Source organism: Triticum aestivum, chromosome 2B (assembly GCF_018294505.1).
Source record: "Triticum aestivum cultivar Chinese Spring chromosome 2B, IWGSC CS RefSeq v2.1, whole genome shotgun sequence".
NCBI classification, from domain to species: domain Eukaryota; kingdom Viridiplantae; phylum Streptophyta; class Magnoliopsida; order Poales; family Poaceae; genus Triticum; species Triticum aestivum.
The window spans coordinates 794,720,053-794,864,231 of NC_057798.1; the positions used below are offsets into that span (position 1 = coordinate 794,720,053).

Below are 144,179 nucleotides of genomic sequence, written 5' to 3' on the forward strand. Positions count from 1 at the left end.
ACGGAACAACGAGTATCCAAGTGGTTGGCCGGTCGCTCTTTTAGCGGGGAGACCAGGGTTCGATCCTCAACTTTGACATATCTTTCTTTTCTCACGCTATGCGTTCATGGGCCGGCCCATGTGCGGGCTTCACTCTCCTATTTTCATTTTACTTTTTTGTCTTTTCTTTTCTCATTCTGTTTTCTTTCTTCTTTAACTTAATTCCTGATTTTAATACTCCAAAATTTGCGAGTTTGATAAAAATCATAAAATATATGTGAATTAATTTTTTTTAGAAAATCATACAAAGTTTGCAGTTCAAAAAATGTTGGTGGTTTTGCAAAACTGTTCGCAAAATTATATTAAAAAATCACAATTTGTAAAAAAAAGGCCAGGAAATAAAATCAAGTTCATGATTTTGAAAAAATGACCGTGTATTCGAAACATATTCGGGAATCTGAAAAAAAAAGTCCATGAAATTTTATAAAATGTTCACAATAATAATAATAAATATATTTTTAATTTTGTTCCCCAATTTAAAAAAATTCATCGATTCAAAAAATGTTTGTTGAGTCAAAAAATGTTAATGAATACGAAACTGGTTCATACATTCAAAAAAATCGTAAACAGAACTAATGTTCATGATTTTTTTTGAGAAAATCAAAATTTTAAACAAAAAAAATGTTTGTTGAGTCGAAAAACTATTTGTTGATTCAAAAGTATTTTATGTCTAGGATTTGATTAGTTCTTCAAAAGTCTTTATATGTCTTGGCTTTGGGAGTAGTTCGTGGTTAATGAGATTTGTTTTTAAAGTTTTAAACGTTCCCTTGCGCAACATAATGACAAGTGTGGCATGCACCGGTAAACTCATAGCCTTGGGATTTACCATGTCGAGTGCATTGTGATCATGTGAATATCGCGACCATCATCGGCTAGGGTGAGAAAAAAAATGGCAATATGGTGAACCACTATGTTAAAATAGAGTACGCTCATATATTAGAATATTGAGTCATACTTATTTAGTTAGCCATAATTTTTTGTCTCCCATTGCAACGCACGGGCATATTTGCTAGTTATTAAAAAAGTAAAACATTGTGAAGTAGACGCGCGGGGGGGGGGGGGGGGGGGGGGGGCAATGGCCCATTATGTTTCTGCAAATCACATTTAAAAAAAAATATTTGGATATGTAGATATATTGATGGAGTTCGTGTTGTCTAATGTTTACTTCTGTTCAACATCTCCAGGAGAGATATTAGGTGTGTGTAGAAGCATCATTATTTCGGTGGTTTTTCTTTTGGAATTAAAGAGCTCTCCACCAGGGCTAAGCCGCACCACAAACAACACCCAGGGACATGTCCCGCCACTCATGCGGCGACACCTATTTGAAGATCTTCCGCAAAGGTGAGAGGGGAAACGAGACCACAATCCTTCCTCATGACTAACACACTACACACTTCGGAACATATGGAGGGAAAGATATCGTGACGACATGGACGACTAGGACCAATGATGTCATCATCCTCTCCTCAGACTCCGACTGTGAGGCCTAGGGCGGCGTATGAGAAGCTAAACTTCTATGTTTATAGCTATCTTTTAATTTCAATAATGCTTAGGAAATCTTTTGCTTGAGTTAGCCAAGATTAGCTAAAATTTGGCTGTGAAAAACTTTTGATTCAGTAATGAGCAACTCGAATTAAGAGGTTGGTAGCTTCTGTAAATGATAACTTGAAATTTAACCATGGAGTTTATATTAAGAGGTTGGCAGCCCTTTTTCGCTTGCCCATGGCTCTACAAAAATACGTCGATTTGACAATTTCTTCCGAGCCAGGCCATGGAGTGCTTTGAGCATCATTCACGGCACCATGCATCCCAGATAAACAAACAACCCAAATTTGGCCCCCAGAGCCTGTTGTGGGAACAAGCAAGCACGCAATGTGTGAAATGGCGTTTTGAGCACCACCGCCTCTGGCTTCTCATCATCACGTGCGGTGGTCGGCTGTGCTTTAACTCCTTCTCGACCCCTCTTTGTCATGTTTATTTTTACATAATGAATACAAATTTGGTTATCCTCTCTTCCAGGGGCAAATCTACTAGGGGGCTTTAACAGGCTTGAGCCCCCCCCCCCCCCCCCCCCCCCTCCAGCACTGCAAGAATTTTTTTTACTACTATTTTCATGGCCCAACTCAGCCACTTGCAGGCCCAACCCAACAGATATTGGCATGATACACGCTTTGAGCCCACCCTCCAGTTTCTGTCTAGATTCGCCACTGCTCTCTTCCGAGTATGATATTGCTATTGCTAAAGTGTGTCATAGTGTGGTGGAGAGTAAATGGGGTTGTAATCAAATTACAACTTTAAATATAAGATTTGTCTGAAGTCATACTTCTTAAAGTTCGATCATATTTATAGGGAAAAAATACCAAATTAATATTATTAGATGCATCATGAAATTTATTTTCGTATTATATTACTTTAATACTGTACATGTTGATATTTTTAATATAAATTTGATAAAAAATTGCAAAGTTTGACTGCAGGCAAATCTTCTATGCGGAGAAAAAGAATCAGAGGCCGAAATCACCTTTCTACACCCAGGAGCAAATGCTCCTGGTGTCAACGGGTAAAATGAAAAAAAATAGATTTCTTTTTCAAAAAATTCTAAATTTATTTGTGACATACTTTAACAAATGATTTTTTTGCATGAAAATATTCATCACGAAATCACATGGTGGAAGTCATGCCAAAAAAAATAATCAAATCTCTAAAATGCTTTTGTAAGTAACATTTTCAAAGCATCAATTTTTTTCTTTTACCTCACCTTCCACCAATGTGATTTTGTGATGATATTTTGTATGCGCAACAAACGTTTGTGAAAGTATGCCAAAAAATTCAAGTTTTTTATTAAAAAATGATTTTTTTAAATTTATTTTACAGTTCACACCAGGAGCATTTGATCCTGCTTGTAGAAACTCATGTCCGAGGCCGAAAGTATTTGTTGTTTTTTTTCTTTCCCCTGCCGCAAATGGGGAATGCGTCGCCCTGGGACTAGACCACATGCACATGACACAAATGGTGGCGACCAATGCTAGCGCGTAAAAGCGAATCATTTTCCTTTTTTCTATTCATTTTTTTAATGGAGGCAAAAGCTTTGCGTCATATATTAATTAAGGAGAGAATAGAGAGGTTTTTTTACATCACACATCCTTAACGTGACATGGCCATTACTCTCGTCAAATAAAAGGCCTTAACTTCTTTTCCCCGGCGGTGACCCAAAGACTTGCCTCGGCCACAATGGTGTTGAGCAGAATTGGCGGAGGAGCGCTCTTGTGGTGATATACTCTTGCATTTCTCTCGTTCCAGATTACCCATGACATGAGCATGGTAATCGACGCCTTGGCCTTCCTGTCCGTAGTGCGACGTTGCATGTACTCACACACCAGCTCTCAACTGAGTCCATCAAGTGCCATGAGGTTGTGTCCATGTCATCAATGCCGAATCTCTGAATGACCAATCTCCAGAGCCTCAGAGAATAGTGGCACTTGAAGAGGAGATGTGGCCCACATTCCTGCACGCCCTTGCTCAATGGACAAGGACCGCAATTTGGCCACCCCCGCTTGGCCAACCGGTTGGCAGTCCAAATTTTGTCCTGAAGCGCAAGCCAAGTAAAAAACTTCACTTTCGGTGGCGCCCATACCTTCCAAACCATTTGGTCCATGGGGGCAGTGGCGGAGGCAGAGGGTGGACAGGGTGGGCCGCGGCCCACCCTGAGATTTTTCCAATAGCTTTATATCATTGCAAAAAAAGTTATAAATACTAATGGATAAAAGAATTTATAAATAGTTTTACTGTTGGCCCACCCTGGCCCATTGGACTGGATCCGCCACTGCATGGGGAAGAAAATCAAGCCCAAAAATTGTGCCTTGTAAGCAGAGGTCGCCGTGTACTGGCCAGTGGTTGTGTGCTTCCATGAGATGTCATCATCAGTAAGCTCATCAAGTTGGACCTCATCCAGGAGCATCCAGAGGGAGAACAACTGTCTAATATACTCGGCAGACACAACTGTGGATGAAGGTTTGATCCTAAGGATCCAAGCGTTGTTCCTGAGGGCCTCCCGCACCTTCCAATTTTTTCTTGACGAGGCCTCGAAGATGAGCGGAGCAATGTCCTTGGGCTTGGAGCCAAGAAGCCAGGGAGAATCCCAGAATAGCGCTCGCGCACCATTACCCACAATGATGGTGGTAAAAGCATAGAAGAAGTTGAGGTGAGATGGGGTGTGTAGTAGGGTGAACGGTCTCAGGCAGTGGCGGATCCAGTACGCAGGCTGGGGGCCCTGGGCCCGGGGCGTGAACAAGCATTACTTCGTTAACCGTAGCGTCGCGTGCACTGTAGCGACCCTATGGCGACACTGTAGCATCATGGGTTCTTCAACCAATCCTGGCTCCGCCCCTGGTCTCAGGAGCCCTGGTCGTCCCACATTCAGGCAAACAAGCTGACGCCTGCCATAGCTGCAACACACGACCCGCACAACAGAGGCACAAGACCCCGCGTAAAATCTGTAGACGTTGCCGGAGCAGTTGGCCCCGAGAGGCCTGAGACGCCTTCCTCTTCCTTCAACAGCGGGTTACTCCACTTCTGCGTCTTTGGTCTGATGCCCATGTAGCTGGTCGACACAAAGGACAATAAATATGGTAGAAAAAAACTTGAGAATCTAAATGGCGCAAATCTCGAGAAACCATTTTCTAGGCTCTCATAGTCAACGGAGTTGGCCTGATTCCTTCCCGTTGAACCAAGCAAATCTCACGCTCTGACTATCTCCTTCGAGCTCCACTTCCATAGATCCACCATCCTCCATTGACAGGCCTGCTCGTAGCCGAGTAGCGCCGGCAGGCTTGCATTATCCTCGTCCTACCAGCTAACAAACCTACTAGAAGGATAGCAAACATGAGAGCCTGGGAGGCTCCGCCCAGGGGGCGTTGGCTCTCCGAAATAGGGTTTTCCCCCACTTTGTATTCCAAAGCAACCAACCGATACGGTCAATAATAGATGATGGGATGAAAGCAGCACAATCACACCAAAAAAAAAAATGAAAGAGAAATAACAAGAGAAAAAATGCTGACAACGGCGGATCGGCGGAAACGAAGAAGCTTCACGACCACTGCACCCACCTAAGAACTCCCACCAAGCTCCAAGGCTCCGAAGCACCGGTACCAATCAACACCTCTAAGAAGGACCGCGACGATGCCGATGTTGTTGCCAAGGGTTTCCCTCGGTACGCGATGAGGCGAGAGGAAGGGTCGCCCCCGACGCCCTCCAGGAAGGTCTGGCGGCACCCACCGGCATCGCCGCGTCGGTGTCGGACATGCCGACAGGGGTTTTCCCCGATCCCAACCTTCACCTCGAATGCTCCAGAGCCTGCCACCAAACCGACCACTATCTTGCGCCACCGCGGTCATGAAGCCTCCACGCCGTCTCACCACGACACCACAAAGTGTGGCCTGCACAACGGGGAATAGGAGCCGGGACTAGGGGCCGCAGCACCGTCGGCACGCGGGAGGGCACAACCTCCACGGTCAACGACGGTAGCTGACCGGACACAATAGTAGGAGCATACCAGGCCCGGTCGGGACCTCCACGCCCGTAAAGCTCCCGCCATCGCGCTGCAGCAGGCACGCCGTCAGCGTCGCTGCCCCCCATCCGAGCTGCTCCTCCTCCACACCACACAGACGGCCAACCTGCGCCACCACGCCATCTCGTTGCTAAGGGGCCACGCCACCACCTCGCGCGCCGCCGGCCACCGCCGCCGGGTCGCCGAGCCGAGGAGCACCGCCGCCGCCCCCATGCCCCGAGCAGGGAGCCGCGCGCGCAGGGACAGGCAATCCTGCCGCCGCCAACACCACCCGGCCAGGCGCCGGGGGCGACCGTCGGCGGCGGCAGGGAGGGAAGGGGAAAGGAGGACACCGTCGGCGGCGGCGGCCGTTGGCTCTCTCCTGGGGTGTCTGACATCAGTCCTCGTCGACGAGGCACAACTGCTCAGTGGTGTCCGCGGCCACGTGCAGTTCATCAAGGACGAGATGGAGAGGATGAACGGCTTCCTCCTGCACGTGGCGGAGGCCGACGAGGAGGACCACCAGGTCAGAGCGTGGATGAAGCAAGTCGTGGAGGTCGCCTACGCATCCCAAAACAGCGTCGACCTGTACATCCAGAGCATTGGCGCTGGCCGCAGGGAGGCAGGCTTCCTAGGCCACCTGCGCCGGCTGCCCAAGCTGGTGTGGACGCTGCCGACACGTCACCGCATCGCCCATCAGATCCGGGCCTGCGAGGTCGGGGAGAGGCGCATGAGGTACGACGTCAAAGTGCTTGATAATAGCAACCGTTATCATGCAAACGTTAGCAAGGCACGGTGGCAAGCTGCCGGAAATGATGACACCGAGTCCAGGGAAAGCTGAACACTGAAAGGGTCTCGACCTCCCCTCCCCCTCCCGCCCGCGCCGCCACCCGCGAGGCGACCGGGGCGGGCGCCCAGATCCCGCCGCCTCCGGTCTCCCCTCCTCCTCCTTCCTTCCTCGCCGCCGCCAGGGGGCACGGCCGGGCTCGCCTGACCGGCGCCGGCGGCGGCGGGGCCCTGCTCTTCCTCCTCCGCGCGTTGGGGGCGACGTGGGTCCCTCCTTCGCGGGCAGGCGCGGCGCGGGCGCGGGGCGCCGCGGCGCCGCGGCGCGCGGCCCTCCGGCGGCGCGTGGTGCGGCGTGGCCGGCTGCGCGGTGGAACGCGCCTCGCCGCGGCGGCCGGTTCCGCCCGGCAGGCGGCGAGGGCCGCGGGCGGCGTGGGCGGCGGCTGGGGTCCGACTTCGGGCTGCCGGCGGCTGCGGTGGTTCCTCTCCGTCGTGGGCGTGCGGCGGTGGTGCGGCTCGGCCGGTGGCGGGCCGGCGACCTGGTGATGGTGGCCGGCGGTGCGCGTGTTGGTGGTGCCTCCCTTGGCGGCTTTCGGTGTGGGGAGGAAGGGGAGCGGCTTGGACAGGGGCGGCGGAGCCGACGGCGTGCCGGCTGCAGCGCGAAGGCGGGAACTTTACGGGCCTCTGCGTTCCCGGCTGGGCCTGTGCGGCCACGGGCCTGGTTTGTTCCTGCCATTGCGTCCGGTCAGCTACCGTCTTCGGCGGTGGAGGTGGGGCCCTCCCGCGTGCCGATGGTGCTGTTGCCTGGTCCCGGCTCCTCTTCTTCATCGTGCCGACCATGCTTCACGGTGCCGTGGTGAGACAGCGTTGAACGCTTCGTGTCCGGGCTGGCGCAGGGTGAGGGTCTGTTTGGCGGCGAGCTTCGGAGTGCCTGAGGTGGAGGTTGGGATCGGGAGAAATCTCTGTTGGCCTGGCCGACATCGACGCGGTGGTGCTTGTGGGTGCCGCCAGACCTTCCTGGAGGGCGTCGGAGCTACCCTTCCTCTCCCCTCGCCGTACCGGGGGAAACCCTTGGCAGCAGCGTCGTCTTCGTCGCGTTCCTTCTTGAAGGTGTTGATTGGTACCGGTGCTTCGGAGGCTCGGAGTCTGGTGGGAGATCTCCGGTGGGTGCAGCGGCCACGAGGCTTCTTCGTTTCTTTGTCGATCCGCCGTTGTCGGCGTTTGTTTCTCTTGTATTTTCTCTTTCTTTTCTTTTGGGCGTGACTGTGCTGTTTCCGCCCCAGCACCTATCGTTGGATGGTTCGGTTGGTTGCTTTGTATACAAAGCGGGGGAAACCCTTTTCCGGTAAATGATGACACCAACGGAAAGGAAGATGCTCTATGGCGCCTTTGGGCTGATGCGATGTACTTGTTCAGCTTATTGATGGAAGCACGGAAGGACCATGGTGGTGACAATCTTAAAGTCATATATAGCAGTTGTAGGAAGGGGTGGCATAGGCAAATCTTATGGGCTGGAAAGGTTTACCAAGATTCTTTTGGCGTCAACTCATTTGACTGCAAAGCCTGTATTTGCCTAGGGCAGGAATCAACTGAAGCGGCTGGGTTTCTCAGGAGGTCTTGGCAGTGCTAGACATTCCATCAGATCAGTTTGACTCGGAATCCGTACAGCTTCAGCCGAAGGAGAAGGAGAAGGAGAAGGAAGAGCTTATCCCACAGCTTCAGCCAAAGGAGAAGGAAGAGCTTATTGCACAGCTTCAGCCTAAGAAGGAAGAACTTATCGCGCAGCTTCAACCAAAGGCTGAGGAATAGCTTATCGCAAAGCTTATCTCACAGCTGCAGCTACACCTGAAAGGTAAAAGGTTCTTGCTTGTGATTGATGATGTCCGGGATAGATCTCTCTGGGACCGCATCGAATCAGCTTTCCCCAACGAGAGCTGCTCTCCTGGTAGTGCCATACTGATCACCACACGTTCAAGTGATGTGGCGCAATCATTTTCTCCTACCGAAAACCTAGATTTGGACACTGGTAGTCATGTGTACTTAGCCAGCGCAATGCGCCTAATGAACATCAACAACCGAAGTGAGCTGCAGCCGATTTTACGAGAAATTGTCTCAAAACCCTTGCCAGTCAGGTTGTTTCTACGTGCTCTGTATGTCAATCCTAACAAGACCAAGGCCGAGCTACAGAATCTGTGTGACAACCTGGACAGCTCCACCACAGCATCATCGAACAATGCAAGGCAAGTACTAAAGTTCTGTAATCTGACTAGCAACTGCAAGAACTGTTTGCTATATATGTCTATTTTCCCTGAAGATACAATCTTTGAACGGACAAGATTGGTAAGAAGATGGGCCGTTGAAGGCATGACTGCTAAAAGAGGTAGACTAAGTGCACTGCATGAAGCTGACCACTGTTTTGATCTGCTTGTCTCCCATGGGTTTCTTACACCAAGGAACACGTCTGATACAGCAAAGGTGAAGAGCTATACAATGGATGACATCATCCTCGATATTGTTACACAGATTGCAAGAGAAGATCACTTTGTAAAGAACACCCATCACCCTGACTTGGCTCATCGCCTTTCGGTTCACTATGAAGGCCAACCGCACCAAGCTGAGAAGGAACTAAATGTAACTCGTTCACAGGCATGTTGGAATATTTGTGGCCACCAAGCAACAGTTGAACAGTCCAATGCCACTAAAGAGTTTTTGGAGTCACTTCCTTCGTCAAGTCACTCGGGGACTCTGAAAGTGCTTGATCTAGAAGACTGCAATGACTTGAAGGACCGCCATCTGAAAAACATTTGCATCCATGTATTCCACCTAAAGTATTTGAGCCTTCGGAAAACTGGCATTACTGAACTACCCAGGCAGCTCGACAAGCTTCAGTCCTTAGAGTTCTTGGACATTCGTGAAACAAAAGTAAAGGCATTCGCCAAAAATTCAGTTTTTCTGCCAAAGCTAAAGCATCTACTTGCTGGCCACTGGACTGATGAAGAGCTTGTTGTAAATGGCAACGTCCAATCAAAGGAGAAGTTTTCCACCGTGGCAATGCCCACACATATCGGGGACATGACAGAATTGCAGGTGATATCTCATATTGCAGTTTCTGGCGACGGCAGTGAACTAAAATATGCTGGCTACCTACTCCAGTTGGTTAAGTTGGGTGTGGTTGTTTCTGGAAATAAAACATCATCAGTCTTGAGGCATTTGTACCATGCAACTGGAAATCTTGGATTTCTTCGCTCACTGACAATCCAAGTCGCAGAAAGTGAAGAAGAAAATGAGAATGTGAACAAGAGAGATGCATACCCGATATATCCAAAGTATCTTCACAAGCTAAAAATCAGTGGCCTGAAAAATGGATTGCCTTCATGGATTGAAAAGCTCAAGGTACTTACCAAAGTGACCCTGCATATGACTTTCATAACAGAACATGACTTCGAAATCCTTGGCCGGCTCACAAGCTTGTCCTTGTTTAAGCTCAAACAGGATTCTTGCACTGGATGTACAGTCACCTTCAAAAAAGATGCATTTCAGAGTCTCGAGTTCCTTCACATTAAGTGCTCAGCCATTACCAGTATCAACTTTGACAATGAGGCCTGTCTAAAGCTGAAGAGGTTAGCCTGGTATTCTACAGGTGAACAATCTCTTTTGGGGATTGAGCGCCTTCCAAGGCTCAAAAAAGTCGAGCTGACAGGCAACCATGACTGGAAAATTGTGAAACAAGCACTTTCAGCAAACCAGAACAAGCCTACCTGGGCACCATACGGGTTCAGGAGGTGGTGATCTACATTTGCTCCTTGACTGACCTCACCGGACGCCTCAACGTTGATCCTATTCTGAGGCAGAAATGTATCTCAAGGAAAAGAATTTCATTCTTCGCGGATTATTGCCATCCAGTTCCCTTCCTACACATTTGTTTATTTATTTATTGCAACAACACTCCTGCATATCTGATTTACTTTGTCTGTTGTATGTGTTATTATGTGCACTGCAGTGATTGAACTGGTGTGTATTTGTTCAGGTCACTCTCGTATTCCAGTTATCTGCCGTATTAATTGTGTCGTGTTGTGTGCTATTGTTAGCATTTGTTCACCCAGGAACATGTATTTCGTTCAATAAAAATCAAGAGTTGTTGCTCTCGTGCGTACAAGGATAAGTATATGCATTACTGTATTATTGGGGTGAGTGATAGGCTGATAGCAGACACTGTATTGACGGCCGAAAAGTATTGTTCAGTTAAAAATGCCTACATCGTTAGTATGGTTACGTACCTCACCAATTATGGTTCTATACCTGGCTTCATCCAAGCAATATTTCCCCAGTCCGAACAATTTTAAGCAAATAATTACAAATGGAAAACAAGGAAGTGGCGTTGGATGGAGCAGCTGGCTGCCATGTCAGAGTCGCTGTCATGTGCCACCAAATTTTCCATAAGCTAGCACCCGTTGCTCTCAGCCCCATGGCATGATTATGGTAGCTCTCGTGCACAATCTCACACTCTACCCACCAGTCTGCTCTTGGTCATCCACACGACGCCTCCCCTGTTTCCCCTCCTCCCCGTCCTGATCCTCTTCGCCATGGTCGACGGCTACCCTTCTATCTTCAGGCTTCAGCAACACCACCTGTGGCAACTTGACCTGTTCTGGCTCAACTGTCTTCAGGGGCAGCCTCCAGGTCTATGGTGGTGTTTGAATCTCTTCAGCAGCTTTGATGCAGAGTTTCTGTTGCTGGAATGCTGGTCTGCGAGCTTGCTGAGTTGAAGTGTCATGGCTCTGCTGAGCTTGTATCTTTGTATTTTGCTTTCAGCCAATGACTATTATGTATTAAACCTTTATTGATTTCGTTAATGAAATCAGGGAGAAATCCTTTGAAAAAAGTAGCAGCCTTGGCCGTGCTTGTGTCTGCGTGCCAACACCAGTCTGATTCTCCTCGCCCAATCCCACCCCACCCTGATACGGAGTCTTGCAGGCTGTGTATAGGGACTCTGCCCCATCGACCAACAACCAAACTTTCTGCAAAACCCGGCCAAGTGTCACAAGGACAACAGTCAAGTCATACAGGTGTGACGGCGTTGACATCAGATATCAATTCTATCTGTCAAACGCAACTGAAACAACCCCAGGTGACATATCCCGCTACTCGTGCGGCTCCACCGATTTGAAGATCTTCTGCCAAGGCGAGGAGGATACCGAGATTACAATCTTCCACTCGGTCGAGACAAGTACACCGTCAGGAACATCTTATACAACAGCAGGACCATCATTCTTGGGGACGCTGAAGCCCTTAGCGGCGGCAAGTGCCCCACGGTCAGCCACAATGTGACATTTAGCAACAAGTTGGTCCACTACACCGACTCCTTGGACATGCTCATTTTCTTCGGCAGCAGACTTCTGCCCGACATGGAAGATCACCGGATCAAGAGCTCAAGTTACAAGCATATTTGACTTGCAAAGCGTAGAAGAAGCAATTGCAGCAAACGCGAACAATCCTATCTTGGTAACAAACTGAATCAATGCTTATGTTCAGGAGGTGATCCACATTTGCTCCTTGACTGACCTGACCGCATCGCCTCAATGCTCCTGTTCTGGGGCAGAAATGCAGCCCAAGGAAACGATTTTGGTTCTTCTCGGATTATTGACATCCAGTTCCACTCCTACATATTTGATTTATTTTGTCGGTTGTACAGTATAAGTTATTATGTGTACTGCAGTGATTGAACTGGTGTGTATTTATTTTGTCCAGGTCACTCTCGAATTCCAGTTATGTGCTGTGTCGTGTCGTGTCATGTGCTATTGTTAGCATTTGTTCACCCAGGAACATCTATTCCCTTCAATAAAAATCAAGCGTTGTTGCTCTTGTGCGTACAAGGATAAGTACCAGCACTGCAGTATTAGGGTGAGTGGTAGCAGACATCCTATTGATGGGCGAAACGTACAAAGTAGTATTTGCATTGTGCGGTTCAAAATACCTACATCATTAATACGGGTATATATCTCGCTCCAGAACTATGGTTCTATAACTGCTTCATCCAAGCAATATTCCCCAATTCGAATTAATCGCTGAAATTCCAAGCAAAGCTGTGGATGGGCTTCACAGCGGACAGCAACAAACAACAAGGGGCACAGACCAGACCAGCACGACCAGAATGACGGCCGGCATTCCTCACTTGATTAATATCAGGCTAACAGAATAATAATCATGCGTTTCGGCTGTATCAAAGACATATATCATTTTCAGTGTTGATTCTGCTGAATTTTGGGTCGGCCTCATCTACCCAACAGGTCAGCGAGGCCACAAATATCTGATGAAATGGGCCGACCCATGGCCTCGCATATTGACCTTGGGGCCACAGGGCCGGGTCCAAGACCAGGGCGGGGTCGGCCCATTCCCATCTTGAGCTGTGGTTATATACACTGTATGTGTCAAGTGGTAACTGAAGCCAGTCATGCAAGGTATTCAGATATTCGAAAGGTAGTATATGCAAGTTGACACACTAGAACAGTTAAGCTGCTCCAAATAGGAACCGCACACCACATCCATCTCCAGTTAAGAAACTGAAGCTAAACTGAAACTGAAAAGCATCTAAATCTTGTTTTAGCAGGAGAAAAGCATGCAATTCTCTCACCTGTGTCAGCAACAGCCTAGAGACTGAAGGGCCGATTCATCCGCCGTGAAAGAAGCAGGGCTGGCTTGCGGTCGAGGTTTGCGCCCGGCCGGCCGTCTTCCACTCGCCCTCAGCCCCGGCGCCCGCCGAGGTCGACGCATATGGGGGCGCCGCCACGGCAAGGAGCACCGTCTGTGTCCTCCGGCGAGCCGCTACCTCTCCGCCGCCCAGCCCACCGCGCCTCCGGCCGGAGCCCGCCTCAACCGCCGCCCGCCAGCCGTCGCGAGCCGTGTCGTGTGGCCCTCAGCCGGTCACCGAGGAAAAACGAAAGGGAAAAAAAAGTGAGACACGCAAGGGTGGGCTCCATTTGTCAGAGACCGTGTAAAGAAATCGAGACCGCAATCCTTCCACTCGACCAACACAACTACTACGCCCTAAGGAACATCTACTCCCTCTCCTCCTTTTTAATTCGCATATAAGTTTTGTCCAAAGTTAAACTATCTCTACTTTAATAAAACTTATAGAAAAAAATACCAACATTCACAACATCAAATAAATATTGTTAAATTCATTATGAAATGTAATTTCATAGTATATATATTTGGTACTGTAGATGTTGATATTTTTTAATATAAATTTGGTCAAATTTTATAAAGTTTGACATGGCACAAATCTAATATGCAAAGTAAAAAAGACCGAACGGAATACAACAGTCTGTCGGACCATCATTTTCGGGAAGGATGAAGCCGTTTGCGGTGGCACAACGTGTCACTGAGCAACGAGTGGCTCCACTACGTTTTGATAAATAAACAAGTCAAAAGGAAGTGTTGATATTGGCTTGGAATTTGAAAAGATCACGTTATCCAATCGTACGCAGACACATGGTACTCCCTTCTTATATTATGGGACGGAGGCAGTAGCTCACATTGGTCGCGTGTGTCGTAATGATGCACATGGCCATTTCAGCATGATGTCACGCCACTATTGTCTCAACGAATCGTTAGGTTTCGTACTGAGTGGGATAAATCTCTGATCATAGAACGCAACCCTGTCTGGTTACCTCGTCACAATTAGCTGGTACAATTCGTCGCATTGCCGTTCCATCTGCCTTTCAGTACTTCAGAAGCAAATCCAATTTATTTTGGAAGCGTGAACGACCAGGCTGCCTCCACTTCCCCTCCTTGTCCTTGCTCCTCCCCCATGTCTATAATAGCGGCGTGGATCCGATTTCCGTGTACAGTGCTCCTCCGGCAACGCCGCCGGCCCGGCTCTGACAACTTCAGTCGAAGGATGAGGAAGAGCTTATCGCACAACTTCTTAGCATTTCTTGTGTACGCTGAAATTCTCTTCCGATGGTAACTCATCAAGATTAATTTCTCTCTTAATAGAAGGCTTCGGGAGACTAGCTACTGTAACATTTTTCCACACAAAAAAAGTTGCGGTGACATTTGATGCACTTTGCCTATGATCTACTGGGTGACCTTGAAGTGACCCCGTCATTATTAGAATCTGGTGACTGATTTCTATTTGAATCATACCTTTCATAGCCTAGATCAATCAAAATCCATTGAGAAAAAAAAACTAGAAAACAAGGGCAAAATGGTTCATTATCACGCTAGGCTACTAGGGTAGGTTGAACATATGAGAGATGCGAGTTGAAAAAACCAACAGACAAGAGACGAGGCGTGCAACTTCCATGCCTGTACAACAAAGTAATCAAGTCACAGTTTAGGCATGTGCGTAGAGTCGTTTGATTTGGGCTTTTAGACCTTTTCTTTAGCTGTCCACGTCACATTATTTGATGAGGTTATTCTAGACTTTTTATTGGGTTCAAGTCAAGAAAATACAAACCTATATGTTGGTGGCAAGAAAATCCGTTGGGTTCACTTGAACCCAACATTTCTATGCTGGCTCCCCCCACTACTCTCGCCCTCACCACCGCCAGGTCCGTCGTCCTCGCTCTCGCCCAGTAGCCTCAGCTTGTGTGCGGAGTCATGCATGCATGCCCCCCTTGCCTGGCGCTGCTACCAGCATGCCCAGCGCTGTCGGCATGCCCAGCGTTGCAGCCACGACCGAGAACGCAAGCATGCCCGGAGATGCCGTAAATTCTCAATACACCATGTATATATGATTTATATGATACAAATGATGATTACAAAACACATGTACTCAACCATAAACAATTATTAAATAAATAAAACATTGTAAAGTACCGGTAGGGTGGCGGGGCAATGCGCCCTGCACACTTACGGACATTATGTTCTGCAAATCACATTTTGAATTATCATTTAGATACATAGACATATTGATGGAGTTTGATTTGTCTAATGTTGCTTCTTTTCATCATCTCCCGGTGAGATATTAGGTGTGTGTAAAAGCATTATTATCCAGTGGTTTTTCTTTTGGAATTAAAGAGTTCTCTGTTAGCGTTAAGCGCACCTCTGTTTCCTGAACTATTTAGCGCTAAGCGTGTTGAATAGGATATCCATGGGATCTCACTTGTAGCTGTGGAATATTATGGTTTGGAACATCAGGGGAATAAATTCATATCACAGAACTTTAGCAGTTAAAAATGTGATTAATTCATGTGGTTGTAATGTCGTTTGTTTGCAGGAGACTGAACATATGCACTTGTGATCAGAAGTTCAGAACCTTTTTCGATCCTTTTTGTCCTCATAGGCTTAATAAATCCGCTTATATTCCCTCTCGAAGCCCGTCTGGTGCCTTACTGATGATTTGGAATAGTTCTATTCTTCGCGCAACAATGATTTTTTTTTGGAACTTTTTGCTCTCGGTATTTCGTTCGTATCCAAGAGTGCCCTGCCGTGGTGAAAGATCGCCAATTATTCACTTACCGATTATATGCCCTTGACATCAGTGATACCGACGACTGGTTGCTAGTTGGAGAGTACACCTTTATCAGATCCACTGAAACCACAACAAACCTGACGGCAATGTGGATGATATCCTGCTTCTGTTCATCATCTCAGGAAGATGTATTAGGTGTGTGTAAAAACATTATTATTTCAGTGGTTTTCTTTTTGAATTAAAGAGCGCGCCGCTCACAATTTTTATTTCATAAAACCGATTAAACAAACAAGATTCAGCAAACACCACAAACATGTAGGTCATTCAAATCATCTACCTATCCACTACGAGCCTCCCAAGAAACAAACATCACCCGATGAGACCATATTACTACAAACCAAAAAGCAGGTGACAAAACCACGTTCTATTAGTTGTAACAAACGATTGTTTCAATGGTTCTATTACCATTTCAATTGTAAATGAGCTTATTTTCCACTGATACTCAGCCAGGCATAAAGTAATCCACATCATACATACAAATAGTGTGGGCATCAGGTATCACTATATTATATTCGTATTCACAACAACTTAGATATTATCATATCTCTGTACATACTCGGTCAAATCAGAAGAAGAAGAAGAAAAAAGACTTTGAACAAACCTAGAACTTCAGTCTATTTGAAATGGTAGGAGTGCCTTGGAGGGGTGGTTGCCAGGTTGCCACACTTAGGTCGCTCCAAAGAGGTAACACTAGGAGAAGGTACGTGCAAATGAAACCTCTAGTAGGTCTACGCCAACATTGATGCATTGCATCAAATTCTGCTACTTGTCTATACAATAGCTTTGCAACAATCAACTAGTGATCTACGAGTAGAATTTGTATGCCTTGGCCTCCATGATGATCTGCCTTAGCCCTCCAATGAGCCCAAGCACCATCAGCAGCACCCCACCAACGATGCAGAACTGAAGAGAATGGAAACACAAAAGATAAAATAAAATTGGATGATCAAATGAGAGATGTCTATTGCAGGCACACAGGATAATAAAGAAAGATACTCCCTCGGATCAATATTATTTGTCGCTCAAACGTATGTATCTAGACGGATGGAATACTAACTATTCATTCAGTTGATCTTACCCAGTTGGCACACCATGAGAGACTGAATACCCTGGGCTTGTAGACCGTGAGCCAGATGATGCAGGGAAGCTGGTCCGAAGAAGAAGTTAGTTCTGATTAGCTCTGAATTCATATTTGCTTTAATGGAATTGTAATGGAGCCGGATGGAATGCTTACGAAATAAGTTGTCGGCGCAAAGGCGAGCCCACCGAAGAATCCGATAAGCCCACCGAAGAAGGGGAAGGTAATGCCTATGAACATTGTGAATGCTGCACGGATTTGTATTCCGTTAGTCGTGTTTGTTTGGGAAGAACTTTTTTGGTTTAATTAGCTGCAAGGAATTGAGTTCACTTTATTGGAAAAAAAAAGAGTTCACTTGTGAGAAGCGCATCAGGGCATTACCAACGAAGAGGCTTCGGGAAACCAAACGGAGCTTCCAACCGGGAGAGAAACGCATCTTCCTCACCAGCACCATCTCCATCATGTCGAACACCGGCATCGCATAAACCTGAGATGAGAAGGGTCTGTTAGAATATTATTGTGTTTAAGATATAGGTAGGAGTTAGAGATAGAATAGGTTTAACATGTACGACTTGCCCTCTACTTCAAGTCTCTCTCCCTCACAATGTATTCTATATATACCCCATATGAGGGTCGGATCAATACAACAGAAACAACACTATATTCATTCATCCTATAATTTTTATATGGTATCAGAGCGGTTAGTCTCACGATGCCGATCCTAAGACTTTTCACACCTTCCGCAGAGCGCCGCCCCCGGGGAGATTAATCTCCTCTCCCCGGGGGCGCGGCACCCAATTGATCAAAGATCAGATTGGTTCCATAGATTAGATTAGATGAATTCTTCATAGTTAGAAATTCCATTAGATTAGTTTTTCATTAGCCACCAAATAAATCCAACGACCCTCAGATTCCGGAGCCTACAGGAATACGATCTTCTTCATGAAATCGTGCGGTGCCAGGCGCGGCCATGTACGGACGCATGGACACTGATCCGACCGGTCTACACGGCGCGAGGACGACGATCGTGGCGAGCAGCTGCGAAGGGGACGCACCTCCGATCGCGGGAGGGCGTAGATCTCGTGGCGATTTCCAGCACGTACGAGATTGTACGCGGATCTCCCGACGACGCAACCACCAACTCCTTCGAATCAGCAGTTCAGCACGGAGTTACCCATCGCCAAACGCCAGCAGCCGCATCGAGTTGTACGCGGAACAAGGCCATGCGCACATGCATACGTGCATGGCAAAACTCGCAAAGACGGCCATGCGTACGCGCATGGCATGGTGCCTTGAACTTGAGCCACGGGCCTTCTGCAAGGATCGAAAGGCCGACGACCACAGCAGTCTCGGTGTGTCGGACACCGGGAGAGCCTGTTCGAGACACGCGCACGGACGCGATCTTCAGCAAGCCGACTCCATCAACCTCCTGCGCGCCGGCTTGCCATCTACATCAAGCTGTACGATCTACACCGGCCGCCACGTCCGGAGCCGAGCTACATCATCTTCTGCATGGCTGCATCGACCGCCACAGTCGATCTGCACGGCTACACCCACGCCTCTGCATCGAGCCGAGCGACATCAAGTTGTACGACTACGCCAGGCTACGAGCCAACATACTTCTTCGACACGACACGACATCGACACTTCGTCGCCACGAGGGACGCCTTCAAGCGACTCATCATTGTCGACACGCCACGACAACGCCATCACAGGCACTTCATCGCCAAGGTCTTCATCAACGTGGTCTTCACCAATATCTTCATCAACACACCACCACTGCCGCCTCGTCCACAAGATGGACACCTAGCGTCCTCTGACAGACTTTTCTGCAAGACGCAACCTCGACGACGGCAATGACCGCGTCACGACGACGGCATCAACCGCGTCATCCACGACGGCACGACTGCATCGACACGGTGTCACTACAGTGATGACCCTATACAGCCACACGGTTCTGGCAAAACTGATGTGTGCTTGGTGGGCTTCCTCCGGTCTTGGCAAAACCAGTGGACTCATCGCCGGCGACACCCTCTGACATCTGCAAGGTGCATCGTCAACGTCTGCAGCTCCGTCATAGCGCATTTTTTTTGCGCCTCCAGCTTTGTGCGGCTTCATCATCCACGACGACTACACCATCGATCATGGATACCTCGACCATGGCTATATCACAATGATCAGCTACCTCGACATCGACATTCATGGCTACGTCTACAGCAACTCATCAGCGACAACTCCAGTCAACAGCGTTCGCGTCGTCACTAGTGTCCGCGCCACTCCCGCTGTGACTGCGGGAGGGAAGAGAGGACAGACAAGGAAGGCACCAGAAGGGGACGCAGTCACCGCCCTAGGTGTCGACCCATCAGTGACGCAGTTGATGATGGCGCAGTGGAGAAGACGACGAAAGCGCAAGACTACAAATTCAATCGCAATCGTCCGCTTCACTCCCGCTACGACTGAGGGGGAATGTTAGAATATTATTGTGTTTAAGATATAGGTAGGAGTTAGAGATAGAATAGGTTTAACATGTACGACTTGCCCTCTACTTCAAGTCTCTCTCTCTCACAATGTATTCTATATATACCCCATATGAGGGTCGGATCAATACAACAGAAACAACACTATATTCATTCATCCTATAATTTTTATAGGGTCGTCTCCCATGTTAAGAAAAGTCTTAATTATGTACATGTGGCATTAAAAAAACTAATGAATGAGTGAGTGGCTGGGAGGACGCGTACGTGTACCTGGTAGCTACCGATGACATGGACGACGACCATCATGTTGGCGGCGGCGATGAGCCACTTGGGCGTGTTGAGGGTGATGAGGATGTTGTCGTCGACGCTGTTGCCGAAGGCCCAATAACCGACGAAAGCAACCGGGAAGTAGCAGAGCAAGACGGTGGTGTAGGCCACGATGACGCCCTTCCACATGGGCTTCTTGGACGGCGTCTCCGCCGTCGACGGGATGGAGGCCTGGATCTCCAGCACGACGTTATGGCCTGAGAAGGAGAAGGCCATCTGTCCCAGGCCTCCCAGGAAGTCGAACACCATCCCCGGGGTAGTGGATGCCCGTAGGCTGTAGTCCACATCGTCCGCCTTCCCCTTGTGCACTGAGGCGCCCCAAGCAATTGTCGAGTAGCTGTGGCGTTTGTTTGTCCATACGTCCCAATGTGAGTGGCCACGTCTAGCTAGTTAGCTACTGTCTTCGTGCAGAATGAGTTGACGCTCAAATCGATGTATCTAAAACATCTAGATACATCTTTTTGAGGGTCAACTAATTCCATATGAAGGGAGTATTAATTATGGTTTTGACAAATTAGTTTCCCACGGTATGTACCAGATCGACATGAGGGCGGCGGCGAGGGAGATGGTGGCGATGGAGTCGAAGTTGGGGAGCTGGGAGATGACGAACTGGGCGGAAGCAAAGATCATGATGAAGTAGGAGAGCTTTATGTCCTTGCACCTGTCTTCGCAGACGAGGTCGTGGAACTTCTTGAGCGACTTGCCACCGGTGATCATGTACACGATGTCCAAGCTTATCTCGACGACGAGCTGCTGCGGCACGACGATCCACAGCCCGAGCGTCTCGCCGAACGCGTACTGCCCCAGCTCGTGGTACCTGTCGAACCGCTTCCCGGGCACCATCTCATGCATCTCCACCATCTGCCACAGCGTGTACAATGTCATGATCCATGACAGAGTCATTACCGCGACGCCAGGTCCCCTAAAACCATCAAACATCAGTGAAACTGATGACATGTACAAAATAGTAATACCCAATATGGATGCCATTGTAGTTGTAGGTGATCCCATTTCCAACAGTATGTATGTACCAGCCGAGCTCAGACATGGCGTAGGGTAGGGTGAGCACGCCGGCGCCGACCATGGCTGTGACATTGTGGAAGGCCGAGTACCACCACTTTCCATTCCTCGATGCCGTGACCGGGAGCCATTCGTCGATCTTCCTCTCCTCCACAGTCCTCCAATCCTGCTAGTTTTCACCGTTGTTGTTAGCCATTGGGCACGAAATAATACAAGTATGGTAGAGCTTATCACTGGCGGAGGGCGTGTGGAATTATGTCCCTGGCGGGTCTCCCGGGATCCTGTCCATTTGAGTTTTAGGTAGATCCTTCTAGATTCAGTCGACTTTCATGATCTATGGAGTTTTTACATGCCTTTATCGGTGTTTTCTTCTCCGGGGCTACAATTTGCTTCGCACATCATGGCCGACGGCGTCTCTTGGTCTGCATTTGCGGCCTCCCGTCCGTTACTTCTACAAGCTTCTTGGTTTCAATAAGTTAGCTCCGCCAAGGCGGAGGCCGAGATGCGATATTGAGCTATGCTCACAATGCGCCACCGATGGATGCAAGAGAAAGAAGACTTCAACACTCCCATGATTTTAAATGTAATTTTTTTATGGATGTGTTTGTAAGGACCTGTAATATTTAATATATGACCTAGGCCTTTTTCAAAGAAAGAAAGAAAGAAAGAAAGAAAGGACACAAATTAGTGTTTGTCTAGTGGCCAAGTCAGGACTCAGGACAGAAAGAGGGAAGGCTCATTGAACAATGCTAATGCTGCCAGGAGGTGCGGAAAACAGTGTGTTTTAGTTAACTAAAACTGCACATTTGATCACTGAGCCATGCTTAAGGAAAACAAGGCACGTGGAAGGGCCCACTAAAGACAAGTGATTCCTTTAAATTCACGCAAGTTGACTTGTCATATTGACTAAATGTCAAATTAGTCGGTGTCGTCGGATGGGTAATCAAGGCCAACTCATGGCAAAGATATGTTTTTTTCCTCTCTCTATATATCTAGGATGTATATATTCAGCTAACCAAAATGATATTTCTAACACCCCAAAGATATTTAGTAGTAGTACGTGGTAGTAATTGACATGTAGTAGATCTTGGATTCGAGGGACGATTATCCACTGTTAAAAAATATTTCACTCTTGGACCGCAAGGAATTTACACTTAATATGAAAGTTCGACAAATTTTATTGTTTACTGAAAATAAAAATTCCTCAATTAAGGCAAAGCATCACATATCACACCGATTATGTGACCATCATCCATGGGGTATTTGATGAACATTTCATGGGTTTGCTTTGTAAAACGAAGAAAAGGGTTAAAAACAAACGAGTAGCAATATCTAGAGTCCTGCATGCAAGTGGCATTTAAAAAAAAGTAACATTTTGTCTCCATTCTATTCCACTTTGTCCATCAAGGGTTTCTTTGATTCAAAGGATTTCTAAAATACGTTTGGAGAATTCTATCCCTATGATTTTTTTGTACATGTTCTCTCTCTCTGGCGCGTCGTTTTGGTTTTGATTCATTTTCGTGGCAATGTTTCGCTAGCCATGGAATAATGTTCCTTGTTCAAATTTCGGTTGCTAATTTCATGAGAGAGAGAGAGAGAGAGAGAGAGAGAGAGAGAGAGAGAGAGAGAGAGAGAGAGAGTTTCACCTTGGGCGGCACGGAGGTGTGGTTCTCCGCGGGCCGTGTCCCCATGGCTGCTACCCGTGTTCCCATGCCGGTTAGGCAGATTTGTCTTCAACGAGCGAAGCTTGGCAATGGAGAGATTTCCAAGAGGTTGGGGCCTGGGAGAACGCGTATGTGTGGTGTGTCATGACGAAGAAGCCGGCTTATTTGTAGAGCTGCGTGCAGTTGACTGTTGACTTCAGAAGGCAGAACCTGCAGGTAACTGGAAACGGTCATCCTCGCGTCGCTGTGACTCCCCGGCCTCCTCCCGAGCGCCATATGTCGTCCGTCGCCCCGTCTGCTTTCAACAGTCTAATTTTATTTTTTATATATTTTTTTAGTGATGACGACATGTACTCCCTCCGGTCCTTTTTACTCTGCACATTGGTTTTGCCGAAAGTCAAACTTTGCTAAGTTTGACCAAATTTATATTAAAAATTATTAGCATCTATAATATTTAATAAATATAATATGAAAATATATTCCAAGATGAATCTAATGATATTGGTGTTGTTATGTGAATGTCTATAATTTTTTATATAAACTTGGTCAAAGTTGGATGAGATTGACTTCAGACAAGCCTAATATGCAGAGTAAAAAGGACCGGAGGGAGTACATATTTATTTATTTTATTATTGCAGTAAGCGCTAGTGCCATTACACAATTAATTGCGTACTCATATTTCCCGAAAACGTCAAAGGGTATATAATAATTTAAGTTGATCAACTCTTACAAGGGTATCTTCACAAAAATTAGAACTCACACAACAGTCCTCGATACTCACCGTAGACCAGAATACTATTACCTCCATCCAAAAATTTTGTCTCAGATTTGTCTACACCCGAATTTATTTAACACCAAAACGTGTCTACATATATCCGTATCTAAACAAATCTAAGACAAGTAACATGGGACAGAAGGAGTAGATTTGATACCTTGATGATTTTCCACTTGTTGCCATACTGTTAGGTTCACATATGCATGTGTATTTACTGGGACATGAGTTCTAATTGATCAAACTTATAATATTTCTAATGCATACAATTCAGTAATACTCGAATGCAAAATTTTAAACGCCACAATTAAAATCATTTTTTTGTTTAAAACATGCATGTCTCAAACCTTACTACAGAATTTTCATGGCACTGCATAGTTCCAATAAAAAGTCTGCAAACATGTTTGAAACTGCAATGTATGAACATTTGCAAAAAGAAAGATGAAATTTAAGAAAAAATACCATTTACACAAAAGGTCAAACACCTTGTGTGCACTAGTGGTTGCCGAGGTGCTATGGTGGGACAAGGTTGGGGTTGCAGTAAGGGGGCGGAAGCCATATGATGCCTAGAGGAGTGGTTGTTGGTTGGCGACATTCTCCGATGTCGGTCCAGTGCGGATAATGACTTCTAGTGGAGGATCGGGGGGGGGGGGGGGGGGGGTGATATAGGAGTTGAGGACGAGACTAGTGGGTGGAGTGGCGGACGGTTGCCAGAGGAATTGGAAACATTTTTCTCCATTCATGGGCCAGTCAAGTAGGGGGTTGTTGGCAGAGCCCCTTGAACTTGGGGCTAGGGGTGGGGGTTATGGGCCACAAAAAAAGGGTGTCTACAGGATCCAACTTTTATGTGCCCAAAGCACCTAACAATAATTTTGAGGGTTCTATTGGTGGCTTGGATGTTGGGAGTGAAGATAGAACCTAGGCATGCATAACCACGGCTTGGGTAGTGACAATGAACTTCAGACTGTAGCCTACTGTAGATTCATGTCACTACAACGTTTCGAAGACAACGTGAGACCTGATGTCGGCCTAGGTACGCCAGTTCTCAGATGGATATGTAGAAGCCTTCCATCAAAAGTTAGTTGTCTAGGCCACTTCCCTTGACTTTGAGTTGGATCTAATTCTCGCTCCCGACACAGAAGAGGGTAGACTTCATCCAAGACACATGGGTTATATTGCTTCCTTCAAAGGTTTTAGGTTTGGCATGATTAGACACCAACCAAAAAGTCAACGAGTTTCAATTCGACTATTGAAATATGTTTTATATGGCAAACAAAATACAGCTTTAGATTCGACCTCAGCTGATGTTTCCAAACATACATTTTTTGTGAAATGTTGCACATGTTTTGTCAATCAAATTGAGGACCTAAAAATCCACGTCAGACTTGTATTCCCACCCGAAAGGATTATTGTATTTCACCCGAAAAAAGAAGAAGAAAGGATTATTGTATTCCTGAGAAACATACGCGCAAGTATACATCCGAGAAAAGTATATATGTGCATGCCATGTCGACTTGTCAAATTGAAGATCCAGAAGTGGACTGAAGCTCGAGCATTGGACTACATCGCTGTTGCTTAGATGGAGCAAATGACGTTGTTGGCGTAGACTTTGAAAACAACTAAGTCTTTTGTCGTTGCTGCGGTGAGCACGTTATCCAGCGACCAGTCGAACCCGGACAAGTGGCAACTTAACATATTGGCAGAGATTAGAGATCGTTTTAAAATTAATTACAGTATAATCATGCTCAAGAGGTACTAGAATAGTAAGGAGCGCATAGGTAATTCAGTAGCAATTCCCGTAGGCGAATTATCATCGAGCACGTGAGGGAGCTCCTAGTCAAGATTCAAGAAGCCACTTGAATTTCCAACATGCCAAAAGATTCAAGATTCAAGACGCTAACTGCAGTACCAATAGCAAGTGGGAGACGCTGACATTCAGTTGGCCAATGAAGACAAAGGGTCCTGCCCAGTTCATCCAGATCTTCTTGGTGGAATTTTCCTTTCGCTTTCCTCCGGCGTATTGGCGCCCAATCGCACAGGTGAGCGCACTGCCCAGTCGCTCCTTTTTTCCTTCTTCTTTCTGTTTTTGAACCAGTTTTCTTCGGTAGTTACCAAAAAAACCAGTTTTCATCGGTCTATTTTGTTTTCTTTCTGAGTACAAGTTTACTTCCTTTTCTTCTTTTCTTTTCTTTTTTTATATTTGCATCATTTTTTCTTCTTTTTACATTTTCTTTATTTTTCTCCTTTTGTTTTCGGTCCCACTTTTTTTTGTGAATATACTGTCTCCTATTTACATTAATATTTTAAAGAATGTCATGAAAAATATTTTTAAATATATGATAAATATTTTATTAAATGCATAATGAATTTTCTTAAAACACACGACAAACATTTTCTTAAACACGATGGATCTCTAGCCAAAAAGATAAATAAATCAAAATTCAACTCTCAAGAAACTAAACAAAAACACAGTTTGGAGACCCAATTTTTTGTCTACCGCTCCTCAGATCTCATATGTCACTTCAGGACGAAAATTTGGAAGTCCTAGCACCCTCCAGTATCTTTGAGGCCAAAATATTTAAGTTTTTTCTTCGAATTTACTTTTCATAAGGAGTATTTGAGCCTACCATATGTGGATTGTTGTTTATTAAGGTTCTTATTTTCCATTCTGCTTAACATATTTCCTATTTTTTAAAATTTCTTTTCTTTTCACTTTTGTACGATAAAACATTTATTAGTATACCATGAGCATTTCTTAAATGCACAAAGAATAAAAAACACACACCTTACATTTTTTATATGATGAAAGTTTTCAAAATACATGATGAACATTTTTCTAGACATGTGATAAAAAAATTCACGTATACAAAGGATATTGTTCATATAGCAACATTTGTTTGTTTTACAAAATACACATAAATGTTTTGCAAGCATGTGAACCATTTTCTTCTAAACAACGTGAACCATTTTTAACATTGCATGACCACTTTTCGAATTATTTAAAATCTTTTAAATTACATAAATGTTTTTCAAGCATGTGAAACTATTTAAAATTGGACAACATTTACTAAGTTACATGAATAGTTAACATAAATATGTGAACATCTTTTTTATTATGACCTGATCATTTCAATGAAATGTGTGTCCATTTTCCCGTATTACATGAAAAAACTATTTTAATTACATAATTTTTCAATTTTTTTAAAGAAACTACTAAAATCAGGAGGAAATGCAAAATCGATGAAATCGGCGGAGGAAGCATCGACAATGCATGTAGCGCAAGCAGGCGACAAATAGGGGAACTCCTCTTGTTCTCGTGCACAAAATAACATCATGGCAAATTGTAAAAAAAATTATGCTAGAATGGATTTTTTTTGTGAAAACTTCATTTATAAAAAATATCAAAAGGGAGTACAATTTTTGAGTAAATGGCTATAAGATAGTCACATGTCCAAAAGAATCCATTTACCGTTATTCTATTTTTATGCATTGGCATTTTTATGGCTCGCCATATGGAAAATTTCGTCTTTTGTATGCCATTGGATCTTGTTTTTAGCTTTTAAAAATAATGTCCAAATATAAGTTTTTGAAGATTTGTGAGATTGTCACAGGAAAACTGGGCCTTTTCTGACCCAATTTGAGGCTCGGACGACTTATCTCTGTTTTCTTGTGGAGAGAGGGAGTGGTTCATTTTGTGGGGGTTTGGGGCCAACAAATCGTTCGCTGGGCTGATCTTTCCTTGGGGCTACAAATATGACGTTCGAGTAGTATCGGCGTCCAAGAAGAACAGCTGAAAACTGTTCAAAGCAGAAAAAAACGATCTACAATGATGAGCCGGCCCACGATCCCGGTCGCCAGAGGCGAGCCTAGGTTATACTCCCTCCGTTCCCAAATAGTTGTCTTTCTAGGTATTTTAAATAGACACAACATACGGATGTATGTAGACGTATTTTAGAGTGTAGATTCACTCATTTTGCTATGTATGTAGTCACTTGTTGAAATCTCTAGAAAGACAAATATTTGGAAACGGAGGGAGTACTATCTCGTGTACTCCCTCCGTTTTTATTTAGTTCCCATATTAGTTTTGGTCAAAGTCAAACTTTACAAACTTTGACCAAGTTTATAAACAAAAATACTAAGGTATACAATAACAAATCAACAACATTAGATTTATTATTGAATGTACTTTCACATCGTATAGATTTATTATGATAAATGTCTATATTGTTTTCTACAAACTTGATCAAATTTTGTAAAATTTGACTTCAGTCAACTCTAATATGCAGAGTAAATAAAAACGAAGGGAGTGCTATTGAAAGAATAAGTTGCCGTGGGCCTCACCTTACCTGGGCTCAAAAAAGATAAGTTGACCGGAGCCATGGTCCACTACGTGGAAAGCAACTTCTCCTCAAAAGGAGAAAAAATAAAACAGGTGGAAAGCAGCACGGAGAACGGCCAGTTCGGGACGCCTCGACGGCATAGTATCGATCAGGGCCCTAAGCTAACCTAGATCGATCATATTAATGGCCGATGCACGCGCCGGCGCCGAGCTCGGGAACGACGCCCTGCGCGAGGTCTTCGCGCGCCTGCCGGGCCTACGGGACCTCCTGCGCTGCGCGGCCACGTGCAAGCGGTGGCGCCGCCTCGTCACCGACCGGGACTTCCTTCGCCGCCTCGGCCTCTGGCAGGAAACGGCGCGCCGCCCCTGTGTCCTCGCCGGGATATTCTCCCAGAACATTTTCTCCGTAGACGACTCGAGGACAAAGAGCACCCCATACGCGCCTCCGCGGTTCCTCAGCCTCCAGGCCGGCCTGGACGTACATGATCGTCGTCTTACCTTCGATTCGTTTGTCACCATCGACGATGACGACCGGCTCTTCCACCTCGCTAGGCCATTGGCGTCGCGCCGCGGTTTCCTCCTCACGCGCCTCCTGCTGCCTTCCTCCTCGCTCGGCGACGGCTACAACGGAGGGCGAAATCTCCTAGCGGTGCGCCGCCCTCTCCTCGACAGGAGGAGCACCTATCTTCTTCCGCCGCCTCCTGAAGTTTCCAGAGATTATTCCACACCGCTCGGGGGTAGAGCCACCAGGGTGTCCCATCATATTTGCATGCGCCCGAAAACTATGCATCCACTGCATATGATATGCACTCTTTACTAAGAAAATACATGTCCTATTCGGGTGCCATGCCACAAAGTCATCAAAACCATGCAAGTGTAGTGGAATCTGAATAATTCTGCGGGCATCCACTGGATTAAATAAACTTGTTATTAGCGCCTCATCCCACGTACTATTAGCCATATCAATTAATTCACAAACTTTGGTTAGGATCGTTTGACCCCTTGGTGATATCACCATTCTATCCGGGCTAGAGAGAATCCATGGATCCGTCCATATATTAACATGTTAACCAGTCCCAATCCTCCAAATATATCCTTTCTTGAAAGTTTCCAACCCCTTCAAGATACTTTGCCATGTGAAGGACGACCCATTTTCTAGTGTAGCATCAATAAGGAAACCATTTGGGTAATACTTTGCCTTGAGAACTCTCGTAACCAAAGAATGTGGGTCATTGATCAACCTCCAACATTGCTTGGACAACATTGCCAAGTTAAAAGAGTAGAGGTCACGGAAGCCCATGCCTCCTTCACTCTTAGGGATACACAACTTTCACCATGCCATCCAGTGCATTTTTTTGGTCTCCTTATCATCACCCCACCAGAATTGTGCAATAGCATCTGTGATCTCTTTACAAATTCCCTTCGGTAAGCTGAAAACAGACATAGCAAAAACATGAATAGCTTGGGCCACAACTTTTAATATGATCTCCTTCCCTCCTGTAGATAATATTTTTTTCATCCATCCCAATAATCTGATTTTAATTCTCTCTACAAAATGTCTGAAGCAGTCACTTCTATCAGCTCCCACCAGAGCTGGGAGGCCTAGGTATTTATCAGATAATGCTTCTGTATCAATGTGCAAAATTTCACAAATATCTTCTTTTGACACTACACTTGTATTTGGCCTGAAGAAAATCCTACATGGGTTGAACATGAACATCAACCCGTGAATTCTACAAATCTACATTCTACACGGGTCAAAAATGGCTAAAAATAAGAGATACACTGAACTCTTAAACATGAACCAGCCATATCAGTGTAAAAAGCACAGTTACGAAAAACAAAAATATCTAGCAAAAGTAACCCATGAATTGTACCATACATGGTTTTTGGAAGTAAGCCAAGCTACAAACACTAACAAAAAGATTGTTGCTAGTAAAACACTAATAAAAACACAAAAGGAAGTTGCTGCTAGTTAAATCATGGCCATGGTTTCTAGAAGTAAGCCAAGCTACAAAACACTATTAAAATTATCCCTTGTTTTTTTATACTTAAAAGATCCTTATTATGACAGTAATGTCCTTTCCTCTCTAACCACACAGGAAGAGCTTAACACACTAGATAAAACATTTCAATGATTTCAATGTAAACAACTAGTTAGGTAGGGGCTCCCCTTTGCTTCAAAATTCAGGGAGAAAAAAGAAAGGGCCAACCTTCAACAGTATATTCTGTGATGATGAGAACACACTAAAAAAGAAACAAGGATCAGAAAATGAAAAAATAAAAATAAAAAAGAAACAGAGGCTGTGGAGTTACCCCCTCCCTTTTTGAACTCCTTCCAGACATACATACTGATGCCGCTTACCCTGCTCTCACGGTCAACAAGGGTTCAGGCAAACTGTGCAAACCATCTCCTGTGCACATAAAAATGGCGCCAAACATAAATTTGTGCTAGTGCGAGGCATACATATTCAGCTAATGATTTTAGTGAGAAACTTGCATGCTTAAAAAAAAAGGGATTTCAAGATAATGATGATTTATCATTGGCGTCGACGGCTGATGAGCAAAAATATATTTACATTGGGTTGCAGAGATAAAAGATGAATCTATCAAAAGACCATATTAAAACAAAAAAAAATGTCTAAACACATGGAAGAAATCGACATACCACTGCTAGTGATGCATTTAGTAATCATTATCTTGATCCCAGACAAAAAAGTTGAACATGGTACTGATTCATAGGGTTTCAGCAAGAAAACTGGAAAAACATGCTACTGCTACTTATTAATAAGGGTTCAGCAAAAAATATGACAAAACAAATAAACATGACCACTCCTAGTGATAGATTCAGTAATAATCTCTCTTGTATACAGAGAAAAGATTCCAAAAGCATGCTATTGATTAAATGGGTTTCAGCAAAATCTAAAATAAAATAAAACAAGGGACTGAGCCACTCCTAGTGATAGGCTCAGTAATAGATATGAGAGGGTTTGGGTTCAGTACGTAATAATCCACAAACATGCTACTGATTTTCACGAAAATGGATTCGGCAAAAGTCTGAAAGAAAAATCATACAAAAAAGAGGACACACTACATGCCACTGTTTGAGTAAAAAGGGGGAGCGATTCTATGCTTCAAGCTACTAATCTGGGCTTGATCCAAACAAAAAATGGAACCCAAAATCCCGTCAGATCTACTGCATCTCACCAACAAAACAAACAAACAAGAAAAGGAGAGGATGACACTTACTCCATCAGCAGCACCGCCCCTCCTCTCGCTGGCCGTGGAGGAGCACATAGATTTCTTCGTTCCGCTGCAGATCTTCAGATTTGACCGAGAAGAATAGAGAGAGAAGGAAGAAATGGACCGACTTGCCGTTCCCCTCTTAATTACCACGGGTCCCGCTTCCTCTTCACCCCCTTTATTTACTGCACACCCCAGCACTTTGCCCCAGCCTACAAAAAAAGCGACATGTTTGCACGAATCCAGGCCGGCCCCAAGCATTTTCGTGAATTATACAGGCCGAAACACAGGGCAAAGCGCCCCAGCGCGAATCTACAAGCAAACAACGATCGAACGGCTGGCTAGTCGACTGAGACTTCGTGAAGTCTCAGTCGACTGATTTTTAGCAGCTCCGATTCAATATTGATAAGAATGCCACTCAAAAAATCTTGATAATAATAAACTAAACCCGCAAGAAAATGAGAATATATACTAAGATAATGGTATCTGAATTAACTGAAAAGATGTGTGCTCTTAGCTGCCACATATGAGAAAAGGACGCAGGTCATTAACACCAAAAAATTCCTTTCCAAAAGCAAGCACGGTGGTTTGCAAGTCTGATATGCTAATCATCTCACTCACAGTCCCCCAATCATGTCCTGGAACATGAACGCATCCAATCCAAACTCCTGGGCAGCCGTCGACGGCATTGCCAAGGGACATCCCATTATCCCATTGCTGGATTTGACTTGAAGTGTTCCCAGCTTCAGCGCTGCTGCCAAATCGTCTTGCCGTCACCAATCCTAGGCTGGAGCAAACCGAATGTTTATTACTCCCAAACCATTAATGAAGGAAAAAAAACAGATGATTCATGAACTTCTAAGGCAGATGAGTAAGATCTTTGGGGCTGATGGGGTCACATTGGAGGCTGTAGCACCCAGGGTGTCGGATCCTGTAACACGTTACGAAGGGAAGTTAGAGGCGACCCTTCACAAAAACGAATGCTCCCATTTTGGGGGATCCCGGCCCCCCTCCCGGGTGTGTAATGTACGTAGTATAAAAAGGTAAAGTAGCCCATATGCCATAGTTTCACGTAGGAAAAAGGAAGTAGCCCAATCCATGGAGGAAAGAACGGCAGATAGAAGCATAGGCATGTAATTAAGTGACATAGTGACATAAATCAGCGTGCGATCAGGAGGAGAAAAAGAGCAGCCTAGTCACGTAAATCACGTCGCCCCGTTCTCTATATTCCATACTATTACGTGGCATTCTCCCTCAACACAAAACGATCGTGCGATATGTACGTGTGCGCCCAATTAGGCAGACTGGTCTCAGGGGCGCTGTCCACAGCGACGACGCAGCACACACATAGCATAGCCTCTGAAAATTCACACTGCCAAATTGGGCACACACGTACATCGCCAAGCGCCTGCCACCAGACGTGGACATCACATCATCGCCAAGCGTACGCCAATGTAATCAATCCAAGGTATATCATATCAATTTCCCCTATAATTTTCAGTATAACTCACGGTGTTTAAAGATTTATTCGGATTTAGATATTGTTGCATCTGCTAAAAAGTTACTTTTCAAACTTGAAGCTATTGAAGAACCATTTAGAATAAAAATGACTCAACAGAGCTGAAAGGGTTACGAAACATTATGTATTGAGAAGAAACCGATGGATGAGATTGACATCGACACAATTATAATTGACTTTGCATCGAAGAATTTTAGAAGAAACTTTTTAGGTAACATGAATTAGTTTATATGAATATTTTTTGGATGTGTTTAAGTATTTACTGGTAACATTTTGTATATATAATGTATATATTATTTTGTTGGAAATATGCCCTAGAGGCAATAATAAAAGCATTATTATTATATTTCCTTGTTCATGATAATTGTCTTTATTCATGCTATAATTGTGTTATCTGGAAATCGTAATACATGTGTGAATAACAGACATCAACATGTCCCTAGTGAGCCTCTAGTTGACTAGCTCGTTGATCAACAGATAGTCATGGTTTCCTGACTATGGACACTGGATGTCATTGATAACGAGATCACATCATTAGGAGAATGATGTGATGGACAAGACCCAATCCTAAACATAGCACAAGATCGTATAGTTCGTTTGCTAGAGTTTTGCAATGTCAAAGTATCTATTCCTTAGACCATGAGATCGTGTAACTCCCGGACACCGTAGGAGTGCTTTGGGTATGCCAAACGTCACAACGTAACTGGGTGACTATAAAGGTAGACTACGGGTATCTCCGAAAGTGTCTGTTGGGTGACATGGATCAAGACTGGGATTTGTCACTCCGTATGACGGAGAGGTATCACTGGGCCCACTCGGTAATGCATCATCATAATGAGCTCAGAGTGACCGAGTGTCTGGTCACGGGATCATGCATTACGGTACGAGTAAAGTGACTTGCCGGTAACGAGATTGAACGAGGTATTGGGATACCGACGATCGAATCTCGGACAAGTAACATATCGATAGACAAAGGGAATAGCGTACGGGGTTGATTGAATCCTCGACATCGTGGTTCATCCGATGAGATCATCGTGGAGCATGTGGGAGCCAACATGGGTATCCAGATCCCGCTGTTGGTTATTGACCGGAGAGTCGTCTCGGTCATGTCTACATGTCTCCCGAACCCGTAGGGTCTACACACTTAAGGTTCAGTTACGCTAGGGTTGTAGGGATATGTATATGCAGTAACCCGAATGTTGTTCGGAGTCCCGGATGAGATCCCGGACGTCACGAGGAGTTCCGGAATGGTCCGGAGGTAAAGATTTATATATGGGAAGTCCTGTTTCGGGCATCGGGACAAGTTTCGGGGTTATCGGTATTGTACCGGGACCACCGGAGGGGTCCCGGGGGCCCACCGGGTGGGGCCACCCATCCCCGGGGGCCACATGGGCTGTAGGGGGTGCGCCTTGGCCTGCTTGGGCCAAGGGCACCAGCCCCACTAGGCCCATGCGCCTAGGGTTTCCAAGGGGGAGGAGTCCTACTAGTGGAAGGCACCTCCTAGGTGCCTTGGGGGGGAGGGAAACCCCCCCAGGCCGCCGCACCCCCTAGGAGATTGGATCTCCTAGGGCCGGCCAACCCCCCTTGGCACCCCTATATATAGTGGGGGAGAGGAGGGACTTCATACCTTGAGTCCTTGGCCTTAGGTTGCCTCCTTCTCCCTCCCCAACACCTCCTCCAACTCCATAGCGCTTAGCGAAGCTCTGCCGGAGTACTGCAGCTCCATCAACACCACGCCGTCGTGCTGCTGCTGGTGCCATCTCCCTCAACCTCTCCTCCCTCCCTTGCTGGATCAAGAAGGAGGAGACGTGGCTGTTCCGTACGTGTGTTGAACGCGGAGGTGCCGTCCGTTCGGTGCTAGGATCTCCGGTAATTCGAATCACGTCGTGTTCGACTACATCATCCCCGTTCTTTGAACGCTTCCGCTCGCGATCTACAAGGTATGTAGATGCATCTATTCACTCGTTGCTAGATGAACTCCTAGATGATCTTGGTGAAACGAGTAGGAAAATTTTTGTTTTCTGCAACGTTCCCCAACAGTGGTATCAGAGCTAGGTCTATGCGTAGTTCTTCTTGCGCGAGTAGAACACAATTTGTTGTGGGCGTAGATTTGTCAACTTTCTTGCCGTTACTAGTCCTTTCTTGCTTCAGCGGTATTGTGGGATGAAGCGGCCCGGACCAACCTTACACGTACGCTTACGTGAGACCGGTTCCACCGACTAACATGCACTAGTTGCATAAGGTGGCTGGCGGGTGTCTGTCTCTCCTACTTTAGTTGGAGCGGAATCGATGAACAGGGTCCTTATGAAGGGTAAATAGAAGTTGACAAATCACGTTGTGGCTTTAACGTAGGTAAGAAAACGTTCTTGCTAGAACCCTAATTCAGCCACGTAAAACTTGCAACAACAATTAGAGGACGTCTAACTTGTTTTTGCAGCAAGTGGTTTGTGATATGATATGGCCAAAGTTGTGATGAATGATGAATGATCTATATGTGATGTATGAGATGTTCATGCTATTGTAATAGGATTCACGACTTGCATGTCGATGAGTATGACAACCGGCAGGAGCCATAGGAGTTGTCTTTATTCTTTTATATGACCTGCGTGTCATCAAGAAACGCCATGTAAATTACTTTACTTTATTGCTAAACGCATTAGCCATAGTAGTAGAAGTAATAGTTGGCGAGCAACTTCATGGAGACACGATGATGGAGATCATGATGATGGAGATCATGGTGTCAAGCCGGTGACAAGATGATCATGGAGCCCCAAGATGGAGATCAAAGGAGCTATGTGATATTGGCCATATCATGTCACGTTTATTATTTGATTGCATGTGATGTTTATCATGTTTTGCATCTTGTTTACTTAGAACGACGGTAGTAAATAAGATGATCCCTCACAATAATTTCAAGAAGTGTTCCCCCTAACTGTGCACCGTTGCGACAGTTCGCTGTTTCAAAACATCACGTGATGATCGGGTGTTTTATTCAGACGTTCACATACAACGGGTGTAAGACAGATTTACACATGCAAAACACTTAGGTTGACTTGACGAGCCTAGCATGTACAGACATGGCCTCGGAACACAGAAGACCGAAAGGTCGAGCATGAGTCGTATAGAAGATACGATCAACATGAAGATGTTCACCGATGTTGACTAGTCCGTCTCACGTGATGATCGGACACGGTCTAGTTTAACTCGGATCATGTAATACTTAGATGACCAGAGGGATGTCTAATCTAAGTGGGAGTTCACTAATAATTTGATTAGTTGAACTTAATTATCATGAACTTAGTCTAAAATCTTTGCAATATGTCTTGTAGATCAAATGGCCAACGTAGTCCTCAACTTCAACGCGTTCCTAGAGAAAACTAAGCTGAAAGACGATGGCAGCAACTATACGGACTGGGTCCGGAACCTGAGGATCATCCTCATAGCTGCCAAGAAAGATTATGTCCTACAAGCACCGCTTGGTGACGCACCCGTTCTCCCTGCAGAACAAGATGTTATGAATGCTTGGCAGGCACGTTTCGATGACTACTCCCTCGTTCAGTGCGGCATGCTTTACAGCCTAGAGCCGGGGCTCCAAAAGCGTTTTGAGAGACATGGAGCATATGAGATGTTCGAAGAGCTGAAAATGGTTTTTCAAGCTCATGCCCGGGTCGAGAGATATGAAGTCTCCGACAAATTCTTCAGCTGTAAGATGGAAGAAAACAGTTCTGTCAGTGAGCACATACTCACTATGTCTGGGTTGCATAACCGCTTGACTCAGCTGGGAGTTAATCTCCCGGATGATGCGGTCATTGACAGAATCCTCCAGTCGCTTCCACCAAGCTACAAGAGCTTTGTGATGAACTTCAATATGCAGGGGATGGAAAAGACCATTCCTGAAGTATTTGCTATGCTGAAATCAGCAGAGGTAGAAGTCAGAAAGGAACATCAAGTGTTGATGGTCAATAAAACCACTAAGTTCAAGAAAGGCAAGGGTAAAAAGAACTTCAAGAAGGACGGCAAGGAGGTTGCCGCGCCCGGCAAGCAAGCTGCTGGGAAGAAGCCAAAGAATGGACCCAAGCCCGAGACTGAGTGCTTTTATTGCAAGGGAAGCGGTCACTGGAAGCGGAACTGCCCTAAGTACTTAGCGGATAAGAAGGCCGGCAAAACAAAAGGTATATGTGATATACATGTAATTGATGTGTACCTTACTAGTGCCCGTAGTAGCTCCTGGGTATTTGATACCGGTGCAGTTGCTCACATTTGTAACTCAAAGCAGGGGCTGCGGAATAAGCGGAAACTGGCAAAGGACGAGGTGACAATGCGCGTCGGGAATGGTTCCAAGGTCAATGTGATCGCCGTCGGCACGCTACCTCTGCATCTCCCTTCGGGATTAGTTTTAAACCTTAATAATTGTTATTTAGTGCCAGCTTTGAGCATGAACATTGTATCGGGATCTCGTTTAATTCGAGATGGCTACTCTTTTAAATCTGAGAATAATGGTTGTTCCATTTTTATGAGAGATATGTTTTATGGTCATGCTCCTATGGTGAATGGTTTATTCCTTATGAATCTCGAACGTGATGCTACACATATTCATAATGTGAGTACCAAAAGAAGTAAGGTTGATAATGATAGTCCCACATACTTGTGGCACTGCCGCCTTGGTCACATAGGTGTTAAACGCATGAAGAAGCTCCATGCTGATGGACTTTTAGAGTCTCTTGATTATGAATCATTTGACACGTGCGAACCATGCCTTATGGGTAAAATGACCAAGACTCCGTTCTCAGGAACAATGGAGCGAGCAACCGACTTATTGGAAATCATACATACTGATGTGTGCGGTCCGATGAGTATTGAGGCTCGCGGTGGCTATCGTTATGTTCTCACCCTCACTGATGATTTAAGTAGGTATGGGTATATCTACTTAATGAAACACAAGTCTGAAACCTTTGAAAGGTTCAAGGAATTTCAGAGTGAGGTTGAAAATCAACGTGACAGGAAAATCAAGTTTCTACGATCAGATCGTGGAGGAGAATACTTGAGTCACGAGTTTGGGGCACACTTAAGAAAATGTGGAATAGTTTCACAACTCACGCCGCCTGGAACACCTCAGCGTAATGGTGTGTCCGAACATCGTAATCGCACTCTGTTAGATATGGTGCGATCTATGATGTCTCTTACCGATTTACCGCTTTCCTTCTGGGGCTATGCTTTAGAGACTGCCGCATTCACGTTAAATAGGGCTCCGTCGAAATCCGTTGAGACGACACCGTATGAATTATGGTTTGGGAAGAAACCTAAGCTGTCGTTTCTAAAAGTTTGGGGATGCGATGCTTATGTCAAGAAACTTCAACCTGAAAAGCTCGAACCCAAATCGGAAAAATGCGTCTTCATAGGGTACCCAAAAGAAACTATTGGGTACACCTTCTACCTCAGATCCGAAGGCAAGATCTTTGTTGCCAAGAATGGGTCCTTTCTGGAGAAAGAGTTTCTCTCGAAAGAAGTAAGTGGGAGGAAAGTAGAGCTTGATGAAGTATTACCTCTTGAACCGGAAAATGGCGCAACTCAAGAAAATGTTCCTGAGGTGCCAGCACCGACTAGAGAGGAAGTTAATGATAATGATCAAGATACTTCTGATCAAGCTCCTACTGAAATTCGAAGGTCCACAAGGACACGTTCCGCACCAGAGTGGTACGGCAACCCTGTCTTGGAAATCATGTTGTTAGACAACGGTGAACCTTCGAACAATGAAGAAGCGATGGCGGGACCAGATTCCGACAAATGGCTAGAAGCCATGAAATCCGAGATAGGATCCATGTATGAAAACGAAGTATGGACTTTGACTGACTTGCCCGTTGAACGGCGAGCCATAGAAAATAAATGGATCTTTAAGAAGAAGACAGACGCGGATGGTAATGTGACCATCTATAAAGCTCGGCTTGTCGCTAAGGGTTATCGACAAGTTCAAGGGGTTGACTACGATGAGACTTTCTCACCGGTAGTGAAGCTGAAGTCCGTCCGAATCATGTTAGCAATTGCCGCATTCTATGATTACGAAATATGGCAAATGGACGTCAAAACGGCATTCCTTAATGGTTTCCTTAAGGAAGAATTGTATATGATGCAGCCGGAAGGTTTTGTCGATCCTAAGAATGCTGACAAAGTGTGCAAGCTCCAACGCTCGATTTATGGGCTGGTGCAAGCATCTCGGAGTTGGAACATTCGCTTTGATGAGATGATCAAAGCGTTTGGGTTTACACAGACTTATGGGGAAGCCTGCGTTTACAAGAAAGTGAGTGGGAGCTCTGTAGCATTTCTCATATTATATGTAGATGACATACTTTTGATGGGAAATGATATAGAACTCTTGGACAGCATCAAGGCCTACTTGAATAAAAGTTTTTCAATGAAGGACCTTGGAGAAGCTGCTTATATATTAGGCATCAAAATCTATAGAGATAGATCAAGACGCCTCATAGGTCTTTCACAAAGCACATACCTTGATAAGATATTGAAAATGTTCAATATGGATCAATCCAAGAAGGGGTTCTTGCCTGTGTTGCAAGGTATGAAATTGAGCTCAGCTCAATGTCCGACCACGGCAGAAGATATAGAAGAGATGAGCGTCATCCCCTATGCCTCAGCCATAGGTTCTATTATGTATGCCATGCTGTGTACCAGACCTGATGTAAACCTTGCCGTAAGTTTGGTAGGAAGGTACCAAAGTAATCCCGGCAAGGAACACTGGACAGCGGTCAAGAATATCCTAAAGTACCTGAAAAGGACTAAGAAAATGTTTCTCGTTTATGGAGGTGACGAAGAGCTCATCGTAAAGGGTTACGTCGACGCTAGCTTCGACACAGATCTGGATGACTCTAAGTCACAAACCGGATACGTGTATATTTTGAATGGTGGGGCAGTAAGCTGGTGCAGTTGCAAGCAAAGCGTCGTGGCGGGATCTACATGTGAAGCGGAGTACATGGCAGCCTCGGAGGCAGCACATGAAGCAATATGGGTGAAGGAGTTCATCACCGACCTAGGAGTCATACCCAATGCGTCGGGGCCGATCAAGCTCTTCTGTGACAACACTGGAGCTATTGCACTTGCCAAGGAGCCCAGGTTTCACAAGAAGACAAGGCACATCAAGCGTCGCTTCAACTCCATTCGTGAAAATGTTCAAGATGGAGACATAGAGATTTGTAAAGTACATACGGACCTGAATGTAGCAGATCCGTTGACTAAACCTCTCCCTAGAGCAAAACATGATCAACACCAGAATTCCATGGGTGTTCGATTCATCACAATGTAACTAGATTATTGACTCTAGTGCAAGTGGGAGACTGTTGGAAATATGCCCTAGAGGCAATAATAAAAGCATTATTATTATATTTCCTTGTTCATGATAATTGTCTTTATTCATGCTATAATTGTGTTATCTGGAAATCGTAATACATGTGTGAATAACAGACATCAACATGTCCCTAGTGAGCCTCTAGTTGACTAGCTCGTTGATCAACAGATAGTCATGGTTTCCTGACTATGGACACTGGATGTCATTGATAACGAGATCACATCATTAGGAGAATGATGTGATGGACAAGACCCAATCCTAAACATAGCACAAGATCGTATAGTTCGTTTGCTAGAGTTTTGCAATGTCAAAGTATCTATTCCTTAGACCATGAGATCGTGTAACTCCCGGACACCGTAGGAGTGCTTTGGGTATGCCAAACGTCACAACGTAACTGGGTGACTATAAAGGTAGACTACGGGTATCTCCGAAAGTGTCTGTTGGGTGACATGGATCAAGACTGGGATTTGTCACTCCGTATGACGGAGAGGTATCACTGGGCCCACTCGGTAATGCATCATCATAATGAGCTCAGAGTGACCGAGTGTCTGGTCACGGGATCATGCATTACGGTACGAGTAAAGTGACTTGCCGGTAACGAGATTGAACGAGGTATTGGGATACCGACGATCGAATCTCGGGCAAGTAACATATCGATAGACAAAGGGAATAGCGTACGGGGTTGATTGAATCCTCGACATCGTGGTTCATCCGATGAGATCATCGTGGAGCATGTGGGAGCCAACATGGGTATCCAGATCCCGCTGTTGGTTATTGACCGGAGAGTCGTCTCGGTCATGTCTACATGTCTCCCGAACCCGTAGGGTCTACACACTTAAGGTTCAGTTACGCTAGGGTTGTAGGGATATGTATATGCAGTAACCCGAATGTTGTTCGGAGTCCCGGATGAGATCCCGGACGTCACGAGGAGTTCCGGAATGGTCCGGAGGTAAAGATTTATATATGGGAAGTCCTGTTTCGGGCATCGGGACAAGTTTCGGGGTTATCGGTATTGTACCGGGACCACCGGAGGGGTCCCGGGGGCCCACCGGGTGGGGCCACCCATCCCCGGGGGCCACATGGGCTGTAGGGGGTGCGCCTTGGCCTGCTTGGGCCAAGGGCACCAGCCCCACTAGGCCCATGCGCCTAGGGTTTCCAAGGGGGAGGAGTCCTACTAGTGGAAGGCACCTCCTAGGTGCCTTGGGGGGAGGGAAACCCCCCAGGCCGCCGCACCCCCTAGGAGATTGGATCTCCTAGGGCCGGCCAACCCCCCTTGGCACCCCTATATATAGTGGGGGAGAGGAGGGACTTCATACCTTGAGTCCTTGGCCTTAGGTTGCCTCCTTCTCCCTCCCCAACACCTCCTCCAACTCCATAGCGCTTAGCGAAGCTCTGCCGGAGTACTGCAGCTTCATCAACACCACGCCGTCGTGCTGCTGCTGGTGCCATCTCCCTCAACCTCTCCTCCCTCCCTTGCTGGATCAAGAAGGAGGAGACGTGGCTGTTCCGTACGTGTGTTGAACACGGAGGTGCCGTCCGTTCGGTGCTAGGATCTCCGGTGATTCGAATCACGTCGTGTTCGACTACATCATCCCCGTTCTTTGAACGCTTCCGCTCGCGATCTACAAGGTATGTAGATGCATCTATTCACTCGTTGCTAGATGAACTCCTAGATGATCTTGGTGAAACGAGTAGGAAAAATTTTGTTTTCTGCAACCCAACATATTTATCATAGTTATGATGTATATATTAAGGGGCCTCAATTTTTTTTTTGCCCCGGGCCCTCAAAATCCGGCGAATTTGTGGCCCGCGCTCATTCACTATTTGTCTTAATCCTTTGATTTTGAGGCATCCATTTGTTTGACATTCAGTCGAGTATGCATATTTGAAACGGGTCCATGGCCGTACGCAAATAATTTTCATCTCACCTTCAATGTTCACCTGATTGAACTTCTTTTTCTGCTTCTTGGCCGCCGGCCCTCGTCGTAATAGTACTTCCATGTGGCGCCGTCTCCGACGCCGTGCACACATTCATATTGCGGCCACTAGTCCAAAAGAAGCTAATTTTTTTTAAATAATACATTTTTTATATTAAATTTCAGAAATATTACACCGTAATTATATTTTTTTAAAATATTACCCAATCGGCCTACTGCTAACCGATTGGATCCAGTCGGCCTGCTGCTGGCCGATTGGCCCCCAGTCGGCCCACTGCCGGCTGATTGGATCCAGTCGGTCCACTACTGGCCGATTGGCCCCAGTCGGCCCACTGCCGGTCTTCTCCATTATTTCTTTCTTTTTTTTCTATATTATTTTTTCAAATACTTGTTCAAATTTTTTTAAATACTTGTTCATTTTTTTTTCAAATACTTGTTCAACATTTTTATATACATGATAAAAAAAATTACAAATACTTGTTCAACATTTTTATTTACATGATCAATATTTTTTGAAATACTTGTTCAACATTTTTTTCAAATACTTGTTCAATATTTTTTTCAAATACTTCTTCAACATTTGTTACAAATGCTTGATTAACATTTTTATATACACATGATCAACATTTTTTAAAATACTTCTTCAATATTTTTCAAATACCTATTCAACAGTTTTCAAATATTTGTTCAACATTTTTCAAATACTTGTGCAACATTTTTTTTCAAATGCTTAACTAACATTTTTATATGCATGATCAAAAAATTTTCAAATACTTCTTCAATATTTTTCAAATACCTATTCAACAGATAGATGGGTGCATGCACCTGTCGGCCTATATAAAGTAGATTGGGTGCCATTCGGCCAGTAGTGGGCCGACTGGGGCCAATCGGCCAGCAGTGGACCGACTGGATCCAATCGGCCGGCAGTGGGCCGATTGGGGGCCAATCGGCCAGCAGTAGGCCGACTGGATCCAATCGGTCAGCAGTAGGCCGATTGGGTAATATTTTTAAAAAATATAATTACGGCATACTATTTCTAAAATTTAATATAAAAATGTATTATTTTAAAAAACTAGCCCAAAGGGAGTACCTTCAGTTGGTTCAAGGCCCAGTTAAGAGGATTGTTCTACTTGGGCCTCATCGACGGCTGAGATGTCGAGTCGCTTTCGGACACAAGTCAGGCAGGGGCAACGACGACAAGGCCTTATTGCCAACATGCATGTCGGGCTGCTTCTGCCGTGTAGGGCGGTTCTGATCCCCTTGCCACCAGCGTGGTGGGGATAGAGTTGGTAGTTGTCACGACCCGAAGGTTCGAAAATAAATGTGACAGTCGCCGTGTCCTTATGAGTCTAAGAAAACTCATAAGCACACAAGGCATGAGTAGCATATATCAAAACAAATAGGGCACAAGTAATACTTTAGTTCCAGCTTATTCTTTACATAGTAGCTTACACCCTCACTTAACCAAATACAAGCTAGTAGATTAAGTGGTCTACCACGTGCATATGCACACGTACTGATAGCACCTCCTCTTATTCTTCACTGACTTTATTTAAGGATTAAACAAAGACTTCTAATTTTTGACACCCTGGCCTAGGTGTTGACTTATTCCTCAAGCTCCTCTAACTCCTCACCATGCCCACTTCCCGCGCACTCTGTGCATATCAAAGGGAAAAGAAAAACAGTAGTGAGTATGTTGGGACATACTCCCTCCGTCCGAAAATACTTGTCGGAGAAATGCATAAAAATGAATGTATCTAAAACTAAAATACATCTAGATGCATTCATTCCTCCGACAAGTATTTCCGGACGGAGGGAGTACTCAGCAAGAATATAAGAATGCAAGAATTAGTAGGTTGCAAGTTGAATGTTCATAAGGTAAAGATACTTCAGCCTCCTGTTACCTTACAGGAGCAGGATGGAATTATACCGGCGCAAACCTATAGCAATAATCTCTGCAGAGACATACTAATAACCGTCGTAATCTCCACCAATGGTAATACCTATCTCCGGGAATCACGACGCCGAGTCCCCTACTTGTGTGAGGCATCTTCCATCTCACACTAGTACCGACTAAATTAGCCGCGTACCGTTATATCAGGTATCGACCGCCCCGGGCTTGATATACCATACTTACCATGATCACGACGGTGTACGTTCTTGAATTGTTCAAACATCGTCGTTTGATCAATCCGTAACCCATGCACGGATGGTTCTCACAGCCATAATAATTACCAGCTCATCACTTATATTCATATGTAAAAACATTAATGCTAGTAACCAATTAATTTGTTAACATATATTAGAAGTTCAGTTTGAGGGAGAAGACTGATATGCACAGTCTTGCCTTGCAGTTCCTCCTCGGCTAATTTTAAGCTCCAACTTAAACATGTTACAAACGCCCATCAGCTTATTATTTCATGTGACTTGCAAGTGGCAACAGGGACATGAGCAGCTATATGCAGTGGATGTAACAAGTCGCTCTATAGTACTCCCTCCGTCCCAAAATTCTTGTCTTAGGTTTGTCTAGATATGTATGTATCTAACACTAAAACTTAACTAGATACATCCGTATTTAGACAAATATAAGACAAGAATTTTGGGACGGAGGGAGTACTTGGCTATGCTAGAGTGAGGCGTGCACATCCCACTTTAACCTTAGTACTGTTTCCAGCTATTAAATTTGAGAAATACAACCACTTGCATGCATGCTAGCTAGCCATGAAGATTATTTCTTTGCACAGGATATGTACGCATGCATGGGTCATGTAGTACTAGTACTACTTGTTCCCACTCTTTCTTACCAACTAGTACTAGTTGTTGCTTCTTAAGCCAGCGAATAAATTCATCAGTGTAACAAAGCATGGATCAACAAAATGGAATCCGTCCGATGCAACTTCCAGTATTTTAGAATCTTGATTATCCATCTATCTCCTACCAGCGCTAAGCAAGAACATCACATCAGATGTAGGAAAGAAAGAACAAGTAGCCTTTATGGAGAGAGATGCTAGCTAGAGATATCCCAAAGAATCTGAGATAGCTTCATAGGACAAGACCATGGATAGAGCGTGGACTAAAGCTAGCAGGCCATACCTCCTGGTTCCCTAATCTCTCCTAGTCCTCTCCGTCCGGTCGCGGTCCTTCGGCTGCTATCAACTGGGGTGGAGAATTTTCTGGGTGAGGCGAGATGCACTGTGTGGCCGGAAGCCTATTTATAGCGAGCAGAGGACACGGGAGGACGAGACACCTGTTGACCCTTACCGCCTAAGGAGAAGCAACTGGATTAGATCGACCTCACCCAAGTCAAGCTACCCTGGTTAGTTTAGTATCTATCCATTTGCTGCCTCCCTTCCCACGTTGCCGTAGATATTTTAGACACTACGCAGAGGAATGTTTTGTACACGTAATCTACTGGTATTTGGTAATTTTTTTTTTAATTTTATCTGTTTATCTTGATAGCTTAAGAGATAATCACAATATAATTATCCAATTAAAATAATTATCATCGCATATTTATTTTAGGTTATTACAGTAGTGATCGGATCGAGCAGTGGGGAGGGATGAAGGAGGGAAAAAGTGAGGAGTCTCTTGGGTGGCATGCATGCATGCGTGGTAAGTATAGAAGCTAGCGGGATTCGTGCCCTGCCGTGGTGTGGTGGAGCCATTCTGTTTGTGTCGCGATAACGAAACGAAATGAAACCCACGGCCGCGGCGAGTCAACAAGCACGCGCGCTGGCTGTTTTGTCGTTTCTGCACTTAATTAATTGATGAACATGACAAGAGAATTTGACTCCTCATATAACTAGCTAGGCAGTTAGTAGCTAACTGAGCTCGATCTTGGGGAGGTCTTAGGGCAACCCGCAAATTTCCTTCCGCATCCGTTCGCGGACAGGGGCGGTCAATCGGCAGGCATAAATGCGGGTGGCCGCCATCCAACGCTGCCGCATACATTTCAAACTCTTTTTCAACAAGCTGGCTAAAATTCATGCAAAAATGGGATTTCATATAAACATGCCAACATTCATGCAACCACGGCGAATTTTCATTAGATTTCAAATATTTAAAATAAAAAATAACTATTTTGCTAAAGCATTTAGATGTCCTCTAAGTATTGCACATCTAAATCTCGTGTCTTTGATTTTCTGTTAAGATCCGTGCAATCATTTTCTTTTGTCTTTTTTCTTTGTCTTTTCACTTTGATTGAGTCATTTAGATGTGCAATAACCGTCGCACATCTATATGTGCTCTAGACAAATCCAAATAGTAATAATATGTGCGCCAAATCAAGAAATAAGAGATGAAGCCTCCACCGAGCCTCCTTAGAGCTCAGCGATTCTCGGCCGTCGGATCATTTCCCTTGATGCGTTTTCGTCCGTTCGATCGAGATCTGAAGAAGGCTGGGCCGTTGGATCTGGGATCAGCATTGCTGGAATTAATAGTTACCGTCTCGCGGTAAAAATCCCGTGCCACCGCGCGTAATTCCTGTCCCCCGCCGAGGGCATTTTCGTCATTTCGCGTCATGTGGTATAAAAGGGGCCGCTCCTGTGGAGAGGAAACCTAGCCGTCGCTCCTCCCGCACAGCCGCACTCGCGCCGCCCCCTTCCTCTTCCTCCCGCCTCACCTCTCTCCCCTTCCAAACCCTAGGCCCGAGCTCGCTGTCGCTGCTCTGCCGTCCCTCTCCCCGACCCGACCCGCCACCCTCCTCTATGTTGACAACTTAATCTAGTCGTTGGTAGCAGTAGTTTAGAAGCTTTATTTCCCTTGTTTTCAGCAAAGTTCAGTAGGCACAAGCCGTGCCCGTGCCGTGCATGTAGGGCTAGGACCCGGTCTTGGTGCTCGTGGGATGGCGCGAGCGTGAGCCAGATCGTGGCGCCGAGGTAGGATCTCTACTGGCCACCGTTTTCCCTTTCTGTAACAGAATAAGAAGGAATGAGATAGACAGAAAAGCCGCAACGATTCACGCGACGCAAAAACTCCAGTGTTCATCTCTGTCAGAGTGAGAGCGAGAGAGAAGAGGGATTCCTGACAATTGGCATCAGAGCCTCCTTCGATCCAGGGCGACCATGTCCAACGGCGGCGCACGCACGCCGTCGACGCCACCCGACGGACCGGGCGGAGGACGCGGTACTGCAGGCGACACGGACGGGGCGGCGGCGCGGCCACGCGAACGGAGCCGTGGCCGCAGCGTCGTCAGGCCCGGCGGCAACGAGGTCATCGTGCACGAGCGCGTGGTGCAGGATCGCTCAAACTACGGCAGCAACATCGTCTACCCCACGCTGACGACGACGAACTACATCGAGTGGGCCCTCATTATGAAAATCAACCTGCGGGCGCAGGGTCTCTGGGAGGCCGTGTCCGGCATGGGCGAGCCGGGCGATCGAGAGGACATGGCGGCACTCTCGGCGCTGATCCGGGCGGCACCGCCTGAGATGACGCCGGTGCTCGCCGTCAAGGACACCGCGCACGAGGCGTGGGAGGCGATCCGCATGATGCGCGTGGGCGTGAACCGCGTGCGGGAGGCGACGGCGCAGCGGCTGCGCAAAGAGTTCAAGCAAATCGCCTTCAAGGAGGGTGAGTCGCTCGACTCGTTCGGCATGCGGATCACGGGCATCGTCAACAATCTCCGATCACTTGGCGACATGGTGGAGGAGACCAAGGTGGTGCAGAAGTTCTTGCGCGAGGTGCCTGCGCAGTACGCCTAGATCGCGTGCTCCATCGAGACGCCGCTCGACCTCAACGGCATGTCAGTGGAGGAGCTGATCGGGCGACTCCGATCGGCCACAGAGCGCTGCTCCATCACCATCCAGAACCACGGCGGCGAGCTTCTTCTCACGGAGAAGGAGTGGCTCGCGCGCGCCAAGAACAAGGAAAGGGGGCAGGGCTCCAACTCCGGTGGCGGCAAGTACAAGGGCAAGCAACAGCAGGGCACCAGGCACGGCGGCGAGAAGAACAAGCAGCAGTCCGGGGGTGGTCGCGACATGTCCAAGGTAAAATGTTACAACTGTAACAAGTACGCGAATCACTTCTCCAGGGACTGTCCCGAGCCTCGCCGTGAGCGCAAGGAACGTGCCAACCTGGTACAAACAGAGGAGGAGCCGAAGGAGTCAACGCTCTTCCTCGCCAGTATCTGCGCGCTCTCCATCACGGAGGGCACCAACGAGCATGTCCTGCTGAGCGAGGAGCGCTCCCAGGTACGCATCGCTGCAGAAGGGGAGGGGTGCGACACGTCCTGGTTCCTGGACACGGGAGCTAGCAACCATATGTCCGGTCGCAGGGACATCTTCTCCGACCTCGACACCGGCGTGCACGGCTCGGTCAAGCTAGGCGACGGCTCGGCGGTGCAAATCGAGGGCAGGGAAACGATCCTCTTCGAGAGCCGCACGGGTGAGCACCTCGTTCTGTCAGAGGTCTACTTCATCCCTAGGCTGCAGAGCAACATCATCAGCATCGGCCAACTAGACGAGAACGACTACGACACCCGCATCACCCACGGCATCCTGGAGCTGCGAGACCCGGACGGGCGGCTGATCGCGCGAGCTCCGCGCACACAGGGGCGTTTGTACGTTTTACGCCTGAACCTGGCGCGCCCCGTGTGTCTGGCGGTGCACGGCGGCGAGGACGCGTGGCGCTGGCACGCGCGGTACGGCCACATCGGCTTCCAGGCTCTGCGACGCCTCGCCCGCGAGGAAATGGTGCGTGGCCTGCCTCCGATCGACGAGGCGGACCGTGTCTGCGAGGCGTGCCTCGCCGGCAAGCAGCGACGCGCGTCGTTCCCGCACCAGGCACTGAACCGTGCGGAGACGGTGCTTGAGCTGGTGCACGCGGACATCTGCGGCCCAATCTCTCCCCCTACGCCGGGGGGAAAACGCTACTTCCTGCTGCTGGTGGATGACAAAAGCAGGTACACGTGGCTGCGGCTCCTTGCGACCAAGGACGAGGCAGAGGCGGTGCTGAAGCAGTTCCAGGCGGCCACAGAGCTCGAGTCAGGGCACCGTCTGAAGGCACTGCGCACGGATCGCGGAGGCGAGTTCACCTCCTCCAGCCTCGGGAAATACTTCGCCGATCAGGGGGTGAAGAGACAGCTTACGGCTCCCTATTCGCCTCAGCAAAACGGCGTGGTCGAGCGGCGGAATCAGACCGTCGTCGGCATGGCGCGCACTCTTCTGAAGGCAAAGGGCGTCCCTGGGCGTTTTTGGGGCGAGGCAGTCACCACGGCAGTGTACCTGCTCAACCGCTCCACGACCAAGAGCGTGGCGAAAATGACGCCGTATGAAGCGTGGTGCGGCAAGCGGCCTGCCGTCCATCACCTTCGGGCGTTTGGGTGCATCGCCTATGTCAAGACGACGCGCCCAAATGCAAGGAAACTGGATGACAGGAGCCAGCCGATGGTGCTGTTTGGATATGAACCCGGCACTGCGGCGTACCGGGTGTACCATCCGGCGACAGGGAAGGTGCACGTCTCCAGGGACATCGTCTTCGATGAGCAAGCCGCTTGGGACTGGAGAAAGCCCGAGGGGACGGAGGATCCAGCACCAGCTCAGGGTTCATTCGTCATCGAGGAGGCGTACTGGCCCGCAGTCACCATGGACACGTTCGACGCGGTGCCTACGACACCGATGCCGCCTGCGTCACCCGGCACGCATGCTGCAACGCCCACGCCATCGAGAATGCAGCCTCCAACGACACCCAAGTCCACTGAGCAGGACGGGGAGACGAGTGATGGACAAGCGGCACAAATCAACGTGCACCCAATGCGCACTCGTGCCACGGAAGGCATCGTGCAGCCGAACACGCAGCTGGCTGACTATGTCCTGCTCACCGAGGAAGAGGAGCAGCACTTGTGTCTGCTAGCTGCAGAGGAACCAGCGTCGTTCAACGAGGCGAAAGCAGTGAAGGGCTGGTGCGACGCCATGGAAGAGGAGATGCGGAGCATCGTCGACAACCAAAGCTGGGAGTTGTGCCAGCTCCCGCCTGGGCACCGTGCCATTGGTGTGAAGTGGGTGTATAAACTGAAGAAAGATGCCCAGGGAGCCGTGGTCAAGCACAAGGCGAGGTTGGTTGCAAAGGGTTATGTGCATCGGCAAGGGATCGACTATGAAGAAGTGTTCGCGCCAGTCGCACGGATGGACTCGGTGCGCTTGCTGATCGCCCTCGCCGCGCACCATGACTGGCAGGTGCACCACATGGACGTAAAGTCAGCGTTCTTGAACGGTGACCTGCTCGAGGAGGTATATGTGCAGCAGCCGCCGGGATACGTGCAGTCCGGAGAAGAAGGCAAGGTGCTGCGCCTCCGCAAGGCTCTGTATGGCCTACGCCAAGCCCCGAGGGCGTGGAACGCGAAGCTGGATGACAGCCTGATCACACTTGGCTTCGAGCGCTGTCCGTCTGAACATGCCGTGTATAGGAGGGGCACGGGAAGTTCACTGCTGCTCGTCGGAGTGTACGTGGATGATCTCATCATCACCGGCGTGAGCATGGAGGAGATCACGACTTTCAAGCTGCAGATGACCAAGCTCTTCCGCATGAGTGATCTAGGCAAGCTCAGTTTCTACCTTGGCATTGAAATACATCAGGAGCCCGAACGGATCACGCTCCGTCAGACAGCATACGCCCAGCGTCTGTTAGAGCGGGCTGGGTTGTCAGATTGCAACTCTCTCAGCACACCTATTCAACCAAGATTGAAGCTGAGCAAAGACGGCGTCGGGGACGCAGTCGACGTAACATACTACCGGAGCATCATCGGAGGCTTGCGGTACCTGACGCATACACGGCCAGACATAAGTTTTGCGGTGGGATATCTGAGTAGGTTCATGGAGGCCCCTGCTGTAGATCATTACGCCGCGGTGAAGAACCTGCTGCGCTATATAGCAGGGGCGCTGGAGTATGGATGCGTATTCAAGCGCGGGAGTGGCGAGCCAAAGCTGACAGGGTTCAGTGACACCGATCATGTCGGGGATATTGTTGATCGGAAAAGCACAACTGGCACCTTCTTCTTCCTTGGTGAAAGCCCCGTCAGCTGGCAGTCACAGAAACAATGGGTGGTGGCCATTTCCTCATGCGAGGCCGAGTATGTTGCTGCCACTACTGCTGCGTGTCAAGGGATTTGGCTGGCACGACTCCTCGGCGAGATGCTGAACGTGGAGACAGTGCCACCAAAACTGTTCGTCGACAATAAATCGGCGATCTCTCTATCGAAGAATCCCGTCTTCCACGAGCAGAGCAAGCACATCGACATCTGGTACCATTTCATTCGGGAGTGCGTGGAGGAAGGAAAGATCGACATCGACTACGTCCGAACCAATGACCAACTTGCTGACACTCTGACAAAAGGACTTGGACGACTGGCATTCCAGGAGATGAGGAGGAGGATCGGCATGACTGAAGTTCTTAGGAAATAAACCAGCCACGACAAGATTAGGGGGGTGATTTGTTGACAACTTAATCTAGTCGTTGGTAGCAGTAGTTTAGAAGCTTTATTTCCCTTGTTTTCAGCAAAGTTCAGTAGGCACAAGCCGTGCCTGTGCGTGCCGTGCATGTAGGGCTAGGACCCGGTCTTGGTGCTCGTGGGATGGCGCGAGCGTGAGCCAGATCGTGGCGCCGAGGTAGGATCTCTACCGGCCACCGTTTTCCCTTTCTGTAACAGAATAAGAAGGAATGAGATAGACAGAAAAGCCGCAACGATTCACGCGACGCAAAAACTCCAGTGTTCATCTCTGTCAGAGTGAGAGCGAGAGAGAAGAGGGATTCCTGACACTCTTCACCTTCGCCACGGCTATGTCCGCCCCCACCGGCCATCCGCTCCCACGGGAGAGACCTAGCCGCCTCCTCCCGCCCTCGTGCGATCCCAGCGCCCATCCCTAACCTAGCTCCTCCTCCCGCTCACGCCGCCTCCTCCCCACCCGCGCCTCCCTCTCCTCCTTCCCCGCCGCCGCCCGGCCTCCTCCACACCCGGGCCTCCCTCTCCTCCTTCCCTACCGCAGCCTGGCATCCTCCACACCCGGGCCTCCCACTCCTCCTTTCCCGCCGCCGCGCGGCCTCCTCCCCACCCACGCCTCCCTCTCCTTCTTCCCCGCTGCCACCCGGCCTCCTCCCCTCACGGCCTCCTCCTTCCACCCCTCTGATCTGGTGCCTCCCTCTAATTCATGTTCTTGTGATTTGGAACGATTTGTGTTTTGGGGGGCTTCAATATGGTGCTTCCCCTTTCCATGTGCAGAGAAAAGGAGAAGAAGGGGTTGGATGAGCAAGAAGCAGAAGGACTAGAAGAAGAAGAAGAAGAAGGGAAGGGAGGTGGGGCCATATGCATGTCCATGGAGGTCTGTCCCCCTCTCCTCCTCTCTTCTCTTTCAGTCTTTCCTTGTACTGCAGCAGCCCTTAATCCCCTTTGATTCGATTTGTTCAGTTGTGTTACTTGTTGTCTCCTAAGAAAAACTAGAGAACCTGAAGAAAATTGTATTGAAAGTAGTTGAACTTCCAGATTGTACACTTTTTTGTGTTACTGAAAGTAGCAGAGCAGGCGAGGAGGGAGACTAGGTCACGCTCTCTCTCCCTTTGTCTCGCGTGGGGAGGAGTGGAGGCTGCGGCTCGCACTTCTTCTCCTTTGTGGACTGCAGAACGGACGGGCGAGACGCTGCTCCTCTTCGTCACGCGAGGGCGACAGTCTTGTCCCGTCCAGGTTAACCCACCAGGAAGATGTATATGCTTGTCTCTGTACTAACCATTGAAAATAAGCAACACCTGAAAGAAATATGCAGTTTGACTATGGATATGCTCATATCACTATATTCAGAGTTCAATATATATTCAGAGTTCAGGGGTAGAGTTGATTTTTCTGCCGCTCTGTCTCCTCTGCACAGATTGGTTTCATTTTCAGATTATCTGCATTTGCTAGGCTTCATTCTGTATGACAGCACGTGGAGCATCACATGCTTGTATCTACTAACCATCAAAAACAGTACCTGGAATATGAAGTATGACTATGTGTATCTATGAGAGATTATTTATTTATAGCCTTGAAGATGTATTCTTCCTGACTGTTGCGTTATGTTCGCTTCCTTGATTAGCACCACCATCTTTTTTTTGGACACCAGCCACCATCTCTTGTAGTATCACTGCCAGGCATAATTCTTGTAAATCTATTATGCAAGCAAACTCCTGATTGATGGCCCCACTACCGATGAACTTTGTAACTACATTTACATAGATTCTTGGGTACCACTTTTATACTCTATTTCTTATTACTCATGGCAAATGCTCCTGATACAGGTACTCCTCTTTGGCGTAATGGGCCACCAGACAAGCCAGTTCTCTGGAATGCATGTGGTTCGAGATGGAGGATAAAGGGTACATTGGTGAATTGCACACCGGCGCATCGTCGGGAAGATACTGACGTTGGCGAAGCTGGACCTGACAAGCTGAAGCTCAATGGACATTATTGTTGCTGATTACTGGTGATATGCTCAACTAAGTGCAGATCAGTCTTTTACGTTAGATGCGTTTGCATGGACCAGTTGACATGTTTTCTGTTTGCAAGTTCTTGCACAATTAGAAACACCGTAATGTATTTCAAATATAAGAAACGCTGTATTATTAGCTTTTGCCCACTTAAAATTGAATGAATGGCGTTCGTTTGACGGTGTCGAATGAATGATGTTTGTTCATAAAAGGACACAACTCAACTCGACAAGATGAGTAATAATTGCATCCTACAAACATGAGTTCTGTTTCTGGCTTTCTAAAAGATAAGTGATCTGAAGCCGATTTGGCATTCTTCTACGTCCCAAAAATTTATTGTATATACAGGATACTCGATGCCGGTCTAGACTTGGAGCAGTATGCCAAGTACCTGGACCTGCGGCGCTTTGGATCCGTCAACCATAGCGGGTTTGGCCTAGGTTTGGAGAGGATGATCCTTTTCGCCACCGGTCTTGAAAAACATTAGAGATGGCATTCCCTTCCCGAGGTACCCTGGGAGGGCCGATCTCTGAAATTGGCTGGAACCACTCCCTGACGATCCAAATTAACGCCCAAGTAACAAAGTGCCCCTGAAGAGATGGGTAATTTGTAAGTTTTATCTTTGTTTGGCATAGTTGCTTCCACAGGTTGGATTGATTATGTGAGCAAGTAGCTGGGAGATAATTTGAAGGCTGCCTTTAAATTCTCAAACCATAGGAATGCGAATTTAATGTGTACTATTGATTTTCATGTATTACTGTTTGCGCGTCTCCAATAATATTTGAGTGTATTTGGATCTACTTTGGGGATATTTGATTTGTGGAAGCGTCTCAACCCCCAACATGGGAGCCCGCATAGTATATATTGATCTCACGATGGTGTTACAGATGGATTCTATTGTGTTCTGTTGTATAATCAATTTTTCTTTTCATTTTTTTCCAGAATTTACTGTTCATCCTGAGCTCAAATTAGCTCGGGAGTAGAAGGGGACTTTCGGTCCCAAGTTCGATTCTCACTTCTGCCATCCAACTATTAGAATTTCCTTTTTTGTTTTGACGGTTGCATGTTACTGAGCCGGCCCGCTACGCGTCACATGCGAGCGCAGCTGGAGCTTAAAGCGCCCAATAGGAGCTCCTGGGCCGATCACTTGGGCTTGACGGACATCCACGAAAGGAATCAGTGTACATGACCCTGGGCCATATGTTTAGCACTTTTGTGAGGATGCGGGGCTTTTTTTTTTTTGCTGAGAACTTATGACGACAAAAAAGTTCTGTGTTGCATTTGAGCTCAAATTCCTCTTTTTTCGGCCGAAAGCTGTCATTTCCCATCATATATATCCCTGCTCTATCTTCCCCTCCATCGACATATGGAGGACCTGCCCACTTTCATTGAAGATTTTTTTGCCATTGTTTGATTTTGCCTCATCTCCAAATTTGTTCACATTGACATGGGACTACAATCATCCAATTCCATGTTTTTTTAGCTTGTCCTTTTGTCATCATGTGTGACCCTTTGATGTGCTTCCCATCCGGAAGCAAACGCATTCAGAAACCTGATGTTCATATTACCATAATTTTAATCTGCTCCATATATGAATGCCCCTAATTTTGTAGAAATCTGTTGTGTTAAGAGCCTGATATAATGTTGGCATTTAAAATATTTCGGCGGATCAATAACATCAGATTCATGAGTGGCTCGTGGCCATTGTGTTACATTGTTTAAAACACAAATTAATTCTCAATTGCTCGCGCAGTTCTTGCCAAAAAACGAAAAACAGCTTCTGTAAATACAAAGATCACAGGCACAGAGACTTGTACTATTGTTGGGCCATAGTTGGGCTTCAGTGGGCACTGATTTACTGCAAGATTCCAGCTGAGTGTACCATTTTCAGGAGGCACTGATGCACTGAAGACTCCAGCTGAGTGTACCATTTTCAGGAGGCACCGATGTACTGCAAGACTCTAGCTGAGCCTCCCTCTAGAGAGGGGCTGATATATTCTTGCCAATTAGTATGATGGTTTGCGAATGTGCATAACCGCAGTAAAGTATATCAATTCTGTTTTTTTTTCGCTTGTCCTTTTGTCATCATGTGTTTGTGTTCGCCCCTTTCATGTGCTTCCCATCTATAAGCAAACAAATTTAGAAATCTGATGTTCCAGTTACCATCTCCCAATTTTAAAAAAATCTGCATGTAAACCATTTCAGCGGATCAAGAACGTTGGGTCATGTGAATGGCTTCAAAACCACAAAGTTCTGTTGCTAGTGTAGGGCTTGAGTGGAAAGTGATGTGCTGCAATACTCCAGCTGAGTCCAGCATTTTAGCAGGATATCACAGAATGATACGCAATCTAACAGCAGCAGATGAATGCTTTTCAATAATAGTTTAACATTGCAAATAACAGCAGCTGACGAATTCGTTTCAACAATAGTTTACCATTGTGCATAATAGCAGCACAAGCAAAAAAGAATTATAGTGCACCACCAGTCCGCCATGCTAAAAGTCAAAAACAATAGGCTCGTTAACATCACAGCATAAACTTGGAGCATCAGATCAGAAAGAAACACAGCACTACATGAAACACAGTGCGGAAACAACAATGCAGTTATTTTACTGCCTGGTGGATGTGTATAATTTCACCGAGGAAGAGAGCTCATCGAAAGGCGAGCGAGCAAGCGGTAAAACACCTCAAAGTTGCTCACGGAAACTGAAATTCGTGAAACAAGAGAGGATACCCCAACTTCAAGTCCCTATTATTAGGAACTTCAAAACCCTAGAAAAGAAACTTGGGATCCCATGGTGGGAGCGAGATGCCGCTCGTGCCACCTATTCAAGGGTTCTTGACGATGAAGTTCTGGCGGCTGATGGGGTTCATGATGACCGGCGGCCCAGCGGTGCGAGGCCAGGCCTGGAACTTGGCATCCGTGGCCTGAAACCACTCCTTGTCGGTCGCGGTCTTGCAAACAGTGCCTATTTCCAAAAGTAAGAAGCAGCGATTAGATGGATTCTTACAAGAGGTTAGGCACAGGCATCCTACGGGCATATATGTAACAGCATGGTACTACTCACCTCCAAAGATCTTCTTGTCAGAAACGGTCGTGTCGCAGACGTACGCAATGCCAAAGGATCCGACCAGGGCGCCGATGATGTACTTTGTCGCCATTGCTACTGCACAGTGAAGAGATGGGACATATATATTGTCAAATACTCCCTCTGTCCGAAAATACTTGTCATCAAAATGAAGAAAAAGGGTTGTATGTAGATGTATTTTAGTTCTAGATACATTCTTTTTTGTCCATTTTGATGACAAGTCATGTGCAAGGGTGCAGATGAACTATCTACGGGTTGTTTGTTGCCCAACAAAAACTAAGAGAGATCATGTGCTCTTTTCAACATGCATGCATATCCGGTGCGTGGATGTGTAGGGATTTAATAACCACCCACCCAAAGCTTGTTCGCCGGCGAGATTTTGTGCCCATTTCAACATGCATACTAGACACAGCAGACATGTATCATCATATTCAAAAAATGAAACCATGCGGTCTATCCAGAATTAAAGTAACAGAATTAGCTCCACCAACGAAACGTCGCCACCCATCATTCCCATCGGCCGCCGATTAACGACCCCGGCCCGCGAACGTCGCAGCCATGCAAAGCCTCAGAATCTTAGGCTAGCATGGATCACCTAGCTACCCAGCACGTAAACCAGATCAGGCGGGAAACAGCGACATGCGACACAGATCTGCGGCACGCGAATCGGGGGAAAGGACGGATCGCCTCGAGATCCGGTCGTGGCGGGGGGAAACAGCGGGTTTACCTGGCCGGCGAGGTGGGCGATCGAACCCTAGACGGGAGGGACGGGAGGGGATGACGGAGCGGGGCGAGGAGAGAGAGCAGCTACGGTGAGAGAGGAGGGAAGAGAAAGGTATTTTGGGGTACAATTGTTACTAGAGCGAATGAGGGTGGATCTGGAGGGAGAGGGATGAGGATGAGGGTGCGGAGCCGTCGACGAGCGCTAGATAATGGGTCTCTGTGACGTGAAACCGAGGACGTACAGTAATTATTAGTCTGAAGAATAATTGTTCAATGTAAAATTTGTCTTAATACAGTTGAGTTCATTTTTTTGTAAATTGCCAAATGGCTGGGATACTAAGAATGGAAAAAACGTCATGAGTAGTAAATTAATAATAATAATAGTATAAATTTTGGAGATACGGTCCCACTCAACCTCAGCATCTCTATCTAGCAGAGCCGATAAATGCCCAACCTGCAAAATTGATTTACAGTTAGCAAGCACGTTTTGCCCCGCAGGGAATAGATACCGTAAATTTTAAAAAAATTTGAAGATAACATATTCGCGTTACAATCGGACCTTCCCCAAGTTACACACACACACACACATAGTTCATATTTCATCACTACACACACACCTCCTAGACGGGGGAGGTGGTGGCGGCTCATGATGGCCTCACGCCGAGGTGATACTCGCAGGCAGACTTGTACACTATGTGCGTGAGCTGGTACTCTGCGCCCACCTCCTCCAAGCATGCGGCGACGCCCTCTTCGCCGGCGTGTCTTCTTCACGACGAATCGGGCTTTCTCAAAGTAATTGTGGAAAAAAAAATGTGGCTCAAAGTAATAATATTTGATTGGAGCAGAAACGTGTCTTCTTCATTCACATCTACTCCCTATATACTTGCAATTTCACAAACACACCTTGTTGAAGCCGCCAGAGAACTGGACGCCGCCACCTGAGGGGTGGCTGAAGCTGAACGCCAGCGGCTCTTTCTGCGAGCGGTCGAGCATCGCTGGTGTTGGGATGATTATTCGTGACAACAATGGAGAGATTATCGCCTCATCTTGCCGTGTGCTCTACTCCTTCGCAGAACCTCTGGAGGCCGAGTTGTGCGCATGCATGGAGGGCGTCTCCTTGGCATGCCGATGGACGCGGTGTCCTGTTGAAGTGGAAACGGACTGCCTGGTTGCTTATAACATGTTTACAACAACAGGTGCGGACAGGTCCATGTATTCCATGCTTGTTGATGAGGATAGAAGATTGATGGAAGATGGAAGGGAGTTCAAGCTATTTCACGTAGCTCGTGAACGCGATGGAGTGAGCCATTACTTGGATAATGTTGGTAGAGTAGAGGAGCGCATGGTGGTGTGGCTTGCTTCAGGGCTGGGAGATTGCAAACCTCTTTTTACCGGGAGATTGCAAACCTCTTTTTACCGGTTCAGGTAGGTATCAGTGAACCATCGGCTGTTCGTCTAGTTTTGATTCGTGCGGTTTGGCAGCCAACAATCATTGTATCTCAGCGTATTTCAACTTAGCCCACCCGTATTCATCATTACGTCGCATCATGCGTAGGTCCCACCCATGCATGATGAATGAGACATCCTCTCTCTGCTGCAAATGCATGAAAGCGACACATCTATCTCATCTCTCATCCTGTAAACTCATGGCTTTTATTTTCTATTTGACATTTTCAATCATTTATATGTTTTAAACAGTAATTTCGTTTTTGAAACATTTTATATATTTGAACTCCTAACACTAAGACCTTTAGAGCAAGATCAATATTGGATGGATTTTGGACATGTTTAAATTTCAACCTCTAATTCCACACATATTCTAGCGAAATCTGTTATTTGAAATGAGTGGAAATGTGTGAAACATCTTCTTTCAAACATGTGAATTTGATTGTTTCAATGCATGAAATTGAATATTTTAAACATATGAAATGGTATATTTCAAACTTATGAACATATTTCAAACTTATTTGAATTTCAGTGAAATCATTTTTTGGAAAATTGTGAAATTGGATTTTCTTTTTTGTAATTGTAACATAACTTTCATTGAAAATATGTGAAACTTATATTTGTCAACATGTGAAAGTTATTTCACTCAACTTATTTAAATTTCAGGAAAATCCATTTTTGGATCTAGTTATTTGAAGCATGTCAAATTTATTATTTCAAACTTTTTTTAAAATGAGCAAAATTTGTTTTATGAAGTGAGTGAATTTTTTTTTGGAGAAAAATGAAATGTGTTTTTTGAAATAATTGAAATCAGTAAATCAAAATGACTGAAATCAAGTTTTTTGCCAAAACATGTGAAATATGTCTCTTAATAATTCAAATAAGTTTTTTTTAAATGAGTGATATTATATTCTAAAATGGGTGAAGTGAGTTTTATGCAACAATGTAGGTCCATTTTTAATATGAGAAACTGGTTATTTCAGATATGTGAAATGGATTGTTTCATGTGTGAAACTGATTTTTTTTTCAAATATATAAATATTATTTAAAGAGAAACATTTTTTTGTTTGATGAAAATCATTTCACAGATAACTGAAATATATAAGATAAAAAGTAGTTTAAATATATCCAAGATTGATCTTGTTCTGAAGATCTTGTCACCACGATTCCAAATATATAAAAAGTTTCAAAATGGACATTTCATTTAACAGATATCAATCATTCAAAATATGAGGATGAAATTAAATACATGTCAATTGTATGGAGACATGGAACGCATGCAGCGCCCATCTCTTGATTCTCACATTGTCTCTCTCTGTGGAAAAAGTTGTCAGTCACTTTTTGTGTCAAGTCGTATTTCTTAGTATAGCTGCTGGAATGAATTGTCTTGTTTATACCATGTTAGACTACACGGATCTTGATGAAATTGATGGACATTCGATTTCCCATCGGTACATACCGGTTCCAGTAAATTTACTTATTCGGCCGGGAGATGTTCCTAGCCTGTGTACTAAAGACTTCTTGAATGGTTAAATAATAATAACTCTTCTCCCCCCGCAAAAAAGGCGTCAAACCAAGCTCACTGCGTGATTCGGACACTGTGCAAAAAGTCGCAGTGGGAGCTTAACAAACCGGCGCCTCCAGCATGCACGCATGCCCGCTTGGGCGAGGTCGGCCCCGGAGCGCCATGACTCGCACCGCATCCACTCTTCGTGTACAGTGCTGCTGCAGCTACTCCTCTTGTCGTGTACGGATTAGGCAGGGACTCCTCCAGAATGACAAACTCACACCCAGGACGATGATAGCGAGGTTGCGAAGTGGAGGACACACCCAAAATGACACCATACACACCGAATCTCTAAATACAATGGTTGCACGCGATGTGATGACCCACAAATATAAGGGATTAATGGTAGTCCTTTTGATAAGTAAGAGTGTCGAACCTTGGGCGTGGCCAGATCCTGCCTAGGACACTGAACATACATATAATTAAAATACCAAATGAATACCAAATTCACCTGATTACTTATGAGAAGACTTATCCCATGTCCTCAAAGATAAACGTAACTACTCACAAAACATATTCAAGATCAGAGGGGTATTGAATAGCATAATTGATCTGAACATATGATCTTCCACCAATTAAACTAACAAGCATCAACTACAAGATGTAATCAACACTACTAGCAACCCACAGGTACCAAACTAAGGTTTTGAGACAAAGATTGAATACAAGAGATGAGCTAGGGTTTGAGATGAGATGGTATTGATGAAGATGTTGACAAAGATTGGTCCTTCCATGATGAGAGGATCGTTGGTGATGATGATGGCTTCGATTTTCCCCACCCAGAGGGAAGTCTCCCTGGCGAAATCGCTCCGCCAGAGAGCAAATGTGCTCCTGCCCAGATTCCACCTCGAGACGGCGGCACTTCGTCCAAAAACCTTTCTCTTGGTTTTTTCTAGGAAACATGGGGTTATATACCAGAAGATGGGCCCTGGAAGCCTGCCAGGATCACCACAAGCCCTGGGGGCGTGCCCCTCAAGCTTGTGGTTGCCTTGTGGGTCCCCCTCTGGTACTTCTTTCGCCAATAATTTTAATATATTTCAAAATAATTCTCCGTCAATTTTAAGTTCATTTGGGGATGTTCAAAAAAATGCCTCCCATATAGCCCTTTCCGATCCAGAATTTTAGCTACCGGTAATCTCTCTCTTTATCTGAAACTTGCAAAATAAGAGAGAAAAGACATAAGAATTGTATCATAAAGTGAAATAACAGTCCATAATGCAATAAATATCGATATAAAAACATGATACAAAATGAGCGTATCACCATGCTAATCGCCCTGCACGGGCTGGACAAAGAGGGAAGCGAGGATAGATGTCTTATCCAACCAGCCGCCGGGGTGGAGCAAGGAGAAGATGCAACACACCCAAGATGCGAGCTATGTGGCGGCAGAACATGGACTAAACGACCCCAAGCCACCCTGAAGCTGGCCCACCTGTCCAACGACCACAGAAGCCCTTTACTTCTCCCATAAATCGATTCCCCTCAACGATCATCTAACCGCCTCCCCCCCCCCCCGAAACACGAAGAAAGAATAGACAGACCGCAAAAAGTTTGACTTGATCTAGATGCGGAACGTCGGTTGTGTGCCTGACGTTGAAATAGACACGTGATGGATCCAACTTGCGTGTCACATTTGATATGCAATAGAAGTTTCTACGAATATGATCGCCCAATATACAGTAGAAAGCACTACTAAAATATTTATGATTTAGAAGTCTCTGCGGCGATATTTACTGACACTAAAAGATATATGAACACACACACACATACACACAAATATATAAATATATGTACCTCCGTCCCAAAATAATTGTCGCTAGTACAAAGTTGTATTAAGTTTGAGACACTTATTTTCGAACGGAGGGAATATACACTATACAGTTTATGCAATATTATGACATTGATTTTTTAAAAGAAAGTTATTTTTTTAGTGCCTTGGACAATTTAAATTTGGCAAAATCAAATATTTCAGTGATGTACATTACAATTGTATAACAATGAATAATATAATTATTAGTTGGAAATATTGTCATGTGTCTAAGTAATAGAAAAATAAATTAATTAAATTTGTTATATAGTACACTTATTTTTAAATAAGTATAAATGTTTGGTATAAAAATAATTGTTTTTACGAACATGGTCGCCTAATATACAGTAGAAACCACTATTAAAATATTTATGATTTAGGAATCTTTACCGCGACATTCCATTATATTGAAAGATATATGAACACACACATAGATATGCAAAATATATGTATATACAATACACAATTTATGCAATATTATGACATTTATTCGAATGATTTTTTAAAAAGAAAAAAAATTACTTTATACAATTTATATTTGGCAGAATCAAATATTTCAATGATGTACACTACAATTATATAACAACTAATAATATAACTATTATTTGTAAATATTGGCATGGGGCTAAGTAATAGAAAAACATATTAATTAAAATTGTTATATGGTACACTTATTGAATAAGTATAAATGTTTGGTATAAAAAATAATTGTTTTACATCGCCCCGAGCCCAAAAATGACTTGGACCGGCTCTGTCTATTTCGTGGGAGCTTACTAACTGGATAAATATGACCTCTAGGTATTGACGGCCAGCTCGGGAAGAGGGGGAAAACCGTACATGCAAAACTGGGTACATTTTTTCTCTATCGATCAACGACCGAAACCGCCCACAAATACACTAGCAACAAATCCCGACCACGAATCGAAGGGGACGGGGTGGATCTGATATACACGGAAGCTCCCTACGGATCCCACGATCTCCTAGACGATCACCATTGTTGCCCTAGGCAATCAACCCTCGAAGAAAAAGAGCGGCAAATCACACTCGAACGCGCGCACGAACTGTGACTGAACCCCATGCTCCTAGATGGAAAGAGAGAGGGAGGAGGGCGAAGATGGAGAGGGTACGATGAGGGTACCTCACGTCAGTGTTCACCCGCCATCGCAGCCGCCACCGGGAAGAGGGAGAGAGGAGATGCAGGCGCGTGGAAAGAGATAGAGAAATGTAGTGAGGGAGTACGGAAATCATAAAGGGCTTCCACACCCCTTGACCGCTTCTCCTCTAGCCGTGTTTATGAAAGGACCGGGCCAGGCCTCGTTCGCATTCCCGGCACGTGAAATACCTGGCAGTAAGTGACCCAACTCCACTCTCCCTAAGAAAAGAAGAAGAAAAAGAAGCAGCACCACAAACACTATCTCGTCCCCTTGCATTTTCAGGTAACCTGTCTTTCCCACCCCTAAAAAAGAGGGGGTAACTTGTCATCCCAAATATTTTCGCAGAAAGTAACTTTTCTTCCCAACCAAAGGAGCTCTTTGCCCTTGGTCGAGTCGGACCAGCCAACGGCGATATGCAAAGAGTGCTCTTTTTTATGTCGCCGGTGCATTTTCAAAACATGTCTGGAATGTGGATCCCCGGTTCATGTAATTCCGGATGATGTATCCTTGTTTCCACACTTTCGATATAATCCGCCATGATGGCATTATGTAAGAAAAAGAGAGAAAAAGAATTTCCATTATAATATCATTGTGTCGGTTCCTATAATAATCGAGGCAACAGCGGATCATATTGTTGAGTATCGTGATTATTAAAAAAGCTATGATAGTGTGTAGGATATTATTTTACCTTGCCTTGTACTCCAAGATGATAATGTACTCCTATATATATGCCCATGAGGCTCAAGCAATACAACAAACTATTCCACCAATTCTCTCTCTCCCTTCTAACATGGTATCAACCTTATCTTGATCCTAAACCCTAGCCGTCGCCGCTTCCGCACCCGCGCACCGCCTTCGGGGCGGTCGGCCTCCATGACTGCCGCCGGGGCCCGCGCTGCCCGTACCTAGGGTTCGTCCGCCGGCCGTATTGGCCGGCTGCCCTAGAGAGTCTTTTTCTCGAGCGTTTGCTCCGGATTTTTTCGCTCTCTCGTCGGTCGTTTTGATCGGTGTTTTTCTTTTTGGTTTCCGATCTATGCTTGATCGGTTTGCGTCGCCCGCCGCCATCGTCGACACCGAGCACCTCTACTTCGACCCCGGCGCGACCTGCCGGTCTGTCCTCCGACCCAGCAGCCACGCGTGCCGAGGCGGCCCGTCAGGGCCAGCCGTCGTCCGCGCGTCGGTCCGTCCGTCGCCCTGCGCTGGCAGTCACCGCCCTGCTCCGACCGAGACACCTGCATGGCCCCGATCCGGCGGCCACGCGCCATGCGTCGGCCAATCATAGTCGTCGCTCGCGTGGCGGCCCGCCCAGCGATCCACATCACCCGCCTCCGCCGCGTCTGCACGGTGGCCCGGCGGTCTACCTCATCGGCCTCGTCCTCGGCTGCGTCGGGACGGCTGCATTAGGCTTGTCGGCTGCCTCAGCTCGGGAGGCGCTGCTCCGTTGGTCGCTCGGGCCTCGCTGCCCAGGCGCCGGTGTTGCTTTGGCAGCCCGGGTGCCGGTGCTGACAAGCTCGTCCGCACGACGTCTTAGGCCGTCCGTCGTCGCCGACTTCATCTCGGACTCCGCCGCCACCCTGTCTCCACCGAGCGGCGTCCCCGACCTCGTGCGCGATCGGATTGATCACCCGCCCGCCGCCGCGATCCGCCTCATCTACGTCGTGCGACCGACCTGGCCCGTGGTTGTGCGCGCCTCCGCAGGCCCCTTAAGACTGTCCCGAGTTCAGCGCGCCCCTCTACCGGTCGAGGAATAGACTGCCGCTGCGTCGCCCCATCAGGCCGCAGCGCCGCCGCCCCGTAGTTCTTCTCCCGGCTGCACCGACCCGCGTCACCACTGCGTCGCCCCTTCGGGCCGTAGTGCCGCGGCCCGCGGTCCACCGCCGCCCAGAGGCCGTCCGCTCCAGGTCGTCCCCGTGGCTGCACCGACCCTCGCGCCGCCGCTACGTCGCCCCGTCGGGCCATAGCGAGCGTGGCACGCAGTCCACACCGCCGACCCGAGGTCGTCCCCGCGGTTACACCGACCCGCGCTCCTTCGCTGCGTCGCCCCTTCGGGCCGTAGCGCCGCGGCCCGCGGTCCACTCCGCCGTCACCGTGCGTCGACCTCTCGTGGTACGTGTCGCGCCGTGTCCCTTGGCGCGGAACGCCACCGTCCGCGCCGGTCTTCATCACGTTGTTAGGGTTTTTCGCCTACTTCGAGCACCGCCGCCGCGCTCCTAACCTAGCTGCCGTCGCCGCCGTCAGGCCGCCGTTGGCGCTCTTCTTCAGCTGGCGCCGCCGCCACCCCTGTAGTCACCGCAGCCGCCCGTACACCCCCTTCGTCTACATCCAGCACCAGCCCGTCGCCAGCGTCTCCGTCATCTACCCCGGCCGCTTCATCTACTCCGACAACCGCGGGCGACATTGGCCAGCGCCGATTGGTGCCGCAACCATCGTCGAGTCCTTCTCTGCTGGTCTCTCCGACTTCTTCGACATGGCGTACAGCTCATGTTTGTCCCAATTTACGCATGCCCGGTGCTGGCAACACTGCCGCGTGTCTTCGTCCACGACGTGTCCCCATGCCTGGCAAGTCTAGTGCGACGCTTCGTCAACTTCGTCTTCTTCCGTTTACGCATGCGTGCTGGCAACACTGACGCATGCCTTCGTCTACGATGTGTCCCCGGGGTCGGCAACCCCGGCGCGACGCGTCGTCAACATCGTCTACTTCCTGGTGCACCACTACTTTGACACCACTGTGCCCACGACTAACTCGGCGCCTTCTTGCGCCCGCGACTTCACGGCGACTTTCTCGACACCGGCTACCCCGACTCGACATCGACCACAACATTCTTCGCACGGCTACCTCGACCACGGCTCCACCACCCACGCTCTCAGCCACATCGACAAACGACACAAAGGGCTACCGCCTGGTTGAGCAACCTCGTCGGTTTTCACTCCTGCCACGACTCCGTGATGCATCGACCATTACGGCTGTGTGTGTGGGGGGGTGTCCGCCAGCTTGCCTTCGGATTCTTCTCCAGTCTCACCGTCTGCGTCGCTACCATTGTGACTGCGGGGGATGTTGAGTATCGTGATTATTAGGAAAGCTAGGATAGCATAAGACGTTATTCTACCTTGCCTTGTACTCCAAGATGATAATGTACTCCTATATATATATGTCCATGAGGCTCAAGCAATACAACAAACTATTCCATCAATCCTCTCTCTCCCTTCTAACACATATCACCAACACCAGCTACCACCAGCCAAAGCTCTTGCCAAGTACCCAGAACAGCTAGAAACGAACTCCATCTTTCTTACAAAACAAACATACACCAGTGATAGCCTAAAGCCAACCTTCATCACATCAGCTCAAGAACATAAATCACATGATTGTTCATGTCTGGCCCTACCGTGATGCCGTCGGTTTTTCTTTTTTGTCCAACGCATAAAAACGTTTATCACTGATTACATCTCTCCCTAATAATAAAACACAGATTGAGTTTGTCGGGTTCACCGTTACAATACGTTTTCTTTTCATATCATAATACACTTTTACGATTTGTATAGATAAAATCGTAATATAAACGAGGTGGTACTAATATTTTCATGCCAAGTGTCCGCAGAAAAACTCAACTTCTGCCTTTACCACCACCGTCACCGTGCCGGACGCTTTCTGGGGCTCTTCCGGCAGCGTCGTCGTCACCTTTACCACCACCGTCACCGTGCATCTCTGATCGACCGGCGCGTCTATGCAGTTCGTTTCGTGAGGAACCGGTCGCTGACCAAGGAGGACGTGGAGGCCTTCTGGCGGCAGCACAAGAAGCCGGCGCCCGAGGACAGAGTTAACGGCGGCCTGACCGTCCTCACCTCGCCGCTATCGAGGTGGACCCCTCGTGCATCGCCTCTGTCTCACGTCCGTTCATCGCCGACGGTGAGGGTGACGGCGAGGCTGCCGCTAGCCCCAGCACGACCCGTGACTGGTACGCATACCTTAGCATTAGCACGAGCTGCTCGAGTACATATTCCTAACATGCATGCTACAGAATTAGTGGTTCGTATTTTTTCCTGAAATCTGTTTATATAATTTTTTAAAGTGGCTCCATGCTTTAAAAAATGGTTATGTAATTTAAAATGTGTTTGTGCTTTTTGAAAAAATATGCGATTTTTCAAAAAGTGCACTTGCATTTTAAAATGTAGTATGTATTTTTTCAAAAAAGAGTTTATGTATTGAAAACTGTTCACATTTTTTAAAACACCCTTTCTAAAAATGTGTTCATGTAATTCTAAAAGTGTTTGCATGTCAAAAATGTTTGTAATTTTAAAAAGGTTATGTCATTCAAGAAAATGGTCGTATTTTTTATAAAAGAAGGCTCATGCCTTTTGAAGAAAATAAATTAAGAGCGAGTTGGATTACGAGGGACGGTGTATGGAATAGGTGCATGGTGTGGCTCCTGTAGGGCGGCCCTTAGGTCCAGCTTGACTAGATCAGTTTTAAAAGTTATAAATATTCTTTTGGGTTGGCGCGGTTCAGTGATAAGTATGTTGTGCGGTAGCCAAGATCAACAGAGATTTGCGAAACAACATGTGTTTAGATGGTTAGGTGGACATTGATATCCCCAGCACACTAGGGTTCAAGTGCTGGTGCTCGCATTTATTCATGAATTTATTTTAAGATATCCTGCGATCCGTGTTCAGTGGAAGGAGACGTTCCCGTCGACTACAAGGCGCCTTTGGTGATTTCGTTAATCTTAAGATGATATGTCGGCTCGGTCTCTCGGAGGTGCTCATCAGGATAGGATGTGCATGTGTGTTTATAGGGATGAGTGTATGCATGTATATATGAACACATATGTCTGTACTGTGTTCAAGAAAATGATCAAAGGAGTTTTTTTTTCTACCCACACATGGGCCCTAATTCCCGTTTGGTTTTTCTATACGAACCGCTAATTGGAGCTGTGGAAATCATGCACATGCTCGTCATTCAAAATATACTCATCACCGCAAATCTATGTCACGCTCGGTGAGAAATTTCCAATTATTCACACCAATATACTAATCTAGATACCGTCAACAATTTAGACATTGTCCCTCATTTGATTGTTTTGTTGGCCACTGACCAAGATCTGTGACATATGTGGACGCGACCAGATGTTGCCAACTCTTGCATCACCTTGATGAGGTCATCGGAATGCCGTCCCCAAGTAAAAATATTGTCACTTAGTTAGCATCATCTTTACAAGTTTAGAGCAGCGAGCCTCAAAAGCTTCGTCTTCCACCTATTTTCTCACCCGCCGTTTCATAAAAACCTTTTTTGCAATGTTATATTTTTTCTACACTTCAGTTCTAACGCACGGGCATTTGTGTTAGTATATAATGAAATACACATCACTTATCTTTTGTCAAATATATGACCATGAATAAAATAAAACCGTTGGGACTCTTAATCCGTGTCACGGAGGGCATCGAATCACCCTTTTGGGACTACTGCGAGGGCTTGCAGAGCATTTCAGGCATCTAAATCTGACCCGTGTAGCAAAGCAGCAGGATGAGGCGCAGACCCACACGGCCGTAGAGCTTTTGCTTCCTGCTCACATCAAGGCTTTAACGTATCATGGTATACTTCACTTTCCATATAGTATTGTGTGGCTGCTATGAACTTGATTGAAGATATGTGTATTGGCTATATTTATCATAAGTTAGGCTGGAAGATGTGCAGGAAAAACAGTGCTAGGTCAAGCGTTGAGGATCGGTGTGCTTCTTTCTCTGCTGCTCGTGTGTGCGCTCTTTATGACGTATCAAGGTATGTCAGGCCAACTCCACCGCGCGATCTCAAACGGACATCTGTTTTGCCCGGATTCTATCCGTTTGGGTAGGACGATGGGGCCGTGTCCGGGTCTGTCCTGGGATGCGGTGTCCGTGCGTCCAGCGAGTGGCCGCATCCGTTTGCCCCATCCCGTCCTTCAGGGCTAAAATGCCCATATTATCATATCAAAACAAGTTTTCACGTTCAAATATTAATTGTTTGAAAATTAAAATAGTTTTACAACCCAATCGAAGTTGTCTCTAATAAAAATAGTTTTACAACCCAATCGAATGAACATAAAATGAACCAATACATCTATTGATTGCCAATGTGATCCCACACGTGTTCAACCAAATCATTTTGAAGATCCAAATGAGTGTGCCAATCACGCAACTCACGATGGAACTGGACGAAACTGTTCAAACGTGGCCGGTTCTTGGTGTAGGGGCTCAACATTGTCACCTTGAAAATCAAATCCTTGGTCGAAGATATTGTCATCGCGCTCGTCCTCGACGATCATGTTGTGCATGATCACACAAGTAGTCATCACCTCCCAAAGCTTCCTTTCATTCCATGATAGTGCAGGGTATCGAACGATACCCCATCGGGATTGAAGCACACCAAAAGCATGTTTCACATCCTTTCTAGCACTCTCTTGCATTTGGGCAAATCTCTTTCTCTTCTCACCTTGGGGCTTCGAGATTGTCTTCACAAAAGTTGACCACTGAGGATATATACCATCAGCTAGATAGTATCCCTTGTTGTACTGGTGGCCGTTGATCTCAAAGTTGACAGGTGGGGAGTGACCTTCTGCAAGCCTTGCGAAGACTGGAGAATGTTGCAGCACATTGATATCATTGTGAGAATCTACCATGCCGAAGAAAGAATGTCATATCCAAAGATCGCGCGAAGCCACCGCTTCTAATATGACAGTGCAAGCTTTGACATGCCCCTTGTACTGGCCCTGCCAAGCAAATGGACAATTCTTCCACCCCCAGTGCATACAATCTATGCTGCCAAGCATGCCTGGAAAGCCTCTAGCTGCGTTGGTCGCCAACAACCTCTCTGTATCAGCGGCAGTTGGCTGCCTCAAGTACTCAGGGCCAAACACCTCGATCACAGACTGACAGAACTTGTACATTGCCATCAGACATGTTGTCTCACTCATACGCACATACTCATCCACTAGATCGCATGGATTCCATATGCAAGCATGCGGATGCTCATGGTGCATTTCTGGTAAGAGGAGAATCCAAGCTTGCCAAGGGCATCCATCTTGCACTCGAAGTATGGGTCATGAGCAACCACTCCCTCTCGGATACGATTGAACACATGCCTTGCCATACGAAAACGGAGACGGAATTTATCCGCCTTGAAAAGCGGGGTGTTCGCAAAGTAATTGACATAGAGTAGGGCGTGGCCTCTCTCCCTGTTGCGGTTCAGGTTGGGAGCATGGCCAACGACTGACCCCCTGTACCGAGGAAGCTGCCGTTGAATGTGGTCGTGAACCACCAGTGCAGCCACCATAAGATCTTCATCATCCGACGACGAATCGTTCGATGAACAAATGAAGTGGTGGAACAAAAACTCATCACCACTGTCCATACCTTTGTGGGCAAAGTGTCGAACACGTTGCGATCGTGGTGGCAAAGAGGCTGCGATGATCACCTCGATGTAGGGGTGGTTGGCGGCCGGCTACTGGTCGCTCTGGAGCACTCATCAGAAACTGCCGTGGACGCCGTGGTACGTCGCCTGCGGTCGTATCCCCTCTGCCGCCAGCTACGACGGCGACGGCCAAACCTCCTTCGATCGACGACCTAAACTACGGCGAAAGCGCGAGCGTGGTGGCGGCCATGTCTTGACGTGGTCTGGTATGGACGGCCGGTGGCTGCATGGAGGAGGCGGTCGGAGAATAGCGGCGGCGCCGTCGGCGGGGCAGGGCGGTAGAGGGGGTGAAGGCGTTGGAATCGAATGAGACTACTTGTGTCCCCGACAGGAGGGCCACGGGGGGACAAGGGCATGCGGCGAGCTCGTCCGCGCGATGTCCGTTTCACCCCAAACTCGGCGCAAGTTTGGGCCGGGGATGGGTCGAAAACGGACGTAATTCGGACATTTGTCCGTTTGCCCCCGCGCGTTGGGCCGCCCGGTTTGTCCCTTTTACCCCAAACGGACGGGGCTGGACAGGACGGGATCGCGCGTTGGAGTTGGCCTCATGTTCCTCCTGCACATCTATAGATGAAGAAGGCTGGAATCAGCAGGATGGATAGAACAAGATAGAACAACCTCAGTTACAAAATACTCCCTCCGTCCCGAAATACTTGTCGGAGAGATGGCTACAATTGGGTGTATCTATAACTAAAATACGTCTAGATTCATCCATTTCTTCGACAAGTATTTCCGGACGGAGAGTTAGTACAAAGTTGAGTCATCTATTTTGGAACGGAGGGAGTAGCTAGGAGCATTTGCGTTGATTTATCTTGAGATTGTGACAACATGGTGGTTAAGCAGTATTTGAGTCGAGTCCCCTCTGTGCTGCCGCCGCCCGATTTGAATTACCTTCACCGACCATTCGAGCTCCCGCCGCCGGCAAGACGCTCGGGCATCGCACCGATCCTCGTCGCTCGGCCGCCGCCGCTCCTCTCGAAGCTCGGCCTTCGTGGCTTGATCGTTAGAGTAGTACCTTTACATCTTGATGAATTACAACATCTGTTGGAGTTGCTCTTTTACATCTGGAATATACATCATCCGCCTTTTTTTTGGAGATGTAAAACGTACCTTTGAAGATGTAAATTTTAACATCTCCTGTTTTACATCTTTAAATTTGCATCTTCTATTGAAAATGCTCTAAGTGTATGTGCGTGTATGTAAGCATCTGCATTTGTATTGTGTAAAAAAAAATGTAAAATTGAAAGCAAGATGTGAAGAAAAAGAAAGAAATTTCTGTGCGTGTATGCCTCCCCTCTTTTGCTCCTGCTCGCCAATCTTCATCCCCGGTCCTCGCTCTCGCACGGCTGCGCCGGCGCCCGATTCCGAACCTAGCGACCTCCGCGGCCTCCGTTCCCCGCCGGCGAGCGGTGACATCCTGGAGACCTGAATCGTTTGATCCATAGGGGCATCGAGCTCGAGGTAACCAGTGGAAAATACTCTGTCAGACTTTCAGCACTGGCTCGGCGGTGTTCGTATTGCTCGTGTGATGCCGGAATTTTTTCTTTTGACGAAGGTGGCTCCGCCGCTAGAGCACCTGCAGTAGATTTGCCGGCTGGACTCGGGCGGGAGTCCCCATGGCGTGGATCTGGGTGGTCGCGGTGGCCGGAGCCATCCTCCTTCTGTGGGCGGTCTCCCTCGGCCGGATACTCTCCTCCCCGGCGCCCTACTGCCTCCCTCCGAGCCCTCGCTTCCTGCTCCCTCTCCACGGCGACAGGAGGTGCCGGAACGTGCTCCTGGTGCTCGCCCACCCCGACGACGAGTCCATGTATGTATGTGGCGCCTCCCTTCCTCTGCTTCGTGTATGCCCTGCGCACCAGGTGCTCGACGAAATTCATGTCTTTGTCAGAACTCGCGTGGCAGGTGTGTAGACCGCGTAGGATAGCACGTACTGATCGAATGAAATCAAGTAGCTTGTGGCTCGACTCCGACTGAGAAATGGCGCCGGTCCTATCCATGTGCTGCCTGAGTTTCAGTCTGGATATTATGTGTTTTCACCTTACTTCTGGCCTGGTGCTTGGCCTGATTTACTTTTACATGATGTCATTCCTATCTAATGCAGGTTTTTTACTCCAACGATTCTTTTCCTCGAATCAAAAGGTCACAAGGTTCATGTTTTGTGCATGTCTCTTGGTAAGATTGCTACCTATGGTCATGTATGTCTCTGTTATGATTTGTATCTGCTTGATGCTAAATTTTGAGTCAATAAAAAATGCCCTTTTATCGGAAAAAAATGTATGTCTCTGTTCTTTGTGCATCTTTCTGTATGTCCAGGAGTGGCCATGTGTTTATCCATTCGTTTGACCAAAGTATAGCATATGCATACAGGACTATTTTCTATACTCTGAACATTTAAGCTTGTGCCTGGCTTACCAAAATGATAGATACAGAGCAGAGCTGCACGTTTTATCACTAGAAATCAGTTTCTCTAGCATGTAGTACAAATACACAAGTGCTTCTTTGCATATTAGAGCTGTGCTTGGCTGATTTTTCCATGTGGTCACTACCACTTTTACAGGTAACGCTGATGGTTTTGGAGATACTCGTAAAGAAGAATTGTACAATGCATGCGCTACTCTGAAGGTACTCGGGGTCCTTCACTTCTCCATAGTTCCCTCTGGGGAGCAAGCTTTGATCAGCTCATGATTAGGCTCCCATAATTGCAGATTCCAGCTGAGCAAGTTGCAGTCTTGGACCATCAACAGTTGCAGGTTGTTTGTACTCATTTTTCATGATCCAGATACTATTCCAAACACATATTGACAGTTGAGCATGCCCAATGTGTATTGTAGGATGGGTTTCATGAGGAATGGGATCATGGACTACTAGCAGAACTTACCATGGAGCAGATCCAACTGTGGGATATCGACACAGTAATGACTTCATCCCAGTCCTCACATGACTCCTAACCATAATGTACTTCTTTTACCAGCTGTAGTACTCGGTTGTAGTCATATGTCTTGCATTGATTTTGCCAGTTCTAAATATATTTTAGACCATCGACCTGAAGGAGCAGATATGAAATGTGTTCATCTGCATATACCAGACTACCGCCACATCACTATTGCTGTAGTTTTATTTATTTCCCCCAAAAAATTGAATGTTTAAAGGAACATTTCACAACCTTTCACTAGTTATACTTATTCCAGAGAAATACCGTATTGTCTGACACTATATAAGCTATCCCCACTTCGAAATCTCTACGCAATCCCACTGCATGCAGTTACTAAGTGTATGATTGTGCAATTCAAATGCTCTTATGTCTATTTCTTTGGAGCTCTCAAACTGATTTGCATTTTCTCACCCTTCAACTTTACCTACTTACTGCTGCACTATGTCATGTTTTAGATTGTGACCTTTGATTCCTATGGAGTATCAGGTCATCCGAATCATCGTGATGTTCATCATGGCATATGGTTAGTTAACTTCTCATTTTGTTGCTACAGTACATTAGTTTCTCAGATTTTTTTTACTTTTTATTGTTTAGATTACATATATATGTTTAACATATTTTTTTGGTACATGTGTGTTGTGTTGTTCTAAAATCTAAACAGTTTTATTTTTGCTATGAACAGCAAGCTTCTTCATGAGAATCAGCAAGAAAATATTGAAGCGTGGGAACTTGTAAGTTTCTGTACAGTAGCCTTGGCTTACATTCTCCATGTTTTATTCTGTAGTCTGAAAGAGCATGCAAATATGTGGTGCTATTTTTTCATGTGGTGTGCTTAAAGGCATTTATCTCGTCATTTTTGTAGGATCGGAAAGGTAGAAACCAATAATACTATGTTATAGGTTCTTTAAAAATGATATGTTGCCCATGTCTGTATCTTGGTTAATTTCACTATGATATTGGTATCAAGCTAGATAATTTCTAATTGAATAACATATGACATAAGGAATACATAATTAAGTTGTGTTCTTATGAACAGACTTTGGACAATACCAGTCAGTTTGACGTGTTTTCTTTCTCGGTCATATAAATGTGTCATAGTTCATAATTTTCTTTTTGGTGGAGTAAATTAGCTGGAGCTAACATGATCTCTTTTTTTTGGAAATGTAGGTAAGCCTGAACATGTTTCGGAAATACAGTGGTGCAGTTGAAATTTGGTTATCTCCGTTGATCTCCTCAAGTTCAAAGCAACTGATATGTTGTCTAGTTAACTGTAACCCTTCCAGAACCTTTAAGGCAATGGCTGCACACAGAAGCCAGTGGGTTTGGTAAGTAGGGTTGGCATCATCTCATTTTCTAATGTAAAAAATTGCACTTCAACAGAATGGTAGAGGTCAGTCTCATAGTCGGAACTTTGCCAAAAGTTTATTTTCAACTTTAGTAAGACATGGGGCGTGTCCGTGTCCAACTCCAGCCTATGCAGATGCAGTGCAGAGACGTATTGTGACGTGCGTGTGTGTCCGGTAAATATATAGACCCGCCCGGTAGTGCCGCACCATCGACGTCGTCCGTCCTTGCAGGGACGTATATTTATCCAGGAACTAGATCGAGAAGCCTACTCATGGCTGGACCCGACGAGGCCAGCAAGATGGTGGCAATGGCGCGGTCGTGGCCGTGGGTCGGCATGCTGATGCCGATGGTGCTCCGCCACCGGAGGGCACCGGCTTCGTGCTCAGCATGCGGGAGGGGCAGGACGAGGTGGCCGACGAGTTCCGGGGCGTCACCATCTGGTGGTCCGCCCTCAAGGAGGACGACTACGACATGCGGAGGTGCTGCCGCCTCACCTTCCATCAGAGGCACAGGAAGCTCATCGTCGACGAGTACCTCCCGCACGTGCGACGGTGCGGGCGCGCCGCCATGTCCGGCACCCGCCGCCGCCGCCTCTACACCAACAAGACCAACCTCAGCTACTCGTGCGTACCTTACCTTAGTGATCTAAACGCTCTTATATTAGTTTATACAGGAAGTAGTAGTTAGTATTTTATTTGCCGTCAACTTATATAATCAAGAATTTCCGTGTCTCACAGTGCTAGCAGGAAAGACGTGTGGAGCTACATCGACTTTCACCATCCGACAACGTTCGAAACCCTCGCCATGCACCCCGACAAGAAGCAGATGATCATCGACGACCTCAACGACTTCCGGAGCAGCGAGGACTACTACCTCCGCATCGGCAAGGCGTGGAAGCGCGGCTACCTCCTCTACGGCCCACCGGGAACGGGCAAGTCCACCATGATCGCTGCCATGGCCAACTACCTCAACTACGACGTCTACGACATCGAGCTCACCACACTAAAATCCAATAATGACCTACGAAAGCTCTTCATCGAGACGACGGGCAAGTCGATCATCGTCATCGAGGACATCGACTGCTCCCTCAACCTAACCGGCAGCCGTGCCGCCATGGCCCAGCCAAAGCGAGCGGACGGGGCGCCCAAGAAGGGCAGCATAGTGACGCTGTCCGGACTGCTCAACTTCATCGACGGGATCTGGTCGGCACACAGTGGCGAGCGGATATCGTGTTCACCACCAACCACCTGGACAAGCTCGATGCCGCGCTAATCCGGCGCAGGAGGATGGACTTGCACATTGAGATGTCCTACTGTGGGTTCGAGGCATTCAAGACGCTAGCAAAGAACTACATCGGCGTGGACGCGCACCCGCTGTTTGCGACTCTCGAGGAGCTGCTGCAGGCGGCTCAGATCACACCCGCAGACATCGCCGAGTGCCTGATGGCGGCCAGGCGCAGCTCCCGCGACATTGATGCTTGTATGAGCCGTCTCGTCGATGAGCTCATTAAGACGGCCAAAATAAGCACAACAGCAGACGACGACGACAAGGATGATGTTTCACTTAAAAGGGCCAAGGATAATGTTGAGATCAGAGATGCGGCTGCAAAGCCAAACGGAGGAAGTGATGGCAGTAGTGATATTGGAGACGGTTGTGGTCTTGGGGATGGTAGTGATCTTGAAGATGATTGTTCATCTTATGATTCTGCTGATTCATATTAGCCACAGTAGCAAGATACCGTTTGCTGTATTTTAGAATGATGATTGTCTCTAGGGAGCTAGATTGTTTACACAACTCGACGAATAGCTAGATTGTTAATTGAGACTTTAAGCCGTCAAACTTGCATAAGTAAATTGCCAAGCTGATTCATCCGCCCAATCAATCGTGTTCCTTTTTCTTCCTATAAATGCTAACAAACTGATGTCAGTTTGTTACCAATTCGGCGCGAACGCCCTCGGGTACATACTCCGGCATGGCATGGGTCCATGCAAATGGGAAAGACAGTGGGGCATCAACACGACAGTGATCCATGGAACTTGACCTCAATTGTACTCCACCCGAAGAAGAGGGCAAACCTAGAGGAGTCCATGTCGATCAACATGGTAATATCTGATATCAATATGGAAGAAAAAGAAGAGGACGTACCAATGCTATTTTATTTGTCATGATGACTAATAATGGCATCAAGCAACAAGCAACGCATATACATAATTCGATCGGCCTGTTCCACACATGTTTTACTGTATTTGCAACTAGATTACTTTGTTTTTAAAATCGTGATACACACAACCTTGGCAGAATCAGTATCTTATATCTTATATATTATATTTACTAATCGGAAGCACCATACGAGACACCACGCTAATCCTAGGAATTAATAACTTTTAGCCATCCGATTTATTTGTTGAGTGTCTATAGCCGTTGGATGAAAACTCTCCTATTTTTGCCGCAAAAAAAGCTCTCCTATTTCACGTACACCAATCGTCATCTCCTTGGACTCTGTGTATTTCCTTTGATGAAAAACAGAACCTCTCCTATCCCACGTACTTCAGTCTTCCTCCCATTGGTCTCTCTCCAATATCTATTTTCCCTCAAGAAGAAAAAAACAGGAACCTCTTCTATCCCACGTACGCCAATCATCCTCCCATTGGCCTCTCTCTATTTCCCTCGAAAGAACATATATGAATCTATAATCTGAGCGTCTATTTTCCTATTAGTGCGTCGTGGAGATTAGACAAAGTTGTCTCTGCCTCCCCATGGCTTCTAAGGCAACACATTGGCAGCATGCACCGGCAGCAATCTCTGCGGCAGCAGCAACACATACGTGGTGGACCTCATCAGGAAGGACAAGGTGAGGATTGCGAGCACATCCAGCCCCCTATTTGCATGGAAGCATGCGGAGATCGTGTCGGACCTCTTCCATGCCAGGTTCAACGCTGATCTTAAGTGGAGAAAGCCCATCTTCAGCGGTGTTACCAGGGAGGACCGCATACAGATCTTTCTTGGCGTCAGCACCATCCTTCAGCCCAGGAATGAGTATGAGGATTATTTGGTCGTCTACTGGCCCTGGAGACTCCAAGGAAAGGATCATACAGTTTATCTTTTGTACCATCAGTCAGATCGCCTATACTCAGCTGCAAAACAAGGTTCACTAATCTGACGTAAGCAACATGATCTCTTCTTTACCATTTATTCCATAAGTTGATTTTACCTTAGTAAAGAGAAAGCACGTATTGTACTATTCTTATACGTACAATTAAAATAAACTAAGAATTGGCTGCATCTAAACAACTAGGTGATCTTCTTGGATTTTGACTTGATTAATAATCAGTACTGGTATGTGTTATTGCTTGCAAGATAATCTGGAGCTCTGATCAGTGTTGCATCACCATTCGCAATATTATCAGATATTGAGAGGTATGGTATAGTTTTGTCCACTGCTTCTCAAAAAGAAAATTTGTTATCCAGTGTTTGGATTTATTGCCACTATTTCTAAGCATTTTTGGTGCCTGCTCTCCAGGCCACTTTTCATGAATTAGTTTTATCTCAATCATGGTGGCATACAGTTAGATTGTGCTCTGTATTCTATATATATTTTTGCTAGCATGAAGCATTAATGATTTTAGGTGTTGCGTAAAATCATTGGTTTCAATTCCCATGTGCATTAAGTTTATTCTTATTAATTCAGTGAAATTGATAATTCTACCATAATCTAATTTGGACATCCCGCAGAAAATCTTATTTGCATGTTTGCCATAACAATAACAAGGAATACAATGGTTCGGCCAGTTAGGAGAAAGAGGAATTTGGCTCCGTTGACCTGCGTGTTGCACTTGGCATTGTGTGATCCCAATGAACCTATTTGGTCGATCTATGAAGTTCTCCCCGTTCAGAAGAAGTAAGATAAGATGTAATTATATATGTACCAGTACATATGGAGGAAAACATCTACTATGGCGTTGTATTTGCCAAACTTTTATATGTTGTTTCTTTCGGTTTCAAAGAACTTGGATGTCTATTTGAGGTTATTGTTCAGCTTTTGTATGGGACACGCAGGCCAACAGAGGAGCACCATAATAATTGACAAACTTATAGTAAGTTCCAAGTTGAACCTTATATTCGATTGGCCAACTTTTATCAGTTATGCACACTTACATTTATGATCACAAAGATGTAAGTAATGTCTAATTTTTGCATGGTGAAGGTAATAACCAACTACTTCATTAGTAAATGTGGAAACTAACTTTAATCTTCCAGTTGACCGATCTTTATATCATATAGACAAATCTCACTACCCAATAAGTAGCTATTTTGATGCACATGCATTCTTCCAAATCATGAAAATTGTTCTTGGCCATTGGATTTGCTAGCTTGCTTATTATCATCGATTTACCCAGGACACAAGAGATTTCTCTCATGCAGTATGCATTAGTGCCCTGTAAGCATATCTACATCCAAGAACAATTAATTATGAAAAGCTCAACCTTTTAAGCTGAGCTTTTTGTTTTTCTATTTAAATATAGTTTGTCACGTAGTTTATATACTAAATAATATTGTATACCACATTCAGAAACCAAATCTCCAATTCCGTGGTCAGATGCGACATATACAATAAATTTTCCCTCTTTCCATACTTATGCGGTTCCCTTAATTTTTTACTCTCAATACTCTTCAAAAGTAATCCTCTATTATGTGGTTGATAAGAATATCACCTGTAGTTTATACTAAAATTATGGGTTGATTTTATGTGTTTTTTCTGGTGGACTAACATGACCCCCTGCTTACATCTTCTATTTTCCCAATATATAGTGTTATTTCAGGATATGCTCTTGACGAAAGTTGGAAGGCTGTTTTTTTACTAATATTTTGGTAACTACATGTAGAAAACTGAGTACTACCATCTCGGAGTTTGAAAGAAGAAATCACTTTTTTGTAGATGAAGTTAGTATTTGCAAGATTTTCTGAATCAATTGTTCATGGAATTTAGCCTTTCACAATTGCATCTGCACGGCTGAATCTTCCACTAGATCAACCCTGTCAACATAGCATTCATCTATGTGCAATTTCAGTTGTGAATCATCAGATTATATTCTTTTACAAGAAACAATGCGTAGACACCAATTGTTTTCAATAGTTATTTCGTACTGATTGTCTTGGTGTTTTTCTTGATCGATAACACAACAAAATGTGTAAGAGACGAAAAATGAAAGAAAACTTAGCGAAACATTTTACGTATACACTTCATTTTTTTTCTTCCCTTTATCCGAGATTGTTTTGGTCATATATTGTTCTTTTGTTAGCGAGGGGAACCTTCTTGCAAATTTAAAAATGATGTGTTATCTTCTTAATTTATGAACTTAAATGTGAAAGTACATAAATTAACGATGGAAAATTAAAACCTTTAAATTAATCAATTGTTGGATTGAAAATACAGACAATTGTCCCAATTTCAAAACTATAGAAATTTACTGTTTGTATTTCACAACTATAGAAATTTTACCACCGTATTTTCCTTTTGGGAGCATATATTAATGTGATACCGATGAATGATTATTTTTAAAAATATGATAATTTACTTAAATTTTTTGTTTCCAAATTATATTATGATAATACCATAATGTTAAAACTACATAAAAAACCCTAACCTGTGCAGTGGCACGGGTTGTGGACTAGTTCCTTAAAAGGAGGTTGAAATCACCTGCCTCTACATCATCATGATATAAACAACCATGGCAGAATCATTATAAGATATAATAAATGCCCACTACTAAGTCAACTTCTTCCACATCAATATCTTCAAGTAGGGATAAACTGATTAGTTTCTTAATTTCCGTGTCTCACAGTGCTAGCAGGAAAGATGTGTGGAGCTACATCTAGTTTCACCATCCGACGACGTTCGAAACCTTCGCCATGCACCCCGACAAGAATCAGATGATCATCTACGACCTCAATGACTTCTGCAGCAGCGAGGACTACTAACTCCGCATCGACAAGGCGTGGAAGCGCGGCTACCTCCTCTACGGCCCGTCGGGCACGGGCAAGTCCGCCATGACCGTTAGCATGACCAACTACCTCAACTACGATGTCTATGACATCGAGGTGACGATGCTAAGATCGAACAATAACCTACAAAAGCTCTTCATCGAGACGACGGGCAAGTCGATCATCGTCATCAAGGACATCGACTGCTCCCTCAACCTAACCGGCAGCTGCGCCACCATAGCCCAGCCAAAGCGAGCGGCCAAGAGCAGCATAGTGTTACTGTCCGGACTGTTCAGCTTCATCGACGGGATCTGGTCGGTGCATAGTGGTGACCGGATCATTGTGTTCACCACCAACCACCTAGACAAGCTCGATGCCGCGCTCATCCGGCGCGGGAGGATGGACTTGCACATTGAGATGTCCTAGAGGATGCTCTTGCACATTGAGATGTCCTACTGCGGGTTCGAGGCATTCAAGATGCTAGCAAAGAACTACATCAGCGTGGACGCACACCCTGTTGTTGCTGCCCTCTCTCTCGCCTCCACGCTCGCCTTGCACTCGAGGAAGAAGAGGACTGGAGGAGGAAGAAGGACACACAGACACAAGGACTTTCCCGGCGCACGAACGCCCCTTGAGCACGTACTCGACTTTCCTTGAGTACAAACTCAACACCCGGCTACATGGCTTACAACTAGAGGAGCACACTCTCGTGGCGGAGGCTTTTGTAGTCCCATACCAGCGCAACGCCCAAGTCTCCATGCGCACGTACGCACGAGCACTGCCCACTCCTACTCAGCCGCATACACAATCTGCATGCCCCGGCCACACGCGCTCACGGTGCGATCAGCACGCACGTTGCGTCCAGCTCGCAACAGATCGCTAACTACCTGGCTAGCTAGCTCACGCGGCTGTATCACCACGCAACACACACACACGCTACTTATCCATCTAATGCATGCACGCATGACTAGTCAATCCACTAACCAACTAACTACATGCATCAAGATTAGTACTAACACACCCGCTGTTCGCGACTGTCGAGGAGCTGCTGTAGGCGGTGCAGATCACACCTGCAGATGTCGCCGAGTGCCTGATGGTGTCCAGGCGCATCACCCACGATGCGGATGCTTGTATGAGCCGCCTCATCAACGAGCTCATAAAGACGGTCAAGAAAAGCAAGGCGTCGTCAGACGACGACAAGGATGATGTTCCATTCAAAATGGCCAAGGAAAACAATGAGATCAGAGATGCGGCTGCAAAGCCCAACGGAGGAGCTATAGGTCTTTTCGGTGGAAGTAATGCTAGTAGTGATCTTGGAGATGGTAGTGGTCTTGCGGATGGTAGTGATTTTGGAGATGATTGTAACAGATTGTTCATCTTATGGTTCAGATGATTCTTACTAGCTACAGTAGCAAGCTATATTTTGTTGCATTTTGGAATGTTTTTGTCTCTAGTAATAGCTAGATTCTTAATCACTTTTCATAATCTTTGGCCAATATTCATTTGGCTTCATGCCGTTCTTTGAGCCCTCGTATACTGTGCATAAATCTTAGTGTCGCTCGTGTCCTCGTTCCACTATTTTGCCTACGCGTATGCGCCGCTGCTAAGTTGGGTTTCGGGTTTTGGGCTTTTGGGGTTGGTCGGTTGCCCACATGATCAGTACGCCGACCCATCAACCCAGCGAGTTTTTGGAATTTTCTTTTTCGGGGGGTGGTTGGTGGCCAAGGTTTTGGATCCCGAGTGGACCGTTTTTCTCGAGGGGCACCGAAATTTGCGGTTACCACGGTAACTGCGAAATACCGAAAAAATTCGAACGAAATTTAAATCAAATTTTGAATTCATTTTTTAAGGTCGATATAGATATGTTTTTAACTCTTCGAGAATCACTAACGATGCCCTGGTGTAGTGGCTTCTAACCCGCAGTTGTCGCTTGCTGTGCGTCGCGATCCTTGATGGATGCCATATTTTTTATAGCGCCTAGACTCGAACCTGGAATGGCTGGCGCGGAGAGCATGTCTCTACCAATACGCTATGGCCGGTACTGTGGTTACAGTGGAGATGCCATATACTTAACTGGATGGTGAGCGTTTGAATTCAAAATTTTCAAAAATATTCGAATTTTTTTGCTCGGTACGAGTGTATTTCGTGGGGGTACGGTAAACGCGGTAACCGCTCGAGATCTCGAAATTTCGAGCGGTAACCAAAACCATGTTGGTGGCCTGTGTCGTCGCGTAGCGGAGGAAGGGAGAGGAAAGGAGGCAGATGCGGTGGAGGGAGGCGCTCCCGTCAGCGAGCAGCGGTGCGAGATCATGGAGCATGACCAGATGCCAACGAGCAGCTCTAGGAAGAGGGGGCTAGCTTCCGGGACCAATGGGAGGAAGTGTTGAATATTTGAGCAATTTTCCATTAAGTTCAGTACAGAAAGACGGTAGATAAAACATGGTAATCATCATAGAAATGATAGTCGAATCAAGTAGCGACGTGATGTATGTAGTTATGCAACTGCCTATAAAAAAAGAACAACATATCCACACTGATAGATAAAAGCAGTAGACCTGACACAACAAAAGAGAGAAGAAGGGGTACAATACAACGTGGTGGAAGAAGATGCAGTTGCGCCGTTCATCATGTTGCCGGGGAGGTGGTCGACGTCGGGGAAAAAGTCATCATTCTCAGTTACAATGGAGGAAGATCGAGCAATCGCGGTAGACCGCTCCGCAAAAATCTGATTGCCTCTCTCCCGTACAGGATCGTAAGAGGCATGGCTTTGGAGGCCTGCTGTCTCACATCTCAGTGCACGCCGAGAGATGAGATGGGAGTTTGGGAACAAGGGAGTTGTCTTTTCTGCGCCTATGGGTGAGGTGCGACCTCTTATAGAAGCCTCGAAATTGACCCACTAGAGAGAGAAGGAGAAATGGCTGCCCACTAGGGAGAGGATGAGAAACAATCCGCATCTATTCAAATTCATCTCCACAAGAGGCCAAACGTTTGAACATGACAAAAATTAAGGCAGCACACACATTGCATAGGTCTTACCGAGTCTTGGCTCGATCATGAAACACGGTGCGCGCGGGGGAGGGGGGGGGGGCGGAGGAGGAGCGCTTGTATATGCTCTCTTCTCAAGCTCTTAGGCCTCCTTTGGTTCATAGGATAGGAATAATATAGGAATAGGAAAATCATAGGAAGTGAGATGACATGCATCTCAAATCCTATAAAGAAAGAGATGTCATTTGATGTATAGGATAGGATTTTTTCCATTGAGTCTAGGCTAATGTTTTTTTCCCTTTAAAATGTGAAGGATTAATTCCTATCCTACGTAGGAATAGGAATCCATTCCTATAAACCAAAGGGCTTCAAAGGAATTTTTCCTACGAAATTCCTATCCTTTGCAATTCCTACAATATTCCTATGAACCAAAGGAGGCCTTAGTGGTGTGTGGAACAACCCACCTTATAAGTTGTCTCTCACACCCTCCACTGGTGTGGTGGAGTAAACTTCCCACACCCGCCCCTTGCCATGCATGAATGGGCCACATGTGCCTCAAAGATTTTTCAAGGAATTATTGGATAAAATAAATGGGCTAAAATTCGATAATTCCAACATGAAGGAGTGAGGGCGGCTCAAGGAGGAGGTCGGTGGAGCCATTCCTTCACGCTCGCCACCAGCAAGCACTCGTTGGGGAGGCCAGAAGCATCTGTCATCGACGGGAAGGCAGAACGTACAACGACCTTTTGCCCCTCCCATCATGTGATGTCTTTTGCTCAGCCTTGTACTCCCTTCGTAAACAAATATAAGTCACTCTTATATTTGTTTACTGAAGTGATCTAAATGTTCTTATATTTGTTTACCGAGGAGGGGGGGGGGGGGGGGGGGGAGTTTGTTTTCAGTTAAATGTGTGTGTGAGCTACATTGCATTCTGATTTTCTAGTCCCCTCACCTATTTCCTCCTTAAGCACTAGTAGAAAGCAGGCAAGGTCTATGTAAATTAATTAGCAGCACCATGTCTTTTGTGGCATGTCTCTTGTGTGCTACAAGGCTGGCACTAGCGAGACTTTTATGCTTTGTAGGACTTGGCAGCAGTTAATTGCACTCACTTTTTCGCTGCATGCTCCCAAAATTATTAAGCATGAAGGAATTTTAAAACAAAATAGGGTGCGTTGTGTTTTAACAGTCTATGTGTTAACCAACACATGTACAATTTTAGCTAATGTTTTCTTTTTCTATTTCAGTTGCTTTATGGAAAGTACATTACCCAGTTTAGTCCAGCTCCAAGTTGTATCAGCTTCAGTATTTAATCATTTGCGCTTATCCGTTCTATCAGCTATAATTATCTTGAGTTTAATTTTTCAGTTTTGTGTTACTTTCCATCAGCATTGTATATAGTTTTTATACTCCCTCCGTTCTATATTACTCGTCGCTCAAAGGGAATCAAGACGTGTTTCAGTGCTAAATACATCCGTATGAGGGACGAGTAATATACATCGTAGTTCAGTTTTTCAGGTCACTAGTCTGTTCTTAGTCTTTGTGATCTCTCAGTTTAGGTTTAGTTCTTAGTATCAATCGTCAGTTTTCATTCTCCAATTTTTATTACTTAGCAGTGTTTTACTTTTTCTCCAGGGGCGAATCTACGTTGAACGTCGTGGGGGCGAATGCCCCCACTCGATTCTTTAGCCCACTAATACCCGGCCTGCGATATAGAACATTGCCCCCACTCCGCCCAGGAGACATTTGCCCCCACTGGCCCACTTTTGTGTTGTTTTAGAAGCCCATATATTCTCGTGACAGAAAGGCAGCAACGGAGCAGCCCATCTAAGAGAGAATACAACACGCAGATGCATACCAGGTGGCTCAAATCGCTACAACCGTATGCGTTTCCTTTCTTCATCCTGACTAATCTACTTCTCGCGCGACCGCCCAGCCGAAGCCGCCGACGCCTGGCTATAAACTGGGCAGCGCCTACACGCCGCCGGCCGCCCCTCCGATGATCAACCATTCAGCCTTGATCTGTACCGTGCACGCCGGCCGGCCCGACGCGTTGTCGTCTCCAACCGAAAAAAGAAGCGCCCCACTCATAAGCCCTAGGTTCAGTTCTGATCTGTTCCTTTCTAATTTTCCTATTATTAATCTATTCTGATTTCATGTTTAAAAGATACAAACATGTAGTTAGGTTAATTGAACCTAGCTTCATGTAACAATTCTGCAGGAAGCATGTGGCCTTCGGAGAAGAATAAAATAAATATACTTCGGTATGTACGTCAATGTATTTATTGTTTAACTATTCCTATTTGACATTGACAGGAAAGCGAACGGAGATTTTTTTTTGCAAAATCCACAAACGATAATATGCCTGAAATTGATCTGAACAAGCTTACTCGGTAATATGCTCAAGCTTATATTTTTATCTATCAATGTTTGCATTCTCTCTATATTTAAATATGAATTTTTTCCTGCAGCTTGAAGGATACAAATCAAGGACGTATCAAGAAAAGGGACGACATATTTATATTTCTCAAGTTATTCTACCTTCAGTGGTTAGTATACTTTCATTTTGGCAATGGACCTGTCATAGTTACGTGTGTGATGACATTATCTTATGTAAGCAAGTATGCAATTTTGTTTCTTACACACTATATGTATGCATTTACTGCACCAGTAAACAGATAGCCAATCCTCCTGATGCATGCATGCTGCCATCTTACATGGCACGAAGAATGGTTCGCCGCCAATCTGAAGACGGCGGCCCTACAACTACATCGGGGGGTGATCGTGCTTGGCCCGGATTTAGCGACGGTCGACTTCGTCGACGAGCGGGGATGTACGGTGGACAGGCGGTACAGGAGGGGGCTCGTGTTGGCCCCGGGTGTTGGGGAACGTAGTAATTTCAAAAAATTTCCTACGCACACGCAAGATCATGGTGATGCATAGCAACGAGAGGGGAGAGTGTTCGTCCACGTACCCTCGTAGACCGTAAGCGGAAGCGTTATGACAACGCGGTTGATGTAGTTGTACGTCTTCACGATCCGACCGATCCAAGCACCGAACGTACGGCACCTCCGAGTTCAGCACACGTTCAGCTCGATGACGATCCCCGCGCTCCGATCCAGCAAAGCTTCGGGGATGAGTTCCGTCAGCACGACGGCGTGGTGACGATGATGATGTTCTACCGGCGCAGGGCTTCGCCTAAACTCCGCGACGATATGACCGAGGTGGAATATGGTGGAGAGGGGCACAGCACACGGCTAAGGAACGATCCGTAGATCAACTTGTGTGTCTATGGGGTGCCCCCTGCCCCCGTATATAAAGGAGGGAGGGGGGAGGCCGGCCGGCCCTTGTTGGGCGCGCTAGGAGGAGGAGTCCTCCTCCTAGTAGGAGTAGGACTCCTCCTTTCCTACTCCTACTAGGAGGGGAAGGAAGGGGGAGAGGAGGGGAAGGAAAGAGGGGGGCGCCGCCCCCCTACTAGTCCAATTCGGACTAGAGGGAGAGGGGGCGCGCGGCCCTTCCTGGCCGCCCCTCTCTCTTCCCACCAAGGCCCATGTGGCCCATTAACTCTCCCGGGGGGGTTCCGGTAACCCTCCGGCACTCCGGTTTTCTCCGAAATCACCCGGAACACTTCCGGTGTCCGAATATAGTCGTCCAATATATCAATCTTTATGTCTCGACCATTTCGAGACTCCTCGGCATGTCCGTGATCACATCCGGGACTCCGAACAAACTTTGGTACATCAAAACTTGTAAACTCATAATAAAACTGTCATTGTAACGTTAAGCGTGCGGACCCTACGGGTTCGAGGACTATGTAGACATGACCTAGAACTATTCTTGGTCAATAACCAATAGCGGAACCTGGATGCCCATATTGGCTCCTACATATTCTACGAAGATCTTTATCGGTCAAACCGCATAACAACATACGTTGTTCCCTTTGTCATCGGTATGTTACTTGCCCGAGATTCGATCGTCGGTATCCAATACCTAGTTCAATCTCGTTACCGGCAAGTCTATTTTCTCGTTACATAATGCATCATCCCGCAACTAACTCATTAGTCACATTGCTTGCAAGGCTTATAGTGATGTGCATTACCGAGAGGGCCCAGAGATACCTCTCCGACAATCGGAGTGACAAAACCTAATCTCAAAATACGCCAACCCAACATGTATTTTTGGAGACACCTGTAGAGCACCTTTATAATCACCCAGTTACGTTGTGACGTTTGGTAGCACACAAAGTGTTCTTCCGGTAAACGGGAGTTGCACAATCTCATAGTTGCAGGAACTTTGTATAAGTCATGAAGAAAGCAATAGCAACATACTAAACGATCAAGTGCTAGGCTAACGGAATGGGTCATGTCAATCACATCATTCTCCTAATGATGTGATCCCATTAATCAAATGACAACACATGTCTATGGTTAGGAAACATAACCATCTTTGATTAATGAGCTAGTCAAGTAGAGGCATACTAGTGACTATATGTTTGTCTATGTATTCACACATGTATCATGTTTCCGGTTAATACAATTCTAGCATGAATAATAAACATTTATCATGAAATAAGGAAATAAATAATAACTTTATTATTGCCTCTAGGGCATATTTCCTTCAGTCTCCCACTTGCACTAGAGTCAATAATCTAGTTCACATCGCTATGTGATTTAACACCAATATTCACATCTGCATGTGATTAATACCCATCGTTCACATCATCATGTGATCAACACCCAAAGGGTTTACTAGAGTCAATAATCTAGTTCACATCGCTATGTGATTAATACCCAAAGGGTTTACTAGAGTCAATAATCTAGTTCACATCGCTATGTGATTAACACCCAAAAGAGTACTAAGGTATGATCATGTTTTGATCGTGAGAGAAGCTTAGTCAACGGGTCTGTCATATTCAGAGCCGTATGTATTTCGCAAATATTCTATGTCCACAATGCTCTGCACGGAGCTACTCTAGCTAATTGCTCCCACTTTCAATTTCTATCCAGATTGAGACTTAGAGTCATCTGGATTGGTGTAAAAGCTTGCATCGTTGTAACTTTTACGATGGGCTCTTTTATCACCTCCATAATTGATAAACGTCTCCTTAGTCCTCACTAAGGATATTCTTGAGCCATGTCCAGTGATCTACTTATTAGATCAAAATTGTATTCCTTTGCCAAACACAGAGAAAGGTATACAATAGGTCTGGTTCACAGCATAGCATACTTTATAGAACCTATGACTGAGGCATAGGGAATGACTTTTCATTCTCTTTCTATTTTCTGCAATGGTCGGGTCTTGAGTCTTACTCAACTTCACACCTTGTAACACAGGCAAGAACTCCTTCTTTGACTATTCCATTTTGAACTATTTCAAAAATTTATCAAGGTATGCACTCATTGAAAAATCTTATCAAGCGTCTTGATCTATCTATATAGATCTTGATGCTCAATGTGTAAGCAGCTTCACCGAGGTCTTGCTTTGAAAAACTCTTATTCAAGTATCCTTTCATGCTATCCAGAATTTCCATATCATTTCCAATTAACAATATGTCATCCACATATAATATTAGAAATGCTACAGAGCTCCCACTCACTTTCTTGTAAATACAGGCTTCTTCAAAAGTCTGTATAAAACCATATGCTTTGATCAACTCATCAAAGCGTATATTCCAATTCCGAGATGCTTGTACCAGTCCATTGATGGATTGCTGGAGCTTGCACACTTTGTTAGCATCTTTAGGATTGACAAAAACTTTCTGGTTGCATCATATACAACTCTTCTTTAATAAATCCATTAAGGAATGCAGTTTTGACATCCATTTGCTAGATTTCATAAAATGTGGCAATTGCTAACATGATTCAGACAGACTTAAGCTTCGATACGAGTGAGAAAATCTCATCGTATTCAACACCTTGAACTTGTTGAAAACATTTCGCAACAAGTCGAGCTTAGTAGATAGTAACACTACTATCAATGTCCGTCTTCCTCTTGAAGATCCATTTATTTAACATGGCTTGCTGATCATCGAGCAAGTCAATCAAAGTCCATACTTTGTTCTCATACATGGATCATATCTCAGATTTTATGGCCTCAAGCCATTTCGTGGAATCTGGGCTCATCATCGCTTCCTCATAGTTCGTAGGTTCATCATGGTCTAGTAACATGACTTCCAGAACAGGATTACCGTACCACTCTGGTGCGGATCTTACTCTGGAAGACCTACGAGGTTCTGTAGTAACTTAATCTGAAGTTTCATGATCATCATCATTAACTTCCTCACTAATTGGTGTAGTAGTCACAGGAACAGATTTCTGTGATGAACTACTTTCCAATAAAGGAGAAGGTACAATTACCTTATCAAGTTCTACTTTTCTCCCACTCACTTCTTTCGAGAGAAACTTCTTCTCTAGAAAGGATCCATTCTTAGCAACGAATGTTTTGCCTTCGGATCTGTGATAGAAGGAGTACCCAACAGTTTCCTTTGGGTATTCTATGAAGACGCACTTCTCCGATTTGGGTTCGAGCTTATCAGGTTGAAAACCTTTTTCATATAAGCATCGCAACTCCAAACTTTAAGAAACGACAGCTTAGGTTTATTGCTAAACCATAGTTCATACGGTGTCGTCTTAACGGATTTAGATGGTGCCCTTTTAACATGAATGCAGCTGTCTCTAATGCATAACCCCAAAATGATAATGGTAAATAAATAAGAAACATCATAGATCGCACTATATCCAATAAAGTGCGGTTACGACGTTCGGACACACCATAACGTTGTGGTGTTCCAGGTGGCGTGAGCTGTGAAACTATTCCACATTGTTTTAATTGAAGACCAAACTCGTAACTCAAATATTTGTCTCCACGATCAGATTGCAGAAACTTTATTTTCTTGTTATGATGATTTTTCCACTTCACTCTGAAATTCTTTGAACCTTTCAACTATTTCAGACTTATGTTTCATCAAGTAGATATACCCATATCTGCTCAAATCATCTTGTGAAGGTTAGAAAATAACGATACTTGCCACGAGCATCAACACTCATTGGATCGCATACATCAGTATGTATTATTCCCAATAAGTCAGTAGCTTGTTCCATTGTTCCGGAGAACGGAGTTTTAGTCATCTTGCCCAAAAGGCACGGTTCGCAAGCATCAAATGATTCATAACCAAGTGATTCCGAAAATCCATCTTTTATGGAGTTTCTTCATGCGCTTTACACCAATATGACCTAAACGGCAGTGCCACAAATAAGTTGCACTATCATTATTAACTTTACATCTTTTGGTTTCAATATTATGAATATGTGTATCACACGATCGAGATCCAACAAACCATTTTCATTGGGTGTATGACCATAGAAGGTTTTATTCATGTAAACAGAACAATAATTATTCTCTAACTTACATGAATAACCGTATTGCAATAAACATGATCAAATCATATTCATGCTCAACGCAAACGCCAAATAACATTTATTTAGGTTCAACACTAATCCCGAAAGTATAGGGAGTGTGCGATGATGATCATATCAATCTTGGAACTACTTCCAACATTCATCATCACCTCACCCTCAACTAGTTTCTGTTTATTCTGCAACTCCCGTTTCAAGTTACTACTCTTAGCAACTGAACTAGTATCAAATACCAAGGGGTTGCTATAAACACTAGTAAAGTACACATCAATAGCATGTATATCAAATATACCTATGTTCACTTTGCCATCCTTCTTATCCGCCAAATACTTGGGGTAGTTCCACTTCCAGTGACCAGTACCTTTGCAGTAGAATCACTTAGTCTTAGGCTTAGGTCCAGACTTAGGCTTCTTCACTTGAGCAGCAACTTGCTTGCTGTTCTTCTTGAAGTTCCCCTTCTTCCCTTTGCCCTTTTTCTTGAAACTAGTGATCTTGTCCACCATCAACACTTTGATGTTTTTCTTTGATTTCTACCTTCGCCGATTTTTGCATCGCGAAGAGCTTGGGAATTATTTTCGTCATCCCTTGCATACTATAGTTCATCACGAAGTTCTAGTAACTTAGTGATGGTGACTAGAGAATTCTGTTAATCACTATCTTATCTGGAAGATTAACTCCCACTTGATTCAAGCGATTGAAGTACCCAGACAATCTGAGCACATGCTCACTAGTTGAGCGATTCTCCTCCATCTTTTAGCCATAGAACTTGTTGGAGACTTCATATCTCTCAACTCGGGTATTTGATTGAAATATTAACTTCAACTCCTGGAACATCTCATATGGTCCATGACGTTCAAAACGTCTTTGAAGTCCCGATTCTAAGCCGTTAAGCATGGTGCACTAAACTATCAAGTAGTCATCATATTGAGCTAGCCAGACGTTCATAACGTCTGCATCTGCTCCTGCAATAGGTCTGTCACCTAGCGGTGCATTAAGGACATAATTCTTCTGTGCAGCAATGAGGATAAACCTTAGATCACGGATCCAATCCGCATCATTGCTACTAACATCTTTCAACACAATTTTCTCTAGGAACATATAAAAATAAACATATGAAAGCAACAACGCAAGCTATTGATCTACAACATAATTTGCAAAACACTACCAGGTACTAAGTTCATGATAAATTTAAGTTCAATTAATCATATTACTTAAGAACTCCCACTTAGACAGACATCTTTCTAGTCATCTAAGTGATCACGTGATCCAAATCAACTAAACCATAACCGATCATCATGTGAGATGGAGTAGTTTTCAATGGTGAACATCTTATGTTGATCATATCTACTATATGATTCACGCTCGACCTTTCGGTCTCCGTGTTCCGAGGCCATATCTGCATATGCTAGGCTCGTCAAGTTTAACCTGAGTATTCTGCGTGTGCAAAACTTGCTTGCACCCGTTGTAGATGGACGTAGAGCTTATCACACCCGATCATCACGTGGTGTGTGGGCATGACGAACTTTGGCAACGGTGCATACTCAGGGAGAACACTTCTTGATTATTAAGTGAGAGATCATCTTAAAATGCTACCGTCAATCAAAGCAAGATAAGATGCATAAAGGATAAATATCACATGCAATCAATATAAGTGATATGATATGGCCATCATCATCTTGTGCTTGTGATCTTCATCTTCGAAGCACCGTCGTGATTACCATCATCACCGGCGCGACACCTTGATCTCCATCGTAGCATCGTTGTCGTCTCGCCAACTATTGCTTCTACGACTATCGCTACCGCTTAGTGATAAAGTAAAGCAATTACAGGGCGTTTGCATTTCATACAATAAAGAGACAACCATATGGCTCCTGCCAGTTGCCGATAACTTCGGTTACAAAACATGATCATCTCATACAATAAAATATAGCATCATGTCTTGATCATATCACATCACAACATGCCCTGCAAAAACAAGTTAGACGTCCTCTACTTTGTTGTTGCAAATTTTACGTGGCTGCTACGGGCTTCTAGCAAGAACTGTTCTTACCTACGCATAAAAACCACAACGATAGTTTGTCAAGTTGGTGCTGTTTTAACCTTCGCAAGGACCGGGCGTAGCCACACTCGATTCAGCTAAAGTGAGAGAGACAGACACCCGCCAGCCACCTTTAAGCACGAGTGCTCGCAACGGTGAAACCAGTCTCGCGTAAGCGTACGCGTAATGTCGGTCCGGGCCGCTTCATCTCACAATACCGCCGAACCAAAGTATGACATGCTGGTAAGCAGTATGACTTGTATCGCCCACAACTCACTTGTGTTCTACTCGTGCATATAACATCAACGCATAAAACCTGGCTCTGATACCACTGTTGGGGAACGTAGTAATTTCAAAAAAATTCCTACGCACACGCAAGATCATGGTGATGCATAGCAACGAGAGGGGAGAGTGTTCGTCCACGTACCCTCGTAGACCGTAAGCGGAAGCGTTATGACAACGCGGTTGATGTAGTCGTACGTCTTCACGATCCGACCGATCCAAGCACCGAACCTACGGCACCTCCGAGTTCAGCACACGTTCAGCTCGATGACGATCCCTAGGCTCCGATCCAGCAAAGCTTCGGGGATGAGTTCCGTCAGCACGACGGCGTGGTGACGATGATGATGTTCTACCGGCGCAGGGCTTTGCCTAAACTCTGCGACGATTTGACCGAGGTGGAATATGGTGGAGGGGGGCACCGCACACGGCTAAGGAACGAACCGTAGATCAACTTGTGTGTCTATGGGGTGCCCCCTGCCCCCGTATATAAAGGAGGGAGGGGGGAGGCCGGCCGGCCCTTGTTGGGCACGCCAGGAGGAGGAGTCCTCCTCCTAGTAGGAGTAGGACTCCTCCTTTCCTACTCCTACTAGGAGGGGAAGGAAGGGGGAGAGGAGGGGAAGGAAAGAGGGGGGCGCCGCCCCCCTACTAGTCCAATTCGGACCAGAGGGAGAGGGGGCGCGCGGCCCTTCCTGGCCGCCCCTCTCTCTTCCCACCAAGGCCCATGTGGCCCATTAACTCTCTGGGGGGGGGGGGGTTCCGGTAACCCTCTGGCACTCCGGTTTTCTCCGAAATCACCCGAAACACTTCCGGTGTCCGAATATAGTCGTCCAATATATCAATCTTTATGTCTCGACCATTTCAAGACTCCTCGTCATGTCCGTGATCACATCCGGGACTCCGAACAAACTTCGGTACATCAAAACTTGTAAACTCATAATAAAACTGTCGTCGTAACGTTAAGCGTGCGGACCCTACGGGTTCGAGAACTATGTAGACATGACCTAGAACTATTCTTGGTCAATAACCAATAGCGGAACCTGGATGCCCATATTGGCTCCTACATATTCTACGAAGATCTTTATCGGTCAAACCGCATAACAACATACGTTGTTCCCTTTGTCATCGGTATGTTACTTGCCCGAGATTCGATCGTCGGTATCCAATACCTAGTTCAATCTCGTTACCGGCAAGTCTATTTTCTCGTTACATAATGCATCATCCCGCAACTAACTCATTAGTCACATTGCTTGCAAGGCTTATAGTGATGTGCATTACCGAGAGGGCCCAGAGATACCTCTCCGACAATCGGAGTGACAAAACCTAATCTCGAAATACGCCAACCCAACATGTACCTTTGGAGACACCTGTAGAGCACCTTTATAATCAACCAGTTACGTTGTGACATTTGGTAGCACACAAAGTGTTCTTCCGATAAACGGGAGTTGCACAATCTCATAGTTGCAGGAACTTTGTATAAGTCATGAAGAAAGCAATAGCAACTTACTAAACGATCAAGTGCTAGGCTAACGGAATGGGTCATGTCAATCACATCATTCTCCTAATGATGTGATCACATTAATCAAATGACAACACATGTCTATGGTTAGGAAACATAACCATCTTTGATTAATGAGCTAGTCAAGTAGAGGCATACTAGTGACTATATGTTTGTCTATGTATTCACACATGTATCACGTTTCCGGTTAATACAATTCTAGCATGAATAATAAACATTTATCATGAAATAAGGAAATAAATAATAACTTTATTATTGCCTCTAGGGCATATTTCCTTCACCGGGAACCATAACCGGGTTCCCTTGTCATGTTGCGCGCATCGAGGAGGAGATCCAGGGCGGGGGCGCCGCCTCGGGAGCCGGCGAGGGAGAAACTGCGGCTGGTGGGAGAGGAATTGCGGCCGGTGGGAGATTAATTGCAGGCAATACTTATGGTGAGTCCGCTCCGATCTAGCCCCATCCATCTCTCACACCAACCACACCCATCTCCCTCTCTGGTGATGATCGCGGCGGCAATGGTGGAGATCGGCGTTGAGGAAGTTTGCTGGTCAGAACATGTTCCTGCACGCTCGACTGAGGGAGGTCGGCTCGTGGTATACAAGCAAAAGGGAGATGTATGCGGAGGAGGAGGCAATCTTCGAGCGGCTGACGACGGCGGAGGAGAGGTCGCTTTTTGGGAGGGATGGACGCAAGCATCCTCTCCAGGTGCTGCTATGGGCGATGGAGCAGGCGGATTCGCCAGAAAGGGCTGTGACGAGGAAGTGGGTGGAGTTCACCTCCTTCGAGACGGTGCACCTTGCCCCCTCCATGAGGGGATCTACTCGCAGATCTCGCGAAGGGGTCCTGGCCCTCCCTATCCCAGGCTCGGCCACGGCGCCGATCGTGATTTGCGACGACCCGGTGGAGCAGCCACCATAGGAGGAGCCACAGATGCCGCGACGTTCCGCGCGCCTTGCACCAACCACGCCGCTCGGCTTGCCTCGCCGGAAACGATGCCTGAAGGCTTCACTAGCCAGCAAACGCTTCTGGAGGTTGGCTAGCGAAGATTCAGGTACCGATTCTGACGAGGATGATAACTCAGGTGAGGATTGTTGCCCCCTGTCTCCTTATGCTTCTATTTTGAAGAATGAAGTTGATAATAGAGAGCATCTTCGTGAAATTGATATACAAAGCCGAATCAGGCGAGTAAATAGGCAAATGAGAAAAAAGATGAACCAATATGTTCAAAGCTTGCTTCTGAAGAATGAAGTTGATATTGATAAGAAGGAATTAGATATGATTCAGACCAAATGTGAGGGTAGTTTTACGCATATTGATTCTCCTAGTTGGGGGGAATATCATTGTAAAAAGGTAGATATGCCTCTAATTAAGATGAAACCTAAAAATCCAATAATCTGGGATTATGCCAGATTCCCTGAATATTTGAGTGATATTGAGATGGAAGAGCTCAATTCTGTCAAAAAAGTTATTGATCTTTGTTCGGTGAGGGAGACAAAATCGAATGAGAATGACAACATAGATGGCAAGCTGTTGAATGTGAGTATCCCTGAAAACTTTAGCCTTGAGGAAGAAGCTGGTGAAATTCACAGAGGAGAAGAGAGTCACAGAGGAAAAAGAAAAACAACAACAAAGGAGATAACTGGATGCAGAAAGGTTTGGGAGGATGGGCTGGGGGGCCCAGGGAGGAGTGTGGAGGGGAGAGGGGTTTATAAAGGAGGAATCCCACCTTCTATACCAGAACCAGATTTCCTCCCCCCCCAAACCCTACACCAAAAATGGCGGCGAGCAGAGAAGCCAGATCCGAAGAAGAAGAGAGGAACTGGGAAGGAGCTGAGACCATGGCCAACAGACAGGAGAGCTGGCGGCCAAGGCCTGGGCGAGGCACAGGCTTTGGAGGGAGAGGTAACTATTACAACAAACCTGATAACTCTGAGAGAGGTTTTAGCAGGCTAGATGGGAGAGATCAGGAAGGATTTGATTGGAGAAACAGGGATGGAAATTACAGGGGGGGGGGTCTGGAACTAATACTAGTGGTTCTGGAGGAGAAGGGACTTTGATGGGTAGTGGGAGAGATCTGAATGGCAAGGGATGATCATTTGGCTCAGGCAGACGAGGGGACAGCAAGAGAGAACTCAAACTGAAAATAGGGATGTCGGACCTGGCAGTAACTTTGTGGTTACCAATCGAAATATACATCAAATGGGTGTGCAAGGGGGACAGATGCAGATGGCAGGTGGATTTCCCATGGTGAACAACCCCAATTTCCCCCAGCTAGTGCCTGTTGGGATGGGGTTGGGGCAGTTCGGTTTCTTGCCACAGGAGCAAATGGCACAACAGTACCAATATTTGCTGTCTAACATGCCTAAGCAGGAAATATTGAAGATGCAAGGGCAAACAAAGGATGAGGGATGAAAAGAGGCTCCGAAGAAGAAGGAAATAGGAAACAACAGCAAAGATCTTTTTTGTATCAAATGCAAAGAACAGGGGCACCTCAAGAGTGACAGCAAAAACAAGGTGTTTTGTGTGGTGTGTCAGAGAGCATCACACAGTACTGAAGAATGTACAATTCTGAAGTAAGCTAAACCTGTAGCCAAGTATGTGGGGTATGGAGCCAGAGGTTTGGGATGTCTTTTGGTTCAGCATACTAAAGACATTGTTGCTACTGAGCATATAAACCCAATGGCACTTGTCACTGTACAGTCTGGGCAGTTGAATGAAACTACACTTGCATATGGATTTGCTAAGATGTTTGAATGGGGGTGGACATGGAGAGCTAAATTTTAGAGTCCAAAAACCTTTCTGATGAGATTCCCTAGCAAAACCAAATTGGTGGAGCTCAAGAACTTTGGAAAATTCACTTTGTTGGGGACAGGAGCAATGGTGGAGGTTGATTTCTGGAGCCCAGATGATAAAGCCAAGGGGAAGCTCCACTCGGTATGGATAAAGATGTGGGGTGTGCACGACAGTTTGAGAAACTATCTAGGAGTGTGTGAGATTGGATCTGCTTTAGGGCCAGTGGTGGAGGTTGATGTGGAGCACATACACTCCCAAGAAGAAGAAATCAGGGTGAAGGTGGGTGTGAGAGACATGCACAAAATTCCAGCAGGGACTGAGATAACTACTAAGGACTTGCTGTTGAATGGCATAAACTTTGAGTTTGATTCAGTTGCTGAACATGGTTGGTATAAGTTTGATGAGGGAAATAAAAGAAAGATATTTGAATATCTGGATCTTGAGAGTTTTGAGTCACAAGGAGAGAATGACATGCAAAAAAGAAGCAAACAAATGGACATTGGAAACCAGAGCATGAACTTGGGAGATCTGGGTCTGAAACAATATGAGCAGGTGGTTCTGAAACCTAGTGAAATCTGTCAGACTGATGAAGTTTACAAAAAAAGCAAGGAGACAACTGCAGTTACAGAACTACAAGAGAGGGAAGAGAGTGTGATGATCAGGTTGCAGAAAGCAAAGGAGTTGGCTGCCAGGCAGACTGCACAACTGATACTAGAAGAGAAAAAAAGGAAAGAAATGGAGTTTATTAGGAAAACCCTTGAGAAAGAGGTTAAAAGACAGCATGAGCTACTCCAGATCAATCTGAAGGGAGGTGATGAGGTGAAGGGGTCACAATATGGAGATAAAAGCAGCAATGAAGATGAAGAGGTAGAAGCCATTGATGAAGATATGGGAGTGGAGGACAAACAGGAAGAAGGGGGAGAAATGACAGAGCAAGAATTGATTGATCAGGCCATTGGGCTGGGGTATGTTGAGCCATTGGATTATACAGCCAGTCAAGACACAGACTCTTTCGAGACTAAGATCAAAAAAGCTGGGAAAGGAGAGGATGCACTGAAAGATGAAGAAGAGGAACTGAGAAGATGTGCTAGACTAAAGGGAAAAGAAGATCGTAACATCACAGAACTGGCCAAGGAAAGGGCAGCAAAGAAAGATAACTATGGTGAGTTACCTTGTGTTGGAAGATTTCCTAAATCTAATAGTCTCCTGCAAAAGGTTGCTGGGGGGGTAGGGGTCACACTAGGAAAAAATGTTGAGGTGATTACACATAATCTGGAATTGATAAAAAATGTAGAGCAGGCTAGAATTGACTTATGGCTGTCTGACTTAAATAAAAAACAAAAACAAGATGTGCTGCTTGAGGAAAATGAGATCATTGATACTGGGGAGCATACCCTGGAAGATCTTGTTGATCAGGGAGATGAGGAGGGGAATAGAAAAGATGATGAGGACTGGGAAATAGTTAGAGAACTTCTCTCAGCAAAGAAGGAGAAAAAAAAAGGAGAAACCCACCAGAGGTTCTGGGGTGAAAACTGTCTTTGTTGTTAAAATGTTAGAACTTTCTACTAAGAAAAAGAAACAAAAAAAATGAGAGGCATCTTTTGGAATATGAGAGGTTTTGGGGGAGACATTAAAAGGAGGCTCCTTAGGGAAATGGTAACATGAAAGTAGACTTTCTGGGCCTGCAAGAGACCACGAGACAGGAGTTCTCCAGAAATGATCTACAGAAAATCTGTGCTGGTAGAGACTTCCACTCGCATTTCACTCTTGCTAGGGGGAAATCTGGTGGACTCTTGTTAGGGGTGAATCACACCACTATTGATGTGATTTCACAAAGTGAAGGAGACTACAATATTAAAATGACAGTGCAAGATCTAAAAACTAGGTTCATTTGGGACTTGGTGGTGATTTATGGTGAAAATGTGCTGCCCCCGCTCCGCCCAGGAGACATTTGCCCCGACTGGCCCACTTCTGTGTTGTTTTAGAAGACCATATATTCTCGTGACAGAAAGGCAGCAACGAAGCAGCCCATCTAAGAGAGAATACAACATGCAGATGCATACCAGCTGGCTCAAATCGCTACAACCGTATGTGTTTCCTCTCTTCATCCTGACTAATCTACTTCTCGCGCGACCGCCCAGCCGAAGCCGCTGACGCCTGGCTATAAACTGGGCAGCGCCTACACGCTGCCGGCCGCCCCTCCGATGATCAGCCATTCAACCTTGATCTATATCGTGCACGCCGGCCGGCCCGACGCGTTGTCGTCTCCAACCAAAAAAAGAAGCACCCCACTCATAAGCCCTAGGTTCAGTTCTGATCTGTTCCTTTCTAATTTTCCTATTATTAGTCTATTTTGATTTCATGTTTAAAAGATACAAACATGTAGTTAGGTTAATTGAACCTAGCTTCATGTAACAATTCTGCAGGAAGCATGTGGCCTTCGGAGAAGAATAAAATCAATATACTTTAGTAATACTGTGCCTTCATGTTATGTCAATGTATTTATTGTTTAACTACTCCTATTTGGCATTGACAGGAAGGAAAATGGAGTTTTTTTTTGCAAAATCCACAACCGATAATATGCCTGAAATTGATCTGAACAAGCTTACTCGGTATGTGCTCAAGCTTATATTTTTATCTGTCAATGTTTGCATTCTCTCTATATTTAAATATGAATTTTTTCCTATAGCTTGAAGGATACAAATCAAGGACGTACCAAGAAAAGGGACAACATATTCATATTTCTCAAGTTATTCTACCTTCAGTGGTTAGTATGCTTTCATTTTGGCAATGAACCTATCATAGTTACGTGTGTGATGACATTATCTTATGTAAGCAAGTATGCAATTTTGTTTCTTACACACTATATGTATGCATTTACTGCACCAGTAAACAGATAGCCAATACTCCTGATGCATGCATGTTGCCATCTTACATGGCACGAAGAATGACGCGCCCGACACGTCTCCCTGGCGACGCGGGGAGAGAACCCGCCCCACGACGGTGGCCGGCGTGGTTCGCCGCCAATCTGAAGACGGCGGCCCTACAGCTACATCGGGGGGTGATCGTGCTTGGCCCGGACTCAGCGACGGTCGACTTCGTCGACGAGCGGGGATGTACGGTGGACAGGCGGTACAGGAGGGGGCTCGTGTTGGCCCCGGGAACCATAATCGGGTTCCCTTGTCATGTTGCGTGCATCGAGGAGGAGATCCAGGGCGGGGGCGCCGCCTCGGGAGCCGGCGAGGGAGAAACTACGGCTGGTGGGAGAGGAATTGCGGCCGGTGGGAGATTAATTGCGGGAAATACTTATGGTGAGTCTGCTCCGATCCAGCCCCATCCATCTCTCACACCAACCACACCCATCTCCCTCTCTGGTGACGACCGCGGCGGTGATGGTGGAGATTGGCATTGAGGAAGTTTGCTGGTCGGAACATGTTCCTGCACGCTCGACTGAGGGAGATCGGCTCGTGGTATACAAGCAAAAGGGAGATGTATGCGGATGCGGAGGCAATCTTCGAGCGGCTGACTACGGCGGAGGAGAGGTCGCTTTTCGGGAGGGATGTATGCAAGCATCCGCTCTAGGTGCTGCTCTGCGTGATGGAGCAGGCGGATTCACCGGAAAGGGCTGTGGCGAGGAAGTGGGTGGAGTTCTCCTCCTTCGAGACGGCGCATCTTGCCCCCTCCTTGAGGGGATCTGCTCTCAGATCTCACGAAAGGGTCCTGGCCCTCCCTGCCCCAGGCTCGGCCATGGCGCCGATCGTGATTTGCGACGACTCGGTGGAGCAGCCACCGCAGGAGGAGCCACGGATGCTGCGACGTTCCGCGCGCCTTGCACCAACCCTGACTCCACACTGCTCGGCTCGCCTCGCCAGAAACGATGCCTGAAGGCTTCGCTAGCCAACAACCGCTTCTGGAGGTTGGCTAGCGAAGATTCGGGTACCGATTCTGACGAGGATGATAACTCAGGTGAGCATTGTTGCCCCCTGCCTCCTTATGCTTCTAATTTGAAGAATGAAGTTGATAATAGAGAGCATCTTCGTGAAATTGATATACAAAGCCGAATCAGGGAGTAAATAGGCAAATGAGAAAAAAGATGAACCAATATGTTCAGAGCTTGCTTCTGAAGAATGAAGTTGATATTCATAAGAAGGAATTAGATATGATTCACACCAAATGTGAGGGTAGTTTTACGCATATTGATTCTCCTAGTTGGGGGGAATATCATTGTAAAAAGGTAGATATGCCTCTAATTAAGATGAAACCTAAAAATCCAATAATCTAGGATTATGCCAGATTCCCTGAATATTTGAGTGATATTGAGATGGAAGAGCTCAATTCTGTCAAAAAAGTTATTGATCTTTGTTCGGTGAGGGAGACAAAATCGAATGAGAATGACAACATAGATGGCAAGCTGTTGAATGTGAGTATCCCTGAAAACTTTAGCCTTGATGAAGAAGCTGGTGAAATTCACAAAGGAAAAGAGAGTCGGATTTCTGCACAAGGGAAAACAAAAAAAAACAACAGAGGAGATAACAAGATGTAGAAAGGTTTGGGAGGAAAAAGCCCTCTGCGCTATTGGCCCAATAAGGTGGATGGGCTGGGGGGCCAGGGAGGAGTGTGGAGGGGAGAGGGGTTTATAAAGGAGTCATCCCACCTTCTATACTAGAACCAGATTCCCCCCCCCCCCAAACCTTGCACCAAAATAGGCGGCGAGCAGAGAAGCCAGATCCAAAGAAGAAGAGAGGAACTGGGAAGGAGCTGAGACCATGGCCAACAGACAGGAGAGCTGGCGGCCAAGGCCTGGGCGGGGCACATGCTTTGGAGGGAGAGGTAACTATTACAACAAACCTGATAACTCTGAGAGAGGTTTTAACAGGCTAGATGGGAGAGATTAGGAAGGATTTGATTGGAGAAACAAGGATGGAAATTACAGGGGGGGGGGTCTGGGACTAATACCAGTGGTTCTGGAGGAGAAGGGACTTCGATGGGTAGTGGGAGAGATCTGAATGGCAAGGGAGGATCATTTGGCTCAGGCAGAGGGGGGGGGACAGCAAGAGAGAACTCAAACTGGAAATAGGGATGTGGGACCTGGCAGTAACTTTGCTGTTACCAATCCAAATATACAGCAAATGGGTGTGCAAGGGGGGGGGGCAGATGCAGATGGCAGGTGGATTTCCCATGGTGAACAACCCCAATTTCCCCCAGCTGGTGCCTGTTGGGATGGGGCTGGGGCAGTTTGGTTTCTTGCCATAGGAGCAAATGGCACAACAGTACCAATATTTGCTGTCTAACATGCCTAAGCAGGAAATATTGAAGATGCAAGGGCAAACAAAGGATGAGGGATGAAAAGAGGCTCCAAAGAAGAAGGAAATAGGAAACAACAACAAAGATCTTTTTTGTGTCAAATGCAAATAACAGGGGCACCTCAAGAGTGACTGCAAAAACAAGGTGTTTTGTGTGGTGTGTCAGAGAGCATCACACAGTACTGAAGAATGTACAATTCTGAAGTAAGCTAAACGTATAGCCAAGTATGCGGGGTATGGAGCCAGAGGATTGGGATGTCTTTTGGTTCAACATACAAAAGACATTGTTGCTACTGAGCATATAAACCCAATGGCACTTGTCACTGTACAGTCTGGGCAGTTGAATGTAACTACAATTGCATATGGATTTGCTAAGATGTTTGAATGGGGGTGGACATGGAGAGCTAAATTTCAGAGTCCAAAACCTTTCTGATGAGATTCCCTAGCAAAACCAAATTGGTGGAGCTCAAGAACTTTGGAAAATTCACTTTGTTGGGGACATGAGCAATGGTGGAGGTTGATTTCTGGAGCCCAGATGATAAAGCCAAGGGGAAGCTCCACTCGGTATGTATAAAGATGTGGGGGGGTGCATGACAGTTTGAGACACTATCTAGGAGTGTGTGAGATTGGATCTGCTTTAGGGCCAGTGGTGGAGGTTGATGTGGAGCACATACACTCCCAAGAAGAAGAAATCAGGGTGAAGGTGGGTGTGAGAGACATGCACAAAATTCCAGCAGGGACTGAGATAACTACTAAGGACTTGCTATTGTATGACATAAACTTTGAGTTTGATTCAGTTGCTGAACATGGTTGGTATAAGTTTGATGAGGGAAATAAAAGAAAGATATTTGAATATCTGGATCTTGAGAGTTTTGAGTCACAAAGAGAGAATGACATGCAAAAAAGAAGCAAACAAATGGACACTGGAAAACAGAGCATGAACTTGGGAGATCTGGGTCTGTAACAATATGAGCAGGTGGTTCTGAAACCTAGTGAAATCTGTCAGACTGATGAAGTTTAAAAAAAAGCAAGGAGACAGCTGCAGGTACAGAGTTACAAGAGAGGGAAGAGAGTGTGATGATCAGGTTGCAGAAAGCAAAGGAGCTGGCTACCAGGCAGACTGCACAACTGATACTAGAAGAGAAAAAAGGAAAGAAATGGAGTTTATTAGGAAAACCCTTGAGAAAGAGGTTAAAAGACAGCATAAGCTACTCCAGATCAATCTGAAGGGAGGTGATGAGGTGAAGGGGTCACAATCTGGAGATAAAAGCGGCAATGAAGATGAAGAGGTAGAAGCCATTGATGAAGATATGGGAGTGGAGGACAAACAGGAAGAAGGGGAAGAAATGACAGAGCAAGAATTGATTGATCAGGCCATTGGGCTGGGGTATGTTGAGCCATTGGATTACACAGCCAGTCAAGACACAAACTCTTTCTAGACTAAGATCAAAAAAGCTGGGAAAGGAGAGGATGCACTGAAAGATGAAGAAGAGGAACTGAGAAGATGTGCTAGACTAGAGGGAAAAGAAGATCGTAATATCACAGAACTGGCCAAGGAAAGGGCAGCAAAAAAGATAACTATGGTGAGTTACCTTGTGTTGGAAGATTTCCTAAATCTAATAGTCTCCTGCAAAAGGTTGCTGAGGGGATAGGAGTCACACTAGGAAAAAATGTTGAGGTGATTACACATAATCTGGAATTGATAAAAAATGTAGAGCAGGCTAGAATTGACTTATGGCTGTCTGACTTAAATAAAAAACAGAAACAAGATGTGCTGCTTGAGGAAAATGAGATCATTGATACTGGGGAGCATACCCTGGAAGATCTTCTTGATCATTGAGATGAGGAGGGGAATAGAAAATATGATGATGACTAGGAAATAGTTAGAGAACTTCTCTCAGCAAAGAAGGAGAGAAAAAAAAGGAGAAACCCACCAGAGGTTTTGGGGTGAAAACTGCCTTTGCTGTTAAAATGTTAAAACTTTCTGCTAAGAAAAAGAAACAAAAAATGAGAGGCATCTTTTGGAATATGAGAGGTTTTGGGGGAGACATTAAAAGGAGGTTCCTTAGGGAGATGGTAGTGGACATGAAAGTAGACTTTCTGGGCCTACAAGAGACCATGAGACAGGAGTTTTCTAGAAATGATCTACAGAGAATCTGTGCTGGTAGAGACTTCCATTCGCATTTCACTCCTGCTAGGGGGAAATCTGGTGGACTCTTGAGGGGTGAATTACACCACTCTTGATGTGATTTCACAAAGTGAAGGAGACTACCATATTAAAATGACAGTGCAAGATCTAAAAACTAGGTTCATTTGGGACTTGGTGGTGATTTATGATGATGCTCAACTGGAAAGGAAAGCTAAATTCTTAGCTGAGCTGTCTAGAATCTTCCAAACCAGTATAAACCCTATCCTGATAGGGGGTGATTTTAACATCATTAGAAAAGCTAGTGAAAAAAATAAACCAGGTTCCCCTGGGCACTGGAGTTTTATGTTTCATGCTATTTTGGAACAAGCTGGAGTTAGAGAGCTCGAGATGAATGATAGACAATTTACATGTGGTAACAATTTGCCTGTACCCACCTTTGAAAAATTGGATAGAATTTTATGTAATACAGAATAGGAAGAGGTATACCCCTTGACCCAAATTACTGCCCTAACTAGAGAGAAATCTGATCATACACTACTTTTTTTGGATTCTAGGGACATTCAAAAAGCTAATCCAATATTCAGATTTGAAAATGCTTGGTTTTTACGGGAGGGCATTGACAAGATTATACATGATGTGTGGAATGACACTAGTATAATTGGAGACAGTGTGGACAGGCTGTTGGGAAAATTTAGAATTCTCAGGCCTAAACTTAAAGGCTAGAACAGAAACAGAAATGCTTGGTATATTGAGCTGAAAAAAGACATTTTACTTAAGCTAGATAATATTGATAAACATTGTGAACAAAATGGACTTACTGCTGATGTTAGAAAAGAGCAAATAGAGCTTAGAGCTCAGTTGGACAGATTGTTGCAACAGGAAGAAGCCAAGTGGAAGCAAAGGGCTAAGGTAGATAAATTATTGGAAGGAGATAGCAACACAAAACTCTTCCATGCCAAGGCAAATGGAAGACTTAGGAGAAATAAAATTAATAGGCTTGAGCAAGAGGAAAGGGTGATAGAAGGAGAGAAAAATCTGGTAGAATATATAACAAGCTTCTATAAAAACTTGTTTGGTCATCCTAACAATTCTACGATTTCTTTGAATATTGAAAATCCAAAAATGATTCAGGAACAGTATAGAGACATGCTGATCAATGAGTTCTCTTTGGAGGAAATTAAGAATGTGGTGTTTAATATGGCACATAATAAGTCGCCTGGCCCTGATGGATTTACAGCTGAATTCTATCAACATTACTGGGAGTTGGTCAAAAATGATCTTAAGGCCTTACTAGACGATTTTGCAAACAAAAAAATTGATATCAATAGGTTGAATTATGGGATTATTACTTTGGTCCCAAAAAGCAAAAATGCTGCCAAAATACAAAACTTCAGGCCTATTTGCTTGTTGAATGTCTGTTTCAAAATTATTACTAAAGTTCCGATGAACAGATTGAATATGGTGGCAATAGATGTTATTTCCCCCGTGCAAACTGCTTTTATTAAAGGCAGATATATCATGGAGGGGGTCTTGATTCTGCATGAAGCTTTGAATAGCACAAAAAAGAAGAAACAAGGGGCGTTGCTCTTGAAAATTGATTTTGAAAAAGCTTATGATAAAATTAAATGGTCCTTTCTTTTCCAAATGCTTAAAATGAAAGGATTTCCAGACAAGTGGATAGATTGGGTGAGGGAAACAATCAGAGGGGGGAAAGTTTGTGTGAAAGTGAATGAAAATTAGGGAAGTATTTCCCTACTCATAAAGCGCTGAGGCAGGGAGATTCCCTGTCACCTCTTAATTTTGACTTGGCGGCTGATGCTTTAGCTATCATGCCTGATAATGCTAGAAAAAATGGCCTAGTTAAAGGGGTGTTGGAAGAATATGCCACAAATGGGATTAACATGTTGCAATATGCAGATGATACCATATTCCTTCTACAAGATGATATATATAGTGCACATAACCTCAAATATATATTATGCCTTTTGAGCAGATGTCTGGTCTGAAAATTAATTTTCATAAGAGTGAACTTTTCCTTTTTGGGGAGGCCAAGAACAAAAAGGATGAATATGCTAGGATATCTCTGCCAATGAAATATTTAGGACTGTTTATAGATTGTAATAGAATTAGCAACAAGCACTGGAAACCTCCAGAGGGTAAAATGGAGAAAAAATGTGAAACCTGGCAAGGGAGGCTCCTTGCTAGTGCTGGAAGGGTTACTTTGATACAATCTTTCTTGACAGGCATCCCATACTTTATGATGTCCTTTTATGGATTACCTATTGGGGTGAATAAGCGAATGGACTTCTTTAGAGCTAGGTTATTGTGGCAAGAAGATGATAAAAAGAAGAAGTATCATCTGGTTAAATGGTCCGATGTCTGCAGACCTAAGGACATGGGTGGTTTGGGGATTCAAAACCTAGCTCTGATGAATAAAGCTCTCTTGAGCAAATGGTGGTGGAAAATTTACAACACGGAGGGGCTATGGCAAGAGATTATCTCGAAAAAATATCAAAGATCCAAATTTGTTGGAAACTTATCTGTTAAACAAGGTGACTCCCAATTTTGGAAGGAGTTATTAAAACATAGAGACTATTTTACCTCTTTATGAAAATCCATGATAGGAGATGGAGGAAATACCAGGTTCTGGGAAGACTGGTGGATTGGACTGCTCCACTCTGTAAAAATTTCCCCAGGTTATATAATATTTGTTTTGATAAGAAAACAGTTAAAGAAATTTTTGAGAAAGGACTTGATAATATAGGTATTAGAAGGGCTTTGATTGGGGACTCAAAAGAGCTCTGGGATCATATAGAAGAGGTGTGTAGCTCGGTGGTATTGAGAGATGTAAAAGATAAAGTGAGATAGACTTTGACAAAAAAATGGAGTTTATACAGTAAAATCCTTATACAGACATCTTGTAGAGAATGGAGTCAAATACCCGCACCTATATATGTGGAAAATTAAAATGCCACCTAGAGTCAAAGTCTTTATGTGGCCGGCTCTTAGAAATAGCATTCTCACTAAGGATAACCTACGGCGTAGGGGGTGGAATGGTGATGAAAACTGTCCATTCTGTGGACATAGAGAGAGTGTTAATCATCTGTTTCTAACTTGCTCAGTAGCTAGGCTTTTATGGAATATTTTAAAATGTGCTTTCAACTTAACTGATATACCAGGCGAATTAGAACTGGTGGTTAAAAATTGGACAATTTTGTTTGGAAAAGATGAGAGGAGTTTAGTTTTGATAGGAGTCTCGGCTATCTTTTGGACAATTTGGAAATTGAGAAATAGTATTGTTTTTGATAATAACAGGGTAAATGATCCTTTTATACCTGTCAGCTTATTACTAAAGAACTTATATGATTGGAATATTTTGCAGAAAAACCCCGTAAAAAATAAGATGATGGAGGCAGGTGTGAAGCAGATTGGCGAAGTTACCGAAGAAGTGTTCAAGGCAGTTCATGGATGGCGTCTAGGGACCAGAAGAATTGTGGGATAAGCTACAAATCTTCTGCCATTCGTTGCTGTGGTGGATGCTTGATGAGGCTGGTGCTACTCTACTTTCACCCAGCCTCTGTTGAGCGCTTGTATGGGGAATGTTTTCAGCTTTGTATGAGATTAAAACTGCTTCTGTTCTGCTTTAGTGAACCTTATGTTGCTGGTGCTAGGATCGGTTTGAGCCCAGGCCTTAGATCTTCCCCTGGGGATACTTTGCTCAGGGGTTTGTGGGGAGGGGAGGGATGGCTCTCCTTCCTCCTCGATAAGCAGTGCCTGACCTGGTGGGATAGTTATGTCAGTTTCTCCTTTTTAGCTGTAAGAAAAGACTTGGTGATTTCTCTTAATAGAAATCGGAGAGGGAGCTCTCTTTTATCAAAAAAATATGTATGCATTTGTGGTTGGCTTTTTAAATTGTCTACCTATTAGCTCGTATATATGTTTTTAGAAAAACAAATCATATACCTCGTTGCCCCCTCTCAGTTTTTACCCAGGCTTCGCCCCTGTTTTTCTCTCAAGCTTGGTTTAGTTCTTATAGTATCAGTCCTTAGTTTTCAGTTTTTTCTTTCTTCAACCATCATTTCTTTTATTTTCCTCAACAGTCTCTTTGCTTTTAGTCATTTGTCTCTTTCTTCCGTCTTCACTTTTACTTTCTCCATTTCTTTCTTCTTTTATGCTTAGAGTTATCCGCATTTCTGTTCTAAAAATTTAAGCAGAGTGAATGTCTGGAATACCCTCGAAGTTCTAAAATTGTGTGGTTTTGCTTCTTCGAATGTAAGTAGCATCAAGGATTGTGTTCTGTGCCCACTTATCCCCCCTACAGTACCATCGGAATAATCCTATTTTTATGAGATTCAACTTCAGCGGCGTAGCTCATAGGTGCGATGACGGGGCTCGGTCAGGGATAGAAAAAAGCTCAAACAGGTGGTGGCGGTGGACCCCGGACGGGAGGAGCACAATGGAGTGGAGCTTAGACAGGGTGGAGTAACTTACATGTGCGGCGACGGTCGAATGGCATGAGAGGTAGCATCTTGTTTAGTTCGAAGTAGTGGCGGATCTAGGACATTAGAAGTGAGGGTGCCACAATTTACTGTTCAATGTATGAATAACACCAGTTCAATACATATCTATAATCTATAATACCTAAATAGTTCATCCCCACTATCCTATTTCTCTTGACATGCAACCTATCCACCTCAGCAGCCTTGCCACCTCAGCATTTTTCAACTAATGGTGTGATTTAACTCTGGTAATTTTTTCTCTGAGATATTTCACTCTGGTAATTAATCAAACAAGGCCTCCTCGGTCTTCCATTGAAGCCCATCAGTGTAAAACCTGGTAAAGAGAAGCCCATCTGTCATCTCTCCATATTCTGGCAGACCAGGCGACGCTTTCTTCAACCCCCACCCACGCTGCAACGCACCACCAGACGGTGCCCTGCAAGCCTGCCCTCTGGCGCTCACCTAGTAAACCACTCCCTCATGCAACCACCTCCGCCGCCGCAACCAAATCTGGTGCAGGGCCGCCGCCGCCTCTGATCCATAAGAATTGAGATTCTCTGTCGCCGGTTGCCGTCCGGCACGGTGGCGTGCAACACGTCGCCCTCCACCGATCGAGGTGCACCTTTTAGATCCAACACCGGGAGTTGCAGCACACAGGACCGCGCCGCTACCCTGCAGTATCGACACGTCCAACCTCGGCCACTAATGTCTACTACGCAACCTTTTCCTTGTAGACGATTTTGGGCCTCCAAGTGCAGAGGTTTGTAGGACAATAGCAAATTTCCCTCAAGTGGATGACCTAAGGTTTATCAATCCGTGGGAGGCGTAGGATGAAGATGGTCTCTCTCAAGCAACCCTGCAACCAAATAACAAAGAGTCTCTTGTGTCCCCAACACACCCAATACAATGGTAAATTGTATAGGTGCACTAGTTCGGCGAAGAGATGGTGATACAAGTGCAATATGGTAGATATAGGTTTTTGTAATCTGAAAATATAAAAACAGCAAGGTAACTAATGATAAAAGTGAGCACAAACGGTATTGCAATGCTAGGGAACAAGGCCTAGGGTTCATACTTTCACTAGTGCAAGTTCTCTCAACAATAATAACATAATTGGATCATATAACTATCCCTCAACATGCAATAAAGAGTCACTGCAAAGTCACTAATAGCAGAGAACAAACAAAGAGATTATGGTAGGGTACGAAACCACCTCAAAGTTATTCTTTCCAATCAATCTGTTGGGCTATTCCTATAAGTGTCACAAACAGCCCTAGAGTTCGTACTAGAATCACACCTTAAGACACAAATCAACCAAAACCCTAATGTCACCTACATACACCAATGTCACCTCAAGTATCCGTGGGTATGATTATACGATATGCGTCACACAATCTCAGATTCATCTATTCAACCAACACATAGAACCTCAAAGAGTGCCCCAAAGTTTCTACCGCAGAATCACAACGAAAACGTGTGCCAACCCCTATGCATAGGTTCATGGGCGGAACCCGCAAGTTGATCACCAAAACATACATCAAGTGAATCACGTGATATCCCATTGTCACCACAGATACGCACGACAAGACATACATCAAGTGTTCTCAAGTCATTAAAGACTCAATCCGATAAGATAACTTCAAAGGGAAAACTCAATCCATTACAAGAGAGTAGAGGGGCAGAAGAAACATAAGATCCAACTATAATAGCAAAGCTCGCAATACATCAAGATCGTGCCAAATCAAGAACACGAGAGAGAGATCAAACACATAGCTACTGGTACATACCCTCAGCCCCGAGGGTGAACTACCCCCTCCTCGTCATGGAGAGCGCCGGGATGATGAAGATGGCCACTAGTGAGGGTTCCCCCCTCCAGCAGGTTGTCGGAACAGGGTCCCGATTGGTTTTTCGTGGCTCTGGAGGCTTGCGGCGGCGGAACTCCCGATCTATTCTCTGTTTTGAAAGTTTTAGGGTATGTGGGTATATATCTGTGAAAGAAGTACGTCGGTGGACCTCCGGGCTGTCCACGAGGCAGGGGGCGCGCCCCCCACCCTCATGGTTAGCCCGGGACTCCCCTGGTGAGCTTCCGGTACTCCGTGGGCTTCTTCTGGTTTAAAAATAAGTTCCATGGAGTTTCAGGTCAATTGGACTCCGTTTGATATTCCTTTTCTTCGAAACACTGAAATAGGCAAAAAACTGCAATTCTGGGCTGGGCCTCCGGTTAATAGGTTAGTCCCAAAAATAATATAAAAGTAGATAATAAAGCCCAATATTGTCCAAAACAGTAGATAATATAGCACGGAGCAATCAAAAATTATAGATACGTTGGAGACGTGTCAAGCATCCCCAAGCTTAATTCCTGCTCGTCCTCGAGTAGGTAAATGATAAAAAGATAATTTTTGATGCGGAGTGCTACTTGGCATAATTTAAATGTAATTCTTCTTAGTTGTGGTATGAATATTCAGATCTGAAAGATTCAAGACAAAAGTTCATATTGACATAAAAATAATAATACTTCAAGCATACTAACAAAGCAATTATGTCTTCTCAAAATAACATGGCCAAAGAAAGTTATCCCTACAAAATCATATAGTCTGTCTATGCTCTATCTTCACCACACAAAGTATTTAAATCATGCACAACCCCGATGACAAGCCAAGCAATTGTTTCATACTTTTGACATTCTCAAACTTTTTTAATCTTCACGCAATACATGAGCGTGAGCCATGGACATAGCACTATATGGGTGGAATAGAAGGGTGGTTGTGGAGAAGACAAAAAGGGAGAAGATAGTCTCACATCAACTAGGCGTATCAACGGGCTATGGAGATGCCCATCAATAGATATCAATGTGAGTGAGTAGGGATTGCCATGCAATGGATGCACTAGAGCTATATGTATATGAAAGCTCAACAAAAGAAACTAAGTGGGTGTGCATCCAACTCGCTTGCTCACGAAGACCTAGGGCATTTTGAGGAAGCCCGTCATTGGAATATACAAGCCAAGTTCTATAATGAAAAATTACCACTAGTATATGAAAGTGATAAAATGAGAGACTCTCTATCATGAAGATCATGGTGCTACTTTGAAGCACAAGTGTGGTAAAAGGATAGTAGCATTGCCCCTTCTCTCTTTTTCTCTCATTTTTTCATTTTTTTATTTTATTTATTTGGGCCTTTTCTCTTTTTTATGGCCTCTTTTTTTCTCTTTTTTTTATTTTTTTCGTCCGGAGTCTCATGCGGACTTGTGGGGGAATCATAGTCTCCATCATCGTTTCCTCACTTGGGACAATGCTCTAAAAATGATGATCATCACACTTTTATTTTCTTACAACTCAACAATTACAACTCGATACTTAGAACAAAATATGACTCTATATGAATGCCTCCGACGGTGTACAGGGATATGCAATGAATCAAGAGTGACATGCATGAAAGAATTATGAATGGTGGCTTTGCCACAAATACGATGTCAACTACATGATCATGAAAAGCAATATGACAATGATGGAACGTGTCATAATAAATGGAATGGTGGAAAGTTGCATGGCAATATATCTTGGAGTGGCTATGGAAATGCCATAACAGGTAGGTATGGTGGCTGTTTTGAGGAAGGTATATGGTGGGTGTATGATACCGGCGAGAAGTGCGTGGTATTAGAGAGGCTAGCAATGGTGGAAGGAAGAAGGGTGTGTATAATCCATGGACTCAACATTAGTCATAAAGAACTCATATACTTATTGCAAAAATCTACAAGTTATCAAAGCAAAGTATTACGCGCATGCTCCTAGGGGGATAGATTGGTAGGAAAAGACCATCGCTCGTCCCCGACCGCCACTCATAAGGAAGACAATCAATAAATAAATCATGCTCCGACTTCATCACATAACGGTTCACCATATGTGCATGCTACGGGAATCACAAACTTTAACACAAGTATTTCTCAAATTCACAAGTACTCAACTAGCATGACTCTAATATCACCATCTCCATATCTCAAAACAATTATCAAGCATCAAACTTCTCATAGTATTCAACACACTCATAAGAATTCTTACAAATCTTGTATGCCTAGCATATTAGGATTATTTAAGCAAATTACCATGCTATTTAAGACTCTCAAAATAATCTAAGTGAAGCATGAGAGATCAATAGTTTCTATAAAACAAATCCACCACCGTGCTCTAAAAGATATAAGTGAAGATCAATGAGTAGTCTAATAATTATACAACTATGTGAAGACTCTCCCATTTAATAATTTCAGATCTTAGTACTCTATTCAAACAGCAAGCAAGGCAAAATAAAATAAAATGATGCTCCAAGCAAAACACATATCATGTGGTGAATAAAAATATAGCTCCAAGTAAAGTTACCGATGAACAAAGACGAAAGAGGGGATGCCACCCGGGGCATCCCCAAGCTTAGGCTCTTGGTTATCCTTGAATATTACCTTGGGGTGCCTTGGGCATCCCCAAGCTTAGGCTCTTGCCACTCCTTATTCCATAGTCCATCGAATCTTTACCCAAAACTTGAAAACTTCACAACATAAAACTTTAAGAAAAAACCTTGTCAGCTCCGTTAGCGAAAGAAAACAAAACACCACTTCAAGGTACTGTAATGAACTCATTCTTTATTTATATTGGTGTTGAACCTACTGTATTCCAACTTCTCTATGGATTATAAACTATTTTACTAGCCATAGATTCATCAAAATAAGTCTTCCCAAAGGTTCTACTTGACACAAACACTAACTAAAACACAAAACCACATCTAAATAGAAGCTAGATGGATTATTTATTCCTAAACAGAACCAAAAATCAAGAAACTAAAATAAAATTGGGTTGCCTCCCAACAAGCGCTAACGTTTAACGCCCCTAGCTAGGCATGATGATTTCAATGATGCTCACATAAAAGATAGGAATTGAAACATATAGAGAGCATCATGAAGAATATGACTAGCACACTTAAGTCTAACCCACTTCCTATGCATAGGGATTTTGTGAGAAAACAACTTATGGGAACAAGAATCAACTTGCATACGAAGGTAAAACAAGCATAACTTCAAGATTTTAAGCACATAGAGAGGAAACTTGATATTATTGCAATATGTAGAAGCATATGATCCTCTCTCATAATAATTTTCAGTAGCATCATGAATGAATTCAACAATATAACCAGCACCTAAAGCATTCTTTTCATGATCTACAAGCATAAATTTTTTATTACTCTCCACATAAGCAAAATTCTTTTCATTCGGGATAGTGAGAGTATCATAAGAGACTTGAATACTATAAATTGTTTCCACATTAAAAGAGTAATACTCAGAAAAAGGGTAATCATAATCATGACAAGTTTTATAAATATAATCATCACTACTTTTTATAGCATAAGTTTTATCACAATAATCATCATAAGTAGCAATTTTGTTCTCATCATAATCGATTGAAACCTCTTCCAAGATAGTGGAACATCACTAAATGAGGTCATGACCTCTCCAAATCCACTTTCATCAATATAATCATCATAGGTAGAAGGCATGCTATCATAACAACTTTGCATATCAAAATTTGAGAGGCTAAAAATATCATTATTTTTAAACAATAGCATCCCCAAGCTTGGAGCAAACATTAATTTCAGCAAATATATTCTCAAATATGTCATCCTCATCAAACATAGCTTCCCCAAGCTTGGGCCTTTTCATATCATAAGAATAATCACTCTCATCATTAATAGTATGGATAGCACCAATAGTATAGCAAACATTATTAACATATTCTTCCAAGCAAGTGCCAAGAAGATTCTCAAGATCATAAGAAGTATCATTATCTCCCCAATCATAATCATCACAACAAGCAATAGGCATAATGAGATCATCATCAAGTGCATCATCTTCCACAATTATTTTTGATTCATTTTCATGAGGCACAACAATAATAGGAGCAACCTTATTTGGGAGAGATACCCTTTTACCTCTCTTCCTTTTTCTTTTCTTCTTCTTCACCTCATGTGTGGGTTCAATCCTCTTTTTGGAGCGCCTTATTGATGAGATTGGTTGAATAGAAGGCTCCTCCTCGTTACCTGATTCATCATAAGAAATAATAGGAGGATATTGGGAAGTCTCTTCCCTGTCATTAGTATTCTCTTCGTCCTCTATTTGTTTTCTTTTCTTTATTTAATTGGCAATATATGGATTTTCAATACAATTCACCGCACAATACATATAAATTTTCTCTAGATCAAAATGAAGAACTCTATCAAGGGCAAATTCTGGAATAACCTTAGTTATACGTTTTAGTTCTTCATAACCCAAGAGCAAACTAAGTTCATTATGATGTGCAAGGGAAATCAAGTCATCATAATTTTTGGACACGATACAATCATGAAACAATTTGCATTGGGTACTAAAATGATCACGTTCATTGCAAAGTTCACAAGTAGGGCTAAGAAAAGATAAATTTTCAGCACATTCATGTAGCACCCCAAAAATTTAACCATGTTGTGTTCATTAAAATTTTGCCAGGAGATTAAAATTTTTCATTCCTGGATTTTCTTTTGATTTCAGAATCTCCCTTTTCTTTGATATTGTGGAGTTTTCACCTCAAATGAAAACTTTTCAAAAATATTGTTGGACTTTTATACCCTCTCAAGAGACATTTATTTTATCAGTGGAAATTATTTATATGTTTATTTTCCCTGAACTTTATTCTTTGAAAAATGGTTTTTCATAAGTTTTGGGTTCCAATTGCACTACAACCCTTTGATAAATTCTTTTAAAAATCCCACCAAAATTTGGGGATGACATGTGATGTCCCTAAATCACTTTTGTGCAAAAATATTCCTTGGTCATTTGGAGATTTTGAGTTTTACCACAAGATTTTAAATCTGATCCAGTTGCACTTTTGCACTACAACCTATTTAAATATTTCTTTAAAACTTCCACAAAAATTAGGGGATGTTAGTAGGAGTATATTATTCAACTTTATGCAAAAATCCACTGGTGTTATTTGAAAAATTTGAATAAAACATCCTCTTTTGCTCTTTGGTCCAGTTTGGTTTTTCTATAGCAACTCTAATTTATGTTGCTCTAATGCCCATGATCTTCCTCCTGCTTATTAACCACCCTGCAAAACCCTTAAGTCCAGGAGAGTGGACCCATTGGAGTAGTTTTGGTCCATGAAACTATGCCCTTTCTTTCTGGCCAAAAATGGTTTTCTCAAAAATTTGCACTAGCAAGTTTTTGTGTTTGACAAACTAACCTTGACACCCTCTGTATCATCTAAAGAGACTCTGATCTGGAGATTTTGACCACCCCAAGAGTTGCCTAGATGCCCTTGGCATTCTGTCAAGCACCTTGAGTGCATGGCTAGTTTTGGCATGATTTTGAGTTTGCATTATATGCTTGATCCACTGACCCAGAAACCTTGTCCACTAAACTCCTAGATGCCTCTAACCTAAACCTGCTAATTGCCAGCCTCACCCAAGCTCTCTAACACACGCTGGCATTTCATCGAGCGCCTGGCATGCATGCTCTGGGCGCGGCCAGAGAGCGCGTTTTGCACGTGCGTGTGCACGAGTCGCCGCGTCTTGCTACCGCCTCCCCGCGCTTGTTCTGGCCCTTCCCCACTCGTAGCCAACACGCCGGACCCCTCCCTCGCCGCAGAGCCACCCCTGGAGCTCCACAGCGCTGCCGTCAGGTCGGCCGTGGCCACTAGCGACCGGCTACAGCAGCCCCTGCCATGGACGGCACCGCCCGAGCCATACGCGCGCGCCAACTGCCCCTGGAACAGCTCGATCCCATCCGCGAGCCCGTCCGCTAGCGCCCGCCACCGCCACGATGCCCTGCAAGCTACATCGAGGCGGTTCGCCGAGCTTATCTCCGGCCGCCGCGGAACCGACCTAGTCACGCTATAAATAGAAGCCCCCGAGCTCGTCCAAGCACTCAAGCGACCTCAGGCCCCTCCCCTAGAGCCCCCACGGCCAGCAATCAACGGCGGGAAGCTCTCTTCCTCGACTCCGGCCGGTTCGGCCGCCACCACGCTCCAGCGACGTGCGTCGCAATCAGAGCCTCCCCCGTCCATCTAGCACCACCGTCCGACTCCCCTTGATCGTGCAGAGCCACCCATCCCCTCATCCTCGACCGGGAGCGACCATAGCCCAGACCCCCAAACCTACCCGAAGCCACCTCCGCCACGGAGCTTGCCGCCGGCGACTCCCTCCACCCCCGCCAACCTAACGACTACCAGGAGGATCGCCCTGGGCTGGCGGATCCATCCCCACCCTCAGAACCCCTCGGGGAGCCGACGTTCACCGGCATTGATCGCCAGAGCCCCGCCTCTGTTTGGCCAGAGGAGGAAGGAGGCGGGGGCGACCGGTCAAACCTGACCAGTGGGCCCCCTCGACCCACTATCAGTGACCCCAAGCCAGTCCACGCTGGCTAAGTAGAAACTTAAAGCGCAGAGTACGCCTTCCCCTCGAACCGTTTTTCTTTTTTGATTCTTTTATCTAATTTACTTTAAAATAGAAATTTGACTAAACTTTGACTGGCTATAACTTTTTAAATAAAACTCCAAATGAGTTGATTCTTTTTCCTACCTCTCTCAAATTTTGTCTAGTTTATTTCCATATTTATTTGAAAAAATTCAGAAAACATTCTTGTACTATTTTGAAGGTATGGTTAATTTGAATATTTTCAAAAATAGGATTTTTCGAAGGAAGAGAAAACTTTCAAAAGTTTTGGAATGCACCCTGCCTCTCCACAACTTGTAGGCAAGCATTCTGAACCCGGCATAATATTTTTGTGTGTTGTTTGACACGATTATAACACCACCTTAATGCGGGGAACTCGTTATTTTATGTGGTGATACGATCATTCGCATGAATGCATATTGGAAATTTCCTTGCTGTTGGAAATGGATATACTTGTGATGGTAATCATCCTCATATGCCTTTCATTCCTGCCGGAAAGAAATCCGGGAAAGCCTCTGCCTTGGGTAGGCATGAGCTTGTCTCCGGTCTTCGTCGAGACGGTTATGTTCGGTATGGCATAGTAAGGTATGATGAGTGGTGATTCTGTTGGTTGAAATATACTTGTTATACATATCATGCAGGGAATTTTTAAAACCTCCTGAGTCGTCCGTAGATCGAGTCTTGTTCCAGTAACCCTCATACTTGTTTCGTACTACCACTTGTCCCTGCCGCAGGTAGGGTACGGTTCAGTAAATTGTCAACCCCTTTCTTGGCACACACCATACAGGGAGGCCATGGTGGAAGATACCAGCTGCATCCGGTAGGCAAGCCACCTGGTTCGGGGGCATGGGTGTTTCCTGTTGGGACAGAGAGAGGGGCACCCCTTAGAGCGCGCGATATAAATTTGATCCCATGCTACGCGAGGTTGTAGCCTCCCCACTTAGAGTTTCGCTTAACAGGTGTCGTGGGTGATTCCAGACACCGGTGAGTTAAGCTGGTGTGTGCGGGTCAGGTGTGTTTTCAATTAAAAGACCGTAGATGGAATTAGTCCCGATGGACTAAAGGAATCTGTTACTCGTGCATAAAGAGTACACGCTCTGCAGAGATTATATCTATTCGAATAGTCGTGTCCATGGTTAAGGACTAGAGTCTGGGATGGGTCAAGTGTCGGTCTTAGTGTCGGTCTTCGGAGGAGAAACTGCTAAACCGGAACATGGATCATGACTTGCGACTTATGATGATTATGATTCTTACTATATTGAACTAACCCTTTTTATTACTTGAATTATTGAGTATCCCTGGGACGGTTCTACCTCCTGGATATTCATTGTGACTATTTTCTTAAAAGCCCTTTATGTGGTGTCGCTTGATACGTCTCCAACGTATCTATATTTTTTGATTGCTCCATGCTACTTTATCTACTGTTTTGGACTATATTGGGCTTTATTTTCCACTTTTATATTATTTTTGGGACTAACCTATTAACCAGAGGCCCAGCCCAGAATTGCTGTTTTTTTGCCTATTTCAGTGTTTCGAAGAAACGGAATATCAAACGGAGTCCAAACGGAATGAAACCTTTGGGAACGTGATTTTCTCACCGAACGTGATCGAGGAGACTTGGACCCTACTCCAGGAAGTAACAGAGGCGGTCATGAGGGTGGGGGCGCCCTCCTCCTAGGGCGCGCCCCCTTACCTCGTGGCCCCCCTGTTGCTCCACCGACGTACTCCTTCCTCCTATATATACCTACGTACCCCCGACAGATCAAATACGGAGCCAAAAACCTAATTCCACCGCCGCAACTTTCTGTATCCACAAGATCCCATCTTGGGGCCTGTTCCGGAGCTCCACCGGAGGGGGCATCTACCACGGAGGGCTTCTACATCAACACCATAGCCTCTCCGATGAAGTGTGAGTAGTTTACTTCAGAACTTCGGGTCCATAGCTAGTAGCTAGATAGCTTCTTCTCTCTTTTTGGATCTCAATACAATGTTCTCCCCCTCTCTTGTGGAGATCTATTCGATGTAATCTTCTTTTTGCAGTGTGTTTGTTGAGACCGATGAATTGTGGGTTTATGATCCAGCTTATCTATGAATAATATTTGAATCTTCTCTGAATTCTTTTATGTATGATTGAGTTATCTTTGCAAGTCTCTTCGAATTATCCGTTTGGTTTGGCCAACTAGATTGGTAGTTCTTGCAATGGGAGAAGTGCTTAGCTTTGGGTTCGATCTTGCGGTGTCCTTACCCAGTGACAGAAAGGGTTACAAGTCACGTATTGTATTGTTGCCATTGAGGATAAGAAGATGGTTTTTTTTATCATATTTCTTGAATTTATCCATCTACATCATGTCATCTTGCTTAAGGCGTTACTCTGTTTTTAACTTAATACTCTAGATGCATGTTGGATAGCGGTCGATGAGTGGAGTAATAGTAGTAGATGTAGAATCGTTTCGATCTACTTGTCTCGGACGTGATGCCTATATACATGATCATACCTAGATATACTCATAATTATGCTCAATTCTGTCAATTGCTCAACAATAATTTGTTCACCCACCGTATAATATCTATGCTCTTGAGAGAAGCCACTAGTGAAATCTATGGCCCCCAGGTCTATTCTCATCATATCAATCTCCATCACTTTATTATTTGCTTTGTTTTTACTTTGCTTTTTACTTTTCACTTTGCATCTCTATATCAAAGATACCAAAAAATATTATTTATCATCTCTATCAGATCTCACCCTCGTAAGTGACCGTGAAGGGATTGACAACCCCTAATTGCGTTGGTTGCGAGTAGCTATCGTTTTGTGTAGGTACGAGGGACTTGTGCGTGGTCTCCTACTGGATTGATACCTTGGTTTTCAAAAACTGAGGGAAATACTTATGCTACTTTGCTGCATCATCCTCTCCTCTTCGGGGAAATCCAACGCAGTGCTCAAGAGGTAGCAAGAAGAATTTCTGGCACCGTTGCCGGGGAGGCTCACGCAAGCACCATACCAAGTACCCATCACAATCCCTATCTCTCGCATTACATTATTTTCCTCTCGTTTTCCTCTCCCCCACTTCACCCTTGCCGTTTTATTCGCCCTCTCTTTCCCAATCTCCTCCTCTCTTTCCCTTTTGCCTTTTCCCGTTGCTTTTCTGTTTGCTTGTGTGTTGGATTACTTGTTGCCATGGCGCAAGATAATACCAAGTTGTGTGACTTCCCGAATACCAATAATAATGATTTCCTTAGTACTCCGATTGCCCCTCTTAATAATGATGAGTCTTGTGAAATCAATAGCGCTTTGTTGAATCTTGTTATGAAAGATCAATTCGCCGGCCTTCCTAGTGAAGATGTCGCTACTCATCTAAAAAATTTGGTTGATTTGTGTGATATGCAAAAGAAGAAAGATACGAATAACAATATTGTCATATTGAAGTTATTGTCATTTTCACTTAGAGTTCGTGCTAAAGTTTGGTTTTCGTCTCTGCCTAAAAATAGTATTGATTCTTGGAACAAGTGCAAAGATGCTTTTATCTCTAAGTATTTTCCTCCCGCTAAGATCATCACTCTTAGGAACAATATTATGAATTTTAAACAACTTAATCATGAGCATGTTGCCCAATCTTGGGAAAGAATGAAATTGATGCTTCGCAATTGCCCTACTCATGGTTTGAACTTATGGATGATCATACAAATTTTTTTTGCCGGATTGAATTTTGCTTCTAGAAATCTTTTAGATTCGGCCGCAGGAGGCACGTTTATGGAAATTACGTTAGGAGATGATACAAAATTGCTTGATAATATTATGTCTAATTATTCTCAATGGCACACCAAAAGATCTTCTAGTAAAAAAGTTCATGCTATAGAAGAAATCAATGTTTTGAGTTAAAAGATGGATGAACTTATGAAGATGTTTGCTACTAAAAATACTTCTCTTGATCCCAATGATATGCCTTTGTCCACTTTGATTGAGAACAATAATGAATCTATTGATGTGAATTTTGTTGGTAGGAATAGTTTTGGAAATAACGCGTATAGAGGGAATTTTAATCCTAGGCCTTATCCTAGTAATCCTTCTAATAATTATGGAAATTCCTACAACAACTCATGGAAATTTTAATAAGATACCCTCTGAATTTGAGAGTAGTGTTAAAGAGTTTATGAATTCACAAAAGAATTTTAATGCTTTGCTTGAAGAGAAATTGCTTAAAGTTGATGATTTGGCTAGGAACGTTGATAGAATTTCTCTTGAAATTGATTCTTTAAAGATTAGATCTATTCGTCCTAAACAGGATATCAATGAGTCTCTCAAAGCTATGAGAATTTCCATTGATGAGTGCAAGGAAAGAACCGCTAGGATGCGTGCTTCCAAAGATGCCTTTATTAAAGCGTGTTCTTCCAATTCCTATGAAAACCAAGATGAAGATATAAAAGTTATTGATGTATCCCCCATTAAATCTTTGTTTTGCAATATGAATCTTGATGAAACTGAATATGATCTTCCCTTACCTAGAAGGCGTTCTAAGAATTCAGAGTTTCTAGATCTTGATGATGAAATTGATGAAAGTGAGATTGAAAGAAATAAAAACCTAGATGTTGCTAAACCCACTATTTTGGATCTCAAGGAATTTAATTATGAAAATTGCTCTTTGATTGGTTGTATTTCCTTGTTGCAATCCGTGCTAGATTCTCCTCATGCTTATAGTCAAAATAAGGCCTTTACCGAACACATTGTTGATGCCTTGATGCAATCTTATGAAGAAAAACTTGAGTTGAAAGTTTCTATCCCTATAAAACTCTATGATGAGTGGTAACCTACTATTAAAATTAAAATTAAAGATTATGAGTTTCATGCTTTGTGTGATTTGGGTGCTAGTGTCTCTACTATTCCCAAAACTTTATGTGATTTGCTAGATTTCCGTGACTTTGATGATTGCTCTCTAAACTTGCATCTTGCGGATTCCACTATTAAAAAGCCTATGGGAATAATTAATGATGTTCTTATTATTGAAAATAGGAATTATGTGCCCGTGGATTTTATTGTTCTTGATATAGATTGCAATCCTTCATGTCCTATTATTCTTGGTAGACCTTTTCTTAGAATGATTGGTATGATTATTGATATGAAGGAAGGGAATATTAGATTCCAATTTCCCTTGAGAAATGGCATGGAACACTTCCCTAGAAAGAAAAGAAAATTACCATATGAATCTATCATGAGAGCCACTTATGGATTGCCTACCAAAGATGGCAAAACCTAGCTCTATCCTTGGTTTTATGCCTAGCTAGGGGCGTTAAACGATAGCGCTTGTTGGGAGGCAACCCAATTTTTTTTTGTTTTTTTGTTTTTGCTTCTGTTTAGGAATAAATAATCCATCTAGCCTCTGGTTAGATGTGGTTTTATGTTTTAATTTGTGTTTGTGCCAAGTTAGATCTATTGGATCTTCTTGGATGATAGTTATTTGATCTTGCTGTAATTTCCAGAAACTTTGCGCTCAGTGCCAGAATTATTAAAAATCATCAGAACGTGATAAAATACTGATTACAATTGCTGCTTATCAATAAACAAATTGTCTAGGTCGTCTAATTTTGGTAGATTGTTCGGAGTTCCAGAAGTTTGCGTTAGTTACAGATTACTACAGACTATTCTATTTTTGAAAGATTCTATTTATCGTGAGTTGTTTGCTTATTTTGATGAATCTATGGCTAGTAAAATAGTTTATAATCCATAGAGAAGTTGGAATACAGTAGGTTTAACACCAATATAAATAAAGAATGAGTTCATTACAGTACCTTAAAGTAGTCTTTTGTTTCCTTTCTCTAACGGAGCTCATGAGATTTCTATTGAGTTTTGTGTTGTGAAATTTTCAAGTTTTGGGTGAATTCTTTTGATGGATTATGGAACAAGGAGTGGCAAGATCTTAAGCTTGGGGATGCCCATGGCACCCCAAGATAATCCAAGGACACCAAAAAGTCAAAGCTTGGGGATGCCCCGGAAGGCATCCCCTCTTTCGTCCACTTCCATCGGTAATTTACTTGGAGCTATATGTTTATTCACCACATGATATATGTTTTGCTTGGAGCGTCTTGTATTATTTGCGTCTTTGCTTGTTAGTTTACCACAATCATCCTTGATGTACACACCTTTTGAGAGAGGCATACATGATTTGGAATTTGCTAGAATACTCTATGTGCTTCACTTATATCTTTTGAGCTTGATAGTTTTGCTCTAGTGCTTCACTTATATATTTTGAGCGTGATAATTTTTGCTCTAGTACTTCACTTAGATCTTTTAGAGCACGGTGGTGGATTTGTTTTAAAGAAACTATTATCTCTCATGCTTCACTTAGATTATTTTGAGAGTCGTTAATAGCATGGTAATTTGCTTAATGATAATATACTTGGTATTCAAGATATGTGAAACTTTCTTTTGAGTGCGTTGAATACTAAGATAAGTTTGATGCTTGATAATTGTTTTGAGATATGGAGGTGATAATATCAAAGTGATGCTAGTTGGGTGATTATGAATTTAAAGAATGCTTGTGTTGAAGTTTGTGATTCCCGTAGCATGCATGTATGGTGAACCGCTTTGTGATGAAGTTGGAGCACAATTTTATTTATTGATTGTCTTCCTTATGAGTGGCGGTCGGGGACGAGCGATGGTCTTTTCCTACCAATCTATCCCCCTAGGAGCATGCGCGTAGTGCTTTGGTTTTTGATGACTTCTAAATTGTTGCAACAAGTGCATGAGTTCTTTTGATTAATGTTGAGTCCATGGATTATACGCACTCTCACCTTTCCGCCTTTGCTAGCCTTTCTAATACCGCGCACTTTTCGCCGGTATCATACACCCACCATATACTTTCCTCAAAACAGCCACCATTCCTACCTATTATGGCATTTCCATAGCCATTCCGAGATATATTGCCATGCAACTTTCCACCATTCCGTTTATTATGACACGCTCCATCATTGTCATATTGCTTTTTGCATGAACATGTAGTTGACATTGTATTTGTGGCAAGGCCACCTTCATAATTTTCATACATGTCGCTCTTGATTCATTGCATATCTCGGTACACCACCGGAGGCATTCATATAGAGTCATATTTTGTTCTAAGTATCGAGTTGTAATTGTTGAGTTGTAATTGTTGAGTTGTAAGAAAAATAAAAGTGTGATGATCATCGTTATTAGAGCATTGTCCCAGTGAGGAAAGGATGATGGAGACTATGATTCCCCCATAAGTCGGATGCGACTCCGGGCGAAAAAATAAAACTAAAAAAAAAAGATGCCATAAAAAAAAGAGAAAAGCCCCAAATAAAAAAATGAGAGAAAAAGAGAGAAGGGACAATGCTACTATCCTTTTACCACACTTGTGCTTCAATGTAGCACCACGATCTTTATGATAGAGAGTCTCATATGTTGTCACTTTCATATACTAGTGGGGATTTTTCATTATAGAACTTGGCTTGTATATTCCAATGATGGGCTTCCTCAAAAGTGCCCTAGGTCTTCGTGAGCAAGCAAGTTGGATGCACACCCACTTAGTTTCTTTTGTTGAGCTTTCATATATTTATAACTCTAGTGCATCTGTTGCATGGCAATCCCTACTCACTCATATTGATATCTATTGATGGGCATCTCCATAGCCCGTTGATACGCCTAGTTGATGTGAGACTATCTTCTCCTTTTTTGTCTTCTCCACAACCACCATTCTATTCCACCAATAGTGCTATGTCCATGGCTCACGCTCATGTATCGTGTGAAAGTTGAAAAAGTTTGAGATTACTAAAGTATGAAACAATTGCTTGGCTTGTCATCGGGGTTGTGCATGATTAAATACTTTGTGTGATGAAGATGGAGCATAGCCAGACTATATGATTTTGTAGGGATAACTTTCTTTGGCCATGTTATTTTGAGAAGACATGATTGCTTTGATTAGTATACTTGATTAAGAAGACTATATGATTTTGTAGGTATTAATTTTATGTCAATATGAACTTTTCTCTTGAATCTTTCGGATCTGAATATTCATGCCACAATTAAGAAGACTTACATTGAAATTATGCCAAAGTATCACTCTGCATCAAAAACTCTTTTTTATCATTTACCTACTCGAGGACGAGCAGATATTAAGCTTGGGGATGCTTGATACGTCTCCAACGTATCGATAATTTTTGATTGCTCCATGCTACTTTATCTACTGTTTTGGACTATATTGGGCTTTATTTTCCACTTTTATATTATTTTTGGGACTAACCTATTAACCGGAGGCCCAACCCAGAATTGCTGTTTTTTTGCCTATTTCAGTGTTTCGAAGAAACATAATATCAAACGGAGTCCAAACGGAATGAAACCTTCGGGAACGTGATTTTCTCACCGAACATGATCCAGGAGACTTGGACCCTACTCCAAGAAGTAACAAAGGCGATCACGAGGGTGGGGGGCGTCCCCCCCTAGGGCGCGCCCCCCCTACCTCGTGGGCCCCCTGTTGCTCCACCGACGTACTCCTTCCTCCTATATATACCTACGTACCCTCGACAAATCAAATACGGAGCCAAAAACCTAATTCCACCGCCGCAACTTTCTGTATCCACGAGATCCCATCTTGGGGCCTGTTCTGGAGCTCCGCCGGAGGGGGCATCTACCATGGAGGGCTTCTACATCAACACCATAGCCTCTCCAATGAAGTGTGAGTAGTTTACTTCAGACCTTTGGGTCCATAGCTAGTAGCTAGATGGCTTCTTCTCTCTTTTTGGATCTCAATACAATGTTCTCCCCCTCTATTGTGGAGATCTATTCGATGTAATCTTGTTTTTGTGGTGTGTTTGTTGAGACTGATGAATTGTGGGTTTATGATCCAGCTTATCTATGAATAATATTTGAATCTTCTCTGAATTCTTTTATGTATGATTGAGTTATCTTTGCAAGTCTCTTCGAATTATCCGTTTGGTTTGGCCAACTAGATTGGTAGTTCTTGCAATGGGAGAAGTGCTTAGCTTTGGGTTTGATCTTGCGGTGTCCTTACCCAGTGACAGAAAGGGTTACAAGGCACGTATTGTATTGTTGCCATTGAGGATAACAAGATGGTTTTTTTATCATATTGCTTGAATTTATCTCTCTACATCATGTCATCTTGCTTAAGGCGTTACTCTATTTTTAACTTAATACTCTAGATGCATGCTGGATACCGGTCGATGAGTGGAGTAATAGTAGTAGATGCAGAATCGTTTCGATCTACTTGTATCAGACGTGATGCCTATATACATGATCATACCTAGATATACTCATAATTATGCTCAATTCTGTCAATTGCTCAACAGTAATTTGTTCACCCACCGTAGAATATCTATGCTCTTGAGAGAAGCCACTAGTGAAATCTATGGCCCCCGTGTCTATTCTCATCATATCAATCTCCATCACTTTATTATTTGCTTTGTTTTTACTTTGCTTTTTACTTTTCACTTTGCATCTCTATATCAAAAATACCAAAAAATATTATTTATCATCTCTATCAGATCTCACCCTCGTAAGTGACCGTGAAGGGATTGACAACCCCTAATTGCGTTGGTTGCGAGTAGCTATCGTTTTGTGTAGGTACGAGGGACTTGTGCGTGGTCTCCTACTGGATTGATACCTTGGTTTTCAAAAACTGAGGGAAATACTTACGCTACTTTGCTGGATCATCCTCTCCTCTTCGGGGAAATCCAACGCAGTGCTCAAGAGGTAGCATCGGTCAGACGCCCGACTGTGGCATGGTTGTTGTTATAAGCCCTTTATGTGGTGTCGCTTAGACGCCCAACTGTGGCATACTTGTTGTTTACTTTATAAGCCCTTTATGTGGTGTCGCTCAGACGCCCGACTGTGGCATGCTTGTTGTTTACTTTATAAGCCCTTTATGTGGTGTTGCTCAGATGCCCGACTGAGGCATGCTCGTTATTTACTATCCTTTCGAGGTGTCGCTTCAGACACCCGATCGGTGCATTTTATTACTACTCTGTTATTGCATATTCATGTTGTATATAAATAACCTACTTGCATGCATCAAGGATTTTACTTTCATGACTGACATTGTGATCATAGAATATTTCAATGCATGATTATCATTTGTAATAATATACCCGTATTCATAATGTTTGCGAGTACATTCAAAAGTACTCACTGGCTTGTCCCTGGCTATTCTCTTGGCGAAATTTATTGCTTGGGGAGGAGCGTTGCGATGATAGCCCCGGAACCTAAGCAATGGTGAAAACAGCCCCGCGAAGATAGGAGTTAACCTGGTCAGCTGTTCCTGTGGGAGATGGAGTCCCATGGCCACCGATGAACCACAAACCGCTTCGCCATGAACCACTAGAACCTTGTGGTGTATGTTGGGGAACGTTCCAGAAAATAAAAAATTTCTAAGCTTCACTAAGATCAATCTATGGAGTCATCTAGCAACGAGAGAGAGGAGTGCATCTACATACCCTTGTAGATCGCGCGCGGAAGCATTCGAGAGAACGGGGTTGAGGGAGTCGTACTCGTCGTGATCCAAATCACCGGATATCCTAGCGCCGAATGGACGGCACCTCCGCATTCAACACACGTACGGTTGGGAAGACGTCTCCTCCTTCTTGATCCAGCAAGGGGGAATGAGAGGTTGATGGAGATCCAGCAGCACGACGGCGTGGCGGTGGATGCAGCAGCGATCTCGGCAGGGCTTCGCCAAGCTTCAGCGAGAGGGAGAGGTGGTGCGTGGGGAGAGGGAGGCGCCAGGGACTTGGGTGCGGCTGCCCTCACTCCCCTCCACTATATATAGGGCCCCTAGGGGGGGCGTCGGCCCTAGGAGATCCAATCTCCAAGGGGGGCGGCGGCCAGGGGGAAACTTGCCCCCCAAGCCAGGTGGAGGCTCCCCCACCTCTAGGGTTTCCAACCCTAGGCATAGGGGGGGACCAAGGGGAGGGGGCGCACCAGCCCACCAGGGGCTGGTTCACCTCCCACTTCATCCCATGGGGCCCTCCAGGATAGGTGGCCCCACCCGGTGGACCCCCGGGACACTTTCGGTGGTCCCGATACAATACCGGTGACCCCCGAAACTTTCCCGATGGCCGAAACCTGACTTCCTATATATAATTCTTCACCTCCGGACCATTCCGGAACTCCTCGTGATGTCCGGGATCTCATCCGAGACTCCGAACAACCTTCGGGTTACATCATACTAATATCTCTACAACCCTAGCGTCACCGAACCTTAAGTGTGTAGACCCTACGGGTTCGGGAGACATGCAGACATGACCGAGATGCCTCTCCGGTCAATAACCAACAGCGGGATCTGGATACCCATGTTGGCTTCCACATGCTCCTCGATGATCTCATCGGATGAACCACGATGTCGAGGATTCAATCAATCCCGTATTCAATTCCCTTTGTCAATCGGTACGTTACTTGCCCGAGATTTTGATCGTCGGTATCCCAATACCTCGTTTAATCTCATTACCGGCAAGTCACTTTACTCGTTCCGTAATGCATGATCCCGTGACCAGACACTTGGTCACATTGAGCTCATTATGATGATGCATTACCGAGTGGGCCCAGAGATACCTCTCCGTCATATGGAGTGACAAATCCCAGTCTCGATTCGTGCCAACCCAACAGACACTTTCAGAGATACCCGTAGTGCACCTTCATAGTCACCCAGTTACGTTGTGACGTTTGGCACACCCAAAGCACTCCTACGGTATCCGAGAGTTGCACAATCTCATGGTCTAAGGAAATGATACTTGACATTTGGAAAAGCTCTAGAAAAACGAACTACACGATCTTTGTGCTACGCTTAGTATTGGGTCTTGTCCATCACATCATTCTCCTAATGATGTGATCCCGTTAGCAATGACATCCAATGTCCATAGTCAGGAAACCATGACTATCTGTTGATCAACGAGCTAGTCAACTAGAGGCTCACTAGGGACGTGTTGTGGTCTATGTATTCACACATGTATTACGATTTCCGGATAACACAATTATAGCATGAACAATAGACAATTATCATGAACAAGGAAATATAATAATAACCATTTTATTATTGCCTCTAGGGCATATTTCCAACAGTCTCCCACTTGCACTAGAGTCAATAATCTAGTTACATTGTGATGAATCGAACACCCATAGTGTTCTGGTGTTGATCATGTTTTGCTCTGGGGAGAGGTTTAGTAAACGGATCTGCTACATTCAGGTCCGTATGTACTTTACAAATATCTATGTCTCCATCTTGAACATTTTCACGAATGGAGTTGAAGCGACGCTTGATGTGCTTGGTCTTCTTGTGAAACCTGGGCTCCTTGGCAAGTGCAATAGCTCCAGTGTTGTCACAAAAGAGTGTGATCGGCCCCGACGCATTGGGTATGACTCCTAGGTCAGTGATGAACTCCTTCACCCAGATTGCTTCATGTGCTGCCTCCGAGGCTGCCATGTACTCTGCTTCACATGTAGATCCCGCCACGATGCTTTGCTTGCAACTGCACCAGCTTACTGCCCCACCATTCAAAATATACACGTATCCGGTTTGTGACTTAGAGTCATCCAGATCTGTGTCGAAGCTAGCGTCGACGTAACCCTTTACGACGAGCTCTTCATCACCTCCATAAACGAGAAACATATCCTTAGTCCTTTTCAGGTACTTTAGGATGTTCTTGACCGCTGTCTAGTGTTCCATGCAGGGATTACTTTGGTACCTTCCTACCAAACTTACGGCAAGGTTTACATCAGGTCTAGTACACAGCATGGCATACATAATAGACCCTATAGCTGAGGCATAGGGGATGACTCTCATCTTTTCTCTATCTTCTGCCGTGGTCGGGCATTGAGCTGAGCCTATAGATCTTGATGCCTAATATGTAAGCAGCTTCTCCAAGGTCCTTCATTGAAAAACACTTATTCAAGTAGGCCTTAATGCTGTCCAAAAGTTCTATATCATTTCCCATCAAAAGTATGTCATCTACATATAATATGGAAATGCTACAGAGCTCCCACTCACTTTCTTATAAACGCAGGCTTCTCCATAAGTCTGCATAAACCCAAACGATTTGATCATCTCATCAAAGCGAATGTTGCAACTCCGAGATGCTTGCACCAGCCCATAAATGGATCGCTGGAGTTTGCATACCTTGTTAGCATTCTCAGGGTCGAAAAAACCTTCCGGCTGCATCACATACAGTTCTTCCTTAAGATAGCCGTTAAGGAATGCTGTTTTGACGTCCATTTGCCATATCTCATAATCATAGTATGCGGCAATTGCTAACATGATTAGGACGGACTTTAGCTTCGCTACGGGAGAGAAAATCTCATCATAGTCAACCCCTTGAACTTGTCGATAACCCTTAGAGACAAGTCGAGCTTTATAGATGGTAATATTACCATTCGCGTCTGTCTTCTTCTTAAAGATCAATTTGTTTTCTATCGCTCGCCGATCATCGGGCAAGTCTGTCAAAGTCCATACTTTGTTTTCATACATGGATCCTATCTCGGATTGCATGGTTTCAAGCCATTTGTTGGAATCTGGCCCGCCATCGCTTCTTCATAGTTCGAAGGTTCACTATTGTCTAACAACATGATTTCCAGGACAGGGTTGCCATACCACTCGGGTGTGGAACATGTCCTCGTGCACCTACGAAGTTTAGTAGTAACTTGATCCGAAGTACCTTGATCTTCATCATTAACTTCCTCTCTAGTCGGTGCAGGCACCACAGGAACATCTTCCTGAGCTGCGCTACTTACCAGTTCAAGAGGTAGTACTTCATCAAGTTCCACTTTCCTCCCTATTACCTCTTTTGAGAGAAACTCTTTCTCCAGAAAGGACCCGTTCTTGGCAACAAAGATCTTGCCTTCAGATCTGAGGTAGAAGGTGTACCCAATGGTTTCCTTAGGGTATCCTATGAAGACGCATTTTTCCTACTTGGGTTTGAGCTTTTCAGGTTGAAGTTTCTTGACATAAGCATCGCATCCCCAAACTTTTAGAAACGACAGCTTAGGTTTTTTCCCAAACCATAATTCATATGGTGTCGTCTCAACGGATTTAGACGGTGCCCTATTTAAAGTGAATGTAGCTATCTCTAGAGCGTATCCCAAAAATGATAGCGGTAAATCGGCAAGAGACATCATAGATCGCACCATATCCAATAAAGTGCGATTACGACGTTCGGACACACCGTTACGCTGAGGTGTTCCAGGCGGCGTGAGTTATGAAACGATTCCACATTTCCTTAAGTGCGTACCAAATTCGTGACTTAAATATTCTCCTCCATGATCTAATCGTAAGAACTTTATCTTTCGGTCACGTTGATTCTCTACCTCATTCTGAAATTCCTTGAACTTTTCAAAGGTCTCAGACTTGTGTTTCATCAAGTAGACATACCCATATCTACTCAAGTCATCAGTGAGAGTAAGAACATAACGATATCCTCCGCGAGCCTCAACGCTCATTGGACTGCACACATCAGTATATATGATTTCCAATAAGTTGGTTGCTCGCTCCATTGTTCTGGAGAACGGAGTCTTGGTCATTTTGCCCATGAGGCATGGTTCGCATGTGTCAAATGATTCATAATCGAGAGACTCTAAAAGTCCATCAGCATGGAGCTTCTTCATGCGCTTGACACCAATGTGACCAATGCGGCAGTGCCACAAGTATGTGGGACTATCGTTATCAACTTTACATCTTTTGGTATTCACACTATGAATATGTGTAACATCATGTTCGAGATTCATTAAGAATAAACCATTGACCATCGGGGCATGACCATAAAACATATCTCTCATATAAATAGAACAACCATTATTCTCAGATTTAAATGAGTAGCCATCTCGTATTAAACGGGATCCAGATACAATGTTCATGCTCAAAGCTGACACTAAATAACAATTATTGAGGTTTAAAACTAATCCCATAGGTAAATGTAGAGGTAGCGTGCCGACGGCGATCACATCGACCTTGGAACCATTCCCGCCGCGCATCGTCACCTCGTCCTTCGCCAGTCTCCGCTTATTCCGCAGTTCCTGCTTTGAGTTACAAATATGAGCAACTACACCGGTATCAAATACCCAGGAGCTACTACGAGTACTGGTAAGGTACACATCAATTACATGTATATCACATATACCTTTAGTGTTGCCGGCCTTCTTGTCGGCTAAGTACTTGGGGCAGTTCCGCTTCCAGTGACCACTTCCCTTGCAATAAAAGCACTCAGTCTCAGGCTTGGGTCCATTCTTTGGCTTCTTCCCGGTAACTGGCTTACCGGGCGCGGCAACTCCCTTGCCGTCCTTCTTGAAGTTCTTCTTACCCTTGCCTTGCTTGAACTTAGTGGTTTTATTCACCATCAACACTTGATGTTACTTTTTGATCTCTACCTCCGCTGATTTCAGCATTGAATATACCTCAGGAATGGTCTTTTCCATCCCCTGCATATTGAAGTTCATCACAAAGCTCTTGTAGCTCGGTGGAAGCGACTGAAGGATTCTGTCAATAACCGCGTCATCCGGGAGATTAACTCCCAGCTGAGTCAAGCGGTTGTGCAACCCAAACATTTTGAGTATGTGCTCACTGACAGAACTATTTTCCTCCATCTTACAACTGAAGAACTTGTCAGAGACTTCATATCTCTCGACCCGGGCATGAGCTTGGAAAACCATTTTCAGCTCTTCGAACATCTCATATGCTCCGTGTTGCTCAAAACGCTTTTGGAGCCCCGGTTCTAAGCTGTAAAGCATGCCGCACTGAACGAGGGAGTAATCATCAACACGAGACTGCCAAGCGTTCATAACGTCTTGGTTCTCTAGAATGGGTGCTTCACCTAGCGGTGCTTCTAGGACATAATCTTTCTTGGTAGCTATGAGGATGATCCTCAGGTTCCGGACCCAGTCCGTATAGTTGCTGCCATCATCTTTCAGCTTGGTTTTCTCTAGGAGTGCGTTGAAGTTGAGGGCAACGTGGGCCATTTGATCTACAAGACATATTATAAAGATTTTAGACTAAGTTCATGATAATTAAGTTCATCTAATCAAATTATTTAATGAACTCCCACTCAGACAGACATCTGTCTAGTCATCTAAGTGAAACATGATCCGAGTCAACTAGGCCGTGTCCGATCATCATGTGAGACGGAGTAGTCAACATCGGTGAACATCTTCATGTTGATCGTATCTTCTATACGACTCATGTTCGACCTTTCGGTCTTCCGTGTTCCGAGGCCATGTCTGTACATGCTAGGCTCGTCAAGTCAACCTAAGTGTATTGCGTGTGTAAATCTGGCTTACACCCATTGTATTCGAACGTTAGGATCTATCACACCCGATCATCATGTGGTGCTTCGAAACAATGAACCTTCGCAACGGTGCACAGTTAGGGGGAACACTTTCTTGAAATTATTGCGAGGGATCATCTTATTTTAGCTACCGTCATTCTAAGCAAATAAGATGTGAAACATGATAAACATCACATGCAATCAAATAGTGACATGATATGGCCAATATCATATTGCTCCTTTGATCTCCATCTTCAGGGCTCCATGATCATCTTCGTCACCGGCAAGACACCATGATCTCCATCATCGTGTCTCCATGAAGTTGCTCGCCAACTATTACTTCTACTAGTATGGCTAACGTGTTTAGCAATAAAGTAAAGTAATTTACATGGCGTTATTCAATGACACGCAGGTCATACAAAAAATAAAGACAACTCCTATGGCTCCTGCCGGTTGTCATACTCATTGACATGCAAGTCGTGATTCCTATTAAAAGAATATGATCTCATACATCACATATATATCATTCATCACAAAATTTTGACCATATCACATCACAAAGGCACATGCTGCAAAAACAAGTTAGACGTCATCTAATTGTTGTTGCATGTTTTTTACGTGGCTTCTATAGGTTTCTAGCAAGAACGTTTCTTACCTACGTAAAACCACAACGTGATATGCCAATTTCTATTTACCCTTCATAAGGACCCTTTTCATCGAATCCGCTCCAACTAAAGTGGGAGAGACAGACACCCGCTAGCCACCTTATGCAACTAGTCCATGTCAGTCGCTGGAACCTGTCTCACGTAAGCGTACGTGTAAGGTCGGTCCGGGCCGCTTCATCCCACGATGTCGCCGATGCAAGATAAGACTAGTAGTGGCAAGAAAATTGACAACATCTATGCCCACAACAAGTTTCTGTTCTACTCGTGCATAGTAACTACGCATAGACCTAGCTCTGATACCACTGTTGGGGAACGTTGCAGAAAATAAAAAATTTCCACGCTTCACCAAGATCAATCTATGGAGTCATCTAGCAACGAGAGAGAGGAGTGCATCTACATACCCATGTAGATCGCGCGTGAAAGCGTTCAAGAAAACGGGGTTGAGGGAGTCGTACTCGTCGTGATCCAAATCACCGGAGATCTTAGCACCGAACGGACGGCACCTCCGCGTTCAACACACATACGGTTGGGAAGACGTCTCCTCCTTCTTGATCTAGCAAGGGGGAAGGAGAGGTTGATGGAGATCCAGCAGCAGGACGGCGTGGTTGTGGATGCAGAAGGATCTCGGCAGGGCTTCGCCAAGCTTCAGCGAGAGGGAGAGGTGGTGCGTGGGGAGAGGGAGGCGCCAGGGACTTGGGTGCGGCTGCCCTCCCTCCCCCCACTATATATAGGGCCCCTAGGGGGGCGCCGGCCCTAGGAGATCCAATCTCCAAGGGGGGCGGCGGCCAGGGGGGGAAACTTGCCCCCCAAGCCAGGTGCAGGCGCCCCCATCCCTAGGGTTTCCAACCCTAGGTGCAGGGGGGACCAAGGGGGGCACACCAGCCCACCAGGGGCTGGTTAACCTCCCACTTCAGCCCATGGGGCCCTCCGGGATAGGTGGCCCCACCCGGTGGACCCTCGGGACACTTCCGGTGGTCCTGGTACAATACCGGTGACCCCCGAAACTTTCCCGATGGCCGAAACCTGACTTCCTATATATAATTCTTCACCTCTGGAGCATTCCGGAACTCCTCGTGACGTCCGGGATCTCATCCGGGACACCGAACAACCTTTGGGGTTACTGCATACTAACATCTCTACAACCCTAGCGTCATCGAACCTTATGTGTGTAGACCCTACGGGTTTGGGAGACATGCAGACATGACCGAGACGCCTCTCCGATCAATAACCAATAGCGGGATCTGGATACCCATGTTGGATCCCACATGCTCCTTGATGATCTCATCGGATGAACCACGATGTCGAGGATTCAATCAATCCCGTATTCAATTCCCTTTGTCAATCGGTACGTTACTTGCTCGAGATTCGATCGTCGGTATCCCAATACCTTGTTTAATCTCGTTACCGGCAAGTCATTTACTCGTTCCGTAATGCATGATCCCGTGACCAGACACTTGGTCACATTGAGCTCATTATGATGATGCATTACCGAGTGGGCCCAGAGATACCTCTCCGTCATACGGAGTGACAAATCCCAGTCTCGATTCGTGCTAACCCAACAGACACTTTCGAAGATACCCGTAGTGCACCTTTATAGTCACCCAGTTACGTTGTGACGTTTGGCACACCCAAAGCACTCCTACGGTATCCTGGAGTTGCACAATCTCATGGTCTAAGGAAATGATACTTGACATTTGGAAAAGCTCTAGAAAAACGAACTACACGATCTTTGTGCTACGCTTAGTATTTGGTCTTGTCCATCACGTCAATCTCCTAATGATGTGATCCCATTATCAATGACATCCAATGTCCATAGTCAGGAAACCATGACTATCTGTTGATCAACGAGCTAGTCAACTAGAGGCTCACTAGGGACGTGTCGTGGTCTATGTATTCACACATGTATTATGATTTTCGGACAACACAATTATAGCATGAACAATAGACAATTATCATGAACAAGGAAATATAATAATAACCATTTTATTATTGCCTCTAGGGCATATTTCCAATAGTGTACCCATAGGCTAGAGTTGTCTTGTACCACATATTATGTATTTTTGCTTGGAGTGTCTGTATCAAGTTAGTGCCTCATCAGCTAATAGTAATCTTGGGGCTTGTGAGCACAAGGGCCATTTTTCGGGAGATGATATCCCGAAAACCCGGTCCTGACCAACTTGGTATCAGAGCTAGGCTGACCATTGGCTAATCCTATCTTAGCCAGGTCAAAAAACTTAGGTTAACCAACCCACCAGACCTTAACCTAACCCCAGCCAAGCTTCTCGTGTAAGATAGCCACACAATGACCCGACACCTTTTGGCAGTCGGTGCCCAACCTATCAGCCTAGCCTGTCGATCACGCGCCAGGGACGGACACTTAAAACGTCTTATTCGCAAGCGTGCGAAGGAAGACTCCGTTCCCTTTTTCTATAAAAAGGGCGCGCAAGCCACAACTCAGCACAACACAACCTCTTCCCTCAAACCGAGCCATAATGCCTGGACCCATTGTGCAAAATGAGACCACAGCAACCAACCTTGGAGGTTTTGTGACCGTGCTAGCAAACCTCACCCGCTGTGCCTACGCATTAGAAGAGCCCCCCAGAATATGTTGTGTATCAAGGACCCATGAGCAGTGAGAGCCGTCAATTCTGGGCCACTGTGCATATCTATGGTAGGGGTCTATCGCCAGAATGCCCCTACAGGTTCACCGGAAGGACAACCTCCTTTGAGCCACAAGCCATCCAACTAGCAGCTCGAGAGGCTATAGTTCAACTCCGGCACTTGTCGCCCAGAGTTCACTGCCGCTCGTTCTACTACTACCCTAGCCGTGACGGGTATGGTAGGCCACCCCAAGTTGCCAATGGAGATCACGAGACGGATCCTGCATTGTTGCATCTAGTGCGCTATGTAAGTGCACTAGAGGAACTGTTCGATCAAATCACCCTTGATCTGATCGTAGCTCGTGCAGAACTGGTTTGCCGAGCACCAGCAAGAGGAGAAGATGAGCCCGACACCAACAACCCAGTCGTGCTGTTCGGACACCCGATCGAGTCCTTGAGGTCTGCCCCAGCCATCGACCAAAACACTTTGGTTTCCCCAAAAGTGCTTTGTCGCCTTTTGGGAACACGCTCCAATGGGATTGTGGCCAACAATCCCCGGGATGGTCATCATTGCTACCCCGACCCTGCAGCCCCTCAACCCCCTCCAGCTAATCCCGACGGTGAAGCCCGAGGAGAAGCCTCGACATCCACAAGGCACGCCCGCTTAGATATTAACGAGGTAGACTAAGTAGTACCAAGCCTTGGTATTCCTAGGCCCTGTAATTATGTGATCCTGTATCGCCATAATTAATCGTAGCCTACTTGAGTGCCTCTGTTTTAAATAGTAGCATTGCATAAATATGTTAGTGTGCGGTTGCATTTTTTTTATTCCGGGCACAGCTACCAAAACCACACCGACGACACCCATAGTAATACGCCACTTTTATGAGGTATGGGTATCTGTAGCATTGACCCCGACCCCATGGAGCAGACTCGATAAACTAGTTACCCTTCACCACGATAAATAATCCAGCCCCAATGCTATATAAAAGGCCACCTCATGACCTTACCAGGTACCCCTCACCTTGAGCATAACTCGCACGACCATTTCCATTGCCATGCCGAGCCCTAGTATTTATCTAAGAACTCCTGATGCAACTCCAGGTAGCTTTGTTAAAATATTGTGGGACTTTACCTGCAGTACCATGAGTACTATCCACCCACCCCAGTACGAGTTGCTCAAATCGAGGATAACTCCATCCACCTTGAAATATTGGGCAGTAGTGCACATCCCTCCCGCAAACCCAAACCAAGACCCAATAGAAGTTTCCTTCGTGGGGAAATCTATGCCGACTCCGCATATGGCCATAGAAGCTGCTGCGTACGAAGCATTGGCTCATCTTCGATTCACGGTACCCTATGCCAGCGAACGAGGGCATTATTATTTCCCGGGTCGTGCAGCACCCGGAGAAATAACCTCTTTTCCTGGTGGACGAATTGAGAGAGACCCATTACTAGCCAACCTTGCCCAATATGTCATCGTGCAAGAGCGTTTGACCCAGCGGGTAATGGGTTATCTCCAGAGCCTCGCTGATTTAAACCCTCAGATCGCCATCGGTAGACCACTGAGGCCCGACCAAGAGAGACACGTTCATTGACTCGTCAATCCGCTTCCCCCGATAGAAGAGGAGTGTGTCCCAGTACCAGAGACGTTTGCTCAGGACCCTTTCCATTTACCGTTCTCATTATAGACATCACTGCTATGTTCATTGTTCCTGCATTTATTTATATGTTGCAACCAATGCGTGGTATCCTAGATGTGTGCGGTGAATTAAATATTTGGTTTCAATTTATGTGAGTAGTTGTACTGCTGTTGATTTGAGTAGCTGCTTTCACTCTCAGTAAATTTTGAAGTGAGATATTCTTTCCATGAGTTGTGGCAGCATGTATCTCTTCTCGACAGGGATTTTTATTCACGCATCACCACAGCAGACTCACAACCGCAACCACTCGACCTCGTGCACAAATTGCTAATGCACATACACATGTCGCACCTAACTGATCACCTCTGAAGGAGAGATTAGTGGGTAATCACTCAGGTACAAGATGCCTCCAGCGCAATGACAATAGTTAGCACCCGACACCGCACTTAATCCCCGTGATCACCGCCACTGCAGAGAGCTAACACCCGAGCAGCAGCATCACGACGATCATCGAGGATCATCACGCACAGGAGCATGGAGAACCCCAACAACAACGCCAATCCTCCGCACATCAGGACCACGTACCAGTCTGGCATCACCTTCGCAATTAGAGCCTCATCTCGAGCTCCTGCAAACAGAAATGGAGGATAAGGGAGGAGAAGGAGAAGCGAGGGCATGTGGGAGGAAGAAGAAAGGGGCACCACAGTTGTTTTATAGCTCGAGATCGGTGTACGGTGGGCGAAGTCCACCAGCACCGCTCAGCGCTCGATCGCCGGTGTTTGGAGGCGAATCTGCGAGCAGTGCCGACAGCGCACTGGCCCGCGAGGTGAGTGCATGCTGCGCCGGCAGCTAGCACGCCATGCACTACCGCAGTACGGCCTAGATGCCCTACGAGCTAGGCGTTGCCGGTGGAGAAAGCGCGGGAAAGCGCGCGGGAGAGAGGAAGAAGAGAGAGCCAGAGGTAGAAGAAGAGGTCGACAGTGGGCCCGGGTCCACCTGTCAGCCAGAGGGAGCACTGTGCTCTCGGGTACGACTAGCGTATTTTAGAAATTTAGAATTTATTCTAAATTTACTGTATCCAACTTAGAAATCTCTCGTTTTACCCAAACCATGGATTCTTCCACGCAGCACCAGCGTTCCATACTGTAGTTTTACACCACTTATTGCCCGCTCACTGTAGCCACCTTTTATTGCATGAATAGGATGATTTTTTTGTGATATTACTTTGATGGCACGAGTAATATTTTCAAAACAACTTTTAGCAAATCTCGAGGACGAGATTTTTCTTAAGGGGGGTAGTGTTGTAACACCCCAAAAATTTAACCATGTTGTGTTCATTAAAATTTTGCCAGGAGATTAAAATTTTTACTTTCTGGATTTTTTTTGATTTCAGAATCTCCCTTTTCTTTGATATTGTGGAGTTTTCACCTCAAATGAAAACTTTTCAAAAATATTGTTGGACTTTTATACCCTCTCAAGAGACATTTATTTTATCAGTGGAAATTATTTATATGTTTATTTTCCTTGAACTTTATTCTTTTAAAAATGGGTTTTCATAAGTTTTCGGTTCCAATTGCACTACAACCCTTTGATAAATTCTTTTAAAAATCCCACCAAAATTTGGGGATGACATGTGATGTCCCTAAATAGCTTTTGTGCAAAAATATTCCTTTGTCATTTGGAGATTTTGAGTTTTACCACAAGATTTTAAATCTGATCCAGTTGCACTTTTGCACTACAACCTATTTAAATATTTCTTTAAAACTTCCACCAAACTTAGGGGATGTTAGTAGGAGTATATTATTCGACTTTATGCAAAAATCCACTGGTGTTATTTGAAAAATTTGAGCAAAACATCCTCTTTTGCTCTCTGGTCCAGTTTGGTTTTTTCTACAGCAACTCTAATATTTGTTGCTCTAATGCCCATGATCTTCCTCCTGCTTATTAACCACCCTGCAAAACCCTTAAGTCCAGGAGAGTGGACCCATTGGAGTAGTTTTGGTCCATGGAACTATGCCCTTTCTTTTTGGCTAGAAATGGTTTTCTCAAAAATTTGCACTAGCAAGCTTTTGTGTTTGACAATCTAACCTTGACACCCTCTGTATCATCTAAAGAGACTCTGATCTGGAGATTTTGACAACCCCAAGAGTTGCCTAGATGCCCTTGGCATTCTGTCAAGCACCTTGAGCGCATGGCCAGTTTTGGCATGATTTTGAGCTTGCATTATATGCTTGATCCACTGACCCAGAAACCTTGTCCACTAAACTCCTAGATGCCTCTAACCTAAACCTGCTAATTGCCAGCCTCACCCAAGCTCTCTAACACACATTGGCATTTCGTCGAGCGCCTGGTGTGCATGCTCTGGGCGCGGCCAGAGAGCGCGTTTTGCACGTGCGTGCGCACGAGTCGCCGCGTCCCGCTACCGCCTCCCTGCGCTTGTTCTGGCCCTTCCCCACTCGCAGCCAACACGCCCGCCCCCTCCCTCGCCGCAGAGCCGCCCCTGGAGCTCCACAGCGCCACCGTCAGGTCGGCCATGGCCACTAGCGGTCGGCTTTAGCAGCCCCTGCCATGGACGGTGCCGCCCGAGCCATACGCGCGCGCCAGCTGCCCCTGGAACAGCTCGATCCCATCCGCGAGCCCGTCCGCTAGTGCCCGTCGCCGCCACAATGCCCTGCAAGCTATAGCGAGGCGGTTCGCCGAGCTTATCTCTGGCCGCCGCGGAACCGACCTAGTCACGCTATAAATAGAAGCCCCCGAGATCGTCCAAGCACTCAGGCGACCTTAGGCCCCACCCCTAGAGCCCCCACGGCTAGCAATCAACGGCGGGATGCTCTCTTCCTTGACTCCGGCCGGTTCGGCCGTCGCCACGCTCCAGCGCCGTGCGTCGCAGTCAGAGCCTTCCTCATCCATCCAGCACCACCATCCGACTCCCCTTGATCATGCAGAGCCACCCATCCCCTCATCCTTGACCGGGAGCCACCGTAGCCCAGACCCCCAAACCCACCCGAAGCCACCTCCGCTGTGGAGCTCGCCGCCGGCGACTCCCTCCACCCCCGCCAACCTAACAACCACCAGGAGGACCGCCCTAGGCTGGCGGATCCATCCCCACCCTCAGAACCCCTCGGGGATCCGCCGTTCACCGACGTTGATCGCCGGAGCCCCGCCTCTGTTCGGCCAGACGAGGAAGGAGGCGGGGGCGACCGGTCAAACCTGACCAGTGGGCCCCCTGGACCCACTATCAACGACCCCAAGCCGGTCCACGCTGGCTAAGTGGAAACGTAAAGCGCATAGTACGCCTTCCCCTCGAACCGTTTTTCTTTTCTGTTTCTTTTATCTAATTTATTTTAAAACAAAAATTTGACTAAACTTTGACTGGCTATAACTTTTTAAATAAAACTCCAAATGAGTTGATTCTTTTTCCTACCTCTCTCAAATTTTGTCTAGTTTATTTTCATATTTATTTGAAAAAATTTCAGAAAACTTTTTTGTACTGTTATGAAGCTATGGGTTAATTTGAATATTTTCAAAAATAGGATTTTTGGAAGGAGGAGAAAACTTTTGAAAGTTTTGGAATGCACCCTGCCTCTCCACAACTTGTAGGCAAGCATTCTGAACCCGGCATAATATTTTTGTGTGTTCTTTGACACGATTATAACACCACCTTAATGCGGAGAACTTGTTATTTTATGTGGTGATACGATCATTCACATGAATGCATATTGGAAATTTCCTTGCTGTTGGAAATGGATATACTTGTGATGGTAATCATCCTCATATGCCTTTCATGCCTGGCGGAAAGACATCCGGGAAAGCCTCTGCCTTGGGTAGGCATGAGCTTGTCTCCGGTCTTCGTCGAGACGGTTATGTCCGGTATGGCATAGTAAGGTATGATGAGTGGTGATTCTGTTGGTTGAAATATAATTGTTATACATATCATGCAGGGAATTTTTAAAACCTCCTGAGTCGACCGTAGATCGAGTCTTATTCCAGTAACCCCCATACTTGTTTCGTACTACCACTTGTCCCTGCCGCAGGTAGGGTACGGTTCAGTAAATTGTCAACCCCTTTCTTGGCACACACCGTACAGAGAGGCCATGGTGGCAGATACCGGCTGCATCCGGTAGGCAGGCCACCTGGTCCGGGGGCATGGGTGTTTCCAGTTGGGACCGAGAGGGGGGCACCCCTTAGAACGCGCGATATAAATTTGATCCCATGCTTCGCGAGGTTGTAGCCTCCCCACTTAGAGTTTCGCTTAACAGGTGTCGTGGGTTATTCCAAACACCGGTGAGTTAAGTTGGTGTGTGCGGGTCAGGTGTGTTTTCAATTAAAAGACCGTAGACGGAATTAGTCCCGATGGACTAAAGGAATCCGTTACTCGTGGGTAAAGAATACACCCTCTGCAGAGATTATATCTATTTGAATAGCCGTGTCCATGGTTAAGGACTACAGTCTGGGATGGGTCAAGTGTCAGTCTTAGTGTCGGTCTTCGGAGGAGAAACTGCTAAACCGGAACATGGATCATGACTTGCGACTTATGATGATTATGATTATTACTATATTGAACTAACCCTTTTTATTACTTGAATTATTGAATATCCCTGGGACGGTTCTACCTCCTGGATATTCATTGTGATTATTTTCTTAAAATCCCTTTATGTGGTGTCGCTCAGACGCCCGACCGTGGCATGCTTGTTATTTACTTTATAAGCCCTTTATGTCGTGTCGCTCAGACGCCCGACTGTGGCATACTTGTTGTTTACTTTATAAGCTCTTTATGTGGTGTCGCTCAGACGCCCGACTGTGGCATGCTTGTTGTTTACTTTATAAGCCCTTTATGTGGTGTCACTCAGACGCTCGACTGAGGCATGCTCGTTATTTACTATCGTTTCAAGGCGTCACTTCAGACACCTGATCGGTGCATTTTATTACTACTCTGTTATTGCATATTCATGTTGTATATAAATAACCTGCTTGCATGCATCAGGGATTTTATTTTCATGACTGACGTTGTGATCATAGAATATTTCAATGCATGATTATCATTTTTTAT

General features: G+C 45.2%; 4 protein-coding genes, 1 long non-coding RNA gene and 1 pseudogene across 6 annotated transcripts; 4 read left to right on the top strand and 2 right to left on the bottom strand.

Annotated features, from left to right (window-relative positions):
• Window positions 1–8,419: 8,419 nt before the first annotated feature.
• LOC123039693 (disease resistance protein Pik-2-like) lies at window positions 8,420–10,507 on the top strand. Its single transcript, XM_044462741.1, has one exon. It carries the CDS (start codon window positions 8,420–8,422, stop codon window positions 10,154–10,156), a length of 1,737 nt encoding a protein of 578 aa, XP_044318676.1. The 3' UTR covers window positions 10,157–10,507.
• Window positions 10,508–16,407: 5,900 nt separating this feature from the next.
• LOC123042818 (lysine histidine transporter 2) lies at window positions 16,408–22,459 on the bottom strand. The gene is made up of 8 exons (XM_044465192.1): window positions 22,394–22,459; window positions 20,759–20,916; window positions 20,263–20,649; window positions 19,671–20,064; window positions 17,305–17,410; window positions 17,080–17,171; window positions 16,924–16,992; window positions 16,408–16,748 (listed from the first exon to the last, which is right to left on the bottom strand). The coding sequence occupies exons 1-8, from the start codon at window positions 22,457–22,459 to the stop codon at window positions 16,650–16,652; spliced, it is 1,371 nt and encodes a 456-aa protein (XP_044321127.1). The 3' UTR covers window positions 16,408–16,649.
• A 28,874-nt stretch (window positions 22,460–51,333) lies between these two features.
• Window positions 51,334–53,215, top strand: LOC123047482 (uncharacterized). The gene is made up of 2 exons (XR_006423002.1): window positions 51,334–51,888; window positions 52,838–53,215. It is a non-coding gene; the product is annotated as an uncharacterized lncRNA (long non-coding RNA).
• Window positions 53,216–55,575: 2,360 nt separating this feature from the next.
• LOC123042819 (uncharacterized) lies at window positions 55,576–57,042 on the bottom strand. Of its 2 annotated transcripts, none has more exons than XM_044465195.1 (3): window positions 56,842–57,042; window positions 56,094–56,189; window positions 55,576–55,994 (listed from the first exon to the last, which is right to left on the bottom strand). In XM_044465195.1, the coding sequence occupies exons 2-3, from the start codon at window positions 56,185–56,187 to the stop codon at window positions 55,855–55,857; spliced, it is 234 nt and encodes a 77-aa protein (XP_044321130.1). In that variant the 5' UTR covers window positions 56,188–56,189; window positions 56,842–57,042; the 3' UTR covers window positions 55,576–55,854. The 2 variants fall into 2 exon arrangements, with proteins under 2 accessions (XP_044321130.1, XP_044321129.1); XM_044465194.1 differs by having other exon boundaries at window positions 56,094–56,192; window positions 56,842–57,035.
• Window positions 57,043–71,520: 14,478 nt separating this feature from the next.
• Window positions 71,521–74,619, top strand: LOC123047484 (probable N-acetylglucosaminyl-phosphatidylinositol de-N-acetylase). The gene is made up of 9 exons (XM_044471048.1): window positions 71,521–71,716; window positions 71,811–72,062; window positions 72,357–72,427; window positions 72,813–72,877; window positions 72,961–73,005; window positions 73,087–73,167; window positions 73,643–73,710; window positions 73,870–73,918; window positions 74,355–74,619. The coding sequence occupies exons 2-9, from the start codon at window positions 71,872–71,874 to the stop codon at window positions 74,514–74,516; spliced, it is 732 nt and encodes a 243-aa protein (XP_044326983.1). The 5' UTR covers window positions 71,521–71,716; window positions 71,811–71,871; the 3' UTR covers window positions 74,517–74,619.
• Window positions 74,620–74,835: 216 nt separating this feature from the next.
• Window positions 74,836–76,428, top strand: LOC123047483 (AAA-ATPase At3g28610-like; annotated as a pseudogene).
• Window positions 76,429–144,179: the final 67,751 nt, after the last annotated feature.

Coding starts and splice junctions, on each gene's coding strand:
- LOC123039693 (XM_044462741.1), top strand. CDS start 8,420: ATGCGCCTAATGAACATCAACAACCGAAGTGAGCTGCAGCCGATTTTA.
- LOC123042818 (XM_044465192.1), bottom strand. CDS start 22,459: ATGGGAACACGGGTAGCAGCCATGGGGACACGGCCCGCGGAGAACCAC. Junction 17,411..19,670: donor ATGTCATCGGTAGCTACCAG/GTACACGTACGC, acceptor TTCTCATCTCAG/GTTTATGCGATGCCGGTGTT. Junction 16,993..17,079: donor TTGCGCCGACAACTTATTTC/GTAAGCATTCCA, acceptor TCTTCGGACCAG/CTTCCCTGCATCATCTGGCT.
- LOC123042819 (XM_044465195.1), bottom strand. CDS start 56,187: ATGGCGACAAAGTACATCATCGGCGCCCTGGTCGGATCCTTTGGCATT. Junction 55,995..56,093: donor TGACAAGAAGATCTTTGGAG/GTGAGTAGTACC, acceptor TTTTGGAAATAG/GCACTGTTTGCAAGACCGCG.
- LOC123047484 (XM_044471048.1), top strand. CDS start 71,872: ATGGCGTGGATCTGGGTGGTCGCGGTGGCCGGAGCCATCCTCCTTCTG. Junction 72,063..72,356: donor CACCCCGACGACGAGTCCAT/GTATGTATGTGG, acceptor TATCTAATGCAG/GTTTTTTACTCCAACGATTC. Junction 73,919..74,354: donor ATATTGAAGCGTGGGAACTT/GTAAGTTTCTGT, acceptor TTGGAAATGTAG/GTAAGCCTGAACATGTTTCG.